The following is a 143,533-nucleotide window of genomic DNA, read 5'->3' as shown; positions in this document are numbered from 1 at the left end:
ATGTCAGATGATAGCTGTCTTTCTTTGTCTGACTTATTTCACTTAGTATGGTAAGTGTCCATTGTAGAAGATCATAAAAGATTACTACAGACAGCTATATGTGAATAAAATGGACAAAGAAGAAATGGACAAATTCCTAGAATTGTACAATCTCCAAAGATTGAACCAGGAAGAAACAGAAAATGTGACCAGACCAATTACCAGTAACAAAGTTGAATCAGCAATTTAAAAAAAAACCCAAAAAACTCCCAACAAACAAAAGTTCAGGACCAGAAGGCTTCACAGGTGAATTCTTCCAAATGCTTAGAGAAGAGTTAACACCTACCTTTCTCAATTTATTTCAAAAAATTTCAGAGGAAGGAACCCTTCCAAACTCATTTCATGAGTCCAGCATCACCCTAACCAGCATCATTAAAACTAGGCAAAGATATCACAAGAAAAGAAAATTACAGTCCAATAAAACTGATGAACATAGACTCAAAAATCCTCAACAGAATACTAGCAAACCAAATCCAACAATACATTAAAAGGTTCATATACCACAATCAAGTGGGATTTATCTCAGGGATGCAAGGATTTTTCAATATCTGCAAATCAATGTGATACACAGTAATACATTAACAAATTGAAGAATAAAAACCATATGATCATCTCAATAGCTGCAGAAAAAACTTTTGACAAAACTCAACATCCATTTATGGTAAAAACTCTCCAGAAAGTGGGTATAGAGGGAACGCACCTCAACATAATAAAGCCCTGGTGTTACGAGTAACAATGTTGTCGCTACCTTTTCTCAAGGCGGGAGGAATGAAATTAACTAAGAATGGTGCATTTGACAATAGTGAACAAGAAAGAAAATGAAAAGGTGGTTTTTAAACTTGAACAGGAAGAAGTGGTGCCTGGACATGGTGAAGAATCATTACATGGACTGAAAAAAACCGTAAATAAATATCTCTTCTCTAGCTGTTATTCTAAACTTTCATCATTAAATCACCGTACTTCACATGGGGCATGGGCTTTGTAATGCATTTTAAAAATCAAATTGTTTATGAAGACAGGCACTCTGCAAAAAATATTTGTCCGGTGCCTTGCACATCCTACTGAAAGCAGCCCTCTCCTTCTGTACAGTCTCTGAGTAGGGAGAGGGCTCCCCATTTAATCACGTACTCAGAGTAATTGTACAGCTCTGATCTGGTGCTTGGCTAACCAAGGGAAATTCCAGTGGGGACCCTGGCTCAGAGACAGGTCACTTCTGGATTCTCATGGGGAACTGGGCAACGATTTTTATCTTTGTGTCTATCTCTATATCTCAGGGAGACAGGGTTGAAGGAAAGAAAGTAGTACTATGGCATTTCACAAAATTTAAGGTAACTAGAAAAAATTTTCTCTGATCCTTATAGATTTAGACTGAATCACCTCTGAGAATTGTCCTTAGACGCTGTGTGGGGAAAGTGTGCATTTTAAAGGACTGAGTCAATTGCTAGTCCCTCTCAACCAAGATTGCACCCTGCCCCGCCTGCAAACAGGGACCACTGTTTTCAAGCAATTCTCTTCAGCCTTGATGTCCTTAAAGGCTCTTCCCTCTTTTTCCTCTACAGGCAGCATCTCAGGATGGGTGGCTGTTGCATTCCTAAACTCACAAACCTGGGTCCCAAAGTTGCTTCTACCACTTCCCAGCTTTGGGACCTTGGTCAGTACCATTGCTATTGATACCAGACTTTTCATCTATAAATGGTTATAACAAAATGCATTGCACACAATCGTCCTAAGGAACATAAAACCATGAATGCCATGATTGATTCTAGAAGGAGCTTTATAAATGTTAATTCCCTCCTTTTCCTTTCTCCTGAATCAGCCTTTCACTGCCATTGGGACATAGGTGAATGTTTGAACCCAATACTCTGGTAATTTCTGTAAAATTTATTCCAATAACCAATATTGACAATTTACAATGTACTCCACAGTGCCTAATACAAAACAGCCCCTTAATGTACGTTGTTCACGAGGTAACACTTGCCCATGCCTTTTCTTATCTGGTCATCCTATTATTCCTAAGGAGTAGAAACATTCTAATTCTTATCTCCTCTTGACATATTTGGCAGTGGAGGCACTGAGGAGCTGAATGAATGACATGCTTTCCTAGCTTACATGACTGATGAGTGCAGAGACTGGTATGAGTGAGTAAATCCTATTATTTATGGCTACACTTACAGCTGCACTTACATACAAGGAAGTAAATTGCAAACGAGTCTTATGAAGTTCACTGGATTTTTGTCCTTATGTGTTACCATGCTGACTCCACCATTCTAAAATCACTCTTCGTTCATTTGGTTTATCAATCTTTTAATGAGCACCTATCAGGCACTGAGTGTGTGTTAAGTACTGGGTGTACAAAGATGGGTAAGGAGTTCAAAGTCTTGTTGAAAATTGACACTGAATAAAAATTGTGACACAGTGTAAAAGCTGCTCCCTTTAAAAATATTCCAGGCTGTGGGGCAGAGTATAGCTCAGTGGTAGAACGTGTGCTTAGCATGCACAAGGTCCTGGGTTCAATCCCCAGTACCTCCACTGAATAAAATACTCCATAATATCACTTATGCAGAGTATTCCCATCTTGTTTGCTCTTAAATTTATACAACTTTTACCTGTGGTGATTAGTGACCCAAAGCTTTGAAACATCTGCTGTGACCCAACTGTATTCAGAGAAGGAAGGAGAACCTTTCCGATTTAGGGGCACTTCTAACTTAGTACCCGTATCCCTCTTTTCTTAAACAAAACACCCTTTTCATGGTCATAGCTGTCCTCGCTCCCAGGACGCACTCCTGTCATCTGCACGTGTCTTGCCATTCCAGGGCTCACATTGGCCAGGTACTCCCTAAATGCACCCCCATGCTTCTGGCTTTGATGTTTGGCTGCATCAGTTGAGTCAATCGTCTCCAAATGGCTGAAGATGCTTTAATGAAAAGAAGTGAGGCAGACAACCTAATTTAGATGGAAGACAGACAACCTAATTTGGGAGGGCAAAGGCCCCCAGTGCTGCTTAAAGCAAGTTTATTATTTTGCCACTGGAAGCGTTAGCTACTTGGAAGTCTGACATCCTGAATCTGGAAATCTTAGTTTCCACGAGAGACTTCCATAGACTTATATTGTCTTTGAAAGTTTGGGTAAGGTGGTTGCTCAAACTGTCAAATGAATGATGTTTTCTTACTAGGAAAAGCCAGGCCTCTCTGGGCAGTGAAACATGATGTACACAACCCTATGTTTCAGCTCTCCCTTTCATGTTTGTGCCTAGCTTTCCACTATCACATCCTGTTCCAGAGCCTTTCCCCTTGTTTTCATTTCACCAGCGTGGTGCCGTGCAATGTGCATTTGTTACACGAACGGATGAAACGATAGGAATTCCCAGTGAGCGAGCAGCACTGGCAAGAATCACCAAGCAAAAGGTCTACAAATTTATTTTTGTGAATTCTGTAAAGGACGCCATCGAGTATCTTCAACATTCAAAGACACTACGCAGACAGTGGCAGCCCCACTGCCCGTTCATTAGTCATTGGCCAGAATGAGGACAGGAGGGAGAAATTCGCTTTCTCGCCTGTCCCGGGCGTCCCGCGCGGCTCAGATAAGCGTAGTCCTTGTAAGACTTTGAGGACCGAAAACTTCCCCGCGTCTGAAGGAGGAGCCCCGGAGGGTACCCTCTGACATTAGAGGGTGTAGTCGCAGATGTCGCGCTACGGCGGCAGGCAAGGGTTTCCATGTCTGCGGGGAGTGCGGAAGGCAGGGGTTGTAAAAAGGTGGAACTCCAGTGCTCCCGGCCTGCTAATGGCCAGAACATCTGCCCAAGATTCCCCTCGCCCGCGACCGTTCACACCAACGCTCCTGGACCAAGACCCTCTCCTCTTCCCTCGGATGGGCCATTTGCAGTGTGGGTCACCGCTTCGCGCTCACTGTGCGTCTGGAGGATTCTCTCCAGCGGGTACCGTATCCGCGGAGGAGGAGCTTGGAGAGGCAGGGCGGAGCCAAGTCCTCCCAGGACCCGCCCCTTGGCTGCGTAGCTGGGTGATTGGATGCATCGGAAGGCCGCCTTCTAGGCTGTCCCGGGAAGTGACCCGTGTGGCCGGAGGCGGGTACCTGGCGCGTGCGGTATAGAGTGCCTGGCCGGCGAAGGGTGGGGGATCCCGCGCCCAAGCAACCTCTAGGGCTGGGCTGCCCTCAGGGATTTGGGAGCTCTGGAGTGCTGCACGCCTGTGGTTTCTCGTGTCGGAGAGGTGTCTTTCTGAGCTCTCAGGAATTCCGAGAGCATTTGGGAAACTTCTCGCCCCCACTCCTTGCTCCCTACTTTCTGTTGGGAAAGCAGTTGCTGAGTTGTTTTATTTCCTCCCCCAATCAGATTCTGTAAAAATAGCCGTGCGCCGGGGCGACCGAGCCAAGCTCTGCCGCCCCGCTGTCCCGGGCCGGGTGTGGACCTAAAAATACCCGGCGGTCTGGAGCCGGTGCTCCGGGTGCGGGCGGGTCCGGCCGGGCCGCAGAGGGCGTCTGGAGACCGGAGAAACGGCCGTCGCCTGGCCCCTCGCCTCGGCCGGGGCTGTCGCTTTAAATCCTGGAGGAGGCAAAGAGAAAAAGGGAAAGAAAGAAAAAAGACGTGGAGCCCCGAGCGGAGGGTGGCTCTGCCCGGCCCCCCACTCTGCCCCTGCGCCGCGTCTTGACTGCCGCCCGCCGCCTCTGCGGGTCCTGGGTGCCCCCCGCAGCGCCGCCCACCGCCACAGTTACTGTCAAAATAGAAATTAATTGGAGCCAAGGAGGAGGTTTAGACGCAGCAAGTGCCTGTGTGGCAGGGCGGGGAGGGAGCGCAGCGGAGGGGGCGGGCGCGAGCGAGAGGCGACCGCAGACATCCGGGCCCTTTAGCCCACTGCGCCCCCCGAGCCGGTGGCGCGGGCAGCGCGGGCGCCGGGCGCGGGGCGCGGGGCTGACAGCCGCTGCGAGGGAGGCGGGGCGCGAGGAGGGCGGAGGCGCAGCGCGGGGAGGGAGGAGCTGCCGCGCACACGCCGCTGCCGCTCGGTTCCACACCGCGGGCGCAGCCCCGCCACGAGACTGACAGCCGCGCGGCCCGCGCTGCTCCGGCGCACAGGGACGGACGGACCGCGGCGGCCAGCGGCGGCGAAGGAGGACGCGAGGACCGCGGCCCGGCGCCAAGTGCGGGAGGCGCGCGGGTCCGGCGGCGCGCAGAGGTGAGTGGCTTCGCGCGCCAAGCCGGGGCACCGGCAGCGAGCGTCGCGGTCTCCTCCGCACCTCGGCTGCCGAGGCAGGTCGGGGGTCGCGGGGCTCCCGGAAGGTGGCTCTGCATCGCTGGTGCGGGAGAGTGATCTCCCGGACTGTTGCTAGGCGGCTGGCGGTCCGCGCGCCCCGGGGCGCGGGCGAGGGCAGGGGCGCCCTCAGCGCGGCGGGCAGGAGGCAGGGGGCTGCGGTGGCTATTCAGGGGCTCCGAGCGGCAGCCATGCAGCGAGAGGAGGCGGGAGGAGGTGAAGGAGGGAGGAGGGGAGAGCCAGCGGAGAGCGAGCCAGCGAGCGGGCGCCGCGCCTCCTGGCTGGCACCGTGGCCCGGAGCGAAGTGGCGCGCGGGGCTGGAAGGGAACTTTTGTGGGCGCATGCGGCCCTAGGCTCGGCGGCGCCTTCGGGCCCTGGCGGGACGGGCCTGTCGGCAGCCACAGGTGGTTTCTGCCAAAAGTTTTACCACATTTCTGCCGGGAAGGCGCGGGAGCAGTTTGGAGAGTGGCGGTTTCCTGAGACTTTGGCACCCACACCTCATACCATCTTATCTTGAAGATTAGGACAGGGGTTGGAAAGTCTGGGATCCTGCATCTCGCGACGCGCCTCGAGGTCTTCGTGCTGGTCCCTGACCGAGGTGGCGTCTTTGCAGCACCTTGAGACCCATGCTGCTGTTCGTTGGGAAGTTGTAGGAAATGGGTGCACGCAACGGTTCCTCTGTGTCTCCGGAAAGCTAAGCCACTGCCAGCCGGATACCTGTCGCCCGCTCAGGGCAGCGCGGTGTCTCTTCCAAGCGACACGCACAGGAACCGGGCGCGTCTTCCCTCATGGTGTGTGTGTCTCTTGCGTCTTTGAAAGCGAGTCCTCTTTGGCCGCTGTGTTGTTTTGTTACGCGGGCTGCTTCTCTGATTTCTTTAGGAAGAGGGCGGAAGAGGAGCCAAAGAAAAGCGAAGCGGCAACCACTCTCGTTTCCTTTGAATCCAGCCGTGGAGGCTAGTATCCTAGGCGTCGAGGGTCCAGGACCAGGGGAGCCAAGAGTTGGTGGCGTGTGCTGCCTGCCTAGGAAGCCTCGCAGGACCATTCGCTAGGCTAAGGCTGGGTTTCTCAGGTCTCTGGAACAGAAAGAGGGATGAGAGTGGGAAGGGAGGACCCTCAGAATAGGAAGATGTGCCGTGGTCAGCTCTGGGGAGAGAGGCTCCGACAAGTCCAGCGGTTTGGCCCCGTTCCTCACTGGCCAGGTTGATGAATCTAGGGCAGCGAGGTTAGCACCACCCGGGTAGGTCCGTCTTGGGATGAAAGAAATCATTATCCCGGGAGTGGGTCTGATACCCGGGTGTTGCAAGTCCATACAGAACTGCATGAGAGTTGGAAACACTCAGTCCTTCATTCTGGCTGGTCCTGCTCCCACTCCCTGTTCCCCCAACCCCAACAAGTAACTGAGGAGAAAGCATGCCTTTTGCTTTAAAGGAAGTCACAGAATTTTAGAGCTGAAAGAGACCCTAGAAATATTAGGAGCGCTCATTTTACAGATGAGCAGACTTGGGCCCAGGGAAGGAGAGAGACCTGCCACAGTGGTTAGAGGTCCAGGGGGACTAGAAATGACATCATCCTCGCAGGCCAGGGTGGAGAGAGTTCCCTCAGCAAAGCCTTGGAGGGCCTGAGATCAGAAATGCCACCCCCACACTCCAAGCCCATCATGGACTCATTATCTGGTACTTTCTACATCCATGCTTGCCAGCTAATTTCCTGTCCTCTGCCCTTGACTTGAACAGAATCAGAACTGTCACTGCAGATTTCCAGTCTGACACGATCCTAACTTTTCCTGCTCCCTCCTCACCCCGAATCCCTCAAACTCCTTTTGTAACATAATGTGGCTTGATTAGCCAAGATGAGTTTGCAGCTTGTCTCACTGTGAAGCACCCACTTTCCGTAGGATGCCAGAGCTCTGTTTTCCTGGTAATTAGGTTTTACAGATATTTTTGAAAGAGAGCCCAATTCTGGATCAATTACACTTGGACACAAATGCCGTGCTGTTGTGGATACTAAATGAGAAAGTTGAGCAATTATCTGGGGGAGTTGGAATAAATGTTGTTATGAGGATATGACACAGCTATTAGACGTCAATGAGTGGGTTTGCAGTAAATGTTTTTTACGTTGTATTTTATTGAGCAAACAAAGTGTCTTAATTAAAAAGAACTGCGAGTTGGCCACTTAAATTTTAGTCACTTGTTTCTTACCAGCGTACATGGGTGGGAAGGATTTGAATGATAAACAGAATGATTGTTGAGAGAACTTTTTTTTCCCTCCCAAACCTAAATACTCTAGCGCAATGCTTGTTCTTCAGTCTATAATGTCATGGTCTGGCCTGCAGAGCCATAGGAAATCAGAATCGGTCTGGATGTGATATATGTCAATCTGTATTAGTCAGAAATGACTTGTAAGTGGGAATATGTTGTAAGTGTGATGCTTTCAAGGGCATGCAGTATCAAGAATTCAAGGCTAATGCAATGTCACCGAGCATAATTCTTCTCTTGTGAACAGATAAGAATCAATGTCCCCAAAGCTATGCTTGGGGTGCCTGTGGAAGAAACCAAAATGGGTACCTTCATGATAATACAGTGTTGTTTTTTGACACGACCTTTTCAATTTCCATTGCATGCTAATCTCATGGGTAGTTCATAGTTCAGCTCTTGTCCCTCTTACAGATGGGGAGACTGAGGCAGAGAGAGGGGAGAATGTTAATCCTGTAACTTTGCTCACTGCATTCACATACTCTGAGCATGTAACCTGGGGTTTCTGGGCTGACCAGGGTGTAAGAGGCCCCCCGATAATGTGGCAAGCCCCTTGCCCCTCTTCAGCGCTGTAATTACAAAGGGGCATAGAGGTGTGGTGGGGTTATAGTCACAATTCATAGGAGGCCACTCACTCTCAGGGGGACCTGAAGGACTTTGTTCCCCACCCCCACTGTGGGCGTGCCGTTTCCCTCCCTCTTGCAGCAGGCTGTGGGAACTTGGGCGAGGAGGGACCAGCTGGCTGAGGCTGGGGCGGGGGTGTGGGATCTGTGCCTGTGTCGGGCTGAAGGAGTCTAGGCTATTTATAATCTCTCCTCACCTCCTGGGAAGAAGAGACTCAAGGGTCTGGAGCCATGCTGGGCGCTGACTTCTCCCCAGGACGGCTGTGCCCACTGGACAAAAACCTGCTGCCTGGCAGCATGGCGGGTGTTGGAGTGGCCGCTGGGGAGGGGTCTGCAGGGCTGCTCAGAACTTTGGCTGCTCTGGGGGATTTGGGATACAAACATTTCTTAGAGCCAGTGGGTGCACTTTTCCTTGGGCATGGAACCCCCATTTGCGCAAAATGAGGCCACACCCCAGAAACCTCACAGGGCAAACCCAAAGTGGGGGTAATTGGCTTTTCTGAAATAATGGCCATAATGATTTTTATGCAGGAGGAGATTCCAAAAGCGACACGTTAGTCGTTAGTTGTGGTTCCCTGTGACTGTGAGCTCTGGCTTTCCTGAGTGGTGCTGGCTGAGGGGGTTCAAGGCCCGCGCCCAGAGCTCTTTCCCCTCTTCCCCACCCCTTCCCCAGACCAGTCCCGGTGGTCCCCCTCACCTCCCACTCTTCAAGCCAACACCAAAACCCTCCTGTGTCCTCAGATGAATAGTACCTGCCGTCCCACCGATCACAGCTTCATTCCTGAGACCGGGCAGGCGTGTTTTCTCCTTGGGTCAGTGGAGGGAGGGATGAGGGTGGGGGCAGAGGAAGCGGGCCAGGCACCGATTAATCCCTTGGAGTGAGTTAATCCACCCTTCAGAACCATGTCAGGCGTTCACAGCAGGTTTTCCCAGGAGGCCTGCCTGGGGAAGTGGGTGCTGGGCAGCCCCTGACTGAGGGCGATGCCCCGTGAGCCCGGTGCAGCTTTTGGAGTCTGGACTTGTGTCACTCATCTTCACATCCTCCACGCTTGGCACAAGGCCTGGGCACGGAAAATGTTTGCTGAACGCCCACCAAGGGCTGGGCGCTGTGAAGAGCATGTTGGGAGGGCAAGGGTATACAGTGGGGTGTGGATGAAAAGTGACGGGATTCCATAGGCATTCTGAGAGCCCTGAGTCAAGCTGATTGGCCATCAGAGATGGAGGGAGCACCCGGTCATCGAGTCACCTGAAACAGAGATGCAGTCCTTCTCCACGGGCTGTCACAGCACAACTCAGCCTCAAGGAGCTGGGGACTGAGTTTCCTATAGTAAGGCAGGGGGGCCACTCCTGTGCGCCCCTCCTGTGGGCTCTTCGGGGTCTATGCCCTGCCTGCCTCTCTGACCCCACTCCACTCTCTGTCCTCCAACTACCTGGCTCCTTTTGTTCCTTGAACACATCAAGTTCACGTGTTTCTCCATGGTTGTCCCTGTCTGCCAGGCCCTTCCCATTGATCCTCCCACAACTGGCTTTCCCTTGTGGTTAGATCTCAGCTGAAACAGCCTGGTAATCTAGTCTTCCTAGCAGCCCGGTCTATCTGGGGTATAGTCTTTAAAAAAATTATTTATTTATTTTGTATATTATTTATTATTATTATTATTGTTATTAATTTTGGCAGGGGGTGGAGGTAATTAGGTTTATTTATTTTTAGAGGAGGTACTGGGGATTGAACCCAGGACCTTGTGCATGCTAAGCATGTGCTCTACCACTTGAGCTATATACCCTCCCTACTCTGGAATATAGTCTTGATTCTCCTTGCATTTATTGTCTGCTTCCCCCACTAGAATGGAAGCTCTGTGAAGGCAGGGAGCTTGTCTGTTTTGCTCCCCATTGTATCCTCAGTGCAGAGCGGTACCTGGCCTGGAGCAGTGGCTGAGGAGGTAGTTGGTGAGCAGATATGCCCATTAGTGCTAGGGGGCGTAGATGAGCCAGCGGGGGATGGGGGAGCCCTGCCCTGGGGGTCTCTTTAGCCTAGAGGTGGAAGTAAAGCTTGTTCTTACATACTCAGATGTGTGGCAGGGAGGGAAGGTGACATTCAAGGGGTGCAGCCCAGGAGGGGCCGTGGTCAAGCAACGTTAGCCCTGATTTAACAAGGGTGGTTGGCGCAGGCAGAGGGGTCTTCCTCCAGATGCTGAGTTAAGAGTTGGGGAGCCCTGGCAGCTGACCCACCTCCAAGGCTGAAGTTCCTCCAGCTTGCTTGGCTGCCATCTTTCCCTCTCTTGCTCTGTTTATTTACTTCTTTGGTGAGCGAGAGTTCCAAGCATAATGCCATCCTTGGAGAGTCAGGAATGTAGTGTTTTTCCACCAGCTCCGTTCATTTGCAGCCTCCTCGGAACAGCTGTGGACAGCTGGCTGCCAGCGTGGATGCAGGGAGAGCTTCTCTTCAGGGCCAAGGGGTACGCTCAGCCCTGCAGGAATGGGGAATTTCATTTGTGTTTCACACCCTGCTGATTTCCAGACCCCACTGAAATGGTGCCTGTAAAAACAGATTCATGAGGAAATTAAAAAACTATTAGCGTTCAGTGTACTGCTTATTTTCTGATTATAAAAGCAATAAGAGTCATGATAGGAAATTTGGAAAATATGAAAAGGTGTAAAACTAAAACTCCAGACTGCTTACAACACGCCAACTTTGGTGTGTTTCCTTCCAGTCTTTTTTCTGTATCCACTACAACACTCACACGCACACACACTCACTCATATACAAATATAATTAAGATTAAACATTGTTTTCTAAAACTTTAAAAACTCATATCATCTTTTCATAAACAGAAAGATTTCTTTTTCTTAGGAGTCTGGGACATTCCCACTGCGAATCACTGATATTTAGAATAAAATGTATTTTCCAAGTCTCCTCACTGGCTGAGAATATTTCATTGAGGTTTACCATCTGCAGTTTGAGTTAGGAAAACAGCTCCCCCATCCCGCCCCACCTCCAATACTTTGCGGATGTGCTTCGAAAAGTACTTCTCACTACACACCTCCCTCCATCGTTGTGTTAAGAGCTACTGGTACATGGTGTTGCAAGCTGTCCGTTACTGAACATTCTATCATTTTTACCAATAATGCCATCCTGTTCTTTAGACACATATTTTAATGGATGTGTTGCATTCCTTCAAGGAATGTATCATACTTTGTTTACCACTGTGAATAGCAAAACAAAACCCACTGCCCATTAACTACTCATTCCTTGACCTAAAAATAACAGCAGGAGAACCCCAAGAAATATGAACCTGTATCATTGGATTCGTGTGTTTAGGGCATCGCTGTCTGGGGGAAGCCTTGGCTCCTTCAGGAGCCCAGGGGCTTTGTCGCTGTCATGGCTGTGCCCAGGGCCTAGTAGGATGCCCGGCCCGCCGTGGGTGCTGAAGAAGTGTTTTGCTAAGTGAGTGAAATACAGAATCCTTCCTGTGGGAGGTGAGGCCCTGATTAAGCCCACTGATGTCAAGGCCTCTGTTGAGAGTGAGTTCACGGGGGAGGGAGGAGAGTGGAGGGGTGGGGGAGAGCATCACCTCCTGGGAACCAGAGGGCGGGAGGGTGGCCTGGGATGGGAAGCAGCTTTTTGACTTAATATTTTATTTTATTTTATTGAGTTACAGTCAGTTTACAATGTTGTGTCAATTTCCAGTGTAGAGCACAATTTTTCAGTCATACATGAACATACATATATTCATTGTCACATTCTTTTTCACCGTGAGCTACCATAAGATCTTGTATATATTTCCCTGTGCTATGCAGTATAATCTTGTTTATCTGTTCTACATATGCCTGTTGGTATCTACAAATTTCGAAATCCCAGTCTGTCCCTTCCCACCCCCCTCCCCCCTGGCAACCACAAGTTTGTATTCTATGTCTATGAGTCTGTTTCTGTTTTGTATTTATGTTCATTTGTCTTTTCCTTTTCTTTCTTTCTTTCTTTTTTTTTTTAGAGTCCATATATGAGCAATGTCATATAGTGTTTTTCTTTGTCTTTCTGGCTTACTTCACTTAGAATGACATTCTCCAGGAGCATCCATGTTGCTGCAAATGGCACTATGTTGTCATTTTTATGGCTGAGTAGTATTCCATTGTATAAATATACCACTTCTTCTTTATCCAGTCATCTGTTGATGGACATTTAGGCTGTTTCCATGTCTTGGCTATTGCAAATAGTGCTGCTATGAACATTGGGGTGTAGCTGTCTTTTTGAAGTAGGGTTTCTTCTGGATATATGTCCAGGAGCGGGATTCCTGGGTCATATGGTAAGTCTATTCCTAGTCTTTTGAGGAATCTCCATACTGTTTTCCACAGCGGCTGCACCAAACTGCATTCCCACCAGCAGTGTAGGAGGGTTCCCTTTTCTCCACAGCCTCTCCAGCATTTGTCATTTGTGGCCTTTTGAATGATGGCCATTCTGACTTGTGTGAGGTGATACCTCATGGTAGTTTTGATTTGCATTTCTCTGATAATTGGTGATATTGAGCATTTTTTCATGTGCCAATTTACCATTTGTATTTGACTTAATAGTTTTGATGGATTTTTGAAGGCAGTAAAGTTTAGGTGGAGCCTTGATATAAGGGGCTAGAGGCACTTAACTCTGTGAGACAGGAAGTCGAGGGCACCCAGGTAGGAGGCATGGGCCACGTGGAGCCTCAGGGTCAAGAGAAAGGGGATATGTCTGCCAGCCTGGCATGTGGGGTGCAGCCCAGCCAGGGAGTGGCTAGAGTTGGGGACCCTGCAGACTGGCAGCTCTTCAGGAGCCCAGAACCTACTCCCAGGGAAAGCTGGGTCCCTGGGGACCACGGGGCCCCCAACCCTGCCTTCAGGCAGGTGTTGTCCCCATACTGCAGAGGAGGAAACTGAGGCCTGGAGAAGTTAAGGGGTGGTGAGGAGTGTGGGTCTGGAGCTGCTCAGACCTGAATTCTGACTTGGCCACTTTCCAGTGGTTACCCTCGGCCCGGTCCTCACCCTCCCTAAGCTGTAGTTTGCTTATCCAGAAAGCAGTGATATCCAGCTTCACTGGGTGGTTGGGACAATGGGATGAGAAGATGCACACAGACCACTTGGCACAGCTCCTGACAAAGATGAGGGCTCCCCACAGGGAAGCCACTATTAGCCATGTGTTTTGTGAATTTCTGTTTCTAACCTGAAGGGAGAGGAGAGAGAAGACCAAGGATTCATGTCAAAGGTCGTTCACAACTTTCTTTCCTTCCACCTCCTCCTTCCCAAGCCACCACCTGACTTCAGGGGATGGAAATCCTACAAGGAAGATGAGCTCTGGGAAGCCAGTGCCCACGTGTAGGTGGAGTTAATGTCCCTTGAGGGGCGGCAGGATTCCTTTTCTTCCCTCCCTTCTGCAGAAGGGGAGACACATGTCTGATGCTCACCCTGAGGCTTCGGAGCCTCAGTGTCGCTGTCGCTGTCGCTGTCAGGGGCACCATGTCTACTAAGGCATGCCTGGCACGGTTGGCCTTGAGAAGAGAGAATGGCTGCACAGAGGATGAGACTGGGGACAGGTCATTTTTCCTGATTGGGAGCTGAATGGATAAACGGCTTATGACCTGGAGCAGCACAGCCTAGCGGAGATACACTGTGAGTCATCCTGGTAATTAAAAATTTTCCAGCAGTCACATTTTTAAGAAGTAAAAAGAAATGGGTAAAGTGAATTTTAGTAAGGTGTTTTGTTTAACCCAGTATATCCAAAATATTATCATTTCAACGTGTGACACTAGTCACATTTCCAGAGCTCTGTAGTCTCCTGGGGACGGTGCGGTGAGCCTGGGACACAGGTTGGGAGGGCCAGTCTTGGGGAGGCTGGTGCTACCTGGGGCCCTCTGTGTGGTGAGGGGAGGCAGCGGGGCCTCTGGCAGGGAACGTGTCAAAAGCAAGCAAACGAGGGAAGAAGTGAAGGGTTGTGAGACCTCCCCTGTTGTCTGGGCCCACGGTGGGCGAATTGTGTATTCCTGAGGGGGAGCGGGTCCACTATAGGCCTGTTTCCTCATCTGCAAAAATGAGGTTGTGCCATGTAAGAACCCTTCTGGCTCTGGTGTTCACTAATCCCTGTGAGAAAGACACGGAAAGCAAACTTAGCCACTTCCTAAATTTGAAGTGGGTAGAGGTGGGGCTTAGAGAGAAAGTTCTGGCAAAAGAGAAAACTGTGGGGCCCCACGTTTTAAAGCATCTCGTTAGAAAGTTCTGTCTGGACAGTTTAGGGAGACGTATGTGTCTCTCTAAGTGTCTCCAAGGATGGACAATATCAGTCACTGCCATTAAGCTGCATTTATTTAAAAGTATGTTTTGGGGGCGGTGGGGAGATATGTGTTAACTATTATTTTTAAAAAATGACATGTTTTCATTGTTTTTAAATCCTGAGGCTGCCTCTTGTTCCCGGTCATCCCAGATGGCTGTGAATGACAACCATGAAAGAGGGGAGCGGCCCTGCAGGAAATATTAGAGCAAAAAAGGAAATATTTCAGCCCCGTCATAAATGGGCGCTTGGCCTGTCCAGAGAGGATGTGGGAAGAGAGAGGAAAAAAGCAGCAGGTGTGTTTGGAGGGAAGGGCGTGTCCGCAAATGTATTTTAAGCTCCTGAAGTCAGAGGCCCTGGTCTCATCACACTGGGGAGGAGGAATTTGAGGTTTTTATCTCCCTGCCACAGGCTTCTGTGGGGGGAAGGAAACGCTTTCTCCTTTTTAAGGAGTGTCTCTTCGTTTTAAATTAGGTTGTCACTAAGTAACTAGCTGCGTCTACCTGAGGATTCCCCATTCCCGCACAGGAAAGCGCTGCGTGCTGTAAAGAGCTGATCCAAACACTTGCAGTCAGCGATGAGGAAACTGAGGGTCAGAGAGGCCCCACCACTCTCTGAGGTCCCCCAGAAAGCCCCTGCCTGCGCCGACACGGCTGCCACATGTCCTTTTGACCACACAAGTTTGCCTCCTTGGTTTTTGTCTTTTCCACAGTTAACAGATGACTCAGCCAGGCTGCCTTGAACCATTTTTAAATGAGGACTTCTCTTTTATGTTTTCCTAAACTAGATTTTTTTATTACTTTTCTATGCATTGTTTGCTTTGAATTTCTAATTTAATTTTTTCGAATAGGTCAATACTTATGTGGTTTAAAATTCCAAAGGTACAAAAGGGTTATTCAAAGTGAAATGTCTTTCTTTTACCCCATCTCCCTGTTCCCCTCTCCCTAGGCAACCGTGGCCGCTGGGATCTTCAGTTTAAATATGTTTTATGCACAGACTGGGAAATATGTAGATGTGTGTGTATGTGTACATTCATGTGCGTGCATACTTCTAAATTTTTTTTACCCACATGGAAGCACATGATACACATTATTATTTCACTTTACATTTGCTACTGAACAGTAAGTCTTGACTGTAAAGAATGTCTTTGATCTTTTTGCTTGTTTGTTTTGAAGGCATAAATTCCATTATATGGCTATACTTTGACTTATTTAGCCAGGCCCTCATGGATGCATATTTTGTTTGCTTCAAGTCTTTCGTTTATCCAATTTTCCTGTTTTTAACCCAATGATTTCTTTTTTATGAAAGCAATCTTGAGTTTTCTGAATACAGGCCAACTGATAGCATTCTAAGCTTGTTGATGTATTGTTCACGAGATGCTTCAAAGAATAAAATTGCTTCCTTGTTTAAGGATGAAGAACAGAATAAGCGACCTTTGGCATTGAACTTCCTGGGAAACAAATCATGTGGTCGACATTCACTGGTTAAGTCAATGTTTCCTGAGTTCCTACTGTGCGCTGTGTCCCGGGCCCGGGGCAGGCAGTGCATGGGGGTAAGGGTGAGGAAGCAAAGAAGAAGGAAGTTTGCAGGAGGGCCCTCCCGTTCTGGGCCTGGAGTCAGGGGTGAGGGGTGCCTTTGATGGGGGAAGACAACAGTTAAAGCAACGCTGGGGGCAGCCTTGATGAAGGAAAATAAAAGTCACAGAGGGAACGTTGGCCCTGTGACTGGGGGTGGGATGCGGGATGCCAGGCTGGGGTGCTGGGCTGATTGGCTGCATATGAGCAGCGAGGTTTCTGCCTGTAGGTCATGGCACAACGTCCTTGGTCCCTTTCATCTGCATTTCTTGGTCCCTGCCCATCTGCAGGGTCCTCTGAAGGGCAAGGTCTGGGACCCCGGCTCAGCCAGGCAGACTCTGTGTGTCCTTGGTGTGCTTCTGACCTTGAGGGGCTTTGAAACCCCTCTTTTTCCCAGGAAAACAAAGTTGCCTTCAGTCTCGAAAGCAAGGCTCTCCCTCAGGCCAATTCCTTCTCAGCAAATGGTCGGCGATGGCAGAGCAGCCCCATGGACAGAGGGAACTGGGGTCAGCGGGGAGAAATCAACCCCCCTGTGCTGAAGGAGGCACCCTCGACCCCCCTGAACTGGAGCTCCCTGGGCTGTCCCTGTGTGTATGCGGCTCCAAGTTCCCTTCCTGGATGGAGGGGCACCTGCTTCCCAGGAATCCTGGCCCTCGGCCTGGCAGCCTGCCCTCTTCGGGACTCAGAATGATTTCTGGTAGCATCCCACAGCCTGAGTGTGGACCTTTATCAGCAGGGCTGAAGGCAACGGACCGAAGTTGCTGAAGAGTTCCAGATTAGCCCTAGAAACTGCCCGTCACAAAGCAGTTTGGCTTGTGTGTGTTGAGGGGAAGAAGCTAGCATCCCGCCGAGAGCACGAGGCGCATCGGAGCTCCCCCTGTATCTTCAGCCTGGGCTGAGTTCCGCGGGGCTTCAGAAGAAGCCCAAGACGTTGTCTTGGCCTCAAGGATGCGAAAATCTGGCTGGGAAAATGATGATATGTATATAAGGCTAACACAAGCCTTACGCTGGAGAACTAAATGATACAGGATATCTTGTCAGAGCTGTAAAACTTCAAGGTAAAGAGAGGTGTGTGCCCAGATGGAGACTTGAGATGAACCTCAGAAAGGCAGCATGGGAGGAGGATGGGCACTGACATCAATTTAGCAACTGCTCCATAGCTGGCACCCGTGCAATATGCCCATCAGATCGCACAACCACTTTCAATTAGACGTTATTATTCCCATTTAACAGAGCTCAGGGTTTCAGAGCCCACATTCTGTCCACTGCACCTACACTGACAGTCAGATTCCTGGAGATTATCCAGGGAGGGAGGAACAGCCTGTACAAAGGAACAGTGGTGGGACCACCGTGCCCCGAGTCACTCTCCGCCAAGAAGTCTCCCCTCAGCAGAAAGGCATGTGCAAGGAACAGGTGGAAAAACATTTGGTTGAGGGGGTCAGGCTTGGAGGATTAATTGCAGTAAATCTTGACTCCTGGGTTCTTTACCCCTCTGTCCAGTTCACTTCTGATTTTTACCTGGTGTTATCTCAATTCTGGCATATGTCAGGTGATGCCATAATGTCGATTTTTGCATTAAACAATAGGCATTTAGGAAGAGATAATCCACTTTGATCCAAGTATTAAAAACCATGTATTTCTGTCCAGAACCAAACTGGGATGATTTTTGTCCATTGAGCAATATTTCCTTCTTATAACACTTTGGGAAATTGTTTTTTTGGAGCCATTTTAGGCACTGTTGTAAAAATGCAACTACTAGCACAAAGGAATATCAGGTCACTGGAATCAGGTGTTAAGACACCCCAGAGATATGTGTTTATCCATGTTTTCAAATCCTATAGATGGATGGTTCTATATGTCACTTGTGTGAGAACCACATGACTTGCTAATGATCTTGTGGCTCATGGTCAAGGATGAAAATTCCTCTTTCATTATACTCTCTCTATGTGCTGCGGGCCATGTAGTATATGTTGTTAGGGGTGGTGAATGGACAGGAAGAGAGGAAAGGATGTGAGGGCTAGTAAATCCTGGTGGTGGTTAAGGACCACTTTCCAAGGCCCAAGTTTGCATAACTGTCCTCCAGTAGACTCCTTCTCCTTCTTTCCTTTTTAATGGAGGTAGTGGGGATTGAGCCCAGGACCTCCTGCATGCTAGGCTTGAGCTCTGCCACTGAGCTATACCCACCCCCCTTTCCAGTGGATTCTATCCATCTTTGTAATCCCAGGGTTTCTCTGTCTTAGTACTAACTTACAAATAAGTACAAACCATTGGAACAAAAAAAAACCCAGCACTCCTCTTGTTTTCCCGACTGCCTTTAGCGTTGGGAATTAATGAAGTGTTAGTAGATCCGAATCCCACCTGATGAGTTCGTGTCCATCTTAGGTTTCTTGCCTTGACTCTTGGAGAATATATAGGAAGGTCCCTGAGGGAAGGAAAATGCTTCCTGTTTCTGGTTTAGCTTTGATGTTAGATGTGCTTGTGCCCATTTTGAAAATCATCTCCTAAGTCAGATTTCAGTTAGATTCTAGGAACTCAGAAATCCATGCTCACACAGCTGGGTGGTACCCATGAGAAGCAGAGGGAAAGGTCCCAGCCGCTGTCCTTGCCAGCATGGGGCTACCGACGAGTGTGTGCTCCTTGCCTTTGTCTCCCTGGAACCCCGAGATGTTTTCCTAAGACGCTTTGTGACCGGGGTGGGGCTGGAGAGAAAGGTTGTGAAAGTGAGTTATTTGATAAAATAATATTTCTGCTTACATTATAGAAAACCAAATCGCACTATGTTTTATCTCCATTGCTTTGCCAGAAATTCCTCATGACAGATTCTGATGCACCAGATCGAGCCACCTGGCTGACTGTCCCCTATTTGCAGAAGTCACTAAAAGCCATTGTTTAACTAGAGGTTTTTCTGTTGCTTCCTTACAATTTTCAAGACCCTGCCTTTGTGCAGATCTGACTCTTCAATGTTCTATTTTGGGAATTTGTGACCTCTTCTCAGATTCTGGGCTTCAGTTCTCTAGTTTTCTGCTCTTTGCTCAGGACTGGTTTTTTTTTTTTTTTTAGCTTGAAAAAAATGGTGCTTTTTATTTTTTTTAACATTTTTTATTGATTTATAATCATTTTACAATGTTGTGTCAAATTCCAGTGTTCAGTACAATTTTTCAGTCATTCATGGACATATACACACTCATTGTTACATTTTTTTCTCTGTGATTTATCATAACATTTTGTGTATATTTCCCTGTGCTATACAGTGTAATCTTGTTTATCTATTCTACAATTTTGAAATCCCAGTCTATCCCTTCCCACCCTCTACCCCCCTGGTAACCACAAGTCTGTATTCTCTGTCCATGAGTCTTTAGATTCCACATATGAGTGATCTCATATGGTATTTTTCTTTCTCTTTCTGGCTTACTTCACTTAGAATGACATTCTCTAGGAGCATCCATGTTGCTGCAAATGGCGTTATGTTGTCGGTTTTTATGGCTGAGTAGTATTCCATTGTATAAATATACCACCTCTTCTTTATCCAGTCACCTGTTGATGGACATTTAGGCTGTTTCCATGTCTTGGCTATTGTAAATAGTGCTGCTATGAACATTGGAGTGCAGGTGTCATCCTGAAGTAGATTTCCTTCTGAATACAAGCCCAGGAGTGGGATTCCTGGGTCATATGGTAAGTCTATTCCTAGTCTTTTGAGGAATCTCCACACTGTTTTCCATAGTGGCTGCACCAAACTGCATTCCCACCAGCAGTGTAGGAGGGTTCCCCTTTCTCCACAGCCTCTCCAGCATTTGTCATTTTTGGATTTTTGAATGACGGCCATTCTGACTGGTGTGAGGTGATACCTCATTGTAGTTTTGATTTGCATTTCTCTGATAATTAGTGATATTGAGCATTTTTCCATGTGCTTTTTGATCATTTGTATGTCTTCTTTGGAGAATTGCTTGTTTAGGTCTTCTGCTCATTTTTGGATTGGGTTGTTTATTTTTTTCTTATTGAGTCGTATGAGCTGCTTATATATTTTGGAGATCAAGCCTTTGTCGGTTTCACTTGCAAAAATTTTCTCCCATTCCGTAGGTTTTCTTCTTGTTTTATTTCTGGTTTCCTTTGCTCTGCAGAAGCTTGTAAGTTTCATTAGGTCCCATTTGTTTATTCTTGCTTTTATTTGTTCTAGGAGAAAATTTTTGAAATGTATGTCAGATAATGTTTTGCCTATGTTTTCCTCTAGGACTGGTTATTATGTAGATCTTGAGTCCGGATCTGAGGTAATCTCACCACAAAAGGACACATCTTTGTACCAGGACTCTGCCCAGCCACTGGGTACCTGAGTGACCTAGTTCCTCTTCCTGCTTGCCTCATGGGTAAACTAACATTTTCACCACTGCAAATTGTTACATTCACTGGGAAAGTAGCCATTTGCCAGAGTGGCAAAACATTTCAATAGAACATACACACACTTTCTCTTCCTCCTCCCTCCCTCTCCCTCTCTCCTTCCCTTCTTAAATGACATCATGGATGGAAAGCACCCAGCAGAGTGGCTGTCACAGAGCCCAGAACTCAATAAATATTATTGATTACTACTAATATTATAATGATCACGTTCAAAAGGAAACTGTAACCCCCAGTTCCTTTGTGGTCATGCTTGAGAGTCAGAAAGCTCTCTTAGCCTGGTGACCCATTCTGTTGTTTTTTTATGCTCCATCCTTCATACACACACAGCACATTAAGAGTCTGTTCATTCTTGGGATGTGTGCGAAATTCCAATTCCTGTCAGGAGAATTTATGTGTGGTTTTAGAGGGGATAATCGACCAGTTATTATGTGCGCACTGATTTTATACACATACGTGTCGCCGTTTACAGCACACATTATAACATCTTCAGTCTCTGCCAAGAATGTGTATTTCTTAGCCCTGTGTATTTGCATATTATGGGTTCATAATTTTAAAGAGCTGTTAAGATCTCTACAGAAAAATGTAGTCACTGTACTCTGATGTTCTAAATCTCAATGTAGTAGTAAGAACCTGGCTAATTTTTGCCCCTGCTAATGTACCAGCCCTATAATTTTCACACACACACACACACATACATACACGCTTCTCTGACTTTACTTCTAAGCAAGGATTTAATAGCTGGGAGCTGAGTTAACGCTGCCTATTCCCTAGACTTCATCACCTTTCCAAAATATATCGCACACATGGTACAATGTCCTATGGTCTTATTACTGATGATTAAAAAGAAGAGATTTGTTAAAATAAATGAGCCCGCTGCATCTGATCTTTCCCTGGTTTGGGTCCCTCACTTCCCACTCCTCACCACACCCTGCAGCTTTAGTCATTTGCCTGCCACGCCTCTGGCTTAGCTGCGCTCCCTGACAGGGCAGAGAGCTCTTCACAAATTGCCCTTTCAAGCTAACATCACCAGAAAATCCAGCCATCCACACCCCACCCTCCTCCAATCAGTCATTAAAGAGCCTGCCATTGGAAGTGCTTGATTGGACCAAACGAAACAGAGCAGAGGAGGAAAAGAATCTTAGACATTTTTAAGGTCTCGCGGGTACCAGGTACCTGAATTCTAAAGACAGTTACGTGGAGATTTCAGGAAAAAAAGGATGCCAAGTTGAAGCCTAATCTATTCCATTTCAGTGCAGGGAGAATTAAATAGCTGAGCTGTAGAAGTCTTTATTTTATAAAAATATTTTTACTTGAAGTACAGTTTACAATGTTGTGTCAGTTTCTGGTGTATAGCATGATGTTTCAGTCATACATATACATACACATATTGGTTTCCATATTCTTTTTCATTATAGGTCACTGTAAAATATTGAAAATAGTTCCCTGTGCTATACAGTAGAAACTTGTTGTTAATCTGTTTTATAGATAGTAGTTAGTATCTGCAAATATCGAACTCCCGGTTTATCCCTTCCCATCCCTTTCCACCCCTCTGCCTCCTCCCCTGTAGAAGTCTTTAGATGAGTTGGTTGCAATGGAAATGCTGCAAAAATCCACCGTCGCGCGGCCAACCTGGGCATCGCTGGGCTGAAGAGCCAGCCAAGGCTGGGAAGGGGTCCAGTGGCTTTCTTCATTGTGTGGTCTGCTTTGCTCTTTTGATGTTCAGTCAGAAAGCAAACGCTGCCCTGAAGACTGGAAGCTATGCCCTTTGGGGTATCAGGGAGGGTTTCGGCTTCCAGGAGGCAGAGGAACACCACTTTCCAGCTGCTGTCTTGGACTCAGACGCTGAGGTTGCTGACCTCTGGGGGCTCATGATCACCTTACTGTCTCTTGATACTTGCCCCTTGTGGCTTATTTGCACTTAGGAATATTTGCTTTAGTCCTGTGTGTGTGTGTGTGTGTGTGTGTGTGTGTTCATCTCGAAAGTGTCCTGATCAAAACTTCTTTTAGTTTTGATTCAGAGCTTAATTGCAGAAGAATCAAAGGGAAATTTTACATTTAAAGAGTTCTCTTTTTAAAACCTTTTAAACAGCTTTACTGAGGTATAATTTATAAGCCATAGAATTCACTTTGTTTTAGGCTTACAATTCAATGATTGATTCGTGACAATGTGTATATGTATAGATGTATATATGTATGTCAGGGAAAGGGGAGTGTTAATGAGTGTCTTCCTCTCCCAGAAGGGGAGGAAAAGGAAAGGACGCTTTTTGGTTCCTGCAGCCCAAGCAGGTGCACTTTCTCCCTTCACTTTCCCTGCAGAAGGAGCCATGTGGGCAGGAAGTATGGGGGGCAGAGCAGGCCCACGGGGCTGGGGGACACACTCTGGGAGAGGCCCCTCCAGATTCCTCCCAGCTCCCGCCCTGGCAGGTGGGGTTTTTTAGCACTTGGCCAACAACTGCTCCTCCCTGGTCGTTAACAGTTCACAAATGCCAAGGTATTGTCACATCAAAAGCGTATTCATTAGCAATTTGGCTAAAACCATTTCCTGTTCTCACTCACAGGCTGTGCTGCAGTGGATTTCTGAGGTCATCCAGGCCAGTTCCCCTATATACACACAAGGAATAATGTCCCTGGGGCTGAAGTTAAGTGGTCCAGGGCCAGTCATCAGCCAGTGGTAGAGCTGGGGCCAGATCCTGGTCTCCTGACTGTCTAGGACGGTGGCATGGCCTTCTCACTGTGTTGCCCTGTTGGAATGGCCTCGCATGGGCACGGGGAAGTGGGCAGGAAGGCAATGTGGAGGTGACCAAAGACCTGTTTATCTCCTCACAGGCATCTTGGGTACCAGCTCCCAAGCCTTGCTCCAGAGCTGTCTTTTGCTGCTTTGAAGCACGGTAAGGATGCTACCCTGTCCCAGTCTGATTTTTAAGCACTTCTCATTATCTCGCAACCCTGAAAAGAGCAGAGGTCAAGTGGAGAACCCCCTCGCTTAGACCTTTTTTCCAGGAGCAGCAGTCCTTTGTTTATACCTGACAAGTCCAAGCAAGAAATTAGGCCAGAGAAACAGCCATGCTTGTACTTGGACTTCTGTGTAGAAAACACTGTTTTAAATCCTGGTTGCATTTTGTTGGGAGGGGGGTGTGTGTGTTAAAAGAAAGTTTTGAAAAAAACTCTGTTTTGGGGTTAAAAAAGAGCATTTCCTCTTGAAAAATTCAAAGCTGTGAAAAAAAAAGTTAGTGAAGAAACCAGTTGTATGTAGATGGTAGTTACTAGAGACCCAACGTGTGGTGGGAAGGGAAGAGCTTACGCTTTGAAAGGCGATCAGTCCTTCCCTCTGATTCAAGGCACCGTCACAGGGAGTTCGCCCTGCTGGGATGCTTGCTTCGAAGGCTTTTCCTTTCAGCCTTTGCCAGCTGGTGTGGAGCCGAAAGCCAACTAATGGGGCAGAAAGCCAAGCTTTCCCTTGTGCTGAGAGCCCGAGGGGGAGAAGTAGGTAGACAGTGGATCGGAACAGAGGAGCAGAGTCGTGACAGTCAAACAGTGGCAGTTACAGCTGGACGGTTGAATGCTTGAGCCTGTAGGAACTACACGATCCGAGAAGACAGCAGTGTCGCAGAACGGCGATTGTGTCTCTGAGGTCCCTGGACCAGCAACACCAGCATCTCCTGGGAACTTGTGGGAAATGCCAGTCATCAGGCCCACCCCATGGAGACCACCTGAATCAGAAATTCGAGGGGCAAGTCCAGTGATCTGTAGTTTAACAAGCCTTTCTGGGACTTTCTGATGAACTCCCAAGTTTGAGAACCACAGCTGTAGAGAGAAGAGGGTTATGTAGATAGGTTCATTTGTATCACTTTTTTTGAATTCCACACATAAGCAATATCACGTGATATTTGCCTTTCTCTGGCTTACTTCACTTAGTACAAAACAGAAAGAGAAACAAACATGGTTACCAATGGGGAAGGGGGGAGAGGGATAAATTAGGAGTTTGGGATTAGCAGATACAAACTACTATATATAAGATAAACAACAAGGTCCTACTGTAGAGCACAGGGAGCTACATTCAATATCTCATAATAACCTATAATGAAAAAGAAAATATGTGTATATTTAACTGAATCACTATGCTGTACACTAGAAACTAATACAACATTGTAAATCAACTGTACTTCAATTGAAAAAAAAAGAATGAGGGTTATGTTAAGCCGTTTTCCACGGACAGCAGCTGAGAGAGTACTGATTCTGTATTGTCTTGTGAATACTGTAATTTGTTGTCATATCTGGTTAACTTAATAAAGAATTTTATTACCCTCTAGAATATATAGTTGAGTGAATTGCATATCAAAAATCCAATGAATTGGACATTATACTTTGCCTTATAACGTGTTAAGCCTAAAATATTTCCATGCATTTCTAATAAAATTTTATTACAGGTGCTTCAGAAAACAGAAAACCAAAAATCCAATGAACTTCACTCAGAAAGAACATAAACCAAATCTTGAGAGTCAGAACGACTGCCTCTAATCCCTGACTCTGCCACTTACCAGCCACGGGAAGTTGATCATGTTCCTTAAGATTTCTGAGCCTCTTTTTTCTTGTTGAGTCAAGAAAAAAGTCAGGGTAAAAATGACTAACTTTATGGAGTTCTTGAGAGTAAAGGAGGCTGAGGGACACCACCTAGGTGGAGCTTAGCTCGGGGCCCCTGCCACACAGAGGCCTCCCCTCCCCTGGGTGGCGTAGATTGAGGGCACTGCCATCACGCGCTGCTTCTCTGGAATGAGGACCAGCCTCGGGAGGGATATGGTGACCCAGTCCACTCCCTTCATTTTATAGATGAGGACATGGGCTCTTGGAGATTTTAAGCCACGTGGCTGGTTATTAGCAGAAAGAGGGCAGGCGCCCCCATCCACTGCAGCCCAGCTCTGTGACTTTCCTGCCCAGGCCATTTGTCCTCACGCGTTGACCCTGTAGCACATGAAGGCAAATGCGAGGGCCAGAGAAAGGGTCCCTTGTCGGCTGCAGAGGTCTCTGGGCCGAGGAGAAGGAGTGGGTGACTGCCAGCTCTCACGGGGGTTGTCCCTCTTGCTTGCCTCTCAGTGCCTGGGTTTCCGGGCCGGAAGACCGCAGCAGGGATGGCAGAGCCATGGGCCTCCACACCTTGACCTTGGAGATGGAGTGCAGGTTTCATTCTGTCCCTGAAGAAGTAGGGGCTCAGGACAGCCAGGCCCTGGGGTGGGCTTGGAACTTACTCTGACTGTGAAGCTGTTGGAAGGTTTTAAGCAGGTGTGACTAAGGTTTTCAGTCTGCTGTGATTACAGTTTTAAAACGACCCCCGGCAGTTTTTACACATTGGCCCCAAGTGTTACCTCCCGGCCTGTGACTGGGCACGATAGTGGGAGGGGCTTTTACTTTGCATTTTGTTTATTACTCTTTGTTACTCTTTGAAGCTTTTTGACCATGTCTTACTTTCACTGTGTGTATATGCATTAAAAAACTAATTCAAAAATGAAACTCTTTTCTAGACTAAGGGAAAATAAATTCTGTGGAGAATATGTAGTGCTTTGGAAAAAAAAGATTGAAATAAATTGCTTAGCAAAAAAAAAAAAAAAAAAGACACCCTTTTTTGGTATGATTCCATTTGGACCAAAAAAAGTATCCATGTGTAGACAAAGTCTGGAATAATGAATATTAAAATATCATTAAGACGAAAGTTTTCTTGTTTTAGCCTGTATTTTCTAATTGTTCTAGTATGAACATGTATTACTTTTATAGTTAGAAAAATGATTGATTTTAATGAAACCAGAAAAGAGTTAGTCTTTGGTCAACCCAGAGGACTTCCCTTTAATAAGCGTCCCCAGCGCAGCCTTGTCCCTTCCTGTGGATGTCCATAGTTTCATCTGACATCAGTGATGGGGTCTTTAAATATACCAGCAGTGTTTTTCTGTTGGAAATCTGACTCCAGCTCAGTAAGAACAGAGCGTCTCCCGATGTGGTAAAGGGATTCTAGAGAAACCAACATAACAGAGAATTCGGAGAGCATTCGTTCATTCATTTAATGATTCATTCAGAAATATGTATCAAGTGCCTTCTGTGTGTCAGGCCCCGTGCTGGGCTTGGCAGAATCGGTTGTGCATTAAGGAGCGCGGTTGCTTGCGTTCCCCTGAGCGCTCTCCTTTTCTGTATTGAGCTGGTTCTTTGTTTTTTATCAGGAGAGAGTCTTCCTGCATGTGAATGCAGCTCCGTCAGGCCTCTTCAGGCTGGAGTTCGGATCTGGGGTGGTCTGGGCGACAGTGAGGCTGTGAGGCCACTGGGGGAATACGGGGAGTACCTGGGGGCAGTCCTGACATCACTACCATTTATCGATGTTTTCCCCGTGCTAAGTGCTCACGCGTATTTTCAATCTTTACACCAACACTTGAGGTGCAAGAAAATCAAGCGCCAGTGAGGTAAAGGGCCTGGCTTAGGATCACACAGCCAGGAAGCTGCATGATCAGGATTTGAATCCACATCTTCCCATCTTTCTCTGAGTCCCACTGTTACCACCCTGCTCCCCTACGACCTAATCTAGAGAGGATACAGGCCCTCAGGTGTTCACAGGGTCAACAGGCAGGCCTACCACACACACACACAGATACAGGACACTGAACATCACTCTGTGAATATGCAAATGAAAAAATGCGGCTTTGATGCATGCAAAGTTAACCTGCTGCTTCCAGCCTAAAGCTTCCACATTAATTCAGACTGCAGGGCAATTATTTAGAAAGTGTGATGACTCAGACAGGGTTGGGCTGAAATGTAACTTGGTCCAAATAAAGACAGGAGGCAGGGGGAGGCCAAAAGAATCCTGTAAACAAGATGAGGGGTTGCTGCCTTTGAACTCTTAGGAAACATCGTTTTAAAGTACTGACACACACGTCGAACAATCCTTTTGTCCCTGCTTGTTCTAGATCAGTTATACCAGTTGCTTCCATGTGAAATGGGCTAAGTTGTCCAAATGTCTCCCTCTTCCAGCTCCAACTTCTAAGATATTAGTATTTGTCAGTCTAAATGAAATAAGATATTTTTAAGTCAGTTTGCTAAAGCCAGCTTCTCTCAAGGATTTCCCAGTATAGAAAAACAAAGTAATACGAGCACTGCCATATTCTACAGACACTTAAAAAAAGTCAGTTACTGAGCAACAGTTTATTTGTTCTTTCTGTATCTCAACACACTGCTGTGTGCTGTAGGAAAGTCTATGTGACAATATAAGACACAGTATCTGACCTTAAAGGAACATATTCCCTCAGTGGGAAGAAGACATGAATACCATTGAAATAAGATGAAGAAAATACAGGATAGATTCAGAATTTGGTGGCAGACTGTTTGGTATCATAGATGTTCAGGGGAACAGGAGGAGGGTGGGATAATGAGGGCCGCTTTGTGGTGGAGGTGAGTTGTAAAGTGTGGCTGGGGTTTTTATTGGAAGGAGGAAACAGTCTTATAAAATAAACCTGCAAAACTAATTAGACCAGTATTTAGGGTGAAAACCATGCTTCCTTTCTCTCCCTGCTGATTGGTATCATTTGTGATGTTACACTGTCAGCTGGTTTGCCACATCTGACCAAGTTCCCTGCCCACTTGTATCCAGGATACAGAGGCCCAGGTCCGTGTCCTCATCTTGCTACTCCTCCCTCTCCGGCCCATCTCACTGCTTGTTTCTCTGGCTTGAGGGAGGATAGAGGCAGAAAGTCAGACCCATCTGTTTAGCAATTAACTTAAGTTCAGGGAAGTGATTCACCGGAGGAGGCAGCTGGCCATAAGTGATGCTACAGTGAGCCTGGGAGTTACCTGTGAATTTCAGATGACCAAGTTTTCTATAACCTCCATTACAACTGCCTACTAAATAGAAATAAAACCCCATTCATTTTGAGGATCTGTTAAAATGAAGGCTGGCTTGGTGAGTGGCTGCAGTACATTTCATACCAGCCTCCTCTCTAACCCAAGCAATGGGGCTTCCCAGAATGCTGTTTGGTACGCCTTATCTTTCTACCAAAAGACCTCCAGTGAGTCCAGACTTCTGACTTCCAAATCCACTCTTGACCAGGCTCTCCTGTCTCACTGTGTGTCTTTGCACACCCTGACCCCAGCTACTCTACTGTGCTTGACATGACAGGGCACTTTATGCCCCCTCCTGGTTTTGCTCATTATAGCCCTTCAACCTGGAATGTTCTTTATTTCTCCTCTTTAAAATTCAACTCATCTTTTAAAATTTACCATATGTGTCTCCTACTCCAAGAAGTCTCCCTGGATTGCCCCATGGGACCTAATTGCTCCCACTGCACTATGAGCTGAGGAAGAAGAAAGAGAATGGAGAAGCTGCATGCTGGGCACCCAGGAGGGCTTGGAAGATTTGACACGGAGAGGCTCCAGAGAGGTGTAGGGGATTTGGGGGGGAGAGAAAGGGCACCTTGAGAAATGTTTCTGTGGGTTATCATTTGGTGTCCGATATTATTCTTTGAGATGAAGCCAGACAAAACTGGAATCTCTGTTCAGTTACTGTAGGTTGCTAGACTCTGCATCTGCAGTCCCCATAGAGACTGGGTGATGTGGGACCTCTGGATTTATTCAGGTTACCAGTTGCATTCTCCCTGCACATCTATACACAGGCTGTATCTCACCATCCTACACTCAAGGTTCTTTTGCATATTTCCTGCTGTTCTATGACCTGGGCTTTCCAGAAGGGCTCTGATTTGTGGTTTGGAAAATATGATGACTGTGGGTACACCCAGCCTCTGCAGCTTAGAATGCATTCCCCTCTTTGGCAGGCGTCCGGGCCCCTCTGTTTGCAGCACTGCACTGGCTGGGCTAAGTCCTTGTTGAATGGATGGGAGGACTAGGCTTTGAATCCAAGTTCACCTGGATAATAGGTTGGTGCACTTTTCCTCCCTGTGGACTCTCAATATTTGCCCTCTGCCCATCCCTTCATCTCTTCTTTCCACCTGTCAATTTCCAGCCTAGAGGATGCTTGCTATTGGTGGCGGTGGTTGGTGGGGCGGGGGTCAGGGTTTCTTGATCAAGCACATCAGCTGTGATTGTCTGTAGGGTAGATGGAGAAGCCCTCTCCACCAGAGTGCAGCCTGCAGTGCGTTAGCCAGAGAGCAGCCTCTGCTTAGGAGACACCCCTTCCTGATTGCATTAGACAGGGGCTGGAATGGCAGGAATAATGGGTGGGGAGTCAGAAAAGAGCGGGGGTTAAGATCTCTGTTTTCTCGTTCAAGCATCCTATGATTCTGTGACTCAGCCGCAAGGGGTTAAAAAGAGTATACTTGTGGGAGCTTGTGGGGGTGTAGGGAGAGGGGAGAATCTCCTTCTGGTGGGATCAGGGCAGCTGAAAGGCCACTCTGAGGGAGTTTTGTAGAGACACATGGGCTATGTGTCTGCGGCACTGGCTGCCTGCAGCATAACCGTGTGGGCTGGCGAGGAGCGAGGAGCAAGCAGTGCTGTGCATGTTTGAAACCACAAATCACGACTCTGCAAATATCAAGGGTTTCCTGTGTATTTCTGAACTGCTGGCTGGAAGAGGTTAAAGGGACTTTTTGTCTGCTTCAGTTGCTTCTAGATGTACGTCCGTCTCTGCCCCTCTACCTTCCACTCCCAGCGGTAAGTGCTTTCTGGGCAGGCCTGCCTTTGTGCAGGGCACGTTTCACCACCTTTGCAATAGCACATGCATTTGGAAATGTAATGGGGGTGATTTTGTCTGGGGCCTTCCAGCCTCTCTGGCTATACCCCAAGGTGCGATCTGTAATTGCTGGGCTGGGCAAAACCAGTCGGCCAGGATGAGGACTGAAACCCTGACCTTAGTCCTTGATCATGGTGCTCTAATCCAGTGACCCCCGTCAGCCTCCGCAGAGGTTGTCAATGGCTTCCTAATTGCCACACACCACAGGGCATTGTGGGAACTACTAGGGTCTGCAAATGTCTCAAAGACCTACAGAAATACTTGAGACCTGAAAAGGAAAATGCTGATTGCTAGCTGAAAAGAGATTTGCAAACCGAAAATAGTCACCATTGAATACAATGTCTGCCAAAGGTATACGAGGTCCGCTGCAACTCACCTGGAGCCTGCGGTCATTGCCGGGACCCCACTCAGCCAAGCATGTGGGTGCGTTTGACGAGGCGGCTGGGGTGAGGTTGCATCTGGTGCTGTGACTTATCTTCCAACATTGTTTCTGCCACATCGTCCCCAGTTCCTTCCGCAGCTTCCTGAACACACCCCCCGGTTTCCAGCAGCTTCTCTTCTGGGGGTGTGGTGACATGGAGCAGGGGCCGTGCTCCTTTTCGTACCTCGTTAAAGATGCCCCCAGAGTGTTTTCAACCCCCAGTTTCCAGGGTGCAGGAGCTCTGGGGACAGTCTGGCTGGTTCCAGTGCAGGTGATGCCTTAAAGCTCAGCTGGCAAGGCTGTCCAGGCACAATTCATCAGGCTGAGATGACAGAGCAGGTGTGTTCTATTGTATCAGAAGCTGGGGTGGGCTTGTCCTGGGGTGGGGACCAGGGGGCTAAAACCACTTATCAAGCCTTGCTTTCTATTTCTATCCTTCTCTTTACTGCCCTCTTTGCAGCAGTCCCCGAATCTTGTTGATTCAACCATCTAAGTGTCTTTTGCCTCCATCCTATTGGCCCCACTTCTGTATTTACTACTCTAGTTCAAACTCTTGTGATTTAAAATAAGATAATTCAAAAAGAACTGATGACACAGACAGATCCCTCTTTTCCACTAGTTCTGACCCCTAAGATTATTCAGCCCCCAGGATTATTTTCCTAATACCTAAGCTTAAAGTCCAGCACCTTCATCATAGCATGAGACATTTTCAAGTCTGGCTCCCAGAACTCCCTTCCAGCCTTACCCAAATACAGCAGCCTGGTGATGCTCTGCTGTTCGCTGTTCCTACAACATGCTAAACTCTCTTAGCTCTTTCTCACCGCTACCTCCTTCTCTGCTGCTCTAGAAAAAATTTTTTATTTGTTTTTTTGTGGGTTATTTTTTGTGGGGGGAGGTAATTAAGTTTTTTAAAATTTATTTTTAGAGGCAGCACTGGGGATTGAACCCAGAACCCTGTGCGGGCTGAGCATGCACTCTGCCTCTTGAGGTATACCCTCCTCCCCTAGAAAAATATTTAAAAAAAATTCGACAATTCAGACACCCAAAAATATAAGAAGAAATGCAATGAAAAGTATTCTCCTGTCCTTAAGCCGCATCAGTATTTTTTTTTAATTCTTTAAAAAATTTTTTTGTAGGGTAGGTAATTAGGCTTACTTTTTTATTTATTTTTAGAGGAGGTACTGGGGATTGAACCCAGGACCCTGTGTATGCCAAGCATGTGCTCTACCACTACCATGAGCTATACCGTCTCCCCTCATCAGTTTTTTTTTTAAGGGGCTGATCCTTTATCCTAGATCCTGGAATGGAGGAGATATATGTTATAGTCACCACTAACCCACAGCTATGCTTCAGTGTTACATGAGTGAGAACATTTGTAAACTGTTGAGATTTATTTTGTTACTGCAATGTAACCTAGCAAAACCTGACTGATGTCTTCCCCTTATCCTCCCAACATATTTATATCATAAATATTGAAAGTTTACATTGTTACGATTGTGTTCATGCTCTTTCCAAGTGAAGCATCTGGTATCTCTGTGATGCTGTTCCTTTCTTGAATCACTCTTCATTTTCCTTAAACTTCATCATTGCCTTATTTTTCATTTGCTTATGATTTCATGTTCTTATTACTAATTCAATCCCCAAATTCCTGCTAACTATCTAAATCTCTTCTTAAAATGACCAGATTTCATTTTATTCAGAAATCCCTCTTTGTATCTCTGAAGTGCTCCAATCTGGATTGATTGATCTGTATGCCTGTGCATAGCTATCATCTTGGGATCACCTTGATATTCCCTTTGACTCTCTCCTGTGTTGGATTTTCTGGTTCCACTATTCCATGGCTTCCTGTTTCTTGGTTTACATCCTTGAATTGGTGGATCATGTCCTCCAGAACCTTCCTAAGAAGATATGCAAGGAATATAAATTATTTGAAATTTTGTTTATTGCAAATATGTTTATTCTATCATCACACTTGATTGACAGTTGGGCTGGGTATAGAATTCTAGTTTGGAAATCATTTTCCTTCAGAATTTTGAAGGCGTTTCCCCATTTTCTTTCAGATTTCACTGTTATTATTGAGAAGTCTGAAGACATTCTGATACCTGATCCTCTAATTTCCGTGTTTTTTTTTTTTTTCTTCTCTCTGGAAGGTTGTAGGAGTTTTTAAAAATAAACTTTTAATTTTAGAAGAGTTTCAGATTTACAGAATTACTGTGAAGATAGTACAGCGAGTTCCCATATACCCCATACCTAACTGTCCCTATTTTGAAATCCTGTATTAGTATGATACATTTGTCCCAATAAATTAACTGATATGGATATATTGTCATTTACTAAATTCTATTCTTCATTTAGATTTCATCAGTTTTTCTCCTAAAGCCCCTCCTGTTCCAGGATCCTATACATGATACCTAACATTACTTTTGCTTGTCATATCTCCTTATCTCCTTAGCTGCCATATCTGACAGTTTCTCAGACTTTTTTTGTTTTTGCTGACCTTGACAGTTTTGAGGCACACTGGTCATATATTTTGTAGAATGTCCCTTAATAAGGATATATCTGAAGTTCTTCTCATGATTAGACTGGGGTTGTTGCAGCAAAGTGTGTTACAGCTCAGTCGTGACAGCAACCTGGATACTAATGAGAGACCAAGCAGCACTCGGAGGGTTGGAGAACTCAGTGGGCAGGCCTCAAAGAGTTAACACTCCAAGCTCTGGCCCCCTTCTGTAGGTTTACACAGGCTTTTATAGGCTGTCAGTCAAGACTTTGCAACAGCATATGTAAATAAGGTGTAACAAAGTTGACTAATCAGGAATGAGCTTTTAGAAATGGACCAATCAGGAGTGAGACTTATGCAAATGAGCTGTTACAATTGGACCAATCAGGAGTGAGCTCAGGAAACCAATAGAATCTTAGGGGTAAGTTCTGGTTTCCTGGAAGCAAGCCGTTTTATAGAGGCAAAAAAACGAGACAGTGCCGCTGGACCAGGGAACTGGATGGCGCTGGCAGGAAAGTAGTGGCCCTGCCTGGGGCTCCTGCTGGTCTTTTCATGGGGCTTCCCACCTCATTGTAATACGTTTTGGGGAAGAAGATCATAGAGGTAAAGTGCCACTGTCATCGCATCAAATCAAGACTACATCATATCAATATGACTTGTCCTTGTTGATGTTGACTTTGATCACTTGACTTAAGATAGTGCTTGTTATGTTTCTCCACTTTAAAATAACTCTTCTTTTTTCTCCCTATCCATAACTTTCTTAATTTTCTCTTTGAAAGAAAGTCACTATGCACAGCCGTCACTTAAGGAACAGGGAGTTACATTCACCTCCCCATAAATTATTTGGGATTTTTTTCACACAGGAGATTGTCCATTCTCTTTCATTTATTTACTTAATCAATTTTTATTTATATTACTATGGACTCATTTTATACTTTGGGTTATAATCCAGTACTACTTTGTTTATTTTCTTGCTGAAAATGTTCCAATTTTTCCATTGGAAGCTCATTCAATTAGCTCCTGTATTTCTCTGACACACCCCCATCACTCTGTGTGTGTGTGTGTGTGTGTGTGTGTGTGTGTGTGTGTTTAAACACTTCTTATTCTCTGGCACTACAAGATGCTCCAGGCTCATTTCCTCCATCTCGCCTACTTTCAAGAGGAACTGGTACCACTAATTTTTGAGCTGTTCCAGACTTTTTGCAGTATAAATTGGGTTGGTTCTCAGCTTCCCCTGGGTCTGGTTTGTAAGTTAGCTTTTTGGGATTCTTGGGCCATCTTGTCTATCTGATGTCCAGTTTCTGAAATTCTGTTACTTTTGTTTCCTCTCTGGTTCTTCCCATTTTTGTCTGTTTATACTTACTTTTATAAAAAAAAAAACAAAAAACTGTTATTCCTGTAAGGTTCTGGGAGAGAGTGGAAGTAGATACATATGTCTAATGAGCCATGTTTACTTGGTAAGGCTGACATTCAAGTGAAGCATCTGTTCTGATTCGGCTGGGCTTGGGCCTTAGCAGTTGTTAAAGAGTTTGACTATTGCCCCTGTCCAGATGTGGTTTCTCCTGTTCATCCTTTAGGATCAGTTCAGATGTCACCCCCTGTGCTCTGCTTTATTGTGTTCTTCCCCTCTTCTCTGCACAAGAAGACTTGGCCGTCTCTCCTCCTGAGATCACATGGACTTTGCATCCATTGCTCTCACTGCATTTACTGATGGTAACTTGTACAGTTGCCTCGTTCTCTTAGACCAAGAGCTTTGAGCAGGTTGCACCTCTTGCTTGTCTTTAGAGCTCTGCCCCGACCCAGTGCTCAGATGTCTGTAGACTTACCAAATGTTTGTAACATGAACAAAAGCAAAACCAGGTGCTTTGTAGGGTGATGCTCCGGGGGTGGGCTTGCCTGGAGGCATCCCCCTCACCCACTGTGACTTGCATAGGGGGCTGGAGTAAGAGCCCAGGCTGGTTCCCTGGGGGCTTGATCTCAGACCTCTTTCAGGCACTGGATTCTTTCTGGGAAAGGTCACTGGCCTTTTTCCTGAAGACTTTGTCCATGTGCCTGAGTTTGTGATTAGAATTACTGAGAACAGTGGGGATGGGAGGTGTCACTACATAACGACCTCTGCCCTCTCCATATTCCTGTGCACCAAAGGCAGGGCAGTGCTGAGTGGGGGGTTGGTGCAAAGCCACAGAGGAGGTGTCATTATTCTGTAATTGACTCGCAGGGCAGCTCTCTTCCCCGAGGCAGGCCCAGAGCATTAGCAGAATGACAGCGTTTACAGAGCCCAGCCAGCTTGCTGGACAGGTCTTACAGGGGCACAAAGGCAGGGAGCGAAGCTGAGAGGGGCTCTACATCCCAAACCACAGATGCGCAGTGACAGCCTCCGGGGCTGCAGGCCCTCAGCTCTGCGGGTCTCCCCAGGCAGGAGACTGCTCCCCCAGGCCCGGGGAGGTGGAGGGACCCAGAATGTCACGGCTGACTGACAGCCCTGCTTCCAGCAATGGGGCCTGGCCTTGGGCTGATTTCAGGCAACCAGGGGCCTTTCCTCGGCCTCAGACGCCATGCCCCCAATGGTAATTAACCAAGTGCAGCTGAGTCACTTGGGACGCCAGAGTTTTACAGATGATCTGACTTTCTGGTCACCCCTGCCTTGTGTGACTGGAGAGGCTTGGGAAGGCCTTCCCTCGAAAGCATCTTCCCAGTCACAGACTGGTGCTCTTTTGACACTCAGCTTAGAAGGAGAGGATTTCTTTGGGTCAAGACATTATTCTGTTTAGAAGTAGCTTTAAGAAGAACACATTGGACAAATAACTGCCACGAGCAACTTAACGTAGATTAGCTTAACATGCTCATTAAACCGGCAGAACTAGGAAGAGTCCTTAGACTGCCTCCACTTCGAGGCTTCTCAGAGCGTGTCTCCCAGACCAGCAGCCCCAGCAGCACCGGGGAACTCGTCGGAAACGCAGATTCGTCCAGTCCCGCCCAGAACCACAGAATCGGAAAGTCTGGCGATGGGGTCCAGTCACCTGTGCCTTACAAGCCCTCCTGGTGATTCTGACGCACGCCTCAGCTGGAGAAACACTGCTCTTCAAGGTTAGGAGACGTCAGGAAAGCCCGAGAAGGTAAGGGACTTGCCTGAGGTCACAAAGTGAGGTGATGGCAGAGCCGTTATTTTCAAATGACAACTGGTTGCCAGGATCTGGGGAGGAATGAACATTTATGGGGGTCCTTCTCCATGAAGTCTCATAGCAGGAGTGTTCTCTCATTTAACCCTCATCCTAATTCTGAAAACTCAGTGTAGTTAAATTACATGAGCGGATAGAGACAGGATTTCTCTCCTGACCTCTTTTTTCTCTCTTCTTCTGCAGTTGCATATGTAGTGTGTGTGCGTGTGCGCACGCGTGGACGTGGAGGGTTGCCAGTCAGACCCTGCTACGCAGGGGCGGGGGCACTCCGAGTGGTCATGTTGGCATTCCGAGGGCACCCCTCTTTTGGGGGTGCTTTCTCACCTATTACTTTTCCAGCTTTGTTTCTGGTTGTGTCCTGACTCCAGTCTAGAGGGACAGAAAGAGAGACCGCCCCCCCCCCCCAAGCCTTTCTCCCCACTGTATTTCCATCTGGGCCAGGGAATTGGATTTCCTGGTTGATCTCAGTGTCCTTGCTGTTCAAGGAAGGCCAGAGCCTTCCCGTCAGTGGCCAGCACACCAGTCAGGGGAGACACGGGGTGGGGGAGGGGTTTCGCACACATCTGGGATGGGAAGCCGGGCTCCTTTGGAGTTAGAGCCCGGGGGCATGAAAGGCTCCCGTGGGGTGAGGGAGGGGGGGAGCACAGGCGAAGCCAAACAGAAGAGGAAATTAAAGAGGCTCCAGTCTCCCTCCAGCTTCCTTCGCTGCATTTTTGGCAGGGATCGGCCAGGCTGGCCTGTCTGTAACTTTCCAGTCTGTCTGCTCATTGTCTTGCCCAGAAATACCAGATAAAAGAAACCATGGAATGAGGAGCGAGGAGCTCGGGTCCCACCCTCGGGACATTCTACCAGCATTAACTCTCTCCCAGGCCAGCACCTTCTGTGCCATCTGCCAGGGTCTAGCCGCTTCCACAGCTCTTGTCTCTGCTCTGTGGTGGGTGGGTTGGGAGGGGGTTTGCTGGGTGTCTCCAGAGAACTCCTCACCACTGGCCAGATGTCTGTCCCACTGCCTGTCTTGTGCCTGAAATCCCGCCAGGGGCACCGGTCCATTGGGTTTCCAGTGGTGTCATATTAAAGTAGAATGTCAGAGGAAGGGTGACACCTAATGCCTTGCTGGTGAATGACTTGCCAGATTCCAGTTACATGAGTAGGGGGTTCAGTGGAAAGAGGCCAAGGTCTCTGAGTGGAGGCTTCTGGGAAAGACAGGGTTTACAGGAAGAGCAGGTGGGATGGCGGAGGTAGCCTCTCACCAGGCTCAGAACCGTGTAGCTTGGTGCTGGGCGGGACCCCAGAGATAGCAGAGGAGGGACTGCCTTGCTCAGGGACATTGAGCCAAAGGAGGGCAGAGCTGATCAGACCTGGTCAGTTGGCCTCCAGGATGGAGGCCTTTCTAGAACTCCAAGTAATTGTGAGTCATTTTATTTCTCAACCTCCAGCATCCTCTTTTTATGAAGAGTTCCTAGAACTTAGTTGAGCCTCTCCTTCAAGAAGAGGCGAACTTCTCCAGAAAGCTTCAGGTGGGACCTATTTGTGGGGTCATTAAGCATCTTCTGATGGTCTGGGAATGAGCTGAGGCGGACTCGGGGGAAGATAAGGCTGGGGAGAACGCTCTCCTCGTTCTGGTGGTGTTCACAGTCCAGTGGGCAATAGCCAAAGTAAAACACAAAAGCTAAGGTACAGTGCCAGCAGGGGCTCTCTGGGAGCTGGAGACGAGGTGCCTCAGGGCAGGAGAAAGTTGCCCCTAGCTCAACGAGGGGAAGTTGGAGTTGGGGATGCTTGAGCTGAGAATTGAAAAATGAGTGGGAGTTTGCTCAGAAGACCGAGGAGGCTGGAGTAGGGAGAGGTAAGGGCATTCCAGGTGGAGGGGACATCTCAGGTGGGAGGGGGCATAGCCCTTCCAGGACCTGCAAATATGGGCGAATCACGATTATTGAAAGGGTGTTTAGGGGGAGGGCCAAGAGACAGTCCAGACGGGGTGCTGGGCCAGGCCATGAAAGGCATTGAACCTGGCTACACGAAAAGGTTTGGACTTATATCCTGAGGGCCATGGGGAGCCACTGAAAAGTTTCATTAGTCAGTGCTAATGGTCCAATAAGCAAACCCTAACATCTTGATGGCTTAAGCTCAAAGGTTTAATTCTACTCCAGTGGAGTCTGCTGAGACTTCCAGAGTCACAGTGGGAGGGAAGAGAAAGATGGAGAAAGCACGTCAGCTTCAATGCCCTCATCCTGGAAGTGACACATACATTTAACTCTTAGTCTGTTGGTCAGAACCAGTCACACGACCCCAGCCTAACTGCAGAGGAGGCTGGGAAGTGTGGGAGGTGCACGCGTGCTCAGGGAGCACCAGCGGCTGCCGCAGAAGACTTTAGGCAGGAGAGGGCTGTGGTCTGGTGTGTGATCTGGGATGTCCACTCTGGCAGCAGATGGAAGAATGGATTAAAGGGGCTTCAAGTGCGGAAATAGGGCAGGAGGTTCTTCCGATGCTCTGGTGACAGGGCTCTCCCTGCTCCCCAATTCTCTGCAGACTGCAGCCAGGTGTGCCTTCAGGCTGCAAAGGAAGATGAGTGGAGACAGCAGTGAGGGAGGCGGACAGCTCTGGGTGATGGGAGGTCAGTGCTGGGCCTGTTGGTGCAGTGGGTGGACCACGGGTAGGGCTGCAGGGCTTGGAGCGCGCCTGCGCGGAGTTGGCGGGTGGGCAGGGAGTCATTGGCATCCTCAGAGTTTCGGCTCTCACTGAGTGTGAGGTCTGAACAGGCGGGACTCCTGCCTCCTTACCCGTGTTCTTGGCGCCCTGGAGGTCCTCACCTGACGTTTGTGGAGCGAGTGGGTAGTTGGTAAATGAAGCCATAGGTGCGACTGAAGAGGCTTGAAGGAAGAACAGGAGCCAGACGGACACTTCCCTGGGAAAGACTGGCGTTCAATGGCCAGGGTAGTAGCACTTTTCTAGTGTCTGTAAGCTTCATTGCCACCTGTTTGTATCTCGGAGGAGTAATGAAAGCTGCCGCATCAGAAGGCCTGTCAGGTATTTCCAGAGGAAGTGTTTGCTCATTACCTTCTGCGTATCTGTGCTCGTTTCAGTCCAGTGCTTGGCTGTGCTCTCACTGCCGTCTTCCACTGCTAATGACGTGGGGGTGGCAGTCCTCCTGCCTAGCCTTTGCTCTGCTGGATGCCCTGCCCGATGTCAGGCTCTCAAGCCAACCTAAGGGACAGATGCTTCAAAGCTGGCAGCAGGGAGGAGACCTGAGTTCTGGTTTGATCTAGGCTGCTAACTTTCTGGATGATCTTGGGAAGTCAGCCTGTATTTCTGGGCTTCAGTTTCTTCTTCTGTTGGGTGGGCATGGGGATTTTAAATGAGATGATCTTCAAGCTCTGACATTTCCAGCTCCATAGGATAGAAACTGAATATCCAGAAAATTTAGAACAGTGCTTCTTCAACGAGGAGCAGGAATACCAGGTTTATTGGGAGTTTCCAGAAGGTGGCCTGGGCTTAGCCGAACTCACCAGGTGTTCCTGGGACCATTGAAAATGGGGGTTGTGTGTATCAAGTGTGAGCCTCTTTGGGAAGTGAACCCCTTTGAGAAATGGGTGAGAGCCACAGACTAGCTCTCTAGAAAAGCAGGTGGCGTGCCCAGAACCATGTACCAGACACATACCCTCTTTTACGTTTAATTTCAGGGGCTTTGGGTTCCGGATTACTTTGAAAAATTCAGTGTTTTTTGCTGAGCCAAGCTGTGGAAGGACCTCAGGAGCCAAAGGAAAGGCCTCTAAGGTGTTTTCTCTGACCTCTGACCTCGCAAGTGACTGGATGAGGGCTCTCCAAGGAGAGGCAGGAAATCAGTGCAAATTTCTATGGCTACAGCTTGACACTTGATAGGTGGTTCAACAGCACTGTGTATATTTAAGCATATTTTGCCAACCTGATCTATGAAAAACTGGATCGCATTGCAGTTTTAATTTGCATTTCCTGCCATGTGTGAGGGTGAGCATCAGTTCCGATGTGTAAAATGCATTTGTGTTTCCTGCTTTGTGGACCGACAATTTAATTTCTTCTTTATTGTACATTTCTCTATTGGGTTGTTGGCATTCCTCATAGACTTGACATGTTTGCACATGCACGTTATTTATGTAGCAAGGAAGTTAGCCCTATGCCTGCCATGTATGTTGCCAATATTTTATTCCTATTTTTCATTTTCCTTTGATTTGTTATGTTTTATGGTATTAGCTATTTAAACATTTTTGAACTCAGATGTAGCCTTTTTAAAAAATGAATTTGGATTTGGGTTGTGCTTTGGAAGTCCTTCCTACTTCAAAATTATGACAAATATTCTCCCACATTTTTCTTCTAGCTCTTTTCTTAGTTTCATGTTTTTGTTTAGGTCCTTGATAGCATTCGATCCAATTTTTTTTTCAGATCATTCCTGAATTGTCTCAGCACAATTATTTGAAAAGTTTATCTTGTCCCCAGTGGTTTGAAATGCCACCTTGATCTATTGTGGATCTTCTCCATGTAGACGCTTATCTGCCTTGTCAGCAAATTACAGGTGGCAGCTGGTGGCCTGGGGAGGCTGTGCTGAGGTAATCTCAGAGCCATCCGCAAGGAAAGAAACACTTTTGGAGAGAGATAAAGAGCAAGAGTGTCTGATACTCCCCATCTTGGACTGCTCTGTGTTTTGGGCTCATGAAAATGGGCTGAGCCTGTTTCAGGGACATTTTCCAACCATCTTACCCCTGATGGTAGGAGGTCTCTCTGTCTGCTCCTCTATCAGGATCCACAGGTCCCGCTCTCTTCTTAAATATCTCCTACATTCATCCCTCATCCCTCTTCCCCTCTTCTGCCCTTGACACCTGTTCACTTCAGGCCTTCACTGTTACGGCCTACTTTTTGAGTACCCTCCTAAATGTTTTAGTTATCTCTTACTACCAAACAAATCAACACAAACTTATTTGCTTAAAACAACACACATTTATTATCTCATAGACTTATTATATTTCTGTGGCCACAAGTCCTGGCACATCTCTGTGAAGCCCTGGCCTTCAGGGCTCTCATGAAGCTGCAATCAAGGTGTCTTCCAGGTCTGGGCTCTCACCTGGTGGCTTAGTTGGGGAGGATCCATGTCCTTTTTCATGTGGTTTTTGGCAGCTCTTGTGTGGTTGTTGTGGCTGTAGGTTTCATGGAAATTTGCTTTTTCAAAGCCAGAAAGGGAGAAAGAGTGTCTGTGGTGCCTGTCTATTAGTAAGATGGGGTCTTTTATAATGTAGCACGATCACACGTGTGACGTCCCATCATCTTTGCCATGTTATACTGGTTAGGAGTCAGCCACGGGTCCCCTCCACACTCAGAGGAAGGAAATTATTACTCAAAGGTATGATCACCAGGAGGCAGGGCTCGTGAGATGCCCTTGGAACCTGTCCTCCACTCTAGTCCATGCTTCACCGTGGAGCCAGATTAAATCTCCTAAAGCACGTCTCTGACCTTACCAGTCTTCTGCTCAAAAGTCTGCATTAGTTAAAATTCACATTTTCTTATATGAGCATTTAGGACTCTATCTAAGAGCTGTCGGGCAGTTACCTGTCAAAATTGCCAGGGCACAAACCTTTTGACCCAGACTGTATCCCAGATCTCTTCTCCCGCAGGAGTGAAATCATGAAAGCACAAATGTAATCACTGCAGACTTGTTTGAAGTAGCAAAAGATTGGAAACAACCTAATGGGAGGGACTGGTAACTGCATTATGTACAGCCAAACAATGGAATACTATGCTGCCATGAAGATGAATAAGGCAGCTCTTTATAAATTCATGGAGCATGATCTACACCAGTGGTTCTCAAAGTGTGATTCCTTGACCAACAGTATCACCTGGGAACTTGTTGGAAATGTATGTTCTCAGGCCCTACCCTGGACTGACTGAATCAGAGACTGGAGTGAGACCCAGCAATCTGTGTTTTAGCCAGGAAGCCAGTAATCATGATGCATGCTCCATTTTGATAACTACTGGTTTACAATATTTATAATTAAATGGAAAAAGGTACAAAGATACATATATACTATGCTACTATTTATGCATGAAAGGCAAAAGAGGTATATATTTTCTTGTTTATGCATAAAATCTCTCTGTAAGGATGCCTAAGAAATGGCCAACGTTGGTTGCCTTTGAGATGGGGACTAGAATAGCTGGGGGCATGGATGGAAAGGTGACTTTTCACTGCATATCCTTCTGTACCTTTTGAATTCGAACCTTTTAATATATTACTTTTTTCAAGTATTAAAATGCAACAGCCCGCACCCGTCAGACCTCAGTCTTCCTCATCAGCTTCCTCTCTTGCTTCTTTGGTGGCCTCTTCACACCAGTCAAACTTGTCTCTTCACTGTGCCTTGGGTTAGTGTTGCATTTCCTGGCCATGGGCCTTTGCTAACTTCTGTGCCCCCAGCTGGAATTCCCTTTGCTATTCTCGGCAGAATTACAGCCAACTCAAAGGCAGCCCAGATGCTGCCTCCTTTGGGGATTTGGCCGACTCACTCCCTTGCAGGCAGGATTAACCAGCCCTTCTCCTCGGCTTCCCCAGCCTGCTCCTCTGTTGCCCACTGCATGGCTGTCTTCTCTAATAGGCTGTCGGCTCTCTGCAGGCAGGGACTCGGCCTTGCCCATCACTGTATCCTCAGCACCCAGCCCAGCCCGCAAGTCGGTACCTAAGAATTTTAGTGAATAACTGAACAAACAAAGGAATGTTGGATACGGAGATGGGGACTTCAGGACACAGGGTGACCTAGACAGTAAACAGACCTAGGAGTGGTAATTGCCCAGGGAGGAGAATGAATCTAGGCAAGAAAGATGGGGAGAGGCTGTAGGGGGAAGCTGCTAGTGGCTGGGCTTTCTACCAGCTTTGGTTCGGGGCTGAGCCATCATCGGTGCCCTGAGGGGGAGGGAGGGGAGGGCACCTTCACCCGGGAGCCCATGGCATTTATTTAGTTTTATTGCAGGGGGGACTACCTTTAAAAAGGCAGATGTGCTCTGGAAAGGCAGTAATTGTGGGGTAGAATGCAGGTCTTAAAAAGACCTCATACAGCCTGGAAGGAGGGCAGGCTGCCTACCGAGGGGGTTATTCTGATGACAACCAAGTCCAGGTGAAGCTATTTTTTTTTAAATATTAAAAAGAATATGCCCCCAGTGGCCACACTGTCCCTAACCTCCCTCCATCTCGAGAAAGCATCTGACATTTCCTGCACATTTTAACTTTCTAACCAAATAATGAAATAATCATATTGGCTCCTCGGTCACAGGATTCATTTTCTCTCATTCCTGGGCTTCAAAATTCATCTCATATTTTAATCTGTTTTGAGCTCTTTTCAATTGCCTTGGAGATAGAGCCAAAGGTTCCTTGAACTCCTGTTGCCTAGAGTTGTTTGGTTTCGGTTCCTGTGGGGTATTTTTTTTAATAACGTGGTCCATCCGGCAGCAGCGGCAGGAATTCTAGGGGGGTCGGGGCCCAGGTCGGGCTGCACACAGCTTGCCTCCCTGATAGTAAATTAACACCCACATTCCAACTCTGGGCATTCTTGTTTTTTCCTTCCTCTTCAATGGTACCCTCCCTTCTCAATTGTATTAATGTTTAAAATTAAGCTCAGCCTCTGGTAGAAATTCTCTCCCACATCCTCTAGGCCACGTGGACCTTCCCTCTGAGCATCAGGTAAACACACACACAAAAATCCACAACAGCAATGACAATGAGAATTTCCGAACCTCGGTATCTTTCGGGCACGTTCTGAGCACATTTATGGATTAATTCACTTGATCCCACATGCCCCTCTAGGGTAATATTCGTATTAGTGTCCCCATTATTTTGACGAGTAGACTGAGGTCTAGAGAGATTCAGTAACTTGTCCAAGAGCTGGAATACACTTCAGGTCAGTTTCAACCGGTTTAACTCTTGGCTTTCCTGTTTTGTGTTTGTGCGTCACAGCTTCCCAACCAGACAGCAGGTTCTCGGGGTGGGCGCTGCACTCTCCAGCTGCTGTGCTAGGCATAAATACATGCGGTTTGGTGGAGCTCCTTAGCTCATGAGAGACCAGAGAGGGACGCTGGTTTAGAGCAAAAGGCAGGGGCCCTCTGCATCTTTCTTAGAGCCGTTTTGGGGTGGTGAGTGGAGTTGCTTGAGAACTTACCAACACTTCTTATTTTGCATAGACAGTGGCAAGGGGACAGTGTGATGCAGGTGACAAGGCTCCACTTTGGGGACATGGAACCGTATGTGTTGTAGGATGTTGGAGAGAGTTGGGTACACATCAAGAAGCACCCTGTGACCATGGGGAGAGGGGAGCTCACTGGCAAGGATTCCCCATATGAAAATGAGAGGGGCCCCTAGGAGAGAAAGCCTTGGCAATGGGGAGGAACCAGCATCAGCTTTCCCTCCTAGGGGTTCCTCTCTATCAGTGCAGTCTCATCCTCTAATTGGGTTGTCTTTGTTCCATAAAGATGACCAAACTCAGGCAGGCATTTTGCATCTTTGAGCCTCAGTCATCTCATCTGTAAAATGGGTAGAAATACCCAAACATGCCTTACTTGTGGCAGAGCACCAGGGCTTGGTACTTCATTAAAGGCTTCCTAAAGATTCCAATGTGCCCTTGTGTTGAGACCCACTTTCCTCAGCATGGCATGGCACAGGGCATGAGTGGAGAAAAGAGAGAGGGAAGTCCGTCAGAATTTCATGTACCTAGTAAAAATTTTTAAAAATCATGTTATGTTATTAGATGCTATGATATGCTTTAGGACTGATACTGGATGTGTTTTGCAAGGTCAAATAAAATTAAATGAGTATATTAAATTTTTTTTAGAATAAAAAATTTTTTTTGTTGATGAATAGTCAATAGGTTTATAATGTTGTGTTAGTTTCTGATGTACAGCATAGTGATTCAGTTATAGATATACATTCCTTTTCATATTCTTCTTCATTCTAGGCTAATTTTTTAAAAAAACACCTTCATTGTGGTCTAGTTCCTGTACAGTAAACTGTGCATATTTAGATGTACAACTTGATGAATTTTGAGAGATGTATACACCCATGAAACCACCACCACAATCAAGACAGCTAACATTTCCATCCCTCCCCAAGAGGTGCAATTTTCCAATTCCCAGTTTAGCCCTTCCCATCCTCTTTAACCCCTGGTAACCATAAATTTGTTCTCTATGTCGGTAAATCTGTTTCTGTTTTGTAGATAAGTTCATTTGTATCCTTTTTTTTTAGATTCCACATATAAGTGATATCATGTGGCATTTTTCTCTCTTTCCGGCTTATTTCACTTAGATTGACAGCCTCCAGGCCCATCCATGTTGCTGCAAATGGCATTATTTTATTCTTTTTTTTTGCTGAGTAGTATTCCATTGTGTATATAAACCATGCCTTCTTTATCCAGTCATCTGTCAATAGACATTTGGGTTGTTTCCATGTCTTGGCTATTGTAAATAGTGCTGCTGTGAGCATTGGGGTGCATGTGTCTTTCTGAATTATATTTTTCTCCAGATATATGCCCAGGATTGCTGGATCTTACGGTAAGTCTATTTTTAGTTTTTTAAGGAACCTCCATACTGTCCTCCATAGTGGCTTCACCACATTCTAGGCTAATTTTTATATTTAGCAAAAGACTGTACAGCATGAGTCTCCTTTGAGATCTGAGAGTCGAGACCCCAGAGAAGCTGGGAAGCAGGCAGGCAGGCAGCAGCAAACGTGGAGCCTGGAAGCCTGGTTATCAAGGCTGACTCCATCACTCACTCACTGTGTGAGTCTGGGGAAGTTACCTACCCTCTCTGAACTCAGTTTTCTCCTCTGTCACATGGGACTATTCACACCTATCTTACTGAATCATTGTGTGGAAAAATAAGATCATTCATGAAATTTTTTTTTAGAAATCAAGACTTCTATGGAAATGAAAATATTGCATAAAAACACTTCTGTTCTGTATTCTGTCGACTGTGGCTCTCTGGACATCGTGCCTTAGGAGTTCTGCCTGACGTGGGGAGACCAGATGTCCTAAATTCCTGGGCTCCGGCACAGGTTTACCCCACCGTGTGCATTCCGGACCTCATCCACTCCTGGCACCACTGACCAGCCCTTTCCCTCCTCAGCTCCCGTCTTCAGATTCCATCGCCCTCCACTGGCTTCTTCCCCTCAGGACAGAAACCTACTCCTTCCCTCGCAGTAGAAATAATACACACCTGTGACCCTTGGGCCCCCTCCTCCTTCCACCTTTGCCTTTCACGGGATTCCTGGGACATGCCACTCACTCCTCACTCCTCTGCCCTGGCTGCCAGCTGCTCTGTCCTTGTCTACCTGAGGTCTCTGCGGTGTGTGCCCTGTAGGTCATTCCCTTCAAGGCACGCTCTCCTTCCTCAGGCTCCCTCACACCCTCCCCTCCCCCTCCCCCTCAACTTTGCCGGATCACCTAGCTTTAGGGATTCCACTTCGTAAGTATTTGTTATACCGGTAGACTCCCCTCAGTGCGCACCCCACTCCTTTGGTTCAACCCCTCACCTCTCACCTGGTCCAGCCTCCTAAGGTGTTCTGACTTCCCTTCTCAGCTGCTTCTGGCCTCTAGGGTCAAGTTCGATACAAAGCCCTTTGCGCTGTAGCCCTGCCTGCATCTCCAGACTCATCTCTTCCAACTCTTCCTTTCACATTTGCATTCATTCTGCAGATCTCTCCTGGTGTGGCATGTCTCTGTGATTTTCCACGTTTTGTAACATTCCCGTAAAACCCTCCCTGGCCACCACTACCCCAGCCTCGTGCTGGAAGAATGTTCATCTTATAAATCCCAACTCAACTGTCAGATCCCTCAAGGAGCCTCCCCTGATTCCTTTGCTTGGTCCCCAAATGGGCTTAGTCTCACCTTGCCTTGCTCTGGGCCACCGCGGCTCACAGTCACGCTGCTTTCTGAGCTCCCCTCCCACTGCATCATGCTCACAGCATTGCTTCTCCAGAGCTGGGAGCTCACTGAGAGAAGGGTTCATGGCTGGTGCCCTCTCTTTCCAGCTCTTGCCCTCAGATTTGCAGAGCCAGCTGCAGAGTTGAACCTCAACAAATTTGTAGAATTAAATTGAGTTGATTGATATGCAAAGGACAACTCGAAGCATCTTGACAGGCCACGGTGACTTCCGAATGCCCAAAGAATGTCCATGGTTCCTCTTTTCCAATGTTTGGGAAAGTAGTTATCCTCACATGGGATCGAGGCGTGCTGATTCACAGTTAGTGAGGGTCTTGACTTGTCTGTGATCTCTGCCATCTTCTGATCTCTGCAGAGAGCAGGGGGCTTCCTCCATGAGGGCCCTGTTCATGCATAATTCTAGATGCACACACATCCTAGGATGCTGTGACTGGGCCTGTGGAAGCAGCCAGAGCTCTGAGCCAGGGAGAGACTCCGATGTCCTGAATGCTGTTCTGGATTCTTTTTTCCTGCGTCCACGTCCCACAAGGGTAAGCACCTGCTGAAGGGCAGTGGTCCCTCCCCCTGCCCCAACTCTGGTGATTTCTTGCTCCTGTTTTGGACCACCCATGGCTTCCTTTCCAACATCTCTCTCACCGTTCTCTCTTTGGGAAAAAGGGAAAGGATGGCTTGTTAAAGTTACAAAGCATCCTTGCGGAACGGACGCCTCTAGCTTTGGGTGGGTTTCCCGGGGCCCTACTTGCCGGGCAGGCCTCCTCTGCCCTCCTTTTAGATCCTTGAACTGTTGTTAAATTCATTCTTGAAATTTTCCTTTGTAACTTCTGCCGGTCTCACCCTCACAGTGGTATCTGGTGTCCCGTCATCTTGCCATCACTACAAAACCTTTCATTTTAACTTCCTGTTCTACCTAAAAATGTGTCATTTTATGTATTAAAATGTTATTGTATATTAGAAGATTGTAATGTTATGTACTGTAAGAATGTCTGTCCCTGGTTAGACATTTGAAAACCAAGCCTTTGAAAACCAAGTTTTGATCATCTTCATGGTTTCCTCTTTCTAAACCTGCTCTGAAAGCTTTCCTTCATCCTAGAGTGAAAATGACAAATATGAGGAAAAAGCTTGGCTTCCTACAGGGGAGGGGAAGGGATGGAGCTGGGGTGCAGGAACGTTAGGCATCAGCTCTGGGGGGCTGTGGGCGTGCATTTGTGGGTGGTGTGGTCAGCAGCTCTGTCTTCTGGTCCTTGGCGGGATTGTCCTGGTACTCCTCGTGGGGCGGGGTCACAAGATGAGTTCTAGCCAGTGAATTGTGGATGCTGGGTTTGACCTCCAGCTTGGAGCATTAATTACCAGTGTGAGGCCCTCCAGAGCCGGCAGGACAGTTGGCCACGTTGGAGACGGTGGCTCCTGCATCAGCCTGGAACCCTGAGTGACTGCAACAAGGCCAGTCTACAGTGGATGCTTGTGACTGCAGCATGACCTGGCCTAGCCAGACTGGTGGAGGAACTGGTTCTATGCCTAGAACAGCTGTGCTGTGTGGCAACAATGTAAACTGTGTGCCACTTGCTTCCAGCAAACATGAAAATGAAAAGGGCAGAGCATCCGTGCACGTGTACTGTGAGCATGAAATACACAGACGCTGTCTTAGGCCATGGGGATGTTAGGGTAGTCTGTACTGCTGGCCTCCCTGACTGATGCGGGGAGGTGGGGAGGGCCTGAGCAGGGGTGGGTGGGACAATGTTTCAGGACCAGTGACACCTGTCGGGAGACCCCAGAAAGTCTGATCTTGGCAGGCGGTCACCTCTGTGCTGTCGAGGAAGGCCGATCCTGTGTCCTGCATGCCCGGGGGCACCCGTGAGGATTCCCTGGACCCTGTGACCCACAGGCTGAGCAGGCTTGTTTTCTCCTTGGAGCTCTTCTTTGTCTGTTTCATTGTCACCTTTTCTGTGTGACAGCGTCAGGGCTCTGGAGAGGCAGAGGTGAGAAAGTGTGAGCTCTGTGTCCTATTTCCCAGCTGTTATTCTCCAGGTGTTGACTCTGAACAGAATCCACAAGAAGGTGAAGTTTGTCCCTGTGACCGCCCCCTACCCCTCTCCCAGTCTCTACCCCTCATTGCTCTGGCTTCTCCCGGCAGTTCTCTACCTGTTCTGCAGGTGGCTCTTTGCTTCCCCCCAGAATGTGTGCATCCTTGAGCCCTCCTGGGGCAAATCTTCCAGTGTTTCTAGGTGACAGTCTTGTGATCTGATAGATTCATCTCAGTGCACATATTAAGGAGGAGTGCAGGCTGCCTGGGTAGGGGTCGGGGGATGCGGGATCATTCATTCCTCAAATGGCTACTGAAGCTGCTCTGAGCCCAGCTCTGAGCACACTACTAAGGCCCGGCCTCTAGACCCTTGCAGTTCAGTGGAGGAAGGCAGGGTTTAGAAGTATGGTGCAGGGTAGTGTGTGTGAGGAACTCTGGGTGGAATCCAGGCCATGGGTGCTGTGAGGGTCGAAAGGGTGGCGAGAGTGCTCTGTGGTCTGGAGTGAGTGGTCAAGGCCATGTCACTATTTTGGGGCATCAGTTTCCCCATCTGTCAAATAAGGAGTGTGGGCTTGTTGATCGCTGTTTAGATTGCCCAACGCAAGAGTTTCCAGCACCTTTCTGAGTCGTTGGTAGTGAGTTGGGGCTGCCTGAACCACGGGTCCTGCTCTGGGATGCTTCAAAGCCTTGTTAAGGAGGTCCAGATCCTCACGAAGCCCTACTATACCCAAGGTTACCAGATTTGGGTGGGGATGGGGTTGATGGACTTCATCTTTTATAAAATCAGGAGTGCTAAAAAGAAGTCAAGGCTTGAAAGCCTTCAGTCCTGCGCCTGCTCGTGGTCACCATTAATCAGCTTTATGTGGATGAAATGTCGGGCTGTCTGTGTTGGATGGGGATGTGGGACGTCGTTTTGACTTGTAGGTGTGCCACTGCCCGTGTGCACGAACAAGTGTACCTGTGAGATACACACACACAAAGAATTCCAGGGACGCTTGTTCACCGTCGGAACTCCCAGGCCCCTCCTAGAGATTCAGAGTCTGTGGGTCTGGAGTGGGGCCGGGAGCCTGGCCCTCTGTTTCTCATCTGGCCTCCCCTCCCCACCCAAGCTCCGGCCCAGGAGCTGGGATGTTGAGGGTTGGGCGTTGAGCCCGGCAGGCTGTGAAAGCTGCAGGGCAGGGATGGTGGGTGGGATGTTGGAGGAGGGCCTTTGAGATGCCCAGCCCTGCATGGGAAAAGCACTTCCTACCGCTGGGGCAAGTCACTTGGTAGGGAGACGAGGACATTGTGGAACTGTAACAGGCTGCTGAATCATCTGCTCACCCAGCTAGCAGGACCAGGGGAAGCGCTGTTGAGCAGGGCGCCTTTGAAGGAGAGCCGGCGGCATCTTGACTGCTCGGCGCTGTTTGCGCTCAGCCTTGACTTGGTAGCGCTGCCGGTTGCTGGGAAGGCTTTCTGAGCGAGCTGACTCTGTGGTTCTTCGGAACAAATGGGGGAGCGGGGTCCCCGCGAGAGACGAATGAAACGGGCAACCCCAGTTGGGCCAGCTCCCCTCCTAGCTGGAGAATGCTGCTGACCAGTTCAGCAAGCCCAGCAGGCTGTGCTGAGGGCCCTGTACCTCGGTGGTTCTGAAACTTCCTGGGCTTCAGAAGTGCCTGGTGGGCTTGCTGAAAAGGATGCTGGGCCTGACCCCCAGAGCATCTGATTGGGGATGGTTGGGCGGGCAGAGAACCTGCCTTCTAGCATGTTGCCAGGGGTTGCAGTGCTGCTCCCCGGACCACACTTTGAGAACCAACGCCCAGTTCTCAACCGGCTAGCCTGGGGGTTGGGAGAGTTTCTGCAGACTCAGGACCCAGTCACTCCCCCCACGGCATTTATACTGTAACTGGGGCCCCATTTCCACCCACCCAGAGCACGGGGATACGAGGTAGTGTGTCACAGTACTGCAGTGACCCCCAGGACGAGGGGCACTGAGGAGGCTGGGAGAGGGAGCGTGCACTGGGGGCAGAGGCCTCCTGCAGCAGACGGGCCTCGAGGGTGGGCAGACCTGGAGTACTGTGTTGTGCACCGCACACACACGACCTAGGGTGGGAGTGGCACCCCTTGAGTTGTGCAGTGCAGCGGCTCTGGCAAATGAGAGGATCCTTGGTACTGGGCCAGCGTGTAGGGACCCAGGTTGGGAAGCCCAGAGTAGGCCTGGGGCACAGTGCAGATGCCATGCTCCGAGTCGATTCCCGGTAGGAGCAGGAAGGAGAGAAGGAGAGAAAGAAAATGCTCAGACAAGCAGCTCAGACTTTTATTCCAAGGTGAATTGGGAACAAATCAACAGTAGTTTGGCTCCCCAAAGCAGACATCTGGAAATTGACTCTTAAATTTTGAAAAACAGATTTTCAGTAGCAGCTCATGGCTGGTCCGTGTGACATGATTTCAAGGCTGAATCTCAGAGATTTCTCTGTCATTTCCTCTCCCCCGCCACCCTGTTTCTTCTTCGCAGTCCTTGAAATTTCACTGTTAGAGATTATATCCTTTGTTCAAAATGTTACCCTCTCCCAGAGGCTCGTTTTATGAACCAGGAATGCTCAAGAAGGGAAGTAACTAACATTAGCATGCTATGCTAGGTCACCTTAGAGGAGGTTTACATGGCAGTCTTCTTCTCCAAGAACCAATGGCAGGGAACATACGACCAGTAAACTTTGACAAACCTGGAGGCAGAGGTACAATGGTCAGAGAGGAAGCAGGAGACAGAGCGGGTTTAGGGAGAGCCCTCCGGGGCTGGTCAACAAGAATGTTCTCTGGGTGCTGTGAGGCCGGAGGAGGCCTGGATGCCGACAGCACAGGAAGGCATCAGTGTGCTTGGCAGGCTCACAATAGTTCAGTCCAATTTCTTTGATCTCCCCATCTCCCCTCCTTTCTGTGGAACGTTGAGGGCGGTATACTGCTACATTTCAGACCCAACCCAACCCCGACATGCCAGCCTTCTCCTCTCCTGCTTAACCAGCTAGAAGGGCTGGAATTGGTGCTAGTTTTGCAGTCAGGAAGCAGGCAATAGCTGTATTTCTCAAGTCATGTTCCCAAGTCCATTAGATACCTATGTTCTAAAAACAGAGTGGGAAGAGAAACTGTACTAATTGTATTTGGGGATGATGGAGCTGATGTGGAAGTCTCAGGTGAGTCCTTTTGCCCGATGATTAATTACCTCCTTCGCCTGTTCCAAAGTCAAGGTTCTCCGTGTAAGATGGTCTGTAAGTGGGAAGAGTGCGTACAGTGCATATAAAGCTCCAACAAGAACCTGTCATGAGCCAAGTCATTAATTGTGTTCATGTTGAGATTGATTATGTCAGCCTAACACACCTCTTTGTTTAAATGCGCCTTGTAGAAAGTTGGAGTTTTGCCCACAGGTGTGAATTACACAAGTGTATTCCCAGGCAATCCCACCCTCAGACAGTACTTTAATAGAATGCCTGCATCTGAGCAACTGGAGTCTAATTTCTGCTACCAACTGAGTGTCTTTTGTTCCACGTCATTCACTGAAGGAAGAAAAATTTGGAAGGCCCAGGAGGTGTCTTGGAGTGCAGATAAAGCCTTTTTTTTTGGAGGCAGAAACACAAGAGTCTCCGCACTGTGCCTCCTTCTCCATCTCTCGTACCCATGCTGTGATGGAAAACGCAGGGAGGGCAATGTGGGCTGGACCACTTCCAGGCTGTGTGACGGCTGTGAGCAGGTCATGCAACCATTCTGCTCCTCGATACTAGTGTTGACCTGAAGTTATCATGAGATAACTGAGAGGACGTTCACGGAGTGCCCAGAGCCTGGGAGGTGCCCTCTCAGGGCAGCCAGCATCACCCTGCTTCCTGTGTTGTCACAAAGGCCCGCAGCCTGGCCCTTCCAGAAAGGCCCCGAGTGCATTTTCCTGGAGGCACCTAGATGAGAGTTAGGTACTTTTACCATCAAAGATACATGGAATTGCAGGAAACTGGGGGACAAGGACTCTTTTACAGCCCCGTAGAGGGTCAGAGGCTGAGCCCAGCCTGTAGCCTGCCTACCTCCCCAACGCTGCTGGTTAGAAAGAGCCTGGGGAAGCTCATTCCTCAGTCAGTAAAGCTGGGGGAAGTGAAACGATTAAAGGAGGAGGGTTTCTGCACAGCTAGGAGCTGTGGTTTTAGGCCCTACTGGGTGCATCTGTGGGAAACAGAACAGCATTTGGGGTTAGAAGACCTGGACACCGCTGTCAGCTCAGCCCCTTGTTGTCTGTGTGATTCTGGGCTTGAGCTGTCTGCAACTCAGTTTTCACATCTGTACGTTGGGTATGACTGTCCTTTCCTGTCTCCCAGGGTTGCTCTGAGGACCAGGAGGTACTGGATAGGAAGTTCTGCGCAGTCTGCAAGACACAGCAAAAGCAAAGGATTCTTGTTATAACAGTTTCTGTTTCTATATTGCTTTTAGGTTTCCTGAGAAATTTCTTCTCTTTTCTCTTATTTAATGTACAACAGTTGTGTGAGGTGGGCAGGGCTCATGGTAGGATTCATGTACAGATGCCTAAGACTGATTGATGGCTTGTCTGAAGCTGCCGCTGAGAGCGGGGGTGAGGTAAGCCTGAAACTCTGTCCTCCCGACTCGGCGATCACAGCTTTTTAGCTCACCTTCCATTTCGACATCACTTTACCCACTTGCTCACACATCACATTTGTCCCTAACTTTGGTCACTTCTACTCTTCTCTGAAGTTCAGCTCTTAGCGTGACACCCTCTGAGGCGTATTTTCATCTCCTGGCGTGTTGTAGAGCTGCCTACCAAATCCTGGTCTGGGGTTCCTAGCAGGGGGAACCCTTGAGCTGAATCGGCAAGCCAAGTAGAGGAAGTGGGGCTGGGCAGGGCGTGGCACCTCTGGGCTCTGTCCTGCCAGCGCCCCTCAGGCTCACCTGCAGGGACTCAGCCCCCTGCTCTCTCCTCTCCAGCCTCTTCCGGGCTCTGCCAGCGAGGAATCTCCCAGTGGGTGGGATTTGGGGTCCTGTGGCCCAGCCTGAGCTGGCCCTGCTGCAGCGGTGGGCCAGGCTGGGTTGGCGGGAGGAAGGGGAACGTTTTGGGCTCTCCAGGTCCTGCAGTTGCTGCTGTGAAATCTTAAATCAGTCACTCCAATCAAAGTCTCCGTTTAACTTATCTTTTAGCTCAAAATTGACTTAGCACAAAACGGGCCATTCAATTTGAAGCAACCTCTCCACCAGGAATTTAGGTAAAGAGCAGGAAAACAGCACCTTTCGGGGTGCAGCTGGGACTTTGGAAACCCCCAAATGCTTGTAATCTCCTCTTAGGGCACATCCCTGCTGGGAGTCCCTCCTTAAGCAGCAGTAAGATGCTCCCACACTGGGGAAGCCCCTTGGCACCCAACCCAGAGGGATGTCCGTGCAGGAGGAGCGGTTTAGTTGGTGGAGATGCACAAAGCCACACCTTTAAATCTGAGGAACTTGTACCCCTCCTTTGCTGGCTGCTGGCTTCATCCTCCTTTCCGGTCCCTGCTCCCATCACCAACAGTCCAAGGAACTGTGAGCAGCGATGACCCCCAAGGGCTTCCTGAGTCCGTACCTGGAGTGAGCGCCATGGGGTACATAGAGAAAATGTGACCCATGGCTTCCCTGCCAAAACGAGCTTACATTTCACTCCCATACGTGGCTGGAGGTGGACCGTGTATGACTACATGTAAATTGGTTCAGCTGTGTGGAGGGCAATACAACAGCTGTTGTGAAATTTTAATGCACATATCCTTTGACTCAGGAGTTCCGCTGCTCTGAAATTATCCTATAGATCCAGGCACACACAGGAAAGGGCATATGTACAAGCTTGGTTGTTGCAGTGCTGTTTGTGAGAGCAAAAGATTAGAAATAACCTAATTCCGTCAGCAGGAGACTGGATTAATCAATTATAGTGTAGCCTGACCATGGAATAGTATGCATCCATAAAAAAGAACAGTGATGTTATTATATACTGATCTGGGATGATCTCAAAGATACTGTAGTAAAAGCAAGATGCAGAACAATATTATGGTATCTCTCATGTGAAAAAGCACAAAAATAAAACATTGCTGTTTACTTATATAGGCATAAAGTCTCATGGGATAGAAACACAGGGGAGTATTAACAGGGAGAATTAGGTTGTGAGAGACAGGGTTGGGAGGAAAACTCTTCATTCTATAGCCTTGTGTGTCATTTGAATTATGAACAATGTAAAGGTATTTTTATTTGTGGTAGGTGCAATAATGGCCCCCCAAAGATGCCCATGCTCCAACCCCCAGAGCCTCTAAATATGTTGCTTTACATGGCACCAGGGTCTTTGCAGATGTGATTAAAGTTGTAGACTTTGAGATGGAAAATTGTGTTGTTTAAGCCCCACTGAGTTTGTGATCATTTGTTACAGTGTTCAGAGAAAACTAATGTACTACTCAGAACAGTAAATAAGACAGTTTTTGAAAGAAGTTTGCAGTCTAGTTAGAGTGGACTCATAGCCCATGCACAGAGGAAGCAGACACCAACTTTCAGTGCTGTGCTGTGTGGTGCAGACTAAACGCTGTGGAACCCAGCTCACTTTCTGGAGGACTGTTGGAGTGGCCAGGACGGCAGGCACTGTGCTATGTGCAAGGGCCACAAAATGAAAAAGACATGGTCGCTGCCCTGGGGGTACCTTGTGGCCAGTGTTGCAATGTCCCCTTCTTTAAAACTGGCCCCCAGGATGAATACACTGTGTGCCCCCTGCCCCCATGGCCTGCTGGGCAGGGCATTTCTAGGTGCTTTGCCATTTGGGGCCCCAATGGACTGGACTTTCCCTCCTCCCCCTGCTCGCAGCTAGTCATCCTGCCTCGAATACCTCCAGGGCGGGAGAACCCCCCTGCTCTTGAGACTTGGCTCCGTTCTAGGCTTTCCTCTTGCAGCACTCAGCATACGCATGGTTGGTTTCAGCATCACTCCAGACTGGGTGACTCTGGGTTTCTGCTTTGGGAGGTGTGTGTCCTGCCTTCCCTCACGAGACCACTCTTACCCTCGTGTGTCTGTCGCAGCCATCACACAGCCTGGAAGTGGTCCAGCCCAGAGTGCCCTCCCTGCATTTTCTGTAGCACCCATCATCTTGACAGGACCGAATAGGGCCTCACTACAAACCTGTTAGAGGAAGCACATATGCAGATACTATCATGTGCGTCGGGTGGTGCCAGATGGGCATTAGGAAGGATGCATGAAACAAAAAGGAATATATATGTGTGTACAAAATGAATCACTATGTTGTTCACCAGAAATTAACACAACATTGTAACTCAACTATACTTCAATTTTTAAAAAATGAAAAAAAAAAAGAAACAACAAATTGGAAACTTGATCTTTGAACCGAGTTATAAAGAAAAAAATGTATCATTGTCCTCTTCTGCTGTTTCCTTTGTTCATGCCCATTTTATATAGGAAATGAAGATAAAAATGATTTCTCCTTTAGTCCTCCCTCCCCATCATGTATTGCCAGAAGGCTGTTAATCTTCAATTTGAAGAAGCCACCAAACAGCTAATAGGTGCTTCGCAGGGCCTGCCAGCCACCACACCCAGGGCTGCGTGGCAAGCTCCCCCAGACCCAGCTGCCCTCTCCCTGCTTCCTTCTGCTCCCACCCCTCCCCTCCTCACCCGCAGCTCCCTGTGTCCTCAGATCCAGCTCTCAAAGCTTCCTCTCCTGGCCAATGTATGTATGTGTTTGAGCAGAGGTGGCAATGCGCACAGCCAGGTGACACGCTGTAACTCTTGGAGACCGGCCCTCCCTGAGGGAGCAGTCCTGCCCGCACCACCTCAGCCTCTGCAGGAGACTTAGGGCAGTGTTTTCATGCTAGAAATGCATGAAATGCAGTGTTTTCAGGAGGAGGCTACAATGTCCCCTTGAACAAAGCCACCGGGGCCACTGTCCTTGCCCCAGCGAGGCAGCGTGGGTTGGACGGGAAGTGTGGTGGCCCAGGCGGCTTGTTTGGGAATCAGGCAGCTGAGATTTGAATGCAGACTCCTTGGTTCTTACTCTTTCCAAGCCCCGATTTAGTCATCTGTAAAAGTGGGAGCTGGACTCAGACGTGGGATGACACAGCAATGCACAGAGTTGGGGCTGATTCTAAACTTGAGCTTGTCTTCTGGTCTGGTCCCTGTCACAATCTCAGGGTAAAACCTGCCCTGGGAAAACCAGATGCCAAAGCAGGTATAGGTACCAGTGCAGTGGCAGCATCGCTGTGAGGACTGACTTGACTTGTCCATGGGAAACGCACGGCTCTTGGGTGGTTATTATTTGGCAAGGTTCATGCTGTTTTGCTGTCTTGGCTCATTTCTTTGCTGCTATGCTGCTGCCTGCCTAGGCCAGACCCAGCAGGGATGCCGCTTGGAGGGTGGCATCCTGGGTCCGGCTTGTTTGTCAAGCAGGGCTGGTAGATGCGCCACGGCGCTAACGTGCCCTCCTGGTCTCTTCAACTCCATCTCCACCCGGTTATCCATCACCTCACCTTCCTTCCTAGCAGCCTCCCACATCCGCCTCTGGGCCTCCTCTGTCCCCACTCCTTGCCCTTTTTCTTGCTGACCAGAGCATTTTGCAAACCATCTCCCACCTTGGTCTCAAAGTGGCTTTACTGTGTTTTTTTTTTCTGGAAGCTTCCCCCTCCTGCAGCCTGGCCACCCATAAAAGCTCCTTTTCAGAACTGCTCACCTCCAAGCTTGAAAACTGTGAAATTCCCCTTCCTGACCGCAACCTGCAGGCTCTCTGCTGGTGTCGGAGCACGAGCGGTGTGCTGGGTGGGCTCTGTCATGCACCGGCAGGAAATTCACATGTTCCAGGGGGCGTGGTCGGTTGGTGATAAATGCGGAAACGCCTGGCTTGGGTGGGAAACTGGGTGTGCTGAGGGGACAGTAGGAGCTTGTTTGTGGAGCTGCTCCAACCTGGGGTGGAGGGGCAGAGGCAGAGGGCATAGAGGTTTCGTGCTGCCCTCCTGGGAAGAGGGGGGAATTGCTTGGATTGCTCTGCCAGATGTTTCTGATCTAGGGATGAGCCTGCATCTGGCCGAGTGCCTCTGGGTGGCTTCCTGAGGGAAAGAATAGAAAAGAAAGCCTAATTTGGGAAACTGTAGCATCTCTTATGGGAAGAAGCAAGGCAAGGGCATAGCGAAAATTGGGGATCGGTTTGGAGAAAGGAGTGACATCAGAGATGTATAGAGCTGGAGCTAAATTCTAAACCTGAGCTTGCCTTCTGGTCTGGCCTGTGCGAACATGACAGCAACTCTAATGGTCTCTAAACACCCCCTCTGGGGAAACCAGCCAGCGAAGCAGAAATAAGTGCTAGTTCAGATGAGGGGTCAAGACATAGACAATTTACATATTCAGGGACCAGCCTGCTGTCTCTTATCCAGAACATGGACCTCAGAGCAGGGCACAAGTGCCTTTGATCAGTAAGAATGGCTGGAGCCATGGCTCCTCAGCCTACCTCCACTGGCCTTTGCTCAGAGCCCTACGGTCGCCCAGCCCAGGGGGAGTCCAAGGTGCACATTAGAAGTGGGGAAGCCTCTTTAGGCTGGCATACCCAAACAGGTAGCGTGACCTCTGGGAGACTTACCTTGGGAAGGGCAGACAGAAGAAGATAGAAGACCCGAGCAGCAGGGACAGATCACCTGACACAGCAGAGCATCTTATAGAGACGCCAGAGGGCTGTGAAGACAAGGCTACATTATGTTCAGCATCTTGGCCACTGCAAATGCTTTGTGGAACAAAGCTGGGGGGAGATGTACACAAATAAGTGTTAGGTTTCATATTCTTTCCCACAAAAGGAGGAGAAGCATATAAACATTAAAAAAAAAAAAAGACAGTGGAGGGTGTAGCTCAGGGGCAGAGCGCGTGCTCAGCATGTACGAGGTCCTGGGTTCAATCCCCAGTCCCTCTATTAAAAAAAAAGTTATATTCCTGAAACAAACAACATACAACATTTTCAAGTAGCTATGGAGTATTTTAAAAAACTGTTTATTAAACTCACAACAAGCTTTCCTACAATGGAATAAAAATAGACATAAAAAAACAACTTCTTTCAGTCAGGCTAAAATGAAACACATTTTGTTGCTTGAAGGGACAATGTTTAGCTGTCTAGAAAATCCTCGTATGTGAAATACCTCATCTGAATTGCTAGATAAACGGTAAGAGGTTGTTCTTGTTGGCATGATGGAGTATTAGGACTGAAAGCGGCTGTGTGATTCTATAAACCTATTTAAAAATGTTTACAGATGATGTAATTGAGGTTCAGAGATGAGAAGTGGTTTGCCCAAGGTCCCACAGCCAGATAGTGGCCTCAAACTTGGTTCACTATAATGCAAAATGGATACAGGAGCTGGGAATCAGGCCTGGGTTCAGGTCCTGGGTCTCTGGCAGGAGCAGCCAGACTGAGGCTGGGACCACCTCCAACCTCCCAGAGCTCAGAGCCAAGGCCTAGGATGGGGGTGCCTGATACACCTGCCCAAGAACAAATTAAAGAGACATTGTGCAGAATGGGGCAGGGGTCTGGGTGAATGGGTAGGGGGTGGCTGGTAAGCCAGGAAAGCTGGACAGAAGTACACGGGGCGGCCTGAGTGTGGAGCTCTGGGAGGGCTGGGAGGGCTGGGACATGCCTCCAGTCACGTCAGGAACCAGTTCGAAAGGCAGCTTACAGCCCTGAAATGGGAAGCGAAGAAGAAAATGCCAGGCACTGTGGGAAACAATTCGTGGAGTCTGATTTTTGCCTTCTGTTTCCTGAAAGAGAGGCTGAGGGCTCCGAACCCAGCCTGTCCAGTGCAAACCCGTGGAAGCGTCTTACTGCACATCTATCTACGCACTTCCTATTTTTACACTTAATAACTGTAAGCTCGGGGTTACCGGGGTCTCCTTATTGCTATAGTGAGAGGTGATAGTGCCAGCCTTCCAAAGCGCTGGACCCTTGGCTTAGAGGAAGACCAGAATCTGGGTTGCTTTATTTTTGGGTTTGACTGAGAAGGTTTAATGCACCATTTTCCAGCCCTCCCAGCAATGGCAGTTTGTGCTCAAAATACATCGAACCTCAGTAACACAGAATAACTGACGATTTTGGGAAGTGGGCATCTGAGCGTATGGGGAAGGTAGATTTTAAATTACAAAAATGATAAAACTTCATGCAGAACATCGAGAAAATAATCAAGAAATGAAAATACACGTGGTTATAATATAACACAGCCTTGATGGGCCTGAGCTGGTGTCCTACTCTCAGTTTTCTTACATGTGCATTTGGCAGAGTTGAAGACACAGTGTGTGTAAAATTGGTAGTCTGTTTTGAAAGTTAATATGTCATAAGCATCTTTGTGGGTTGCTGCATTGTCTCAATAAACATTATTTTTATTGGTTAGGTAATGCTGCATCATTTCATAAAACTCTTTCCTATTTTTCCTCTCTAGTGTCTCTTGAATCTACACTTAGTCTCCATCATGGTGTCTCTGTCAAAATTCTGCTCCTTCCCTGATTGGGATAACTAGCCTGCATTGTCCCTGTCCCCATTCCCCTACACACACATACACACACACACTAGGATTTCCTCCACTCTTACAGCCTTGCTAATCAAAGGATGGTCCCTGACCAGTGGCATGGACATCCCCTGGGAGCTTGTTGGAAATGCAGAATCTTAGACCCCATCTGGGACCTACTGAGTCTGAATCTGCACCTGTAGGTTGACAAGATCCCCAGGTGATTCCTAAGCACATTAAGGCTTGAGAAGCACTGGTCTGAAATATACATTCCCTGTGCCCCAGGACAGAACCCTGGCCAGGTGCACAACCTGCAGAGAGCAGAGCAACTGGAGAGAAGGCAGGGAGTGAGTGGAGAAGGGCCTGCTGGACAGCCACAGCCGGTGGGCAGCTGTGGGTCGGCAGCCTTAGTGAGGCTAGGGGGAGGGAGGAGGCCTGTGAAGGAAGTTCTAAAAGCCAAATCTCTGGAAGACGCAAGATTGAAACCAAGGGCTCAGTTGGCAAGCGGGGACAGGAGCCTGGGTGGAGGCAGCACAACAACCAGCCCCGGCCCACTCCCACTTTATAGGTGAAGAAGCTGCAGCGCAGAGAAATTAAGCTGCTTGGCCAAGGTCACGAGCCAGTAGGTGGTGGAGCTGGGATGCCAGCCCGGGTCCAGAGCCCACACTCTTAACAACCTTACAGTACAGTGGCGGGTAAATGACAGGAGGGAAGAAAGAGTAAAAGGATGTTCAGCTCCAACAATGAGCTGGGGACGTTTTCACTTCCTAGTGTGTCATAATCATAGCAACCTTTGGATGTGGGTATTTCCTACCCCGTGTTTCAGATGAGGAGGTCGATTTGTGCCAGTGGCAAGCAGTTCCTGAGTTCATACAGTTACTGACAGCTTGAAGTCAGGATTTGAACCCAGGATGTTTTGGGTCCTGAAGTGACGCTCTTCCCACCTGTCACACTTCATCCTCAAGGCATGGAATTGGGTTCTACTCTCAGAACAGCTTCTTTACTCCCACCCTCCCCGGCCTCCTGATTTGAAAACCCCACCTCTGCCCAGGGATCCATCCCCTTGCTCTTTTGTGATGGAGTCAAACACAGGGTCAGTTTTAGATGTTTCCCTCAATCCTTAAAATTATGAAATGCTATGACTTGGTTTAGCATTTAATCCAACTGCTTCATTTCACAGTAAAGGAAACTGAAGCCCAGAGAGCTCAAGTGACTTGTCTGAGGTCACACAGCCAGTGAGTTATAGATCCGAGACTCTGATTCTGGATTCAGTGCTCCTTTCATGACTCTGGGCTGTGTTTGTACCGCGTGCCCTGGGTGCCAAAGGGTTTGTGCACCACCGGGCCAGCCAGCCCCGGGCTGTCGGGTTGCTAGGTCAGTGCAAGTTCAGCCTTAAACTTAGGCTGGAGGATGCAATAGATTGAACCACCCCCCCATTAAAAAATAAACTAATAAAAATAATATCTGCTTATTAAAACCCCAAGCAGTGTAGAGTGTGTCTGCAGACACTTGACGGCAGCCCCTCCCAGCCCTCCCCAGCCCGCTCCCCAGGGGTGACTGCTTAGTGCCGTCTCCAATGACTTCTTAATTTTCCTGCCAACCATTGGATTTTGTAGGATCCATGCCACAGCAAGCCTATTTTTAACAAGAATCCCAGGCTTCAGGGGGTTGAAGAGAGGGGGAGAAAGAATACTCAGTTTGTATATTTTTAATCCATGTGCGTTTGAGCAAGCAGTGACTTTCCTGTCTCCACTGCCAAGGGTTTCGGGCAATTGATTAGACGTTCTGGGTGCAGGGTAATCTGTTCTCTTCCCCTAATGAGGCAGGAGGGCCAGGGAGAGGTTCAGGTGATGTTTCCCGGGCTGATGGCTGTCTCAGCTGGCTGCCTCCTGATCCTGCCTGCCCCCAGCCCTCTCCTTCCCGGCAGCCTAGACAATCCTGGCTGGGTCTCCCAGAGCCGAGGAGGCCTGGGAACCTGACTGTTTGTGCCAGGCTCATATTTAGAAATGTCTCCAGCCAGAGGTTGGCCTCTGTCCCGCTTGGGCTCTGGGCAGGGGGTGCAGTCACATGTGCTGCCTTCGAGTGGGTAGATTCTGAGTGGGCAGTGGCCCGCTTTGAATATAAACACACTCCTTTTATGCTGAGAAGCTGGCATCTGAGCCTGTGCTCCTGGGCACTGGGTGAGGGCAAGTGCTGGTAGCCGGATGGGCGATGGGGAGACGGAAGAGAGATGTCATAAGGCTTGAATTGGGCAAAACGGTGGTGGAGGAGGGGTCTCACTCCTTGTCCCCTCTCTGCCCCAGTCCTTCCCCAGGTGCCTAGGACACTGGCCCTGCCTGAGCAGGGGGCCTGCAGCCCCACGGGGGTGGGAGAGAGGAGACCAGGCCAGAAGTGCCCCCTTCTGGACTTTCCTTTCTGCCTTGTGAGTTCCCCAGTCCACTGAGTGGCCATCCTGGGAGGCGGTATGGATTGGGCCCAGAGTGAGGCCTGGATGATGGGGCACCCATGGAAGAGTCTTGCTTCTCTCTCCCTGTCTGTGAGCTGCCAGCCTCTCAGCCTCTCCAGACGGCACCTGCAGAACGTGGCCCTGGGTGATGTCATCCCTGAAGGCTCTCTGGGCGCTGATGGTGGACTTTCTACAATTCTTGCTGGCCTCCCCTGCTTTCTTTCCCATGAAAGCACATGACAACGGATGAAACAGACCAACCGAGCCCAGCCTTAAATAGTAGCCCCCTGGGTAACAGACATCATGCCAGAGCCCTGTAAAAGCTCTCTTTTCTTTTAAAATAGTTCTTTTAAGGAGGGGCATTCAGGTGCATTCACTCGGGCATCAGGTATTTAATGAACACTGCGAAGCACAGGCCCTGTGCTGTCTCCAGCCCCACAGCGGCTGATGGGGGCGCTTTTCGATCCCCTTACATCACACATCTCCGCCCCTCTGCAGGCGTGCCCTGGGGATCAAGGCGGCTTGCTTACACATTCGGCTCTCTCGGAGAGGAGGCTGCCTTCTTGCAGCAACAGGATTCCTTCCTACAGCTGATGCCAAGCCAGTGCCAAGTGCTGAAGCCCCTGGCGTCCCCCACCTCGCTCTGCTCCATCCTCCTCCCCTCTCCCCACATCTCAGGGGAGGAAAACTCCAAGCAGTTGTCAAGAAGGCTGAACAGATACTTCCTTTGTATCTCTGCAGTAACTGAATGAATGAATGAATGAATGAACGGATAAGCAAGGGAGCAAATGAATGGAGGAACAAGTGGAAACTCAGTCTCTGCTCCAGAGGAACTTAAAATTCAAAGAAAAAGCACCATGCTTGTAGAATGGTAGCACTGTGGGACTGAAGGGGACCTTAAGGGTTGGGCTCACCCCCTGTTTTTATGGGAAAGGAAACCCAGACTCAGAGGCGGGAGGGGCTGCTGTGTGATGCCTGCATCAGACCACGGAGGTCAGAGGACGGCCCAGGGTGAGTGAGATTCGGAATTGAACACAAGTCTGCCCTACTTTCCCTCTGCGCCGCCCTAAGTGTCCCTCGTCCTTGGGAAAAATCGCCTGTTCATATGGTTGGGAGTGGACGGTGCAATTTTTCTTTGAGGGTTAATTGTTTTGCTGACAGTACAGATAATTGGGAGTGAGAATCCCGGTGTGAGGGCGACAGCACCATCTGCTGTGAATATGTTCCAGCCCCACCTTGCAGGAGGGCACTCCCACCTGCAGCAAAAATTGGTGTGCTCTAGCCGTTTGCTTCTGGAGCTACAGCAGCGAGGAGATCGGCTTCTAAAGGGTGCGCCTTCTCCTCCCTTCCCCACGGCATCTGGTGGGCACAGTAGGGCTCACCTCCTAGTAGGTAGGAAGAGCCCCTCCCCCTCCTTGCCCCGCCCCCCGGTTGCCTGGGACACGGAGCCCTAACACCAGAGGATGACTTTCTGTTCTTCTCGTAGCCTGATGTTTTGAGGCCTGGTCCACTGCGGATGGAGGTGGGCGCGTGGGTCTGCACTGAGCTCGTGGCCGCCATGGGTGTTTGGGTCATTTTTCTGTCCAATTCCTTGCATTTGCCACCTATCCTGGGTTTCCTGGCCTTTAGCCTGCACTGCTTGTCCTGGAAGGGGCTGGGCCTGCCTTCTATTGCCAGGTAGGAATTTCCTGGGTTGGGACTTCCTCCATGTCAATAGAAGCAGCGCAGCGCTGGAATCAAGCAGAGAACCCCATCGTCCAGGAGCAGCTGAGATCTTTCTTCGTATGGGTGGAGCATGGCTGCAACATCATTTTTTGTTTTTTCATTTTCATTATTTAGAGATATATCCCATATACAACAGGGCGCCAACTTGTATATATGCTTTTGGAAGGTATTACTAGTAACTGCTTTGTTCTTTCAAAGGGACTTCTAACCCCCAGGGCTGCCTTGCCCAGAAATGCCTGGGAGGTCATGGCAGTAAAGCCAGGTCACCCTGGAGGTGCAAGGTCAGTACCCCGCCCCTCCCCCACCCCCAGGCGGTGGCTGTTTATCACAGCAGCTTCCTCCTTGCCCGAGCTGCTCCCCAGAGCCTCTGCATTCCTGTCTTCCCTATTTATCACTCTGTTCTCCGCATTCTTCGCCCAGACCCTCCTAGCAGGGGAGAAGCTAGGCGGCACCACTCTCTAGTTCTCCTCTTCTCCCCATCCCCCCACAGCAGGCCAGGCATGCCTCTGTTCCCCTCCCCCTCCCCAGTCCTCTTGACCCACTGTCGCCCTGATGTGATAGGAAATTACCCCAGGACCAGGGAGTTTGCTGGAAAGAACAGATAATTTAGAGTCAGGAATTCCAGACTTGACTCTTTCGCTACCTTACTGTGTGATCTTTAGTGAGATTCTCAACCTTTCTGTGCTTCCGTTGCCTTATCTTTAAAATAAGCTTAAAAAAAACACACACCCCTTTACATCGCTCCTGTCAAATCAAATGGGCCCAATGGATGTAAAAGTAGCTTGAAGGGTACGAATCATGACATGCGTGTAAGACATTGTCATCGTTCTGCTTACAGCATCCGTGGGACTCCATGTCCCTGCCTTCCTTTGTGCTCATCCCCATCCATGGTGCTTCCCCTTACCTGTGGTGCTGGATGCCCTGCGGACGCTCTCCACCTGCCACAGGCCCTTCTCAGCACTGGGTCCACTGAGGCCCAGGGGAGCCCAAGGTTGGGGTGGAGCTCAGAGTCACAGCTGTCTGGGCAGTGCCCCCAGGAGCTGGAGGCCACAGCTGGTCGGAGATGCAGGGCTATGGCCATCGTGCACCCAGTGTCTGGAGACTGGCAGGTCTAAATGCTGGGGCATGGCTGCTTCTAGCTGGAGCCCCTTATCACTCACCACCCTCGCCACTTCAGACTGTGAGCTGAGTCTTAGCTATGATATGTGATCACGCAGTGGAGCCCGTGGTGTCTGTGTCCCTCACCCAGTGAGCTTGAGATGTCTGGTTTTCTTTAATTAACAGTGATCTTTTGATGTTCTGACTACCTGTTTTTTTGCAAAAACTCCTTTATATTCTGGCTCCTCCCTTGCCTCTTCAGAGCAGTCCCTCAGAGCTGAGAGGCTGCCTCCTACGCTTAAGTCCTCAGCAAGTCCACTGAATAAATCTTTGCATCTTCACTTTTGTCTCTTGCTTTGAGTGAAGGGCTGTGAAAGGAGGTGTGTTATCGGTCACAGGTGAGTGGCCTCCCTGGAGCCACCTGGGGCAGGACTTCCAGTGTGCTGCTGTTTGGGGGCTCCAAGAGTTGAGGAAGGTTCCTGGTAGACATGGCCTTGTTCTATGTGAGTCTCTTTGGTGGAGGGAGGGCTCCTGGGTCCTTCCTCTCTCCTGGGACAGTGAGGGTCTGTTGTGGGTATGAGCTGAACTTTGAATGGAGAGTAGGATGGGTGACTGAAGGTGGGCCTTTCAGGAAGATGAAATGAAACATGAAGAGGTAAGAAGATAAGAACAAAGATGTGTGTGTGTGTGTGTGTGTGTGTGTGTGTGTGCGTGCATCTGCACACATGCACTCTGAGGCCTGGGTATAGGGCTGGTGGGTGAGATCCTGGCAGTGAAGACCCTACAATCTGCATGGTCACCTGGAATTACAAGACCTAATAATAATAAGCAAACAAACAAACAAAAAAACAGTATCTGGAAAGTTCTAGAACAGTTAAAATTTGAGCCTCTTCCTGCAGGTCTCTTCTGAAGCAGCTGGGAACTCAGAAGGCCTCATTACCCCTGAGGAGCAGGCCCACCAGGAGAGCAGTAAGGGATGGCGTGGAGCCCCCCAGGGCCTGAGGAGTGAACACACTCTACAGCTCGCTGGCCTCCAAGTCAGAGGACCGACCACCGGGGAGACTCAGGAAGAATTGATACTCCGGCGCCCGGTGACATGTACATGGTGTAATGACAGGTAATGAGCCTGAGGTTCATCCATCCTCTCTGAATGATGTGGCAGGTAGGAGAATAGATCAGCCTGCAGTAGACATATAACATCAACTCTTGGAAGATAACTATGCAAACGAAGCAGAGGAAGGCCTGATAAGATGACAGGTGGACGCCTTATAGTTATTAGTTCTGCCCCAAGCGCTTGCTGGGGCTAGGCACCGGAAGATTTAGCGTCAGGTGGGTTCACTCACTCTATACCTTATGGGAAGGCCTGATGCTGGGATGAATGTAGCACCTCTTGTTTTAAGACCTCAGAGTAACAGATTAAGACATTATTTCCCATCAGCTCCCTTGGGAAGCAGGGCATGGATGCCAGTGGGGAAACAGGAAGCAAGGGGAGTAGGAGTCTTTCCCGTATCGGTGACACCTGAGGGGTAGGCCGGGAAGCCTCACTGGCTGACAAGCCTTCTGGATTGGGTCTGATTTCTTGAATGACAGGTGAGGTGATGGATTGGTATTTCTTGTAAAAAGGGACATAGGTCCTTTGTGATTCCCTTTATCCCTCCAAGGGTGCTAGGGCGAGTAGCAGATGGCCAAGGCTGGCTGGGGAAGTCATGAGTAGGGATCTGGAGAGAATAGGAGGGGGCTGGCAGACACCCTAGGTCTAGCAGCTTATCTGAGGAGGTCAGCCAAGGCAGGAAGCATTGAGAAGGTTCCCAGAGCCTAGAGGGCAGGGCCCTGAGGCTGGAAGGAACTGGGCCCACTGAGACTGGAGACCCCAAAGATGAACTCTGGTCCAGTGGAGGGCCTGTTCCCATTGGCCCTCTGGTCCTCACTGTGTGTGTCATACTGGGTACCACTCTGGCAGTTTCCACCATGGAAAAGACAGCAGTCTGGGGCCTGAGCAAAAATAGCTTGGGGCCTTGGGAAACTGACCAGGGCAGGGGGAGAAGGCCAGTGGCTTGAGGCAGGAGACCCAAGGGAATGGGGCAGATTCCATCCCAGTGCAAGCCAGTATCAGGGTCCACAGGACCGAGCCAAGGGGTGGGGAGGGGCAGAGTATTAGAACTTCTGGGTGGCCTTGTTCTAAATCAAGCAGAAAGAGTAAGATGAAGAAGGAACCCAGAAAGCTGAGCCCACTTCTAGGAAATGGATCAGCCATAGGCACCAGGCGGTCCCAGGACTTGGCTTCTGTCCCTATGAGCAAATGGAAGGGAACGGAGCTTTGGGGACCCCACTGAGGATAGCAGGGGTCTGGCTATGCCTGAAGGGGCTTCGCTAGGTGCCTGGGGCTGGCTGTGCCTCTGGGCACCCTAAACCCTAGTGTACTGGTCCTGGGCTGTTCTCAGACTCCCAGCTCTCAGTGGGCCCGGTGGTCTGTGCATTTTAGGCTTGACTGGGACGTGGGCAGAGCTGACCCTGTGGGGCCTCGTGATGGGAGGTAACGGGGGGCAGGAGGAGGCAGAAGAGGCCTGGCCTGCAGGTGGGTAGGTGAGGATGTACATCATCTGTGCAGCCTCGGGAAGGTAAGGGGCAAACTACTTCCTGATCAAATCAAGACAGAGCAGAGGCTTGAGTCAATCAGAAGACTCTTAATCTACTTTCCCAATGTTGACCGAGTGCCTGTTGTGCCGTGGGCCCTGTGCTAGGTGCCAGAAATGCGAAGATGCATGAGATGTGTCTGCTCCCAGGGAAGGGAAGACGGGGCAGAGGAAAAAGCATGGGAGTGGAGACAGATCCAGGGCTCTGGGAGCCTCAGCCTCCTGTCTTCAAAATGGGGACAAGACTTTCTCACAGGCTGGTTGGGAAAATTAAATAACATAAAATAAAACATGCAAAACACTTAGCACAGCAGCTGGCACCATCGTAAGTGATCAATCATTTAGTTTTCTTCCATTGTTCTGCTCTTGGAGGAGCTTGAAGTCTGGCAGGGGAGGGAGCGAAGAAGGCTGGGAGAAGATGCGTCTTGATTCCCAGGGCTTCTGACTGCTAACCGGGTTTGAGGCCTGGACTTTGAAAACCTGGTTATTGGCGTTCCTCTGGCCATGGAAAGTGTGGTTTAAGGTGGATCCGGACACTCAGAAATGGTAATTGCATGTGAGTGCTTTGGCAGTCGCTGGGCCAGGGATCCTTTCCGGGCAGTGAGTAGGATAGAGGGTGGGAGGGGTGGGTCCAGGAGTTCACAGAATTGTTGAGAAGAGAGGGAGGACATTCTCGGAATGCTTGGAGGTTTCCAGAGCTGTGCTTAGGCAAGACTTAGGACTTGGAGCGGGGCTGCCCAGAGAGACTGAGCACCAGCCACAAATGTGATTTTGAATTTTAAACAAATGAAATTAGTCATAATAATGTTTCATTTAACTCAACACATCTAAAGTATTATCCTTGCAACATGTAGTGACTATAAAGATTATTTATGAGATAGTTTGCAGTCTTCTTTATGTACGAAGTCTTTGAAGTCCAGAGTGTATTAGATACTTATATTCTATCTCAGTCTGGACTAGCCACGTTTTATATGCTCAGTGTGGCTACTGGCTACTGTATTGGACAGCTCAGATCTAGAGTTTAGAATATCTTGCCCAGGGGCATCCAGAGGCCAGATGTGTCCTGAGCTAAATAACAGGGTTTACTATTATGGCTTCTTCTCATGACACAGCTGAAGCGAATCCCTGGGGAAATTGGCGTGAATAATCAGAGATGTCTTGAATGACTTGTTTGGATGGTGATGTCTGTTCTCTGGAACCAGCCCTGGCTGTGGGTCTCTCCAGCTGACCTCAGGATGCCACCACTTGCTGGGTCTGGGGCTGACCTCGGGCAGTTCCCAAAGCTCTCTGAACTTGAGAAGCTTCATTGAAAGTGACACTAATAACGTCTCTCGTACTGGGTAACTATGAGGACTAAATAGAATAGTAATTACTCTGTGACCCTCAATGTAAAAAAATAATGCTTTTTATTTCCCTAAATTAAATGAAAACCAATTTGAGTTCCCCTGTGGGCTAAGTTTGGCAGAAGTTTCCCAGCAGGAATTTCTGTAGTTCCATCTTTGCCATTCTGCTGTATGATTACCGTGGGGCTTCATAGGGTGGGACAGATGGGGAGGGGGTGAGCCTGGACCTTGGCCCAGGGTGGCATGGTGGCTCTCTGTGGCCCTCCTCATCCAGAGCCACGTGGTCATCCCTCAGCCAGCTTGTGCTCCACGTCAGCTCTGCCATGGAGCACCCGGGGGCCCCCAGGTTTTCATCTCCAGAGTGTGGACACCACCGTGGTGCTGTGTTTCAGCAGAGTGTTGCTGGCCGCTCCAGGGCCCATTGCCTAAAGCCATCCCAAGTGTCTTGGGGCCCAACCCAGGCACCCTACTCCAAAAGCTGCCCTTGCTCCCTTGCCTGCTGTCTCCCAGCCCTAGCCTTTGAAACGAAGGTCCATCCCCACCTTACCTGCCCTCTTTCTTCCCCAGCCGTGAAAATACAGGTTACCCCTGTCAGGGCCAGGGAGCCCACTGCCATGGAATGCGGCCGCTTTTTCTGGGCAGGGGGGAGGGTAGTTTTTAGTCCTCTGTGAATGACATCTGCTCCAGTCACTGGCTCCCAACAGCAGCAGAAAACAGCAATTGCTCTGCACGTGTGTTAGCATAGCATCCTGACCCGTGTCACTGGCACCAGGTTGGCACTCCACAGCATCAAGTTCCGCTATGCCCAGCCCCACCTGAGGAATGAGTTAAATAGTTCCTGCCTTGGGGTTTTTCTGAGACTCAGTGAGCTAGTGTATGTGAAAGTTTTTCATCAAGTGTTCTTGAGACTCTTAATTCCCCACCTGGGGTGTTTTCTTGTTTGGGAGCTGGGTTGATTCTAAATGTGTCCTCCACTCAGCTCACATGGCAGGTTGGGCCACCATGCACTGTCCTCTCACTAGCCGGCCCCGCTGGGTGCCCCCCCCCGCAGGATGAGCACCTCTGAACTAACCCCATGTCTCCTGTGTGTCAGTGGCAGGTCTCCCTGACATCCTTATTTTTTTAGCCTATTGTGTGGGGTGTCTGACTAGTGCCCCTGAGTTTGGAATCTACCCCAGTTATCATGAAAGTTCATAATCTGTCTTTCCTGGGCCTCAGGGGAGTGAGGCATGGACCTAAGGAATAGGGTCCTCGTCTCCTACCTGCCTTGGATTTGGTGAGGATTCTGCGATGGGGAAGGACATTTGAAGAGTCTCTGCAGGCAGATCACCCAACCTCAGGATGAAGCGGGATAAGGAGGTGCAGGTCAGTGATGCAAAGAGTAACCAGGTGTCAGCTGTGCTGGAATCAGTGCAAAGTCTACAGATGAACGGGAATTCTCCATGCCAGGGGACTGAAATGACATTTTCAAGGTTGGGTCAACGTCTGGTTGTGTGTGGTTGGGTCAGTGGTCCACTGATGCTCAGCACAGTGATCTGTGGGTCTTTGTGTTGCTGTCTCTCTGGACAGGAGCTTCCTTCCCCCAGAGCACTTGGCTTCTGCTTCCTGCACCTGTCCTGGGCCTGAGCTCTCAGGGCTGTCACACATCCTTAAAGAATCCTTCAAACTGGTGTCCTTGTGACTTAGTCTCTATTTTAAAAGGTAATCTATGGCACCTGTGGGGGACAGTGGGGAGGGGATGTCATAAAATCAAGCACATTAAGGTAGAATGATAGTCTAGGTTCTTTCTAAGTTTGCTGTGTGACCCTGTGCAGATCTCTCAACTTCCCCAGGCCTTAACATTCTCGTCTGTTAAATGGGTGTGAGAAAGTGCAGGGATTTAATAGCAGACATGCACGCATTTGAAAAGTAAGAGGCGCTGTGAATCTTAATCACCAGAGCTTTGCGCATATCATGGCAACACCTTTTTCCTCACCTAATCTAGCAGTGTGTAACTCTGCTCTTCAAAATTAGTCCCTTTATTGCTTCCTGGGAATCCACGGGGAACAGTTTCTGATAGATCACCTTAAAATTTTGCAGCAGGGAGAGGCAGAAAGCCACATTGCCCTTGACTGACAACCTTCATATGGGTATTTAGCAATTTTAAATTTTCATGATTCCTCTGATAAAAATAGTGCCCGACTAAAAACAAATACATTTGTATTTTCCATCTCCTTAATTAGTTTCTAATTTGGTGGTTCTTATTAGCTTAAAATCATCTTGCTGCAGTGGTCCGTGGATGATAAAAAATGTGAAAACCACAATCAATTCCTGAGGTATCTTGCTATTTAATTATGCTGATTGGAGCACCAGAGACCCCTGGCAAAACGAACCTCTCAGAATAAGCTTGATTTGTGTAATTTGGTTTTTAAAATTTTGGATGCATATTTATCACGTTCAACTACGTGTTCTTGTTCTCCTTGAGATTCTGACTCATCTCCTAAGAGACGGGTGGAGGGATCCACGGGCTGGGGGGACCCTGGGACTCCAGCTGAGTCCGTGGAGTTGCTGGCAGAGGCTGATCTGAAAGGAGCACGGGGTCCCCAGCTTGTCTGGTCATTGAAAAATGTCTTTCTTTGAAATTAAAAAAAAAAAAGGAAAGGTAAAATGTCACCCAGAGACCCAGAGACAGCCCAGGGAAGGATAGGCTGATACAATTTTGGAGCTTGGTGGTAAGAGAGAGCCCACCGTGAAATCCCAGGTTAGGGGTGTATCTGGAACCTAATTCTAGAATGTGACATGACTTTGGAGACCCTGGGAAGACCTAGTTGCTCAAAAGGATATGTCCCCCATCATCCAAACCCATGGATCAATATTAGCTTTGCTGACAGTAGACAACCAGATGTGATGAAATGGGAGAGACACAGCACCATGCATGACACTTTCCTGCCACGAAGATGAACATCACTCTGCTCCATAAATCTAATGACCACCTTGTACAGGAACCAGGGGAGCAGGTGAAACCCCACTGCAGGGAGGCCGTCACAGATCCAGACAGAGAGGCTCCTCAGGACGAGTGCCCTAACTTCTCCAACAGAAGGTCGAGGGGAAATGACACGGAGATGGGAGGGAATTGTTACAGATTTACAGTCTTAAGAGACACACCAACTGAGCTCAGTGTATGGGCTGGGTTTGACTCAAGCCTACCTGCTGTGGGAGGACGTACTGGAGAGAATCAAGGAGGTTAGAGACAGGCTGGGCGCTAGATATTCAGGAGTTGTTGTTAATTGTTTTGTGGTGACGTTATTTACTGAAGTATTTACAGATGATATGATGCAATGTCTGGGATTTTCTCTGAAATACTTTAGATAAAAAAATACCAAGCAAAAACAGATTGTTGAATATTATTGAAGCTGGTTGGGTGATTGGTGATGGGTTTATCTGAAAAGCTCAATAACAGAAAGTAAAATAATAATAAATGCTCTTACTAACTGGCTGAGCCCTGAAATTTCACCATTAGAGCTTTATTCCCCTAGCTTAAGCCTTTCTTCATCCATAATGTACAGCTTCTACTGGGAACATGATTTACCTTCTGGGAAAGTAACAGTGGGGTGATAGAACGTTTCCCCAGGGCAGACACTGTAGATGTCCCATGCGAAAGGGTTCCAGGCAAGGTAAGGTGGTCTTGGAAAAGGTGGTCTTGAACTAAGCCAGACAGCTTTTTTCAGAGCCGTGGTTATACTCTGAATGTATGTTACTACATACCGTGCATCCTGGGTAGGGGTGGGTGATAGCAATGCCATGTTCCCCAGAATAATTTGTCATGTGCTTCAGAGGAAATAGAAGCTTTCAGCTCCTCTAAGGAATATCAGAAAGGTCAGAAATTTGGGTTCCAGAGCTGTTTCTACTTACTAACTAGTTTTTGGTCAATCACTCAAACTTTCTGAGCCTCAGTTTTCTTATCTGTAAAATGGGCTGCATGTCACCTGCCACTTACCTTCCAAGAATATGAAAGGGTTTTGTGCAGTGTAAAACCCAAGACCAAAGTTAAATTGTATGACTATTATTTGGTGCTACTTTCTGAAACTTGGTCCACAGATGTTTTCTTGGAAGCTCATGGCTCTGTGTACATGTGTAGTCTAACATCACCTAAAGTGTGGACTATGTTGGGTGTCACATGCTCAAAAGATACAGAGGAGGTAAAAAGCTCTCTGTCCTTTGGGAGCTCACAGTGGAACTGGGGAGGCAGTAAGAATAAACAGTGATGGGGCAAAGCCATCTAGCCCTGGGGATAAATGAAGGATTCCGGTTCAGAGGAAAGGGAGTTCACTCTTGGCTGGCGTCATCTTCGAAGGCTCCCTGGAGGAGGTGGCACTTGCCCTGGGCCTTCCCCTGAACCTGGGGAAAATTTAGATGGTCCATCCCTTTGTTGGTTAGGGATCACTTGGTTGGAATACTTCCCTGTGTCCCGCCCCCACACGCCCACACTCTGCAGCTGAGCACATAAACCTTGTTTGGATTATGGTATTATCTGACTTGGGGGCCCGAGTCTTCTCTATCCGGAACTGGGGTCATGCTCCACTTGCCTAGCCCTTCCAGCCACTCCCATCCTCTCCTCCTCTCTGTCTCCACCCCTTGTTTCCATCTTCCCACCAGAGCTTGGAGAAGCTGGGATTACTCATCCTGTCCACACTCACGCACTCCTGCCCTGTCTTTTAAGCAAACAAAAAAAGTCAACCGCAGAAACAAAGCAATAAATTATGACTCAGAGACACCCAAGCCTTCGTGTGGAAATGTTTATTATCATCATCAAATCATTCCTTAGGGCAGAGAGAGAAACCGGCCTGAGTAGGAATCTTGCAAAAGATAGGCAGCAGTTGCTTAAGTAAAGGTGAGGGATCTGAGGCCCTCCTGGGAGCTGGCCCAGTTTCTTGTGTGCAAAGAGCTGGCTGGGGGCTCCCACTCCTGCGGGGTGTGCAGGGAGTGATTCAGGATGAATAGCAGTCAAGGGCACTTGTTAGTAAGAGCCCACACTGTCCTTAGTTTGCACAGCAGAAATGGAAGTAAAGGTCCTAGAAAAGGACAGGGCTGTGGCAGATGCTTCAAGTCAACACGGGGTCCCAGCTTTGCACCACTCAAGGATTTAAAGATAACCTGGCTCCATCCCGTGTTCTCAAGAGTCTTGCGTGGACAGAGTTCAGCCCACTTCCGGCACATGTTAAGGCTCAGAAAGCTGTTGGTACTGGTATTTTGGGACAGACCTACTCAGCGCCTGCCATGAAGTTGGCCCCACTGTGGACCTTCACTGCATCCGCACACCTCACAGCCCGGTGCTGGGTTCTGGCTCTGCCACTTGGGGCAGATGACCTAGTGTCCCTGAGCCTCAGCGTCCTCAAGCGGAAGACGGGGTAACCACACTTCCCTCCCAGGATGGTTGGGAGGATGAAATGAGATGGTCCAGGGAGAGCTGTTGGCCCCCTGCCCCCGCCACTGGGAAATAAGAGACATGGGACAAGGTGCCCTGAGCCTCAGTTTCCTTATCCATTAACTGGAAATAATTAGATTACCTGTCCTACTGACAGCATTGACAGACATCCCACCTGAGTCAGTTAAAGACCTGCTTCAGTGAGTGCACCTGTCGACCTCCCAGCGGGGGCTTACACACCGCGTGCTTTACTAAACTAGGTCAGTCACCGGAGCAACGGACCCGACCAGGTCAGTGAGCTCGCAATTCACTGCAGACGGACACAGAATTTAGCTTCAGAATTTCCTAACAGGAAGGCAAAAGGGGAAGTAAGTTGGGTTATGCAGTTCCTATTGTCAGACAAAAGGCAGCAGATGTACCGTTCGTCTGACAGCGGATCCAAGGAAAGATGATCAAAATGCGTCCTTTTAGAAAGCCTTGGGCAAGACACGAGCTACTTCAAAACGTCTCTCCACTGGGGTTTTGTACAAGACGCAGAAGCATCCAAGGCCGTGTCTGGAGGAGGAGGCAGTGTTTCTGGGGAGGGGGTGCCCTGAGGCTGTAACCTGAGGAGATGCTCAGGAGAAATTGCTCAAGTTACCACACCTCAGGGGGAAGGAGGCCAGGGTGCTGTCTGGGCTGGAGGTCCTGAGCCAGAGGGGAGGCCAGAGCCCCTTCAGAGGTGCCTCCCTTGCCTTCCCAGTGAACTCAGTCCGTTTGTGGAGCTCCGCCTCTCCCCCTCGGCACAGCCGCAAGCGCCTGTCCTCCCAAGGGCAGAAGCCAACACTCCGTAACTCCCAAGCCCCACACAGCAGGTGCCGCCCCTGCAGGCCCAGGTGAGGCCACCCGGTGTGGGGAAGGCCACCAGCACCCGTCACTCCGCGGGCAAGCATCCTCCTTGTCCGTGCAGCTGATAGAGGCTTAACGGGTGTGCCCTCCCCGGAGCTGCCACGTGTTCCCAGGGTCTGAGGACTGGAGGGGTTGGGGGGTGGGGCGTCCCTGGAGAAATGTCAGGCCCCCTGTGTGCTGCCTCCTGCTCTGCCCCTTGTTCTGGGGAGGAAGGGCCTGAGCTGGAAGGCCTGGGTCATCTTGGGGACAATGTTGAGGACCATACTTGCATGCTTAGAACCAATGAGGCAAGGACACCTTTTGCGGCTGGGGACAAGAAACTTCCCACTGCAAACGTGACTGCGGAGCATCAGGAACGGTGCGCTGGTGCCCTCTAGTGGGAGTAGATCACAGTGCAGCCATCTGTCCCACGTGGCCTCTGGACCGGCCACACAAGATAACAAATGATGGGTGGCTGGAATGTCCACACCACTGTGCCAACACGGCAGGCTGGCCCCCCAGGACTCCCTTCTGAGCCCAGTTGTACGGGTTTCAGCTTCTGCCCTGCCCTATGGTTTCACCACCTGGAACAATGATGGATGTCCTCCCGAATCCATGTCACCACACTCAGAGCCTCCAGCTGCATTCTCCAATCAGAGCTCTTGGGGAGCAGAGCCAGCCTCAGCTCACCCGAGGCTGCTGAGCACTTGCAGACGCTAGAATCTGGCTGCTGGCTTTCGCCCATCCCGGCTCACTTGCTCTTCACCCTCAGCTACCGCTACAGGGAGCGGACTGGGGGACAGCCAGCATCACCAGCAGCAGCCTTTACTAACCAACTAAATGCCTTTTATGGGTGAAGAACTGCCCAGAGACATAAGCATCTACCATCCACCCTGCAGCCCCAGGTGCTTGGGTGGATCCAGGGGCTGAGTCCCAGCAATGGGGGTTCCTGGAATCATTCCTTACTGTGGAAATATAACCAGGTGGAGCCATCAGGGATAGAGTCCTCGGTTTTTTTGGCCAGAGTGGGGAGTGGACAGGCACCCAGGTGTCAGCACTCCCACCAGGACCACTCATGTAACATGTGCCCATGTGTGACTCCCAGTGAGATAAGCTAGAGCGTCCAGAAGTCTACAATAGGTATTAAGCTGGGGGAGATTGGGGCCCTCTGCTCCCTACTCAGCCATTCTCTCAAGCCCTAGGCTGCAGAGACTATGCGACCCTGGGGAGGCAGGTGGAGTAGGCAGGGAGGGGACCAGACTTCCCTCTTCCCTCATGGAACCAGGGACACCATGTGTCCACCAAGACTTTTATGCCTGCAACTCTACATTGCTGTCATCCGTGTACATGTCTCGTTTCCTCTAGACTGTGCCCCTCCTGGGCAACTGTATCTTATGCAATTCTCTCTCTCCCTAAAAAGCTAGTGCAAAACACTCATCATAAAGATGAATTAAGCAAGTAAGAAAAAGAAAGAAGACAGTGGAGCAGAGGCACAACTGCTCCCCACCCCTGCCAGCCCCTTCGCTGTTGGGCGGGGTCACGTGACTAGTTCTGTCCAATGGGCTAAGTGCAAGTGACACTTCTGGGTCAAAAAAGCATTTGAGACCCAGAGCATGACCCTCCAGCGCTCTTTGCTCCTGCCAGGGCCACCGTGGGCTGAGATGATAGGACCACAGAATGGAATCCACTGGACCTTTGAGCCCCACTTTGGAAAGAAGCTGCCCCAGAGGGTGGCTGGACCCTTGGCAGAATCTCAGTAAGTGAGAAATAAGATTCTGGATGCCATGGAGATTGAAGGCTTCCGACTCTACCCCAAGAATGTATGCTCCAGAAGAGGGTTTGCTTTTGCGATTATGTGAAGGGAGGACCTTTGGGGACTACCATTGTAAGTCTCATGTAGGAATTTAAAAAGCCAAAACAATTCTTTCTTTGTGGTATGTAAAAGGAATGTTTTAACAGAACAAAACCCCACCCTTTGAGAATTTTTATTAACTCTTTACTGAATAATGCAGGTCACACTCTGTGGAAGGTATGTTTTTATACTTCACTACAGCAGGGGCTCATTCCCAGCCAGAGCAATAGTCATGACTTCACATGGAACCAGTAAATATGGATTGTTTTTAAAAAAAAAGAAGCCTGGCAATAAAGCTGCCCATCCAATTGCAAATACTGGTTATAAGATACAGCCACTGGACACTCATTCATGATTCAAAATTCTTTCTATCATTATTCAAGAAAGTGTTTTTAATCATGTTAATGCTTTTTTTTGGAGATGGAAGAAAAGAAGATCCTGTGTGTGAAGCCTCTGAGATTTGGGGGTTTGTTTAATTCTGTGCTGTGGCCTAACACAGCAGATGATTGAAAAATCCTGTTTCATTAAAAAAAAAAAAAAAAAGGCAGGCATGCCCCGGAAATCACCAAGAGCATAACCAGGTTCATGTCAAAGCTCGGCTGGCAAATGGTCAGAAAACTCATGGGCAGAAGGATGGAGTGAAAGTCGAGACAAACATCCTACCTCTCTTGGACCCTCCAGGCAGCCACATGATGCCTCCTGAAGGGATAACCTTCAGCAATCACTCGTTCAAGAGTGCCTGGTGCTGGGTTATGAAGATCAATGAAATGTGGCCCCAGCCCTCCTGCAGCCTGCGGTCCAGGAAGGGAGTCTGATGAGTAAATAAGCAGGTGCAGTGTGATGGGAGCCGTAACACGGGGCGGGAGCAGGGGGTCTGGGGAGCTGGGCAGGTGGACCCTTGGACTCTGCCCTGTGCATCTGGGAGGGCATCCTGAGGCAGGACAAGGGGTCCATGGGGCAGAGAAAAGGGGAGCTGGATTTCCAGGCAGAGGGACTGCCTGTGAGAAAGCAGAGAGATGAGAGAGTGGGACAGGTTGGAGGCAGGGGGCCCAGCGGCAGCACAGACAGGGTGGGCCGAGCCCGGGACACAGGCCCAACAGGTGGGCATATCACAAAGGCACCTGTCTGCTGAGGAGTCTGCACAGGGAATGGGGCTGGGTCAGAGATGGCAGCCCAGGACTGGGGGGTGGAGAGATGTAGGTGAGAGAGTGCCCAGCAGCTTGAAAGCCCCTCTTCTTCTGGGTGGAAGAAGTGAAAGGCAGGTGGCCACAAGCTTCAGGCCAGCCTCCTCCCTTCATCCTCCTGCTTCCCTTCCTTCATGCCTCCAGGTGGGGAGGAGGCAGTGAGTTTCTTTCTCCTCCTCAAACCCTCTTCTGTCTGAGAAAGTCTCTAGGAAGCCCGTTCACCTCTGCGCAGGCCCCTGACTGCTGCGGAAGGGCTGGGGTCTCTAGGCTATTGGCGGGGGGGCATTCCCTCCCACCCAGTGGCCTTCAGCTGGGTGCGTGGTGTCTCCTGGGTGTATCTGGGAATGGAAGGTGTTTTTGGTGGTCACCATGACTGCCCTCTCCCCGGTGACTGGCATTCACTGATTGAAACTGGGAGCACTAAATATCCTGCACGTGCCGGCCAGGTCCATGCAACTCAGATTTGTCCCACCCCAGATGCCAACAGCTAGGCCAGCTGACCTTGAGAACCCAAGGTCAAACAACAGAACCAGCCGGCCCTGCCTCTGAGGGGCTTTGAAAAACAGTAGGCAAACTCAGAAAAAAATCTTTTCAGTGTGCTCTCACAGGACCCCAAATTCTATCACCAGAGATGTTTGTTTTGGGACCAGGAGGCCTGCTGGCCTTGTCGTAATGGTACCACGGGAAATGCAGACCCCCAAGGAGAGGTCAAGTCACAGCCATTATCAGTTCCAACATCAGGTTTTCAGCTCTTGTGGGTCATGTTGATGAAACTGTAGATTTTCTCTGACATACAGAGCCCTGGGTATAATTCAGTGGGTGCAGTCACCAGCCTCTGGGATGGCCCCCGAGAGTCACACTTTTGTGTCATCCTTTCTAAATTGTACCAGGTTGTCTGTGCAATCAACATCTGGCACGTGGCACAGGGAGAGAATGTCGCTTCTGAGATTAGATTAGAAAAGATGAGGATTTCTGTGTTGGAGGCTCTCCACTCACTCAGCCATTATATGTCTGTAGCTGTCTGTCTGTCTGTCTCCCCCGCCCCCTCTTCCTCTCTCCTTCTCCTTCAGGTCCTTTGCTTCGGAGGAAGCCAGCTGCCATGTTGTGATACGTAAGCAGTTTAGGGGGAGGCTCTCTCCATAAATGGGGATGAACGAAGCTTTCTGCCACCAGTCAGGGCAAAGCCGAAGGCTCCTGCCCTCTGCTGTGTGAGTCACCGTGGAGGTGGGTCCTCCAGCCTCAGTCAAGCCTTCAGATGACTGCAGCCCCAACTGACACCTTGATTCCATCCTTGTGAGAAACCCTGGGCCAGAATCACCCAGTGAAAATGCTCCCCGATTCCTGACTCCCGAAAATTGAGTGTGATAATAAATTTAGGCTGTTAAATTTTGAGCAATTTGTCACACAGCAATAGATAACTAATACAGGGGATCTAGGGTAAGACCCAGAAAGCTGTAGATTTGCTCAGGGACTTATCTGCTGGTAATTTTCTGCGGGCAAAGCTGGGAAAGTTTGTGGGGGGTGTGTGTGTGTATGGTGTGTGAGAATCGAAGCCCCTCCACTGCGTGGATCCTGACGGGGTGGAGATCAGAGGTGAAGACCCCACCTCCAGGCAGCCTCTAAGAGCTCATGTCTCAGCTGGGCCCTGGAGGCCAGGAATGCTTGTTCCTGCAAGAGGGAGAGCCCTGGAATATGAAACCTGAGTGGGACCTTGGTCTGACAATTTTCAAAATTTGTTTAGTAGTGGGACCATCTCTTCAAATGAAACCATTTGCAGAAATCTGGTTTAGAGACACAGACAGAGCAGTTCTGGGTGAGCCTTAGTAGGGGTCCCCTCGAGTCGGCTTCTATAACCAACCCACTCCCCACCCCAGCAGCAGCCCTGAGGCACCTCTGGAAAACTCCAGAGCATCACAATTTGCAAACCTCTGATCTGTTCTAACAGTGTCATTTTACTGATGAGTAAACTGAGGCCCAAGGGGGGAGGTCACGTGGCATGTCCATGGCAGACGCCAAGAATCTGATTCTCATGCCCTCTGATGCGATCTCTCTACACTCCTTGGGAAGCCACTCAGGGTAGGGATGGGGTACAGGAAATTGCTCCCTCTCCCACCTCCTAACAAAAGGGGACCCCATAGCCTGTCCACCACCAGAGGGAGAACCTTCTACGTGCCTGGCAGTGTTCCCAGTGCTTCACGTGAGTCCATGTTTTCAATCTTCCCAACCATCCTAGGAAGCAAGTACTGTTACTGTCCCATTTTACACAGAAGGACACGGAGGTGGAGTCAGTAACTCGCCCGACTCCCTGGCTAGTCAGTGGCAGGGCCCGGATTCCATGGGGTCCAGACACCAAGCCCTTAACGCCTGCACTCCGCTGCCTCCCCTCAAGTAAGGGCCCAGCTCTCTTCTCCCTTCTAGTGGGAATGAAAGGCCCTCTGCTCCCCGAGGGGCTGGAAGAAGTAGTCAGACCTGCTACTTTTCCAGCCAGGATGCCCCAGGCTTCCAGCTCAAAGGCCACTGAGAGGTCAACACCTCACTAAGGAAGGGGGCTCCTCCCCCAGATCAGTGTCTCTCAAATGTATTTTTTTCTGTCAGTGATGGATGCGGCAGGTGTTTAGGAGCAGAGCGGTAAGTAGTGATTTTGGAGTACTTTACCTTTTCTCTTTTGCACGAGGGCTAGCTTTGTATTAGCTATGATAATTTAATATAGATCCAGGCTAAAGGGTAATTCGTGAGCAGACACTCCATGCCTTTGACCTACATACCATGGCCCACGCCCTGTTGCTTATTTTTCTCTCAGACATGGGGAAGTTGTAAGAACGGTACAGAGAACCTCCCTGCGCTCCGCCCTCAGATTCCCTGACTGTTAGCACTGCACCACATTTGCCCCCTCTCCATCCCTGGGTCTGTACACACATTATCAGCCATCTTTTTCTAAACCATTTGAGGATAAGGTGCAGACATGAGGCCATATATCCGTCAAATATTCCAGTGTGTAGTTTTCAAAACCAAGGATGTTCACCGACATAAATATCATACAGCCCCCAAGTCAGGGCACTTTTATCCAGGAAACACTGCTGCCCACCCCTCACAGACCCCAATTCACATTCTCTGATGGTCCAACAGGTCTCTATTTCTTCCTGGTCCAGGATCTCAGAAAGGAACCCGTGTTACATTTAGCTGTCTGCCCCTTGGATCCTCTCCAATCTGGAAGATTCCTCAGTCTTTCCCTGTCTTTCATGTCCAAACAGTTTTAGAGAATGGTCCTCCCACTTGGGTCCTCATGACCAGATGCAGGCTGTGCTTTCTTGGCAGGAACCCCCTAGAAACGACGCTGGGCTTTCTCTGTGCAGCACATCGGGGGTGCATGGTGTCCACCCATCCCACGCTAGTGATGTTAACCTCGATCACCCGGTCAGGTTGGAGTCGGCCAGGTTTCTCCACCATAAAGTCACCACTTCCCCCCTTGTAATGAGGTGAGCCGTACGTGTGCCCCAGTTTGGTACCCAGAGAGTTTCCAGTCACAACGCAGGGAGGAGTCTAAACAGAGCCTAGTGGGCTCAATAAGTTAAGGGGAAAGAGTTTAAAATTCAAGGAGTCCAAGGCCACTAGAATTTGGAAGGCAGAGTACCAGGGAGGAGAAGGCTGCACAGAGAAAGAAATCCAGAAAATACATGCCCTCAGTCTGTGGCTGAGCACCCATTTGTGCGTGTGTATAAAGAAACTTCCAGGACTGGTGAAAAGCTACCTGCAAGGAACAGATGGAGTGATCCCCTGAAGTCACACACGGCTGGAAATAGTTCGTATTCCCAGCAGACAGAGTGGAAATACCTCTAGGAACACAGGGCATCAGGTGGCAACTTCAGAAGGGTACCGCCTCAGTAGCACAGCAAATTTTCCCTCAATTAAATGTTTCCCCCCTAACAAAACTTAAACAGCAAGCCTTGAAAAGATCAAACTATTTTGAAGTAACTGTGTTCTGGAATAAAGTTCAAAGTATTTAAATGAGTAATAATAATAATTTAAAATATCTGGCATCCAACAATGTCAAATTCTAACATCTTGCATCTAATATAAAATTACCAAGCATGCAAGGGAAAATATGACCCACACCCAAGGGAAAGATCGGTGGACAGACACAGACTTTGAAATGACAGGGATGACAGAAGTAGTAGCGAGTCATTAAAACACCTATCATAAAATATCCCATACATTTAAGAAGACAGGGGAAAGCATGAGCATAAAGAGGAGAGAAATGGAAAATAAATACAAAAAAATCATGCTGAACTTCTAGAGTTGAGCAATACAGTATCTGAAATGAAAAATATACAGGACGGGATTAACAGTAGATTAGACGCTGCGAGAAAAGATGAGTGAACTTGAAGACATAGCAATAGAAACTATCCAAAATGTAACACAGAAGAAAGACTGGAAAAAAAAAAAAAAGCCAGCAGAGCTTTGGTGAGCTATGGAAAACTGTAAAGAAGCAGAGCATGCATATATTTGGAATTGCAGGGGGTGAGTTCTGGGGGAAATGAGGGGGATAATGGCTGAAATGTTTCCAAATTTGATGACACTACAAACCTACCAATCCAAGAAGCTCAATAAACTACAAGTGGAAGAAACACAAGGAAAACTCGGCCCAAGTCACATCCTCAACAGACTGCTTGAGGCTTTCCCCGTGCATCCTATTGCCCCCCATGGGTAAGCGCACGCACGGACACTGAACAAAAAAGTGGGAAACACCCAGAGGGACTGGGAAGAGAAGAGCGGATGCAGGTGACAGCAAGAGAGACTCAGAAGAGAGAAGGAAAGGGCGACGGGGTGAGTGTGGTGGCAGGTCACCGCAGGGCAGGCTGTCACCGAGGAGGGTCTGCTGCTCCCTCCTCTCAGAGGCCCAACCTCATTCCTGGAAGCAGCTACTTCCTACTGCTTCTTCCCAGAAGCATACAGCACTGGAGGCATCTAAGGACCTAGATTTGCTGTCTCTTTGCTGAATAGATCCTCTTGTCCTGGATTCAGGGGCAGGAGCCCAATCACTGACAAAATCAGCAAGCACAGCAGACACCTGGAGGCTGGCATGACACCTCCACCTTTCAAAGGCTTGAAAATAGCCCTGACCACATTCAAAACCGCAGCAGCCCTGCCAGTCCCACTGGAACACACTGCAGGACACGTCACCTCAGAGGTTTCAGGTCAAGGGACAGAAACTTCCAGGTGTGCTGACTCGCAAGGGCACGGGCCGTTTCATCTCTGGGGGATGTCAGGTCTGCCACCTGCAGCACAGCTGAGAGTGGGCGGCCACACACACATCACAGGGGGGCACCCTGCACCAAGGCAGGTCCGCACCCCAGCCCACCTGCCACTGCAGTACATCCAGTTAGACCCTGCTGGACCAAGGGGCCCCGCCCAGGCCGAGGACAGGGGGAGAGGGTGCTGTTGGAGATTCTGCCCCTGCACCTACCTGCCAGGCCGGGAGGACCTTCTCGATATCATTCAGGTTGAGTCCATCTCCATCTTCCAGCTTCCCTTTTCCACACCTGGACCAGAAAAGACATAATGGCACTGAAAGGACAGCTCATTCGTGCATCCAGTCCCAGCCCAGCAGGCAGGAAGAGCAGTGATGATCGGGAGTCACCAAGTCCTGCTGTCCCTCAAGGCTGCAGAATCAGCCCTGTCCCACCGGGGAAACGGCCCTGGAGAGGCATGCCCTCCTCCCCCAAGCCTGGCAACCTAGGCCTTTCTTGAGGACAAAGGACTCTGTGCAGGCAGGAATGCTGGGACCAGCCTGGGGCAGGGAGGGCACCAATGAAACATCCAGCCCCTAGGGACGCAAAAGGGTACCAGAGTTCCCCTTCATCTTTCCAGGCTAAGCTCCTTGCCGATGAATGCCCCAAGTCACATCCTCAACAGAGGAGCCTGTCACAGCTCCTGCAAAAAGCCCACCATCCTGCCGGGTTACAACAAAGGGAAAGTGAATGAACAGAGAGACCAAGCAACTTTCTCGAGGTCACACAACTCCCAATGGGGCTTCTTCCCTCCTTGGCCTGATTTTTGGGCCAGTCCAGCAAGCCCGCTCAGGTACTGGTGCCATGTCTTCATGTCCCTTGCGGGTGAACGCACTTTCAGGCCAGAGGTACTGAGCCCGGTTCACTGGCAAAGGTCCACACCTGCTGCATATTTAAGGGTGTGGACTCTGGATCCGGACTGCGGGGGTTAGAACCCCAGCTGCAGCCCTTACTAACCGAGTGCCCCTGCACAAATCACTTTCCCACTCCATCATCCAGTTTCCTCATTTGTAAAATGGTGATAATTACTTGCGCCTAACATCATAAGGGGCTGGAGGATTCGTTAACGTATTGAGGTGCTTAGAACTGTGCCCAGCATACGGTCAACGCTAAATATAAAGGCATATGTAGAAAACATATTATCATGGTAAATACAAGCAATAATTCAATAAAATTATAATAAAATAAAAGATAAGATAAATATAGTGGTGCTACTCCTATTACTGCCGTTGCTGTTGTTACGGGGGCGGCACGCAGCGCAGAGACTGGTCAGCGTGGATTCCAGAGCCAGCCCAGCCTCGTGCGCGTTCCTCAGTTTTTCTGGGTCTCCCAGTTTCCTCATCTGTTGAAGTGAAGTTAATAACAACTCTTGCCTCCCTGGGTCGCAGTGCGTTTTGGAGAACGCAGACAAGCAGGACTGGACGTGGCGCGGGCCCAGCGCACAGTCAGTTACTACTGCTATTATGTGCTGTTATAACTGGTCCAGGAATGGTGAGGGCTGCCTGATGGTTCGCGGAAGCATTTTCCAGCTCTGGAGTTGATGCAACTCTCAAGTCTCAGAGTAATCAGTTCATTTGATCAAATACTTGCCAAACATCTCTTGGGTCTGTGGCCCTGTCAGCCTTTCTTGGAGTCGCGGGAAATTCCACGTGGCGCCTGCCCTCGGGCAGCTCACAGCTCTTATCCAGTCCTAAGACCGTCTAACAGGGCGGCGAGCCTGAGCACCAGTAGGGGGCAGCATGAGCTAAGTTTCATGAAAGTCCTATGGCCAGAGGAGCCCTGGAACCCCGAGGAAGAGAAACGGTGTGGCCGCAAACCCCAGCTGGGCTAGGGTGGAAGGGGTGGGGGATATGATTGATGCCCCGTCCAACACGCTCATCTGTTCATGGGGGCTCGGCTGGGGCTGGGCGCTCCGTGTCGCAGCACAGCGGCAGTGCTCCGTCAGGGGCAAGCGAGGGCGCTGCAGGACCCAGGGGGGCAGCATCCAGAGAGGCCTGGGGTGGAGGGAGGGGAGGTGGGATGTGAGCTGGTCCAGCAGAGAATCTGGGAGAACATCCCAGGAGAGGGCAGCAGGGCAAGGCCTGGAGCTGAAGTGCAGGCATGTTGCCTGCAAGGAGGTCAGAATTCTTGAGGCCGGAGTGGGGTGGGGGGTGGGGGTGAGGGGTGGGCCAAGGGGCCAGGTGGTGCTGGAGGGCAGGGCTGGAAGCACAGCTAGGTTCTGGCAGGCAGGGCTGGGCTGGGAGGAGTGGAAGGGGACTTTTGCCCTCTCCACCCCCACCCCGGTGATGATGTGTAAGGCCGCAGAGGAGGAGGTGGGGGGAGGTCTGGAAACATCCATCAGCCTTTCAATTAACAGATCTGCCTGGTAGAAACAGGCTGGCCCGGGAAGGCACCAATTTCTCGCAGTCACTTGTGTCTTGTGTGTGCCTTGGCAGTGGGGGAGGAGAGAACTTGGGGCTCTTGCTGGCTGGAACAGCTGACATCCCCCTCCCCCAGGTCACATGAGTGGATAGCACACCTCTGGCTCCAACCACCCTCCTGCACCAGCCTAGCACAGCCTAGGCACAGCCTCTCGTTCTCCCCTCAGCAGATCCTAGGGTGGGCAGGGACGGCTGCTGTCCCCCAGGGCCCACCCTGTCTGGGGCTCAGAACTCCCTGGAGGGACTGCAGGTTCGGAGGGCAGAAGGATGCTACAGACCAGCTGAGTCACTGCTGCCAACGGGGTTGCCAAGGCAACAGCCTTCTCCGATTTCTGTCCCTTCCTGGAAACATGGGCTGCAGGAAGCCTTGGCAACCGAGTGGTACCCTGCTTCCGAGGGCTGCTGCAGTGGCTGGGCATGTGGAGCCCATCCCCAGCACGGCCGGACACGGAGGGTGACGCAGTTCCTGGCTCAGCCACGAGGTGGCCACAGGACGCTGAACCCAGACTCCCCAGGAGCCTGGGAGAACCATAGGTCTGCGGGAGACGCCAGGGGACTGTTAGCAAATCTGGCAGACTCCTCTGAATGAGTAAACTTGCTGGTGAGTGGGCATGGCAGGACAAAGGAAAAAGGAGGGATGGGGAGAGGATGAGGTCCCCTGGAAAAGTCTGATATGAATGATGGGCCTCTGCCCAGAAACAATACAGATGCACATAATTTTACATAAAAACTTAAGGGGATTAAGCCAATTCAGGGATACTCTGGTGTGATGGCCTGAGCCCTGGATGGCGTCGGATGGCATCAGATGGCCTTAAATCATGGTTCTAGTACTTTGGCAAGTCACTACCTCTCTAAGCTTCATCGTTCTCATCTCTGAAATAAGGATGAGAGCATCTCCCTCCTAGCCCATCGCACATACAGTGAGACCACTGCTGCCAAGAGAAGGGTGACCACTGGGGGGTGGGGGTGGTGTGGGGCAGAGAGTAGCAGCTGGACCCGAGAGATGCAGAAATGTAGCCCATAACATCAGTTATATTTGGATCTGAAGTGACTGGGAGACAGGGTGGGCAGAGAAGGACTGGACAGAAAAATAAAAGCCACGAGTGTAATTAAAACAAAAAAACTGGAAAACAGCAAGTGTTGACGAGGACATGGAGAAATTAGACCCTCCTATCGCTGGTGGGAATGTAAAATATTCAGCTGCTGTGGAAAATGGGGTATCAGTTCCCCAGGAAGTTAAAACATAGAATTACCATGTGTGATACTGTGATTTATTATAAGACACATTTGATCTTCATCCCCAGTCTTGGCCCAGAGCTCCTAAAATCTTTGGAATTTCCTAAGTGAAGAGAGTGATAAGTCTTTTGTTATGTTCATGAGGTGAAATGCGGAAATTCCCTAGATTACCGGAGGATGGGGGCTGGTTGCCAGGGAAACCAGCCCTGTGATAGAAGGGTAGGAGCTTTCAGCCCCAAACCCATTCCCCATTTCCAGGGAGGGGAGAGGAGCTGGGGACCGAATCCATCAACACTGGCCAATGATTTAATCAACCATGCCTATGTTATGACGCTTCTCTAAAAACCCAAAAGGATGGGATCTGGAGAGTTTCTGGGCTGGTGAACAAGTAGAGATTCAGGGAGAATGGTGCACCCAGAGAAAGCATGGAAATTCTGCACACTTCTCCCTGCACTGTGCCCTAAGCATCTTTTTTATCTGGCTGTTCCTGAGTTATATCCTTACGTGATATACTGGTAGTCTCTTAAATAAAATGTTTTCCCAAGTTCTGTGAGCCACTCTAGCAAATTAATCAAACTCCAGGAGAAGGTTGTGGGAACATTTGATTGAAAGCCAGTTGGTCAGAAGCACAAGTAACAACCTTGACTTCTATTGCATCTGGGGGTGGGGCTCTTAACCTTTGGGTGTGATGCTTTATCCAAGTAGACAGTGTTAGAATTGAGTTGACTTGTGGGACACCCAGCTAGTGTTGAAGAATTGCTTGTGTTGGGTGTTGGGAAAAAACACAGAATCAGAATTGGTATCAGAATTGGACCATGTGACCCAACAATCCCACTCCCAGGCATAGGCTCTAAAAGAATTGAAAGCAGGGACTCAAATACTTACACATAAATGTTCACAGCAGCATTATTCACAGTAGCCAAAAGATGGGAACAACCCAAATATCCATCAGCAGATTAATGGATAAACAAATGGTGGTACATCCATATAATGGAACATTATTCAGCCATGAAAAGGAACGAAGTACTGATATATGTTACAATGTGGATGAACCTTGAAAATACCATGCTGAGAAGCGGTCAGACATAAAGACTATATATGATTCTGTATGTGTATGTTGACACACATACACACACACACATATACATATCCAGAATAGATAAATTTGTAGAAAAAGGAAGCAGATTGGTGGTTGCCAGGGATAGGGTTAGGGGGAAGGGGGAAAGTAACTGCTTAATGGGTATGGATTTTATACTGAGGTGTTGAAAATGTCTTGGAACTAAATAGAGGTAGTGGTTACACAACATTATAAATGTATTAAATGCTACAGAGTTGGATACCTTAAAATGGTTCATTTTAATGTGATGTGAACTTTACTTCAGTGAAAATTATTTTAAAAGGAAGGAAGGGAGGGAGGAAGGAAGAAAAGAAACTGTCTCACACCCCTGTGCCTGGCTGGAGTCACATTCGTGACCTGAGGTCAGCCCAGGCCCTGACACCAGCTTTAAACGGGGAGGTAAATACTGATGCATGAACTCCGTAAAGAGTGAGAAAACCCCAGTAAAAGCCAGCACGACACCAGTGGTTCTTAAAGTGGGGGTCCCTCCATCAGCAGAATCAGTATTTCCTGGGAACTTGTTAGAAACGCAAATTCTCAGGCCCCACCCCAGACCTCCTGAACCAGAGACTCCAGGGGTGGACCCAGCGATCTGTGTTCTAATCTAGGTGAGCCCCTCCGCACTAGACGACTGACGAGCAGGGCCACCGTGAGTGGTCAGGGAGGGGAGCGGGCCGTGCGGCTGGAGGCGGCTGGGCAGTGAAGGGCGGAGGGATTCCGGAGAGCAGCCAGTAAACGTGCGGCTCTGAGCCAATGAGCCTCTCCGGACATCAGGCACCTGTGTGTCCCCACTGCCGCAGTGTAAGCTCCGGTATCGCCGCAGCTGTCCCCCACCTCACCAGCCCCTACGTGAGCGCCACCCCCAGCTGCCCCTTACCCTTCACGGTCGATGTGTGGCAGGGGCTGCTTGGGCGTGTGTCGGAGCTTCCGATGGAACTGGGTGAAGTCCAGCTTTTCAGGCTGCAGGTCCCAGGTGGCACCACTAGAGGGCGAGGGAGGGCGGGAAACGTGAAGCAGGTGGGAGACGAGCCAGCTCCTGACGGAGATGAGGCCCAGGCACACCCCAGGCCGGGAAGCAGCTCAGAGAGAGGTGGGCAAGAAGAGGGGGCGCCCCCTGGCCACGGGCAGGGGTCAGGCCGGGACCCCTCACTCAGAATGGAGTCTGACACTCCAGCCCTGTGCTCACAGGCCAGCCTGCGAAACCCTCCCCTCTCTTCACCCCTGCTGGACGATAACAGACGCCTACAAAACGCAAGTGTGGGCCTGACGCCTGCTCCACGGGGTCCCCCTGAAACGCTTCAGGGTCTGTCGGTGGGGAAGCAGGAGACCAGGCCTCGCAAGTTCTGGTCCCGGGAGACCCACGCTGCTTCCATGCTGCGCAAGCCTGAGCAGGAGCCAGGGGCTGGGCGGCGCAGGCTCAGGGCGGGCCAGCTCCAGGCCCAGGGGCGGGGCGGAGCCAGAGCACCAGGGCCATGCACGGCCTCGGGCCGTCACCCCCCAGGGGAGGGCGCACCATGGCAGGAACCCATCTTGAACCCCTCAGGGGCACCGCCCCCACGTCCTGAGGAACCCCGGCCGATACCTGCCCTTCCAACTAGGCCATCAGGAACCTTCTGGAGTCCAGAGCACTGACAGTCCGTCCTTGCTTCTGGACCTCTCTCTGCAGCCACCCCCCGGCCTTCCATCACCGCAGGCCGGGGGTGGGGGTCTGCTGTCTGTGCTCGGCTCTAGCACAGTCTGCCTAACATCTGCCACAGGCCGCTCTGCTTTGCACCCCCACCTCCCGGATCCCCACTCTGCTTTCTCTCCCTGCCCCCTGGGTGGACTGCTGGCCTCTGTCTCCCCTTCCCTGTCGGCCTCTTCTCTCTCTGTCTCCTCCTCCCTTCTCCTTCTCTTTCCATTGGATGCCCCCCACCGTTTCCTTTCCTTCTCTCCTCTCTGACCTCCTTGCTTTTCCGCCTCACCCTTTCTACTTCACCCCACTCTGTCTCTCCACTTCTTGATCGGTGAACTCTCAACATGAAGGTGGCTCCCAAAGACCCCTCAGGGCACAAGGACCAGTAAGCTGGGGCCCCAGCCAGAGCCACACACGATGGACAAGAGGAAGAGGAGCCTACCTGAAGGAATCAAAGGTGTTGGCAGCCCAGATATCCGTGCCCAGCATGTCCAGAGTGTTGTCTTTGCTGCCATTCTGGAAGAGATGGAGAATGAAAGGGGTGGCGTTATGTGCTTGTCCAGGACACAGAACAAATGGGCGGAAGGCCTCACCAAGGCCCAGTCCCGGAGAGGGCTCCAGAGGCCCTCCTGTCCCCCTCGGGTCATCCTGGGTGGCTTGGAGGCTGGAGTGAGCCACTGGGGTGAGTGTCACACTGGTGCACCCAGTAAGAGTCAGGAGCAGCCCTGGCCTCCCCTAGGAACGGGCCCTGGCTTCGCTGGTGTTTGGCAGAGCTGTGTGGTCAAGTACAGAGCAGAGGCTATCTCCTTAAAGAACCACCACCACCAGCCTGATGACTTCTCCCCTCCTCCCTAGACAAGGGCTCTGCAGAGCCAGGCACGCTGGAAGGCATGTGTCACAGGCTGACTTCCTTTGGAGTTAAGCCCCACACTCCAAAATCAGGCATCACCAAGAAGCTTCCAGGGACCAACAATTCCAGTGATGGAATTTCTCTAAGTCAGCCCACTCTGGTCTTCATCCTCTGATGTTTCCTACATGATCCATCCCATACGCTCTACTTGACCCAGCTTCTATGACCCGGCTTCTCTGCCCCTTGGCTGATGGTCTCTGAAGCAGGTTCTCCAGCTCCCCGCCTTCACGCCCGATGCCACCCACCCCGCATGACCCCCCGCAGTCGCCTTTCCCTCACCACTCTCTTTAAAAACAAGACTTCTACCTCCACTGAAGCTGACAGTGTGCATGCCTTATGACCGAGGACTTCACTCCCAGGTACAAACACAGCCGAAATACGCACAGATGTTCACCAGTCATACACGGCGCAGAAGCACAGTCAGCACTCTTCATAATAGTGTCAAATCGGAAACCGCCCGAGTGCCCACCAACAGCTGCCCAGACAAATCAGTCGTGGTGTGTTCACGTACTGGAATATTATACAACAGTCAGAGTAAACAAACTAGAACAACATGCAGAAACATAAATAAATCCCACAAACGTCAAGTGGAAAAGGAATCTAGACACAAGAGTACCAACTCTACGATTTCATTTTCTACAAAGTTCAAGAACAGAGATGGAATTCAGACAGTAACTGGAAGGGGGCCTGAGGGCTTCCTGGGGGACTGGTAGTGTCTGTTCTTGATCTAAGTGCTGGCTACACAGACGAATTCGGTTTGTGCAAATCCATTGACCCTAAATGCATGGTATGTACACTTTCCTCTGTGTGTTGTGACCTTCTGGTTAGATTCCTGGCAGCATCCCCAGTCCTTATATTTATATCATAAGATGACCTGTTCCTGGACCTGCTATCTCTCAGATCCACTAGCTCAGACACTGGGCGAGCTTCTTTTGAGATCTTTCCAGGGGCTTGGACTTGGGCAGACACTGAAGACACAAAAGTGGAGAAGTCACAGGTTTTGCCTTGCAAAGAATGTTATGAGATGACACACATGTGATAAATAATTACAATACAGTGTGAAATGTGCCCTGATTCAAGCTGCCATGTAGGACCAAAGCACAGGCAAGTTTCCTGAGGAGTAGGGAAGGACTCCCCCTGAGTAGGGGTTCATGAGGGTCAGGTTGGAGCAGAGGGAAAAGGAGAGAAGGGGGTCATCCTGGAAAAGGGGCCCATGTGTGGAAAGGGATCATGGCGGGACACAAGAAGGCATTTTGGGTTTGCACAGGGAGCCCAGCAGTTTGTCAAAGGGCCCCAGGCGGGCGAGTCAGTGGTCTCCAACATCACCCACTCTCAGTCCTGGTCAGGGCCTACTGGGTGATTGTTCTAGGTTGAATTGTGGGTCCCCATTATTCATATGCTGAAGTGCTAACCCCTCAATCCCTCAGAATGTGACTTTATTTGGCAATAGGGTCACTGCTGATGTAATTAGTTAGGATGAAGTCATTAGGATGGACCTTAATCCAAAATAACCGGCCTCCTCATAAAAGAGGAAATTTGGACACGGTGACAGACGTGCACAGAGGGAGAATGCTGGGGGAGGACTGGAGTTACGCTGCCATAAGCCAAGGAACTTCCAGAAGCTGGGAGAGAGGCCTGGGACAGAGCCTTCCCTAGCACTTTCACAGGGATCATGGCTCTGCCAACACCTTGATTTTAGACTTCTGGCCTCCAGAACTGTGACCTGACAGTACATTTCTGTTGTTCTAAGTCACCAAATCTGTGGTCAGAGGTCCTAAATCAAGCAGCCCTAGCAGACCAGAATGGTGGTCAATCACCCACCGCCCCCACACACCCCTTTGTGAGGGTGGTCCATCATGCCCCACCTCCCACAGCCAGCAGACAACCGCCCTGTGACCTTCTCACGGCCTTCAGCCACACCAAGCACCACGGGGCTGGGGTCTCCCAGCTCCTGCAAACAGACAAACCCAGGCCCGCGCTGGCTCGGCTGGTCTCTGACCTCCCGACACCGCCTTCCCGGAGCCGGCCCAGGATGAGTGCCCCCTGCTCTCCCCCCACGCCTGCCCAGCTGCAGACCATGGCCCGCATCACCCCAGAGCCTGCCAAGCTGAGCCCACATGGACACTGAAGTCTCAGGGCGAAAAGAGAAAAGGGCTGAGGATGTATGTGTTGGTTTAGATTCTGCATCCACTGTGCGCCTCCCACATACAAGGCGCTGAGAACTGGGCTAGAAATGACCCCGAACCAGGCTCAATGACCCCATCTCTCTTTCTCCCAGTGACCAGAGACACTCGGCACCTTGGCCAAGAAGCCCCATGATTTGAGGGTTTGGTGTTGCTTCTAATTCTCATTTCCTTCAAGTTGGGCAGAAGCGGCCAGTGTCTCTCCTCCCTCACTGCATCCTCCCAGCACATCCTGACTCGCCAACACAGCAAGGCAGAAACCAACCTACTTCCCAAAGAGAGAGAAGTGTGAGGGTGGGTCCTACCTTCTATCTGGAAGGAAAGCAGTGAACACAAACTGGCCAGTAGAAAGTTTGAGTGGCTCAGCCTCCCAGCAGAAGGGGCCCAAGTGCTCAGACATTCACAGACACCAGGCAGGAGGTGATGTGGGCATGTGGGAAGAGGGGAGCAGTCAGTGGGGGGGGGGGGCTCAGGGGACAAGGGACTGACAGGAGAGAGAAGCAGTGTGACCTCAGATGAGTCACATGACCTGCCTGGGCCGCTTCAATAAAATGAGGGCTGGTCCCTCCCTCCGGCTCCACCTAACCTTAGGTCACTTAGGTTCTAAGTGACTGGAAACTTTCTCATGACGCCCTGAGAGCCCCCACAACCCTCCTGTGAATCAGCCACAATTACTCAGGGCTGCAAGCTTCTCCATGCAATGCCACACACGCACCTCTACACACCTGCATGCATCTGGGTCCTCCCCACACCTGTCCATTCCCACGTCCCCATTATCCCTTTTGCTACTGACAGTGACCTGTCACATCAGCCTTGCTCCTTTCCTGCCCCATCCTTCAATGCTTGGCTCCAAGAAGCTCCTCTGACCTCCCAAACCGTAGTCACCTTGCTCTGCCCTGAAATTACCAGCGGCATGGGAACCCTGTGGCTGCAGAGCCAGCCTGCGGCAATTCTCGCTGCATCTTCTCACAGTGACCTCTCTCCTGCTCCAGGGCATGGACCTGGGACGGCAGGGACCTCTCCGGGTGCCCCAGAGCTCTATGTTCAGTGCCCAGGAAGTGTCAGCTGAATTGACACACACTTCAAGAGACTTTCACTGTCCTCCCCAAACACGTGTTCCCTTCTTGCCATAACGAGCCACGTGACCTCAGCAAAGTTACTTCACCAATTTGAATTTCAGATTCTTCATATTTAAATAAAGAGATCTCTGAGAGTGAAGTACCACATCCTGTACATGGGTTTCTTCTGACTGGCACACGTGCTCCACCATCCCCTCTCCCCACCAGTGGCAGACATCACTAATCAATTACGGCATGATTTACAATCCTCAAACTAGGCTACAACTCATGCTCTAGGATCAGCCCCTTCCTCCCTTCCTTCTTAGAGTTGCCTTATCACCCTACCCACCCCAACTCCTGGTGCCCTGCTTGCTTCAAATGCAACTTTGAGATTGCAGGGGCGATAGAGAGACTCATCTTCTATCAATCACCCCTCACAAGGGGCCAGCCCCCACCTTCCTGAGATATTAACTGGCTCATTCACAACTCCCTTCCCAGGCTTCAAAGATAATTATCAATGGGTATAACATTTCAAAATGACTTCTAAAGTAAAGGTCAAAAAAAAAATCAAACAAAGAAACTAAACCTTGTTTCCAAAGCACATGTTCGAGACCTCACCCAGAGTGAAGTTCACATCCTCCTCCAGGAGAGTAACTTACACCCTCATCCCTGACCCTTTAAATATACAACTCACTCAGGCACCCACAAGTTCAGCTTACGTGGAGTGGATGACATTGCTTTGTCATCACCCTCTTATGTCCATAAGAATGCTGGATCTCCCCAACTAAGTTTTATTCCCCCAATTCTTTATTGTGGTAAAATGCACATAACATAAAATTCACCATCATGACCATTTTAAGTGCACAGGGCAGTGTTAGTAAATACATTTATAATATTGTGCAACCATCACCACCATCCATTCCCGTAACTCCTTTCATCTTGTAAAACTGAAATTCTGTACCTATTAGACACTAACTTTCCATTTCCTGCTCCTCCAGCTCCTGACAGTCACTATTCTACTCTTTGTCTCTGATTTTGATGACTCCCAGTGCCTCATACAAATGAAATCATACAGTATTTGTCTTTTTGTGTCTGGCTTACTTCACTTAGCGTAATGTCCTCAAGGTTCATCCATGACCCCAACTAAATTTTAAGCTCCTGGACTGCAGCTGCCTTCTGTTCTTGTGCCCCCACGGTGGCCAAACTGGGCACACAGTAGGTACACTCCGATGCCTGCCGACTGATTAAACAGACTCTGGCCTGTGCCTGCCCTGCTGCTTCTGTGTCTGAGAGACTGATTCATAGTTTAGGATGTCAAGATGGATTCACTGTCCTAGGATTTGAGGCTCCTAAAGAGTGAGGAACATGGGGTGGAGAGAGAAGGATCAACCATGGAAAAGGGACGGGAAGGTCACAACTAAAACCAGGACTGCAAGCATCTCACAGGGACGAGCACAATTCACCTTGAAGGCAGCTCAAGGGCAGTGGGAGGGCACATCAATCTCCCTCCTGGGCTGGAGGCTGGAGGCTGGGCCACCGTCCCTCATAGCTGGGAGGGGAGGCGGTTTACCATCAGCCCAGTGCCAAGAGCTGGCGTGCGTGTCACAGCCTGAAAGGGGGCTTCACCCCCAGGCTAAGAGAGGCTCCTGGGCACCTCAAGCTCGGCTGCAGCCTCTTCTGAAGCAGCTCCCCTGGCAGGGAGCCGACCAGCCTCTAGGGCTCTCGGGGTCCAGAAACAAGGCCCCACTGGCTGATGGGTGGGAAAGAGTGACAGAACGGAAGTTGCTGGGGGGGGGGGCGATGCCCCAGGCATTTGCCGCAGGCAGTACTCTGTAAAGGAGGCCACCGCGCCTTGCACGTGCTCAGTGCGCTGTTGCCACCTCTGTTCAGAAGTGAGAAGCGTCTATTTTTTCAGTACTTCATACTTTATAGACTCTCTCCACACATTTTCCTCATTGAATTTCTACAACTCCCGCCCATCCTCACCGCAACCCGGAGAACTTGCTCCGGAGCTGACACAGATAACCCGAAGCCTATGTTAAGTGCTGGAAAAACTCTGAGACCACAGTGGTTCCCAGCAAACGCCCTGCTCCTCAACCCTCCCCCCAACCCCGAGCAGCTCAACCCCCTGGTTCCAGTGACCAGCATCCCTCACGCAGCAGAAGCCTCTGCTGTCACGCCTCCATTTCCACAGGGTGGACCTCGTTACTTCTCACCTGGATCTACCTCCTGCCTCCATTCCCTGCCCCGACACTGATTCTCGGGACTGAGGAACAGAAGGCCCAGGACCACCCCTCACAGTGGGGCTGGAGCCCCCACTTCGCATGGTCCTGGGAGAAAGAATAGCACAGGGGCATCCCTGGAAGAGGCAACAGCCCTGGGCGAGAATCAGGACCCTCAGGGCCACTGACCAGGACTGCAGAGGGCCGTGGGCAGGACTTTGGCCTCTCCTGTTGAATATAACAGGAGGGTGACCCCCTACTGAGGCCAGGGTCCTAACACAGGAGAGGGCAAGTGTCTAGAGAAATCCACAGGGGAAATCTTGGTCACGGGAACGACTTACTTTTCGTCACTCGATTTGGCACAATGACTACAGCACATAGCAAGAATCTGGACCCCCCCCTCAGAGTCTGTTGCAATGGGATGTGACAGGCATATAACCACTGCATGCCGTCTTTTACCAGCAGGGGCTGGAGAAAGGGCTTGGCACTTGGAAACAAAGTCTGTCTCCTTCACGTCTCCACACAGAGAGGGAAGAGCCTCCCCTGAAGAGCATTCCTTTTTGCCCCTTCCTGAAGCTGAGATGGTGAACCTGACAGTGCCCAGAGGGGCTGGGACTCATGGCTGCCACGGGACTGAGCCGGGAACCTAACAGCTTCCCATGCCCAGACCCAGTGCCCTCCAGCCCTGGGCCGTCAGCATCCAAACCAACCCTGGGGCCACCTGCCGGGTCATTTCAGGTCCAGCCAAAGCCCTTGGAGCTGTAAAGTGCCTGGATATCTCTCTTTCTTGAGTTTCTGGACACCAACCCTCAAACCTTGCCACCCCCAACACACAGGGCAGAGAGGAAGGTGGCAGGGCTTGCCTTGTTCCTGGCAGCCCCGCCCCCTGCAGCCTTCAGCTCCTGGATGCTGGCAAAACTCTATTTCGGTGTCCGGTGTCTGTGAAGCGGCTCTGAGACCACACCCAGCCACTGAAGGTACATGATTACATTCGTCTTTGGACAACTGTGCTCTTCCTGCACTCAGAGAAAATGAATCTTCTTTCTACTCACCCCCAGTCTTTCTCTCTGTTGGGACCTAACTAAAGAGCCTTCCTCCCTGCAGCTCTGCCATTTCCTTATCAGCAGGTGCCCCAAGAACCCACAGCACATCCAGTGCCTACCCTAGTGGTTCCTTCCCTTCCTGGTCTACTGTGTGCTCCCAGGGGTGTTCTAGAAACACTAATCCGCTGGCTCACAAATGTCAATGTGTATCAGAATGATCTGAGGAAAGGAATGCTGGTGGTTTGAATTTAGTGCAGCTGAAGTGATCCGTGGAACTTGCTTTTGGAAACACTGGATCTTGAAAAGAGTTTCATGGGGGGCCAAAATTTTAAAGAGGCTCCTTAGTCAAATGTTTGAGCTAAAAGAGCGCTAAGTAAATTACTTTATTGCAGATTTTCTCAGTGTCTTTATTGGTAGTAGATGGATGTTTACTCTTCAAGTAGGTGGCAGTACCGTGTGCAGCACTGCCCAAAATGTTTTGGCTAGAAAGCCACCCCACTCTTCCTTTTTATTCCACAGAGCATTTTGTAGGACTCTGGTTCCCTTACACAAACCCCCACTGGAAAACAGTCATCTAAAGCTCTCTATGTTAACCCTGTTCCCCAATTAGTCTGCCATCCCCTTGATGGTAGTAGCTCTGGCTTTACTTTTTTGTTGGGTCCCTCCACCAATCCTAGCCTTGGGACCCAGCATCATTCATTAATTTTTTTTTTTTGGAAGGACTCACTGAGAGCTCTCTACAAACCCTCACTATCTTCTTCAATAACATTCTCCAGTTTGCAATTCCACAGTTGCCCCTGGTGACCATAAGCTTTCTTCTGAGTCGCACCCCTTCACTGGCCCTGAGGTCACCTAGCCCCTGCACCCCCAGGTTGTGGCAATGCCAAGGTTCCAAGAAGCCTTGTTAAAAACAATCATCCTTTTCAGTGGATCGTCTTTTTAGCACTTAAACGCTGCTGAATCCTTCACAACAGCCCCTTTTATTGGCAATTAGGAGGCCCCATGCCAGGGTGAATCGTGCTGTTCTCAGAACAGATCACAAAGGGATAATGAGCACTTTAAATCATGTAGAAAAAGAAATGGAAATGGCCTGGCCACGGGCAGGGAGATTGAAGCTGCCTCTGAAAGGGCTGCACTGGGTGCACAGCCACCCCAGCTCAGGGGAGGACAGACCCCGGTTGATGACAACAGCAAACACTGACGCAGCACTCACTGCACTCCAAGCACTGTCTGTGCACTTTACACCTGTCACAGCCCTACAAGGCAGATGTCATCACCATCCCCATTTCACTGATGAGGAAACTGAGGCTCAGAGAACTTGCCCACATTCATTAGAGCTAGTTCCCAGGATGGGAACGCATACAGTATGGACCGGAGTTTATGCTCTTAACCACTGCACTATGCAGTTATATTATTTAAATAACTTCTGACCCCACTGTGGAGTTTCCCACAATGCAGGGACACATCCACATCCCTATGAACATTTGCATTCTCTGAGTCCATCTCTTAGGAAGGCAGCGCTGGTGCAGGGAGTAAATCTCTTATAGTGAGGGAAAGACGTAATGTAAGGGTGTGAGCTGGAATGTGTAGGGAAGAGGGGAGGCTCCATGCATGAGTGAATGAAACAAGATGGGTGTGAGTCACTGTCTAGTAGAACATGCCAAGTCAGGTGCAGTGGAAAAAAGAAACCTCCTTCTATACCGCTGCTTTTCTTCATTAATATACAAGTGCAGAGTAATTTCTGCTTGTGCATGTGCACTAGTAGGTGTGTGTGGACAATTCTAGGCTGCAAGGGTTTAGAAATAAGGCAGAATCTAACAGAATAGGGCAGGGGGCAGCAGGAGGACCCCCCCCCCATTATCGGGGTGGTCACAGGTGAAGTTCCAACTGGAGAATGTCTGGGCATGTCAGTCTAGGTTTTTCCAGCATGTCTGCTGCTGTGATTTGCACCAGAGCTGACCAGACTGAGATGGGGGCCTGCAACAGCAGGGATCTGCAGAGACTAGGGCCTGAAACTCTGGGACTGCAGCACTAGGGCCAGCTGCTGGTCATCAGGTCCACAAGGCCCAGCCTGGGCACCAGACGAGGGCAGTGCAGTCCCTGCTCCTCAGAAGGCTCAGAATCCCAGTCCACTTTCCTTCTTGGTGTAAAATGTTCTTCCATAGATTCCATCTATCACGAGGGCCAACAGCAAGCAAACCCCACAGACACAGGACTCCCAGGAGAGCTGACAAGTAGGGCCACGCCTCTAAAAGGTGGACAAGATTTCTCTCCTTCCTCTCCAAAGACACCCTCCCAAGTCCCCTGCCTCCAGCCCCAGTCTATTACTCACATTAGTGGATTAACACAGCACTAGGCACTGTTTGGTCACCTGAAGTCTGAGGAGATCATCCCTGCCCACGTAGGTCTTACCACCTAGCTGGAGAGTCACAGAAAAGGAAAGAACAATAGATAACAACACGTAATTAAGCACCATGTGACATGCTGCATGCCATCCACGCTAGGGGCTCCAACTGCGGCTCTGGACTCCAGGGGAAACTTCCTGCAAGTAGCAACAGGGATGGACCGAAAGTGGGGAAAGCAGGACGCTAGGTTTGCAAGCTGCCTCCTGGGCCCCAGGAGGGTAGCTCTGGCTCCTCGGACCCACACTGCTCCTTTTGTACAACTAGCATTGGACTAGATTGGCCATTCCCGAGTCGGGGTGGGGGCAGCAGGTGGAGCACAAGACACTGGGAGAGTTTTTTACATTACACAGATTGTTTGGAGACCAAAGGACTCCAAAGGCATCTCCTGGGCCAAAACAGGGGCTTCCTGCAGCCCAGGTCTGAAACGCCTCTCAGATCCAAACTGAACCAGACTTTGAGGGTGACTTGGGTTTGCTTGAGTAAGAGAGGAAGTGAGGGGCCAAGTGCAGATGGAGGTGGTGGGGCAGGGCAGGACCCAAAAATAAACAGTCTTGTCTTGGAACCCACACGCGCATGTGCGCGTGTTTTCAGCACCAAGGACAGCACTCCTGCTTGCTGGTGGGAAAGACAGTGATGGACCCCCAATATTTTAATCCCCCTAAAATAGAAAAGCCTGAGGCAGGAGAACAGCTGAGCAGAGACCAGCAGAGAGTCTCCTGGGTGGCACCAAATCTGAGATCAGGAGCAGGAAAGGCCAATTCTTTTACCAGGCAACTTTCCTGTCTGTCCAGCCAGTCCATTCTCTCTATACCTTCAACTGTCTTTGAATTAAAACACAAAAGGCCACGGAAGAGTGGGAGATAATGACTAAAACCTGTGACCAAGTATATTTATCCACCCTCAGGTAATTAATCAAGCCTTAGGACTTATTATTTGGTGGAGGGGGTAATTACATTTATTTAGTTATTTATTTTTAGAGGAAGTACTGGGGATTGAACTCAGGACCTCGTGCATGTTAAGCATGTGCTCTACTACTTGAGCTATGCCCTCCCCTCAAGCCTTAGGATTTAAATGGCAATATTATTAGCACCTGTCCTGGACTTCTGGCTGGCTGCCTGCCCAGTATCTGCTGAAATAATGAGGGCCCACCCACCGGCCCCGGTCCCCCTCTCTGCCCCATGCCTCTGTGCAGAGAAAGGAGCCCTTCCTCCAAGGCTTCTCACTAGGAGGACTTCTTGGGACTCCCCAGTCCCTGGAGATATCTCCCTTCCTGCCAGCACCAGACTCAGAACCACAGAAAGCCAGGGAGGAAAGGGGCTGAGAGATTGCCTGGTCTAGGGTTGACCTTGGAATTCTGCAGAGATGCTCCCAGAGTGACGAGGTGAGTAGAGTCAGGGAGAAGGCAGGTGGGTTCCTTCCGCTGCCCCTTTTGATTTTCTACATGAGATTTCCTTGAAAGATTGTGATGAAACGAGGGGTTCTGTATTTTTAAAACTGAACTTTGATTTTAGATAATTGTAAATTCACATCTGGTTGTAAAAAACAATAGTGATTCCATGTATCCTTTACCCAGTTTCCCCCACAGGGAAACATAAAGGTGCATAGTTACTGTCACATCCAGGGTATGGTCGTCGATACCGTTCATCGGCACAAGGATACCCCCTACTGTGCTTCTGTACCCACACCCCCTTCATCCCGCCCCCCTTCTCCAATCCCTCGAAACTACTAACCTGCTCCCCCTTTCTATTACCTTGTCATTGCAAGAATGCTACATAGGTGGAATCACAGAGTATGCAACGTTGGGGGGCTGGCCTTTTTCACCCCGCCTAGTTCCCTGGAAATTCACCCAGGCTGCTGCACGTGTGGACCGTTGATTCCTTTTTACTGCTGAGGGCCATAACTTATTTAACCATTCACCTGCTGAAGGACATCTGAATTGTTTCCAGTTTTTGGCTATTACGAATAAAGCTACTATAGACAATTGAGTACAGGGTTTTGTGTGAACGTAAGTTTTCATTTCCCTGGGATAAAGCACCCAGGAGTGTAGCTGAGGGATCATATGGTAGCTGTAGGTTTAGTTTTGTAAGAAATTGCCAAGCTGTTTTCCAGAATGGCTGTACCACTTAACATCCCCACCAGTTATGTATGAGTCACCCAATTTCTCTGTATCTTCACCAACGTTCGATGTTGTCGCTAGTTTTAAAAAAATTTTAGCCATTCTGATAGGTATATAGAGATACCTCGTTGTAGCTTTAATTTGCATTTTCCTAACAACTAATGATGGACATCTCCTCGTGTGCTTATTTGCCACATCTACATCCTCTTTAGTGAAAAATGTCTCTTTATGTATTTTGTCCATTTTCTAATTGCTCTGTTTTTAATGCTGAGTTTTGAGAGTTCTTTATATACTCCCGATGCCTGTCCTCTGTCAGGTATCTGTCTTGCAAAATCTTCTCCCTCTTTGTGATTTGTCCCTTTCTGCTCTAAACAGGGGTTTCCTCAGAGCAAAAATTTTTAATTTTTATAAAGTCCAATTTCACATCTCAGTGTTGATCTATTGATTGTCTTTATTCATTTGGTTTGAAGTCTTCCCAGTTCTTAGTATGCAAATGATTTTTGATTGTTATGTAACAGTCAAATTGTTGTGTAATGAGACTCTGAATCTCTGATTTAAATCTTCTGTTTTGACTGGCTCTCTGTGATACTGCTCTGGCAGGGGAAAGAAGGGGCACGGCCTCACTAGTGCAGTGGAGGCAGAAGCCCAGGAGGCACCTGTTGTACAGCTGGGTGGAGGTGGGACTTTCAGGACTCCACCTCGTCCCCACTAACCTTGCTGTAGGGGTGGCCTCATTACCACTGGGCAACAGTGGAAGTCCCAGCTCTTTTTTAGAACCTCCTCTAACACATCCCAGCAGGGAGGAGAGGGGCACCTCCACCCCGGTGGGAGTCCATGTCCCCCACATGGTGAGGAGGGAGGCAGGGGGCTTCCTGCCAGCCAGCAGGGACAAAAGTCACAGCTTCCTACTTGGCCTTCTCAGACACCACCCTGGTGAGGGGGTTAGGGGGCCTCACTACAGCCCAGAGTGGGTTGGAAATCCAGGCTCCCACTGGTTCTTTGCTGGTGCGGGTGGGGAAGGGGCCACAGTTTTTGTCTGTGCTGTTTGGCTGGAGTAGAGCAGCTACTGTCTAAAAGTTTCTATCTTGCTAGGTTGTCATTCTCCTGGACCCACACTTAGAGTAGGCTTTTACCAGGACTTTCATTAAAAAAAAAACCTGTGTCCATTGGCATTTCCTGGCTACCTACTTCTTCAGCTCCAAGTCTGGGATACAGGGAGCAAAAAGAAAACCCAGAGAGATCACTCCTGTGTCAATGCTCAAGACCCAAGGTCCCTAGCTGGTCTGCCTTCTCTCCACCTTTCAGAATCTTATGTTTGTTTTATATAGAATGTCCAGGGCTTAACTGCACTTAGCAGAAGGAATGTAGGAAAGAACATCTACTCCATCTTTCCAGAATCAGAAATCCATGTCTGTATTTTAACAAAACATTTTGATGACTTTAAGTGTAGTTTTGCAGAGAGGAAACTGAGGCTGCAGCAAGATGATGTATCTCACCAGCGATGAAACAGTAAGTCGGAGGTACAGAGGCTGGGACTCCTGTCTCCTTGCTCCAGTCCGATGCCATTACCATGACAGCATGGCTCCTCCCCACTCACGCCCGTGCATCTGACCTCCTCTACAGGCGCAAGCTGCCCTGCAGACACCAGCTCCACTCCCTCCGCGTATTCTCACTTTGCTCTGAACTGTTGCTTTTCCACTCGAGAAAGTCTTCTTTCTCTAAGCAGATTCTAGATACTCTGAGGACAGAGCCCAGGCCACACAGCTCATGCTGTTTACAGTGGGAGCTCAATGAATGGTTGCTGTCTGTTCCTGTAAAAGTCAGTCGTCAATAGTGTTTGGTAAGTGTTGTATCCTGGGTTCCTCCAGGTGAGCTGGAGCCAGAAGTCACTTCAGGGATGGGGATAGACGGCATCTTCTGGAAGAGAGATGCCCACATGCTGGGAGCAGCGGAGGTACAAGATCACAGCGTGGTCCATTCTAGGAGGCTTGTTAAGAGGAAATGCAGCCATACTTTTGGTGCTCCCAGAGGAGCAACCCAGGATGCAGCAGGACCTGGGAACCACCGTGTCATGTCCCAGACTTCTTAGTCTGTGGTTTAAATGCCCATTCTCCCCAGTCTGCTCTCCATGTAAACAGAGACTACACCCGTCTCCTTCCATGTCCCAACACCAGCTTCCCAGCACCATGCCTGTGCCTGGCACACAGGTGGCCCTCAGTGATAACGTGCTGACTGGATCAATGGATGAAAGAACAAATAAACAAACAAAGGAATGAGTGAACCCTGGCAAAAGGAAACGGCTGCAGGAATGAGGATGTTTAGCTTTAAAAGCAGACTTGCTGGGGAAGAAGCTAAATAGCCATGCAACAAAACTGAAACCATTAGCTGGAGTTTCGAGGAGGTGGTTTGGACTGAATCAAAGAAAGATGCTGTTCTCAGTGGAGCTGCCCCACAATGCTCTGAGACGCCTCTGGAAGCAGTGAGCTCTCCATTTCTGGACACGTCCTGAGGGGGATCCTGCACTGCAGGGTAGGGGTTGGATCAGGGGACCTCTGAGCTTCTTGTCATCCTGAAAGTCCACATCCTTAGGGTTCACTGGAGACCTGCCTAGCTCTGGATCTGAAGGAGATAAGGGGGGAAGAAGTCAGCCACAGCCGCTGCTGAGTTTCCAGTAGAGGTGGGGCATGTGACAGTCATTCTAGCCAGTCACCAAATAGTTCTGGTTTCCCTGTTCCAGGCAAATGGTAGGATTATACTTTTCAGTGTGTTTATGGTTGGGTGGGGCTGTGTGACTAGTTGTGGACAACCAGCTAAGAGTGGAAGTGACATGCGTTACATCTAGGCTGGAGCGTTGAACTGCCAACACAAGCCCCTCCGGTGGTCTGTTCCCTGTCATGACGACTGGTGAAAATGGCACCTGCTCTGCCAAGCTGGGTCCTGAATGGATGGTTTAAAGTTACTGAGATTCAGGGCTGTTTGTTACCACAGCATTTCCCAGGCTATCCTGACTGATACAGAGGGCAGACTTCCCCTGTATGGAACACCAGAGGAAATATAAGATGGACAAGGTGCACAAATGGGTGGGGTGGGACAGCAGTTCCAGCATCTCAGCATGGCACACAGACACCTCTGGTCTCACCACCCTCATCCCCCACCACCCTGGTAACATCCAGCACTGACCAGCTACTCCCGCTGTGCTCTCTCCTGCCTCTGGCACACCCCAACGTTATGGCCAATTTCAAGTCTCTGCCAATGCCGTTTCTTCTCTCTTCATCCTTTTCTCTCTTCCCCTCCACCCGGGAAGACATCCTACCCATTCCTGAAGGCACAGATCAAATCTCATGTCCTGCAAGACATCTCCCTATCCACAGAGACCAACAGGACCACTCTTTGGAATGACTGCAGTGTCTGAGCTCAGGACGTCCCTTTGGGGGCACTTACTGTGTGTGCCTTCGGCCTGTTTCATGTTAACTAGCCTCCACCCCTACAAACAGGTAGTGAGCCCAAAGGCTCCAGCTCAGATGTGAGCCAGGTTCACAGCAGGCGCTCAATAAATGCTGCCTGAACAGAAATATAATATTTCTTAAATATCTGTAGAAGCTGATTAAAAATCTAGGCACTCTGACTAAGATATCTTTTGCACTAATGAGTTTTTACATTGGCTCTGAATCAGATACTATAATTCCTGGAGGGCAGCAAGATGACTGGCAGAAAGCTCCTTCTACCCTTTTCCAGAGGTAAAGAGGTACGAGAGGGGTAAACAGTGCACTTATGATTCACCTCCACCTGCTACCTGTCATCTCCTGGGTCCGAGTCAGCGGTGACTCCCAGGGTATCCCTAACCTGCAGGATGCCACAGGTATCAAGGTAGGTGTGGGGAACAGTAGAGAAATAGGAAAATCCAGACCTGCTACTGCTATTAGCAGCTATTTGGTCCCATTTCATGGAGACACAGAATGTAAATAGTGTAAGAGGTTTCCAGAGAGGCTCAGAGAAGTCTGTGGAGCCCAAACCCCGTTCTTCAGAGGAGACTGGAGTGTGTGCCACACGTGGGTCAACATCTGGTTCTCCTGACACCTGGGATAAGGCTCTTTCCACCTGATGCTCTGATGTGCTACTGGCATCATGGTGGAACACGGGAGTGGCCTTCTCTCCTCCCTCCAGGGAGTGCGGGATCACAGGCTGTCAGCCAGGACTCAGGACATCATTTCTGGCACATGCCTCCCTTTCTCAGGGCTCCACACGATCTGTCTGGTGAGGAGGTGTGCTCACCAGGTTCCCAGCAGAGATTACATCACTCGCTCAACAGCCAACACTATGGGCCAACAAGTCCTTCAGTCAGGAAGTCCTTCTCAAGGTCTAATTAGAGGCCCTGCTGCTGTTGTGCACATTAATTTCATTTCCTTGGCACTGCTGTGCAGATGGAGAAGAGCTATTTGTGGCAGACTCCACACAACCTTTCACACGCCTCTGGCTTCCTTCCCTGGATGCTAAACCCCCTGCTGGTGCCTGGAGACATTTTCTAAATGCACCGGGCTGCACTCTCTTGTTTCAGGCACTTTCTTCTACATCATCTCCATGAGCTTCCCGTTACAATGGAAAGGTGGAAACTGTATTTCAGCCTCCTAGGTAAATGACAAGGTGATGGACAAGCTCTCTTGGAAAGAGGCTGCCAGGACACCAAACAATCCTAAATACAGCTGAGTCCTGATTGCTGGCAGTTGGACAGGCCTCTTCAGGGCTATGTGGAGCCTGGATTTTTTTGTTCTGGACTCTCTGGGCCCCCTTCTTCCCAGCTCATGGGATTCTATCTGGGGTTACCCTAACTTTGTGCCTCTGAAAGGGTTCAGAGAAGATTTTTCTTTTTTTTTTACATTAATTAAAATAACAAAATAAATAATCCCAGTGCATGACTGCTCCCCAGATGGGTCTGCACCTGGTCTCTCATTTGGCGCATGGTCTGTGACCCACCACACGGTTTCCTGGGCAGAATTGAGCACCTCAGCACCCTCCTGCCGGCCCCACTGCCCTGGGCACACGTGGCCAAGGTGGGGTAGTCAGGGAAACTGCTAGAGCAGCCAGCCACCCCAGTCTCAGTCTAGCCTGTTTCCCCCTGAAATTCTCCCCCAGGGGGAGGATGGGGTAGCAGAGCTGCCCCATTATCTCAGTGACCCCCGAAAGCTCAGCCAAGTTGGTGTGGCCAGAAGAACAGGGTCCGCTAGGGAACGTCTGCCTGGACCAGGTCCGAGCCAACTCAGGGGTCGTGACTGAGCACCCACTGTGTGCAAGGCCTTAGGCTAGGGGCGGGCAGGGATGTAGAAGCAGCCCTAGCGCCCAGCTCACGGCTGACGACCAGCCGGACAGGCAGATGTACATGTGGAACATCCCGGTCCCCCCATGAATCAGCGTGAGGGTGTCTGCCTGGTTGAGAGGGTGCAGTCAGGGGCAGTGGGTGTGCTCATGGCCCTACAAGCCAGTCCACTGCCCCTACATGTGGTGGACCAGGATGAAGGGGCCCTTGCTGGATGTCCAGGCAGCAGCCTCCCGTCAGAGCTGTCCAGCAAGAAGCTCTCCTCAGCTGGCAGCTCTCTGGCTCTCCCCGCCGTCAGGGCCACTGCAGGGCGGGTGGGCAGGGACAGCTGCAGCACGCCGGTTCTAGGGCTTTCCTTAACGATGCGGTCACTTAAGGGAGGTTGGCCAGCTTTGATCCCTCCACCAGAGGGCGCCAGAAGATGCTGCTTCATGAGGGGACGCCCGAGGCTCCCGGGGAAGAGGTCCAGGATGCTCCCACTGTCAGGAGTGTGGATGTGGACCTGAGCTACGGGGCCACGGGACAAAGGCCACACCCTAGAGAGGCAGAGCAGAGAAGGAAGCAGGCTGTCCCAACATGGCTGAGCTACTGTGCCAGCCTGAGTACTCACCCAGGTTGTAGCAAGAAAGAGACTTGTCCACAGCACTTCATTGTTTGTATGCTAATTAACTGAGTCACTAATGTCTAAAAATCGGGCTTTTTATCACCGAGCAAGGTTCTCCTGACCTCAGGAGACTTCGTTTCAATCCAGCTCCTGCCTCCCCATGCAGTGCAGTGTAGAGTGTCCAAGTCCATCCAGAAGGTCCCGCTCAGTGCCACCTCCCCTGCTTGGTGCCACCCCCCCTGCTCGGCCTGCCCCAGCTCAGCTCTGGGTCACCAGAGATCTGGCCACCCTTTGGACCCTGCATCTCCTGCCCTGCACTGGGCCTTCTTTCACACGTTATCCTGTCCTTCTAAGAGGTAAGGCCCCTGAAGGCAGAAGCTATGCTCCAGGCCTCTACAAACATCCCCCGGCTGAGGAATCTATGAAAAATCCCTCTGCAAATACCCTGAACTCTAGGACTGGCTGAGTTGCCTCGGCCTCCAGCAGCCCCGCACAGCACAGGGGCGCCGCCACACCGGGACTCAGGCGGGGCAGCCCTCCCTCTTAGCCCCGCCGGCTCGCCGCACGTGGACACCGCAGAGTCTGCACCCCTAACCCACGCGGCACGCGGCACGTGGGGCTGAGGCCGGCTGCTCATGCGGCACCCTGCCCACTCCTTTGCTTCTTGGAAGCAGGTGTCTCCCCCTTCCTCCGGCTGAGATGACCAGAGAGACTCTACATGGGGGCGGTGGGAGTGCCCATGGCCCCACGGCCTTCAGGAGACCCCTACTAAGAATGCTCGTGCTCCTGGCATGTCAGGGAAGTAAGGCGGGTTTATATTCTGAGAGCCCATCTCCACCTTCCTGGGGCTTGTCCCCTGTAACCGACCTGGGTCTCAGTTCTACCTCCCAAGAAAGGATCCAATGTGAGCCTTTTACAAGTTCTTGAAATTCAGGTGCATTTCATTCATCCCCTGCTTATCCCAAGCTGACTGCTCAGCTGCTTCTCAAGGTGGGAATGGGGGTCGGCTGGTCCTCACGGTGCCAGGGTACCCCTTCCCGCAAGCCCCCAGCCCTGGCCAACTCCCCACCCACCCTCCTCCAGGGGTAAAGGCATCTGTGAAAGGACAACCCAGAGGGAGGGAGGCAGATGAGGGGCAAGTGGGAGGACACGCCATTCCCACTCCCTGGGAAGCCTGTCCGGAGAGATGGGAGAATGGGACCAGAGGGAAAAAGCAGGGAGAGGGGGCCCAAAAATGGAGGCAAAGGAGAGAGAGAAGAAGGTAGACTCTGGAAGATTCCAGAATCAGACACCTACTAAATAACAAACAGCTGGTTTTTTAGTCTCTCACTGGTAAAGCCTCTTAGGTCCTCAGTCTGAGAACTTCAGCCCTTCCCTGAAGCCCTCTCTCTCCAGTTCTTGAATTCCCAAATCCAAGCCACCTTTGCCGCTGAAGAGTTAAGGGAATCTTGATGTAGGAAATCCCAGACAATCGGCAGACACTGGAGACGGTGCCCCTCATGTGCCAGGTCCTAGGCCAAGGGCTGGAGGGGTTCAGGGGGTACAAATGGGGTCCCGGAGCAAGGACCAGCAGTCTGGTGATGGGGACCAAAGGCCTCCATAGAAGGCTACCTGCTATAGTAAGCAAGGTAAAGGGCCAGCGAGGGGATGGGGCAGGCGACAGACCTGGGTTCAAGTCCCAGCTTGGTCACGTCATCACAGCTCCATGGACCCAGCTTCCTCATCTACAAACAGCATGGAGAAGCTAGAAGAACTCTCAGAGGCCATCAGGTCTCCTGGTGTTTATATGAGGAAGCTGAGAATTGCCACCCAGTTTGTGGCATGGCAGAGCGAAAAGGAGAAACCTGGGTCTCCTGCCCCGCCCCACCCTGGCTTTATCGAGGCCTCCTACTTAGAATCAATGAGACACACACACACACACACACAAATGAGCATCTTGTCACGTGGGAGAACGACCCAGGGCCGCTGTCCTCCCGCCCCACGGTACAGCAAAGCCCTACAGCCTAAGAAAGAGCCACACCGAGGCCACTGACCACCTGCTCTCAGGACAGAGTACAGAAGAGCTGCTCTCATCAGCATCACGGGACTGAAGCTGACACAAGCAAGTGGGCCTGGGCAATGTGTTCACGCAGCTGCTTTGGGACTGGGAGCAAGTTACTGCAGGAGCCCACAGAGCCTCCCTCATCTCTCTGGACAGGTGTAGGGTGAGGCTGGGCTGGGGCTTGGAGATAGATGGTTTTTTCCAGCCTCTGATCCCACCACCTCCCACAGGTCAGGATGAGGCATCAGCAAGAACAGCTGGACAGCCAGAGGGTGTGCGGGACCTGGGGGTCACCAGGGATGGCTCTCAAAGAGCAGCTGCCTCCTTCCCTCCCGGCCACATGATGCACAGGGGGCCCCTTGGGATCTCACAGGCAAGCAGCCCAGGCTTTCTGGTCCCAGGAAGCTGGTTGGCCGGGGAAGTGGACAGGTACCTGACACCTCACCCCCTCAGCCTGCCCCTCCAGGTCCTCTGTAAACCTGGAGCAGAAGTGATCTCCAAAGTGGCCTCACCAGCACCAAAATCCTAGGGGTCCCCTTATTTGCAGGATCCGCCATCAATGTTGATGTGCGAACCTCTAGTTCATGCGTTTGACTGTTGTGTATATTCCACAGTAAGGATATATCATGTATCATTTATCCATTCCCCTCTCAACGGACCATTAGCTGTTTGCGGATGTTTGTTATTATAAATTATGTTGCTACTGAAAATAAATCTTACGAATCTATGTGTTCTGGGGAGGGAGAGCTTCACTGTGGCTGGGTATTCAGGGAGAACTTTCCAGAGTGCAGACAGCACCCTCCCCTCTCCTGTTTCCTACTCTTTCCACATCACCACCTTCTCAGGAGCACCATGGTGGGCAGCCCAGGAACCCAGACAGACAAGACCATGAAAACCCCCGGATGGAGCTGGCTCCCTACCTGCTGCGAGGGGGCTCGTCCTCGGGAGAAGGAACAGCTGCTGTCCAGCTGCTCGCTGCAGTCCACCATCCACTGCAGGGGAGAAAGGGGTGGTCAGCGATGGCAGGACACACAGGCTCATCCTCACTCTGCCCTGGCCCCCTAGGAATGGTCCCATCCTTCTGCAGTACAGCTGGTATGAAATCTTGCTCAGTCACTTTCAAAGACAAATCTTTCTCTACCAGCAGGTCCAAGTTGGCAACTTCAAATTCCACATGGAGGTGACCCTTTGGTATATGCGTATGGCAGGCAAACCCATCTCCCTTCATCTAACGTCATGAACATTCCGCTACGTTCCAAGGCCAACCAGACACCACATAGGATAATTATGAGATTTGAGAAAACAGCACCATGTTTGACCTCCTGACTATTCCTCAGCCACACTAGACCCCCTACAGGGTCAAGGCCAGAGCTGGAGGCCAGGCATGCATGTGTGGATCATCCCGTGCACCTAGCAACAAACGACGGTGGACCTGTGGACATTCAGGACAGCATGGCATTGGGGCAGAGCCCCACACTGGCCATCAGAAGCCCAGCTCAAGCCCAGTCCCACCATTGATCTCACGAGAGCTCAGGGCCCCCAAAGTACAGTCTCACAACCACCTGCGTGACAGTCCCCAAAGCCAGCCACACAGGGTCCCTGGGCCCCACCCTCCACCCACTGAATTACTCTCTGACGGCAGAGTCTGTATTCTCCATTTTGACAAGCCCCTCAAGTGATACATCAGAAGTGTAAGAGCCACTAAAAATCCATGTGCTCTCTCAGGCTTCATTTCGTCCTCTATAAAATGGGGACAGTAAGGCTGTGCAACTCTGCAAGGGTGAAATGAAGGACCTTGGTGAACCATAAAAAATCTATACAGAAAGTAGTAGTAACAGTACGGCTCTTCCCCTGCAATGTGCTATCTAGACGTACGGTAGGGCCTTTAGCATCGTATTAAACGTTAGCTAGGCTCTCTGGCTAATGTTGAACATTGACCTTGACCTACACCCTGTATGATTCCTAAAAAGCAGAGGAGCCCAACCTTCCTGTTTGACACACTTGGTCAGAAATGTCAGTGAGTGTGGATGGCTCGAGGCCATCACAGTCCCAGATTTGTAACACCTTGGCTAGACAGACCCTCCAGGCTGTGTGTCAAGGGCATGACCTTTGTATAGGAAAGGCATTTTGTTACAATACCAATGATCTAGGCTGGTACAAGTATACCCTTAAGCAGCACTAGCCAACAAATAGGAGCCACAGACGTAATTTTAAATGATCCAGTAGCTAGATTTAAAGAAGGAAAAAAGAAAAGGTAAAATTAAATTTAATAATATATTACATTTATCTCAATATATTTATCTCAATAGGTAATTAATATACAAATGATCAATGAGCTATTTTACATACTTCTCTCCATACTAGATTTTTGAAATCCGTGTAGAGCATACGTTAATTTCAAGTGCTCAAGTGCCACATGTGGCTACTGGCTGCCATACTGGACAGCACAGCTCAGCTTCAAAGAACTGGCAAAGGCAAGGTACCAGTCCCACGAGAGTCAGCCCTCAGATACACTTCTTGCCCACCTCTGCTCTGCATCGCAGAGGGGCTGAACCCTGCAGACTCAGCTGGTTTCCAGCATGGTTGGGCCAATGGGAGACAGGAAGAAGGGAGAAGCCACGGCATTTCTGCCTCATCTTCTTATGCCTTGGGCAGCATTTCCACTGGTGGTGGAGGCAGAGATGGAAGTGGAGCATGGGACAGAGAGCAGAGGGCAGATGCGTGTGTAGGAAAGCAAATGAGATGGTAAAGTCTGCAGAAATCCACCTGAGACCCAGACAGGACTAGATACAGACATGGCCGCAGGCAAAGTTGTTGGAGGAGGGGCTGTGGTCCAGCTGTGCACAGCTTTCCTGACCCCCAGGGGAGGAATTAAGCAGCACTTCTCCTAGGAATCTGTACCCACTGGATCTGCGGGCTTCTCACCTCCAACCCCCAGTCATATCCTCTCCCTGCTGCTGCCTGAATCACCTCCACTGGGAAGAGTGTTTCTTCCCTGGCCCTAAAAGCCCCTGGGAGCCTTCCCTTCCCTGTTCAAAGCTCCTGCCCCGCTGCTGGGATCCTGCTGCCAAAGCTGTCTTCTTTCTTCTTCAGCTGCAGCCACCACCTCCTGCCTCCCCTTTGCCTTTTCTGAGCTACTGCCTGGAAAATTCTCTAAACAAGTCCTCTGGGCGTAAGATGGCCCCTCCTGCAAAGGTCATTGAACACAAAGAGGTGGGGAAAGTGGGAAATCTGTACACATGGGAATGATGAACATGGAATTCACGAGAGTAGCTTTGGGTCTCCACCATAACTGCTATAATTTATTTCTTATTTTAAAAAGCTGAAACAAAGATGGCACAGGGTTAAAGATTAATAAACACGGGAGTATAGATGTTTATTCTGTAAACAAACTAGATGCTCATTTTATTATTTTCTACTTTTATCAGAACATTTAAAATATTTCACACTAAAAAGTATTAAAGTCTGTTATCAGTCACTTGCATCCCAGGATGGACAGTATCTTGGGAGCAGACTTTGTGGAGGACAGGGGAAGCCACTGAAGGTTGAGGGCAGAGGAGTGAAATGGGAAAAGCCTGGGGAGCGGGGTGCTGAAGGTGCTAAAGTTGAACCTCCCCCCACCCCTTTCAGTGGTGTCTGAAGTCCCCTGGGGCTTGCCCTTTCAGACATCAAAGTGTATCACGCAGAGCAAAATCAGCACGCTGAGTCAGCACAGGACAACGAGACAAAGATCAACCGATAAAACTGTATCCACAGACAGACAGGATGTGCAAATGGGAATTTAATATATGATAAGGACAGTGTTTCAAATCAGGGGAAAGGAGAGATCATCAGTAAACACATGGACTGAGACAATCCACGAGCCAGTGAGGAAAAAATTACCCTAGTGTCTGTCTCCCACTACCACGGACAACACATTCCAAGTTGATTAAAATCTAAGATACAAGTTTTAAACTCCATGAAAGTCTAAAACTTTTGTGTGACCAAAGAAATCACAAACGCAATTAAAGGCAAGTGAGAGGCTACTTGCAACACATATAACAAAGGATTCATTGCCTGAAAATATAAAGATTTCATTTAAACCTAGGGATTGTTCTAAGCCTGTTACATACATTAGCATTTATTCCTTGTAGATCTCTAGGCCCATTTATTACTCACTTTGCAAATACAGAAGTTGAGGCATAGCATGGTTAAGTAACCGACCCAGGGTTCCACAGTCAAAAAGTGGCAGAATGAGTAAAGGGAGTAAATAGATATTAATTCAAAGAGCCAATAAAAATGTTGGATGCTAAATGTAATGTATGATCTTGGATTAGATGCTGATCTAGACTTTTTTTTATTGTGGTAAGATATACATAACATAATTTACCATTTTAACCATTTTTAAGTGTACAATTCAGCAGCATTAAGTACATTCACCACCATCCATTTCCAGCACTTTCTCATCTTCCCAAACTGAAACTGTCCCCATCAAACAATAACTCACCATCCCTCTGGCTCCTGGTAACCACCATCCTGCTTTCATTCTCTATGAATCTGACTATTCTCTATGCCTCACTGAGGTGGCATCATATAGTATTTGTCCTTTTCTGTCTGGTTTACTTTCGTAGCATAAAATCCTCAAGGTTCACCCATGTTGTAGCATGTGACAGGATCTCCTTTTTTTTAAGCCTCAATAATATTCCATTGTATGTATGGACCACATTTTCCTTATCCAGTCACCCACTGATGGACGTTCAGGTCATTTCCACCTTTTGGCTAACCTGAATAATGCTGCTGAGAACATGTTGTACAGGTAGCTGGTCAAGTCCTTCCTCTCAATTCTTTTGGGTATATACCCAGAAGCAGAATTGCTGGGTCACATGGTAACTCTACATTTAATTTTTTTCAATTTTTTTGGCTAGAAAGGCCATCATTGGGAAAACTGGTGAAATATAAGATCTATAAACTATAGTGCTGTACAATGTTTATTTCCTGTGCTGTGATTATGTAAAACAATGTCTGTGTTCTTTGGAAACACACACTGAAGTATTTAGGGATAAAGAGCAATCTCTCTCTATATATAGAATCTACTGATTGGCTGATCTATTTATCTAGGAGAGAAAGGACACAATGCAAATGTGGTAAAATATAAGCAGTTGGAGAATCTGGAAAAGGATATGCAGGAATTCTTTGTCGTCTTATTGTAATTATTCTGTACATCTGCAATCATTTCAAAGTGAAGAAGTATTTAAAAAGTCATCTTAACTAATACAACATTGTAAATCAACTATACTTCAATTAAAAAAATCATAAAGAAGAGAACATTGGGGAAAAAAAAGTCACCCTATCTAAGGTTTCTTAATCAAGGGAGTGCCAGGACCACCAGGGGCAATTTGAAGGTCCCGCGGGAACAGCTGCTCTCACCCAGTGCGCTCTCTTCCCGGTGAGGCACCTGAGAGGGGATGGCGCTTCCTCCCAGCCTCACAGAGCCAGGCATGGGACGCCCTAGAGACCGGAGCTTCTCAAAGTCAGGAGCACGTTCGACTGCGTCCTCTGTCCTGGCACAGCGCTAACCAACCAGGAGAGGAGAAGAGGGGAGATGGGGGCGGAGACTGGCTGGTGGCTCCCTCTCTCCATCTGCAGAGAAACTCCAGGAAAACCTCGTGAGTAAGGGGGAGGGGACTGCCCAAGGCTGAGATCTGAGAGAGGGAGAAAGGCTTTTTGCTCCTATCCTTAAAAAAAAACAAAACTTTCCCTCTGAGGAGGCAGCGTGGCACAGTGACTAGGAGCCTGAGCTCTTGAAGCAACGAATCTGAGTTCATGTTCCTGCTCTGTCACCTTGGGCAAGTCATTTCATCCCTAAGACTCAGTTTTCCCCACCTGTAATAATTACAGAAACTGCCAATAGCAGAGAGGCTGTGTATGGCACCTGGTTCAAACCGCAGACTGACCACATACTCACTGTGTGACGTTTGGCAGCTTATTCAACAGCTCTGTGCCTCAGTCTCCTCCCATGTAAGCTGGGAAAAAGGCAGCATCTTCTTCACAGCATTGTTATGTAAAGTAAATGAGTTAACATGGACACATCTCAGTCTCCTCTGGTAGTTCCTCCCCGTGGCCCCAACTTCTTACAGCTCAATCTTTGACCCTCTTCCCTAGATCCCAAAACCTTGGGCTTAAAATTCCACCCATATGCTTTTTACAAATGTCATCCTCCTCCTCTGAACTCTGTATATCTAACTGCTTGGTCAACATCTCCACTGAGATATCCAAGACTATCTTAAATCTTTCGTGTTCAAAAACTGAATTCTTAAGCTCTCCTCTCCAAAGCAGCTCTCCCAGGGTCTTCCATATTTCACTTCTGGAAAATGTGTCATTCTACAGGCTCAGGCAATTGTCAAGGTCATTCATTACAAAATCATGTCATCTGTGCCTTAAAGTAGGAGAATCTGACCGCTGCTTACCCACCTCCATGGTGCCACACAGCTCCAAGCCACCATCTCCTCTCTCCTGGATCAACCAAGGATTTCCTGGTCTCCCTGCTCCCTTTCTTCCCCCTCTCCCCCCGCTCCTCGCCTTAGCCATTCTCCCCACAACACCCAGAGTCCTATTTAAAGAGTCCTATTTAAAGAGTTATACCATGTCCCTCCTCTGCTCAAAACCCTCCAGCATCTCGCTGATGAGGCCATGACACTCCCTCTTCCTCACTTTGCTCCCAACCAGATTGGCCCAACACTGGTCTTCAAAAGGGGCACATTCCCACACCAGAGCAGTGTCCTCAGCATGCCCTCTGGCTGGAAGGCTGCTTCCTAAGTGGCCTCACTTTCACCTTCTTCAAATTTTTGCTCAAGAAGACTAAGTAAGCCTTCCAGACAGCCCAGTGACCTGCCCCTTCCAGCCTCATTCACTTGTGTATCACCTTGCAATATTCTATTTGCTTCTTCATCAGTCATCTGTCCTTCCCCATCCAAAAGTAAGGGCTGGGTGGACAGGGATTATGGTCCATTTTGTTCATGACTTTAATCCTGAGCCTGGAACAGAGCCTGAATTAATCACCATTAGCTTTAATTATATTTCACTATTTAGCCAACAGTAACTGGCAGTTTTAAACAATTATACTTTATGCCAAACCACCAAACAATGTCCAGGAGATCATGCTAAGTAAGCAAGCAAGCTAAAAGTTACCTGTATGAAAAATCAGTTGCATTTATTTATACTAACAATGAATTAGCAGGAAAAGAAGGTAAAGAAATAATCCCTTTTAAAATTGCATCCAAAACAATAAAATACTTAGGAATAAATCTGACCAAGATGATGAAAGATTTATAGATGGACAACTACAAAACATTGATTAAGGAAACTAAAGATGACCTAAAGAAATGGAAAGATATCCCATGCTCTTGGATTGGAAGAATCAATATCATTAAAATGGCCATATTGTCCAAGGCAATCTACAGATTTAATGCGGTCCCTATCAAATTATCCAGGACATTTTTTAAAGAACTAAAACAAACAATCCTAAAATTTATATAGAATCACAAAAGACCCAGGATTGCCAAAGCAATACTGAAGAAAAGGAACAAAACTGGAGGAATAGCCCTCCCAGACTTCAGACAATACTACAGAGCTACAGGAATTAAAACAGCAGGGTATTGGCATAAAAACAGATACATGGATCAGTGGAACAGAATAGAAAGTCCAGAAATAAATCCACAGACCTACGGTCAATTAATCTTCGACAAAGGAGGCAAGAATATGCAATGGAGAAAAGACAGTCTCTTCAGCAAGTGGTGGTGGGAAAACTGGATAGCAGCATGTAAATCAATGAAGTTAGACTACTCTCTCACTCCATACACAAAAATAAACTCAAAATGGATTAAAGATTTAAATATAAGACAAGACAGAATAAATCTCCTAGAAGAAAACATAGACAAAACAGTCTCTGACATAAATCTTAGCAATGTTCTCCTAGGGCAGTCTACCCAGGCAATAGAAAGACATACAAATAGCCAATAGGCACATGAGAAAATGCTTAGTATCACTAATTATCAGAGAAATGCAAATCAAAACTACAGTGAGGTATCACCTCACACACCAGTCAGAATGGCCATCATTCAGAAGCTCACAAATGATAAATGCTGGAGAGGGTGTGGAGGAAAGGGAACCCTCCTACACTGCTGGTGGGACTGTAGTTTGGTGCAGCCCTCTTATAGAAAACAGTATGGAGATTCCTCAAAAAACTAAAAATAGACCTATCATATAATCCAGCAGTCCCACTCCTGGCATATATCTGGAGGGAACTCTAATTCTAAAAGATACATGCACCCTCAATATTCATAGCAGCACTATATACAATAGCCAAGACATGGAAGCAACCTAAATGTCCATCGACAGATGACTGGATAAAGAAGTTGTGGTATATTTATACAATGGAATACTAATCAGCCATAAAAAAGAATAAAAATAATGCCATGTGCAGCAACATGAATGGACCTACAGATCATCATTGTAAGTGAAGTAAGCCAGAAAGAGAAAGAAAAATACCATATGATATCACTCATATGTTGAATCTTAAAAAAAAAAAGAGGACATTATGAACTCATCTACAAAACAGAAACAGATTTGCAGACATAGTTAACAATCTTATGGTTATGGGGAAAGGGAAGGAGGGATAAATATGGGAGTTTGAGATTTATAAATGTTAGCTACTATATACAAGAATAGATTTTAAAAAAAGTTTTTTCTGCGTAGCACAGGGAATTATGTTCAATATCTTGTAATAACCTTTAATGAAGAAAATATGAAAATGAATATATGTATGTACACGCATGACTAGGATATTGTGCTGTACACCAGAAACTGACACATTGTAACTGACTGTACTTCAATTAAAAATAAATAAATAAATAAAAATAAAGGTTACCTGTATGCTAGAAGTTCACCTCTTAAAAAGTATATAAGGTGAAAATCATACATAAAAATTACCCTAGTTTTTATCATAAAATTATGGTGGACTTCTTTCTCTGTTTTCTGATGGTCTCTGTTTTCCCAACTGTTGCTTCAAAAGTAAAATGAAAATTTAACCTACTTTAAAAAAAATGACTGGTAATCAGATTAAAAAGTGCTCGACCTCATTAAAAATCAAAGAAATGCAAATTAAAGTGACAAGAGACCGTTTGTCCCAATACACTGGTGATCCTGGGAATAATGCAACAGTCCTTTTAGAGAGCAATTTGGCAATAGCTATTAAAACTGATTCTATTTCTCAGCATCCACTTAAAGAAACACTTTGAAATGTGCAGGAAGAGGTATGTTCAGAAGTATACACTGAAATATCCTGTATTTCCAGGGGGAAATTTGGAAGTAATCTGAATGCCCATCAATAGGTGAATGGTTTAACTGTGGGACATTCATTCTATGGGCTACTGTGCAGCCATTAAATGGAACATAGAGATGTACAAGCCTGGAGGAATCCCTAGGGCACACAGCTAGGTGAAAAAGGTGAGTTATTGAACAGCATATTCACCAGCCATGACATATGATTTTGAAATACTTTATTTCTGTAGGTCATGTTATAGATGTGTGTGTGTGTTGGTAAAAGCATTAAAAAGGTGAGGAAGTTAACTCACCATTCCAACGGGAGGTAGGGTAACAGCAGAATAAGGCAATAGCTAATTAGTATTTGAATTCTTACGTACTGTGGGAATATATACATATAGTACTTGTGTAATTAAAAATAAATAATTTTTTTAAATAAAGAGAAAAATAAAATGAGTCATCATGTTCAACCACCCCACACTTCCCCTTACACTCACTTCTTCTGTTAAGCTTTTCATGGGAGGTCCACCATTGAGCGCTTCCTCCTATAAGCGAAGATGGCAGGGAACAAGAATTCAAAGGGCAGCAGAAAATGAGGGAATGGAATAAAAGGGGGATGAGGAAACAGTGAACAGGGAAGGCAGAATGTAAGGGAAAATGTGAAGAGAAAGAGAAGGAAAAACATTGTGAGAAAGAGACATCACGTCAATCTGAATTCTTAGCCCATCTTACATATCTGCATGGTGGCATCTCTCTTTGTAAGGTCTTTGCATGAGAGAAAAGCCAGGCCTTTCAAGTGCCTGACAGCATCAAAAAGCTATCAAAAAGATAACAGGAAGTTATCTTCACCCTCACTGGCTCTTCAATTGACGTACTCATAAGAATTTAGTGGAATACAATGGCCCTATGTTCTATCCTTCCAAGGGAGTGAGGCTCAAGGTAGCTGGTCATAGAGGTGCGGGGAAGGAGGACAGACACACATCAGAGTCACACAGGGACTGAAGAGAGTGCCAATGCCCAGGCCCCTCCCCATTCCACTCAACTCTGGGGTGGGGTCTGTTCAAGCTCCAGAACAATTCCAGGGTGCAGCCAGAGCTGTGAACCCCACTTTAAAGCTTGCTGATGATCCACAAGACCATCCACTAACAGCAGAAGTGCCAAACTTTCCCACTCGTAACATCCCAATCTCTTCCACCAAAGGTTAAAGGTCAATGAGATTTAGAGTCCTAACTCTCACTCCATGGGGGAAAAATATATTAACCTCTTAACAGCCTGTTAGTCACAGACAGTACCCAGCAGGGAACCAAAAGTAGGTGGGGAAGGGGTGGGCACTGGGGATTTGGCCATTTCTCATCTCTGTCTTCATCTCTTCTCCTGCAAAATAGGGCTATATTATGCCTCTCCTCCCAAGGACAGAGTGAGGACAGCTTTCAGGATGTGCCTTTGGGGACTTGGAATTCATTGGAGAGCAGGTACTCTTGAAATGTGTGGGTAATTTTAAAATCAGCATCCCAAACATGTTAGGAAACTAAGAATATACATTCTCTTGGTTACTCATCTAGAAAAGAAAAAAAGGAAGTTTCTTTCTCTCTCATCTATCCATCCACCCATCCACCAATTTTTCTTTCTAGTTGTTGCTGGGAGAGGGGCAGGGGAGAACACAACTGCACAAGCATCATGAGGTATTTTCTTCCAGAGTGTCAACTGTCATCTCTCAGATCCTAAAAGATGACCTCACCCACTGAAAAGCAACATTCTTCTCCACTCCCTCAACTTTCTCAAGGTTTCCAAGATTCTTAACAATTTTCTCTCCCAGAAACATCAAAACACCACCTCAGACAGGCAGCTGGGGACATTCTCTGAGGTTTTTTTTTGTTTGGTTTGGTTTGTCTTTGGCTTCCATTTAAAATAGTCATCAGATTAAATAAAAGCAAGCAAAAGTGCTTTAGCAGAAAGATTTCCCATAAAGCTGTGTCAATAGAAAGTGTATTTTTTTAAGTGTGTTATATGCACACATCTAACCCCAGCCTTGATTAGAGTTGCTCACAGCTGCCCCCTCCTTAGAGTCTGGACCCCAGCTGTGTTTGGGGTGGGGGTGGGGCGGTTGGCAGGAGCAGGACTGAAAAGTCCCTTCTCAGCCAGCAGCACACAGGCAGGTCCCAGCATCCTGCAGGTGTCTGCATTCTTCCTGGGATCTTCAGGGAATGAGGAAAGTTTAAGGAATGCATCTAGATGGTACAAGTGTTTTCCACACTCTGCCCCTCCAGATGTGAACATCCAAGCATGGTTAGGCTCAATCCATTCCAGCAGCAGGAGCCGGGAGTGCAGGGCCCAGACTGAGGCCACTTCTCCATCTGCCTGACATCCTGAGAGCTCAGTTGTCACCACAGGGAGGTCAGAGGTGCTGGGAGGTCCCCTCCTTCCAAAATTCTCCCCATAGCTGCTCTGGGAACAGAAATTCTGCCACTCACAGAGCATTCCTCTGGGGTGAAGCTTCATGGCTTTCTGGGACCCTCCTCTTGTAAGAGCCCATTTTACCTGGAGGAAACATCAAGGGATGCCCTGCTGGAGGTCACAGAGTCCACACAGTGGGGGAGGCAGGAAGCACACATCAGGCCAGCACCACATGCCTGTCCATGGGACCCCAGCCAAGGCCAAGTCCTCTCACCTACTCAAGGTCATTGCTCCAGCAACCGGCCCCTCTGCCCTGGACCACTTCCATCAACCCATGACATATTGTTATGCTCCCGTTTTGACCTCGCTTCCCCTCAAACCACGTGCCTCTCCTCTTTACAGGGACTCCTGTAATACATGGAGGACCTGAATCATCCTCCTGTCTCCAATTCATCTCCTGATCTTCACCTCCCACCTCTGGACTGTCACCTCTCCAGTCAGGGTCATCAACAGCTCCCATGGCTCCATTAGGTTCTTCTTCATCCTCCTCCTGCATGGCCTGCAGCATCAGTTAACCGTCAACACAGCCAGCCTGCCTCCCCCCATTCCCTCAAAATACATCCTCCCCAGGGCTTTTGGCATCCCATCTTGCCTGGATTTTCTCCTGCCTCACTGTGTAACCCTTCCTGGTCTCTTTTGCTGGGTCCCCCTTCACAACTCTGCTTTCTAAATGCAGGCAACCCCAGGGCTCAGCCCTCATACATTTGGTCTACCCAATCCCATTTACCTCGCTCAAACACCTCCTCTGCCCTTACTCTTTCTCTCTCTGCTCCAGCCACAATGGCCTCCCTGCTGCCCCAGGAATGACGCTTCCATCTCAGGCCTGTGCATGTGCTGTTCCTTCTGCCTGGACTACCCCTTCCCCAGACATCTGCAAGCTCACCCCTCCACCTCCTTTGGTGACATCTTCCCTGACATCCTACTTAAAATTGCAACCCCCTCCTGATCGCCATCACTCCGCATTCCATTTTCCTGATTTATTTTCCCCACAGCAGTTGCCATCTGCCACTGGACTAAGTTCCACGAGGGCTGAGCTATTCATCTCCTTTGCTTACTGCCAGGTACCCAGTCCTAGAACAGCACCAGGCACAGAGCAGGTGCTCAGCACACATTTGCAGAGTGAATATTGGACAAATTACAGGCTCACACTAACTATGATTTTAGAACTTCAAAGGCTTCAAGGAAAGCATCACATTTATGTCCATTTCTCTCTCAGGGCCAATCTTCTCTTCCCTACCCTCCAGTGGGGATAAGGCGAGGACCACCACGGCTTCAGAATTAGGTCCACTCCTGGTCCTGAGTTCCAAGAAAGCCACAGGGTCATTCTGGCTTTCTTAAAAGCTGGAGGGTCTGGATCTTCTGCCCACCCAGATGGCATGCCTGACAGCTGCACTTGGCTTTTCTCCAAAGCAGGCACCCGTGTGGCCCCTATTTGTCAGAGGAGTCCCAGGCTTGAGGTGGGACAAGTACAAGAGGTGGACACTAGGATCCAGACCCTGAGCAGAAGAAACCCTTCCCAAGCATCCACTGCAGGCAATACCCTGCTTCTCTGTAGCTTTTGGGTCTCATCACGTCTGATCTTCCAACATTCCTAAGGCAGCAGGATCATCCCCATTCATCAGATAAGAAAGCCAAGCCTCAGAGGAGTTGAGGGCTTCTGCCTGAGGTCACGCAGGCAGCTAGAAGCAAATCTAGAACCAGCTCTTGAACAAATATCTACTGAGGATTTACTGTGTTCAGCAAAGATGCACGTGACATGGTCCCGGACCTGAGTGGTTTATATGGGAAAACTCAAGACCTCCAAATCTCAGCCCAGCCTTTCAGCCGAGTTTACCTTCTACTCAAGCCCAGGGCTGCTGCAGACTGACCCAGGAGCGGGGAGACCAATCTGAGATTCTGGTCAGGAGGCCTCATCTGCCTAACAGGTTCTGGTACACAGAGCCCTGGGTAACTGCCTGAGAGATTCAGTTCTGCCAATGACTGCCTGTATGTGAAATTCAGACCAATTAGTCACAAGTGATAGACTTTTGATGATGCACATTTTGGATAAGCTACAATCATCAGATCACTTCTAGAACATGGGCTTGTGGAGGACAGGGAGTGGTGGCCAGCATACAGTAGGTACTCAGTAAACGAGGGCTCCATGAACTCTCAGTCCAGCTGGGTCCCAGCTGCCCGGCGGGTTAGGACAGAGTAGAGGTGGGTCAGAGGGCCCAGGAGCACACGGCCAGGGGCTTCCTGACTGGCTCGGTTACTCTGCTGGGTGGGGCCATCCACATCTCGGCAATCTAGGCGACCAGACACTGCCCAGAGCTACAGTCCCTTCTCAGCCCACTTGAGTTTGCCCAGGCCCCGCCCCTCCTGTGGGCGGCGCTCACCTGGGAGATGTGGGACTGCGTTTTCTCACTCTCCCCGTCACCCTCCGTCTTGTCGGCCAGCAGCGCCTGCACCTGGTACTCAAGCACGTAGCTGTCGATGAACCTCTCCAGCTCCTCGATCTCCTGGGAGCGGCTGCTCCCAGCCTCGGAGGAGGCCGACGCTGCCGAGGAGTTCTCCATCCCTGACGCTCAGGGGCCTGGGTAGGGGCTGCGGGACACAGAGAACAGACAGGCTCCATGAGACACCGCTGCAGGCAGAGATATGGATGACCCCACTCGAGAAATCCTCCCCCTCATCAATCACCCCACCTTGGTCTCCCAACATCCTGAGAAGTCGGTGGGGTGCCGGATTCCCTTTAGTGTGAAGAGGACACTGTGATCCCCCATGTTTAGGGAGACTTAGGCCCAGGGAAGGCAAGTAATTTGTCTAATTGGCCAACACAGTAACTTGTGCGATGTTGGGAGTTATACCAGACCTTACCACCAGGGAAAAAGGAGGAGATAGACTCTGTCTACCACCCAGCCCCATTTCCCAACTCGGAGTTAACAAAATCTACCACAAAGCAGACCACAGGCTTCTGTGTCCCTGACCCCAGCATTGAGATGCACAAAGGGTCCGCAGACACAAACCCTCTAAGGGGCCTGGGCCTCTAAGAAAATGCCTCCTTCTAAAGAGGTGTTTTCTCTTTGGACACCAGACTAATCCGAAATGAGGTGAGGTCTGTAGGCCTTAAGTTATAAACACGATTTTGCAGCCCTGTTACGGCGCGGCTCCTGGGATACACACCATGCCCAGTCTGTAAGGACATAAATGGCTTTCAAGGATGGCACATGAAAGGCCTGGCAGGTTCTCTGGAGGGTGTAGCCTAGCCATGGGCCCTGCCTGGCCTCCCCCTATAGGAGCATGACACCCTCATTAGTGCTGGGGCCCTCTCCCGGGGGGACTGGGCACAATGTGACCTGTGTTCCAGTGGAGGTGGAGACAGAGTTGCTGGCCTGAAGGAGGGGGTTTGTGTAAGGATGTGGGCGGCCTCTAGAGGTTGAGAAAAACCCTTGGTCAATGAGCAGCAAGGAAACGGTGCTGCAGTCCTACAACTGTAGGAAGTAAACTCTCCACCTTGGGAACAGGTGCTTGTTCCCCAGAGCCTCCAGACTAGAACTCAGCCTGGCTGACACCTTGCTTCCAGCCCCGGGCTATATCGAGCGGGACTTCTGACTTCTGGAACTGTGAGGTTATAAACGGGGTCATGTCAGGCCGCTCAGTTTGTAGTCACTTATTACCCGGCAGGAAACTACTCACATGCGATGCTCTTTCTGCCTCTGCTTTCGCTCACCCTGTGTCACTCACCCAGTGTCACTTTCCCCTTCCCTCCACCTACCAGAGCTCGAGGTCCTTACATTCACAGAGTGACAGAACAGTGCCTTAGAGGTTATCTAGCAAGTAGCCCGAGTCCCTGTTTTAATAGCAGGCCAGTGGGTGAAGGATTCGCCCAGCCTCGGCCTATGGGCATGCATACAGCAGCCTCTACTAATAATAGGAATGGCTAATGTGCACTGTGCCCATATCATAAACCAGGCAATCTCTTTAGCATTCCATATGCCTTCATCTACTTATCTCTCAGAATGAAAACTGAGGTTCAGGAAGGTTAAGTAACTTGCCCAAGTTTGCACAGCAGAGCTCCAGGTCTGCCAATGCCCCACTCCTCCTTCATCCTGCCTCCTGGCTGCCTGCTCAGGCCCTGGGGACATCTCCTACTTCTCTTTCCCCACTGCCCAGTGAATTCTTCAAATGCTGGTTGTATGCATGCGTCTTACTCTCCACTGGACTGCAGGCTCTAGAGGGCTGGGCCCCAGGCCTAGCTCAGTGCAGGGCCCTGGAGAGGTGGCAGGCCTCAGAGGGATGGCATCCAGAGAGGGCTGAAAGGAGGTGCCTGGAGGAAAAACCAGGGCCTAAGGCCACGCCCATTATTCCTCGAAGACTTGAGATCTTATCAAGGGCTTCTGGTATCCTTCACAGGTGCAGGCGGAGCTGGGCTTTGTAGCAACTAGTCAGGAGTGTTTCCAGGAGGATCGAGTGCTGGGCTCCGCCTGCAGCAGCAGCCTCTGCCCTGCTCTACTCGGCACCCCCAGGCTCCCGTGGGCCTGCCACAGGGCCACCCCATCATCCTGCGAGGGAGTCTGGGGGCAGAAATCACCCCATACTGGCTCACCTATGAAAGGGACAAGCCTTGAGACACATTCCCATCCTGCAGAATTTTGGTTCCCAGAGGGAAAACAAAGACACTTCACACTGTCATTTGTCTTGGAAGCCCCCCTCCTACTCCCGCCCCTGCTGCCCAATCAGATTCACACGTGTAACCTGATGCACCTCACCTCAGCCGCCCTGAGGGCCTTCTGCCCAGGGCTCCTGGGACACACAGGGGCAGTGCCTGCAGGAAGGTGCCACCCCCCGCCTGCCACCTTGGAAGTGGTAGGAGCTAACAGCCCCTGGGGCAGCCCTGGACCGGGACAGACATTCCCTCCTTGGTCTCTCATATAACAGCTGAGGTGCATTTTCCATAGTCCCTCAGTGGGTCCCAGCAGATTGAGCCCAGTTGCCCACCGTGGTGACCAGATCCATAACATCCCTTTGCCGGCTCTCCCTCCCACCGTGTCACTCTCCCCTGGGGACTCCCGTTCTTGGGGAACTTCGGGGAACTCAGCTTTCAGAAGGGGAACCAGGCTAACATACACTTGGGCTCATCTGTACGTTCCAGAATGAGTCCCAGCCAGGGTTCTGAGAGGCCCCCTCATTCAGCAGAAAAGCCCAGAGGTTTCTCTCTTTAGCAGAGCTGAGGGAGGAGGGAGGGGGAGGGAGGGCCGGCTGTATCATCCACTTCCTCGGGGATCAGTCAGGCACTCACATCCCCACTTTTTATAGTGCTAAAATACACAGAACACAAAACGTACCATTGTAACCACTTTTAACTGTACAACTGCGTGGATTAAGTACATGCACAGTGTTGTGTAAGGGTCTTCGCTATTTCCAGATGGTTATCACCATCTCTGATGCCCATCAAACAACTCCCCCTCCCCACCCCAACCCCTGGCCACCACTTCACTTCCTGTCTCTATGAATTTGTCTACTCTGTGTACCTCACAAGATGGCATCAAACAATATTTGTCCTTTTGTGACTAGCTTATTTCACTTATCATAATGTTTTCAAGATTCATTCATGTTGTAGCATGTGTCAGAATTTCATAACTTTTTATGGCTGAGTAACACACTGTGTCACAATAATATACTGTAGACCACATGTTGTGTAGCCACTCATCCATCAGTGGACACTCAGACTGTTCCCACCTTTGGCTATTGTGAATGATGCTGCTATGAACATGGGTGTTTGCGTTCCTGATTTCAATTCTTTGGGGTACATGTCTAGAAGTTCTGCCACATTTTTAAGGTAAAAAGAGTGAGCAGGCACAGAGTAAACTTTCAGGCTGATGGAGACACAGAGAAATAAAGGGATGCTCCCCTCCAGGGCTTGTTCTGCTCCCTTCCTGCCTGTGCTTTGGGGTCTCCTCCTGGCTCCGTTTCTCATTCATAGGAAGATCGGGATGGGAAATCTCCAAACAGCTGGGCTTCTGGCTAAGCTGAGAGAACCAGCAAGAGGAGCTTATGTTTCAATGATCAGTGAAAGTGATAAGGGGGATGGGACCAGAAGAAGAAACGGAGGAGAGGGTGGAAGAGAAGAGCCAGCTCCCCGGCCGCAGCCATCCAGGATGCCAGAGAGGCGAGAGTCCAGGAGCACGCCCCTGCAGTCTTCTGGGCTCCCCTCCTCACCCAGCCCTGCCCCATCCCCTGCCAGGTGATGGATGGTGGGGAACAAAAAAGCAGGCAGCAGGAATGGGAAAAGTGTTGAGGCCGCACTTTGCTGTACAGGGCTGGCAGCCCTGAGCCTGCAGGCAGGAGGCAGGAGGCAGGAGGGCGGGGCCTGGGTGGGCACAGCTGTAGGAGGGGTGCAGAAGGGCTGAGGTGGCAGAGCGGTGTGGCTTTTTTGGGAAGCCCACACTCAGCAAAGGTGCATCTGCGGACACCGTGGGCTCTGCCTGAGGTCAGGAGTCTCACTCCCCTCACCCTCTTGCCCTCCTGCCTTGCACCCTGTGGGGGCTTCACAGCACTACATCGGGGTTAGAGGTCTGGAGGGAAAGGGAGGGCCCTGAGACAATAAGCTGGAACTGTCCCAGCCCTCTCAGCAGTCCTTTCCCACCAGCCCAGTGACAAATGGCATTAGTAGCTGTAAATTTAGCCAATCCCTTTAAGAAGAGCCAGACATTAGAGGCATTACCTCCTCCGATGACCTGCAAACGAGATGAGATGCTTCTGCTCTGCCGCCTGCCAGCCCTTCTCTGGGAAATCCATCATTCCAGGCCCTCAAAGGGCAGCCCTTCACCTGTCATCAGACCCTTTCCCCTCAGGCCCTCAGCATGCAACTCAGCCCGGCACACTCTGCTGGGACCTCAGAGAGGAAGCGCAGGACTCACTTTTGGCTACTGTAAGGGGCCGGGCCTCCTGGACCTCAGGCCAGCAGCAGGGAACTGTGCAGTGCTGCAGGGGACTGCTCTGTGCTCCTGAGCTCAGTGGCCTGGGGGCCTCACGGGTCTGTTGGCCCAACCCAGCAGGATAGCTACTCCGCAGACTGACACAGGCACATCCGAGCTGGGGGTGGATAGCAGGGCCCAGCCAATCAGCACCACTCTCCTCGTGTTGAATCACATCCACCCACCATGTCTCCACCGCCTCAGCCTGCTGCGCACAGCCTCACTACCCTCCCGGACCCCCTGCGGCAGCGGCTCCTGGTGACCCTGCTACACACAAGGCCCCGCCCCTTTCCCCTTCCCACCTCCACACCCTGCTGGCAACTGACACCTTCACCCTGAGCCTGCCAGGAGGGCTTTTTCCTTTGTCCGCCATCAGGCAGCCCCCAGGGCAGGGCCAGGCCAGGCCGCCTGCTGAGAGTGTGGGAGGAGGGAGCCAGCTGCCAGGGGACAGAGGACGCCCACCACGCTGCCTGAGGAAGCCATGGGAACCCCCTTCACCACGGCCTGCTGCCAACCGCCCCTCCAAGTCCAGCCCACGCTCCATCTCCTGCACAAACAGGACTTGGGCTGCGGGAGAATGCCTTTCCCCCAAATCTGCAGGCATCATGCTTGGCCACTCCTGTCTATGCTGGCCTGGGGACTCTATGGTGTTCACCAAAGAAAAGCAAGGGAATTCAGTGGAGGCCTCCGTATAGAGAAGCCTCAGGCCTCCAACCACCGGAAGTAGGAAAACTCAAATGGAGCCGGAGGTGACCCCAGAAATCCGCACCTCTTACTGCTTCAGGAGTCCTCTCAGGAGTCCTCTAAATGGCTGACAGCAGGCCCTAACACACATACTAGGGTAACCCTTTTTCACTCAAACATCAGATGGGGGTCAGCTAGCACAGCGTTTTGTAAACTGCAGGTCTCGACAATTTGGGAGGCTGCGAGATAAACTCATGATCATTCAAAATACACAACTAAATTGCAAATATCAGTGAGTAACACACATTGTATGTGGAACTATTGTTTCATGGAACTTTTGTCTCATCTGCCCATGGAAAAGTATCTCTTTCTATGAGGCGTGGTCAAAAGAGTTTATGAAAAGTGGCCCAGAGCAAGGCCTCCCAAACTTTCACATGTGCAGTGATCACAGGCCATCTTGCTAAAATATAGATTCGGATTCACTGGCTCCCAGGTGGGACCTGAGATTCTGCACTTCTAACAAGCTTCCAGCTGGTGATGTTGCTGCTGGTCAGAGGACCTCGCTTCAGATAGCCAAGATCTAGAAAACCTGTCACATTCTTCCTATCCATTGTTCATATGGCCCACCCTGGTTGAAAACGGGTGGATTCTCCATCCTGACACTCTGGCCTATTAGACCAACTCCCTGGAAGAGGGGCATTTTCTCTCATGGTCCATTAAGGGCCAGGCAGGACCTCAACGGGCTGAATTAGTATTTATCTGTGGACCCCGGGACCACCCAGCTCCACCCTGGACTCTCAGCACCCGGTGCGTGTAACTGCACCTGCTCAGGGTCCTGCAGGGCCAAGCTGCAGGGCCAGACACATCCAGCTGCTCTCAACACGTTGGAGGGGCTCCTGAAATCTAAGCCACATGACCTCAGTGGATCTTAGAGAATCCAGCTCCTTCACTGAGCAAATGAGGACACTGGAGCCCAGAGAAGGGGAGGTCCTGCTGGGAGCTACTCAGATGTCTATGGATAGAGCCTGGCCTGTAATGCGGGTCCCCAAGTTCCCCACAGTCTGCCATCCCCAGGGAACTTCTGCTGAGCCAAGTCACCCCCCCACAGTGACTTTCAATGTCTTTGGACCCCAAGTGTAGTTCTGGGTCAAAGTCATTAACGTCAGACAGTTATTCCTAAATTACAGACAAACCCCAAATCATAGCATCATTTTCACACACTACTGAGCCTTCACTCTGTGCAGGGCCCTGGGCCAAGCCTCATGGTTCTTTCAGAACTTCCAGAGAGACCAAAAGCCTCCGGCCTCACTGCCCTCTCCCTCAATCAGTCTCAGGAGTGACTGAGCCGCCAGACCCGTTTTCAGTGGGAGGGGACAGATCACTATGAGCCTGGAAGACAGGGGAGATGCTGTGAACCCTTCGCTCTTCAAAGCACCCATCGTGGCAACTCTAGGGGAGGTGTCTGTGAAGGCAGGTCTCAGGGAGAAGGTGCATCCATAGCAGTCCACGCAGCAGGACACCCCATCAGATTCCAGTCTCCTAACTGGGACTTCCTCTGGAGGAAAATCCTGAAACAGTCATTTCTTGGACCCTCCCAAGGCCTCCACATCAGCAGACGGATCTGGACCAATGGGCATCCAGGATGGGCTCCGGCTCCAGCCCCTGCCTTGTCCCTGGATGCTCTGCTGCCCAGGTCTGCCCTCCCCTTCAGCCCCTGGGGTCTACTGGAGCCTGCACCGGGCTCCAGGCGCTAACTGCCCACCGGCTCGCTTAGCGGAACACAGGCTGCCTCCTGACACCTTCTCATCCTCCCTCGCGCTGTTACCCAACTCTTGTCCCACTCTGAAATGTTTTATGTTTTTTTTTTTTATCTTGTCTTGACAAGACTTCATGGTCCTTGGGGACCCCACTTCATCCTATATCTCTCATCATCCCAAGCTCAGGACGGCAGACCGACCTACAGCTCCCTGGTCCTCTCACACCCACCCCGGCACACTCCTTGGTCTCCCCAGCTCTTCTGCCCACTACTGCTGGGCCCAGGCTCCCCTCTACCCCGCCCCGCCAAGTTTAGAACCTTAAAGCCAAGGGTGCTGGTGGGAGACCTATCCCATATCCCTCCCTTCCAGATGCCAGGGTCACCTGATCCTAGAACTAAGGCTCTTCCCACCACATTCAAGAGCTTCCTTAAGGCAATTCACTCCAATAGGTACTCAGCACTTCCTGTATGTCCTACAGGCTCCAAGGGGCATGGAAGTCACTGGTGAAGCCCCATAGGGGGAGATAAAGGTACCAAATCTGTCATAGGTCTCACAGTCACTGGCAGCCAGCCTCATCTCTGGCTGGAGTCAGGTGGCTTCCCCTCCAACCCCTGCTCCTAAGACAGGGAAACGTAATGATTCTGGGTTCCAGTGCTGGCTAACCCACTTCCTCGCTCTATGCCCTTGGGCAGCCTGTTGTCATATCTTCAGAGCAGACTGATGAGAAAAGTACCATCTCATAAAGTGCTGGGAGGATTAAGGGAGACTGCCTGAGAAGTGGACCGTGTGGGACCCACCACGAGCCTTCAAAAGCTTCTGAGTTGACAAAGAGTGGAAACGAACTCAGAGCATGCCAGGAAGGGATACCAACGGTGTCCTGCTCTGAGCCCAGCGATGCACCTGTCAGAGCACCTGGGGTGAAGGCCAGAAAGCTCCTCCAAGCCCAGTGGCCCAGCAGCCCAGGCCCTCCTTCTCAGGTGACACTCTCTCTCCAGTGTCTCTCTTGGGGTAACCAGGGTCCCCAGTCATCTTGCTCCCTCCTGCAACAGCTTCTGGAAACAGAGCCCAGCTGGAGCAGGGACAGTACCGAGTGGCTTCTGAGAGCTTGGCGGGGGTCTGGGGAGCCAAAACAGGTTCCACACAGCCTGTCCCTGCGAGGCTGTGACCCTGGGGACTGTCCCACAGCTGGGAAGGCAGAGCTGGCTCCCTGTGAGAGAAGCATCCATTTCCCTCATGTGTCTTCATCCTCCAGGACAGCTCAGTTGAGCCCACCTTCTGCTCGCTACCTGGACCATCCCAGCTCACAGGGACCCCATCCCTCAGAACACTCATAGCAGCTGCTCCTCTGTCTCCTGCCACCTTGGGTGACGGGCTCTGCACAGGAGTATAATCACAAAGCAGAGATTGCAAATGGCCGTTTGGTGCCATGTCAGGGCCACAGTATCTTTTGTTTGGTCTGTTTGGTATCTTAAAAATATTTAAGCCAATTTTATAAACCAAAAGACTTCATGTAAAAATCCACATTTCTATTTTTCTTGAAAGAGTGGAAAATCCAACAACATTGGCTCACCTCCCTACATCACAATCACCAGCTAGAGCTAAGCAGGGCTGACCCCTACAGACAGGGCATGTAATCTCCAGTTCCCCACAGACCCGGACACTCCCTAATGTCTCCCACTGCCCAGAGCCAGCATTCTCATATGGCTGTGCTCACTCACACACTACCTGCCTGGCCCTCCAAGTTTGAGATCCCCTGCAAGAAAGTAACTGTAGGTGGTAGATGACTGCAAAAAGGAGTGTCCCAAAGAATTTGGAAATAAGAACAAGGACTGCCTCTTGGGAGTTACAATGTGAAATCAATACACCTTAGTCCAAAATAGACATCAGCAAAGTCACTGCAAGAGGGAGAAAGAAAGGTTTCTGGACCAGCAGGACTCTCCCCTAACCTGGCTGAAGACAGGCCACAGTGCTATTATAGGAAGACTGTGTCACTCTGCAGGGATGGGGCTGCACTGGAAGTAAAGAAAACAGTCAACCACAGAAGGCAGTGCATCCCCAAACTCCACCCTTTGGGAAAGGGGCGCCACTCCTGAATGTCTTGAGGGGGGTCCAGATAAATGGACAGGGCTGTCCCACTGCCCCCCATCATGCCCCTGCCTCCTTCCTCAGCTAAGCTCTTAGAGGCTGAGGCTGTGTCTACTCTGCTTTGTCCCCTGGGAGTCAGACCTGAGCCCACTGCAGACAGTCAGTTAATCACTGAGCATTTGATGATGGATTCCCAGAAATGAGAAAATGAACAGCAGGTAACTGATGCTCTGTCCGCTTGGTATTAGCAGACAGGCAGCTGCTGGCCGCCCGGGGGCAGAGACGGGTGGCATGTTAGCAGTGGAAACAGCTAGTATGGGAGGCTGAACATGGGCCCCTTAAGCAGAGTAGCCTGTGTGTATCCCACACAATGCTTGGAGCCCACTGGACAGCAATCACAGGCATCTCAAACTTGATCGAGGGCCCAGGCTCCCATACCTCTCCCTGAATCCTCCATGAACCACAGGGAGAGCTGAGCAGCAGAAGCCCAGGAGTGCAAACGCACAGAAGACAGAAGGCCACACCCCTGGCTCCTGGAGCAGCCTTCACAGCCCTGCTGCCCATGCCTTCATTTGGGGGACCCCCGGAGTGTTCCTCCTGCTCAGAGTCAGCTGCCCTTGACCTGTACTGAAGCAGGAAAGCAAACCATCAATACTGTATTCCCCACAGATTGCTGGTTTCCAAACTATTTTCCTCTAACACCATACTTATTTTTCAAATTAAATTATACATGGCTTCCCACGATAGATAAAAAACCACAACCAGCATTTATTGCGCATTTACTATGTGCTAGACCCTGTGCTAAATCCTTGTCATATATTACTTTAATCCTCGAGACAATCTATACTGTAGGCACTTTTGGTCCCCATTATACAACTTAGGAGACAGAGGCGGAGAGGAACTGCCCAAGGGCATCCGGTAAGAGGCTGGCTGCGTCAGGAATTGAGCCCAGAGTGGATCCAAGATACAGCTAGTTTGATTAAACATAAGCGAGGAGCCCACAGATCCACCCACTCAACGTTCCCATCCTTTGCTCAACATCACCCTGTGAGCTGCTGTACCCCATGGTCACTTCTGAAGTGGGCCCTGAAACCGCTCCAGGTCAAGGCTTCACGCCTTTCACAGGATAACAGAATAAGCTGCCATCAGATATGAACTGTTGAGTCAGATCTGGCGTTATCTGTGGAGGCCTGGGAGACAGCTCTGGGCCTCCTAACACTGGGGTCTGCAGCTCTGCACCATCCAGCCAGCTACTTCTCAGTCGCCCTGTGTATGAGGGAGACAGAGCATGCATCACCACCTCCCTCTAACTGCACCCTGGAGCAATGTGCCTGTGGCCTAGTGACAGGAAGGACCACATCCCAGGCATCCTGACTCCAGTCCTGGGCATTTCCCCGGACCAGCAGCAGCTCAGAGTCCCACTGCCTTGTGGCATGAGCCAGTAAATCCCCGAACAGTCCCACCAGCTTGCGTTGTTATGGGGCTGAAGCTCTGAGGGATGAAGGAGAAAGGGACTGAACAGATGTAAGTCCTACATATTGCAGAGACATCTGGAGATGGGGTAGGAAAGCCAAGCTCTGCAGGCCACAGATGTCTGCTGGCTACGGCTGTTACTCTGTAGAACACGGAGTCCAGCTACTCAGCTCGCAGCAATGACGGCCAAGCCAGAGACGAGAGCTGCTGGCCACGGCCACGCTGAAGACCCAGGCACGGCAGTTCTCCTGGGGTGGTTTTCCCCAAGCGTTTCTCTCAAGACATGCTGAGGTCATGTAATTAGGAAAAGAGGCAGCCAGAAAATCTGAGTGATCTCCAGATTACTCTCATGGGGAACCCACTACAGTATGCCTTCCGGTAGACAGTGATCATCTTGACTTTCTCATCATTATACTTCCAGGGCCTGGCACAAAGCAAGATTCCACAGAAGATGGATGGAAAGACCGTGGGCCCCCGGTGGAAGGACTGTGGAGTTGCTCATCTTGGGCCTCTCTGACCTAGGAGCCCTCCCCAGAGCTAGTTTGGGGCAGCGGTAGCCAAGACTCCCAGATGCAGCCAGAGAGAACCCACCTGGTGGCAGATCCCGGATGGCTGTTCTTATTAGGCCATCACAGTCATTGGGCTCTATTTCCCATTATCCCTGCAGTGAATTTCACTCACCAGAGTGTGATAGCAGCAGATAACCTCTTTACGGGCACACAGCAGGAGCAGTCTGTAGCCAGTTACAGCCACAGGGAGCAGGCTGAGTGGTTAACTGGCAGATAATTAACTGAGAAATTCCCCACAGCCCTCTGAAGACTCTGCTGAGATAGGAGAAGGAGGGATACAAAGCCAGGAAAGGGCTTCCGTTGTCTCAAAAGTCACTGGATTTCACCCCAGAATCTGGGGAGCTTAGAAGTAGAAAGAACCTTATAAATCATTGAGCCAAGTGTCAGTGAGGATGTGGAGACATTAAAACCCTCATAAACTGATGGTGGGAATGAAACATGGTGCAGCTGCTTTGGATAACAGTCTGGTAGTTCCTCAAATGATCAAACACAGGGTTAACATAGGACCCAACAATTCTGTTCCTAGGTGTATTTATACCCAAGAGAAATGAAAATATATGTCCACACAAAAACTTATACATGAATGTTTTTAGTAATATTATTAATAATAACTAAGACATGGAAACAATCCAAATATCTGCCAACTGATGAATGGATAAACATAAAGTGGTATAATCCAGGCAGTGGAATATTGTTCTGCCATTAAAAAGGAATGAAGTCCTGACACATGCTACAATGTAGACGAACCTTGAAAACACTGTGCTAAGTGAAACTCACAAAAGACCACAAATGATCCAATTCCATTCATATGAAATGTCCAGCATATGGAAATCCACAGAGACAGAAAGTAGATTAGTGGGCGCTTAGGGCTAGGGGTGAGGGGCTGGCAAAGGTGGGTAGGAGGGCAATAGCTAAAGGGTATGGGTTTCTTTTTGAGGTGATGAAGGTGTTCTAAAATTGGCAGTGGTTGTCCATATCTGTGATTATACTGAAAACCATTTAATTGGACACTTTACATAAGTTAACTGCATGGTATGTGAATTATATCTCAATCAAGCTACTTAAAAAACTAGTTGGTCTACACAACTGGTCCCAAGATATGGCCTTGGGTTCACACCTCTGGCTGAGTAGCTTGGAGACCCATCCAGAGAAAGCTATAGTTGTGAGAATCAGCTAAGACTACCAGTGAATAATGAAATGTCAATAAAAAGCCTAAAAACGGAGTCTAGGTCCCCCCCCCCCGAGTCTGGGAGAAATGCCTGCAGCTTCCCTAGAAGGGATTCTGCTGCTTTGCCAAAGATAGGCTGCATCTCCTTGGGCAGTTCCATTCATCCACCCATTCACCCACCCTTCCATCCATCTATCCACCCATCCATCCATCACCTATCTGTCCATTTATCCAACCATTCATCCGTTTATCTACCCGTCTATCCACTTATTTAGTAAGTACCTCCTCAAGCTTGGTGTTAGGTGTTAGGAACACACAGGAAAGTAACCAGGCAATTGATACCATGGGTCACGTGCTGTGGGGCCCGAGGAACAGCACCAACACATGGGAGGAATGTGATTTTTATTACCTTGTTCTAATTGACCAAAAATATAAAGCAAAAGTAAAACTATTAGATATTAAAACCAGGAGAAACTTCAGAAAGTAAAGTCATCAATTCTAAGACCCACCAATTTTTTATGAGCCACAAAGGAAAGAAAAAATGCTGCCAAATAAACTCTGACATAATACCTTAATGACAGTCCTGCATGCGGACAAATTGGTCACAGGAGCCTCCCATGGCTTTGAGGTGGTTTTTTCCTTCTCTGAAGAATTTGGGGAATTTCTCTTGCCTTTGTTGGCAAGTGTGAGGCTGATAATTTTTGTTGATTTACAAGAAAGTATGAAATTGCAGTCCTTCCCCCAACAGCAAATATTTGCTTTTCTAACATCAAAAATATCAGATCGACTGTTTCCAGGTCCCTCTGTGTACACAGTAACATTTGGCATCAATAATAAATTATAGTGAGATCTTTTTGAAGACATTTTGAATGACAATGACACTTGACATGTGGGTAACCAACAACATACCTAATTCAGTGGCGGTCATGACAGTCTGAACAGTAGGACCACGTGCACACCTGCTCAGTCAATGACAGCCATGCCGTGCGGCTGACAGCCAGCGACAGTGAGATGCACCCTGATTTCAGAGATCTTAACACGTAGGGGAAAAAAACATGTCTGCTAGAAGTAATGAAATGGGCAAGCCAATCCCTCATATGACAAATCAGGGAACACAAGCATGGAGATGTGACACGATACATCCCAAATCACAGAGCCAGGACAAAAACCCTTGTTAGTTGAGATTTGTGCCAATGTGTTTCCTTTCTACTCCCTCAGGCTGCCTCCAGGAGACTGCCATGTCTAAGCCTTTCTTACATTGTTTTTGCTTAACAACAACAACAACAACAAAAACAGTCCTTTAGAGAATATATGAACATAGCAGTACAGTCTTAGTCCTACAAGTCTATGAAGATGGGCTCATTCCATTGCCACCTAACAGACCATCTTAAATATGCATGGAGGCAAAAAAGGACCATTAGTTTAAAGCTGCCAGGAGACACATTTCCACTCCCCACAGGCTGGTCCCCAGGCTGCCACCCAATAATGCTGTGCCATGTTTATAAATGAGGCTGGCCAGATGCTTTTCTCGGAAATACGCACTCTCCCTAGGGGTGGGGGCCCTGGGGAGATAGTCTCCCTATCAGATGACCTTTAAGAACCTAGAAACGCCCTTGTGGAGCCTGACATTAGAAATCACTGTGTCTGTTGCACGCAGACAGAATATCTGGAGTTCAGGAAACTGCTAAATTGATTCTCAGTATCTCCACATGCTGCTCATATGCTGGCAGTACATCTGTCTTCCAGGGCACTGGATCAAATTGGGGAAAAACACATTTTTCTTTTGTGCGCCTGGGATTGCCTGGGATTGCAGAGCTGGCCCCTAGACACTGACACAGATGAACATGGTCTTTGCTTCAGCAAAAAATTTTTTTTCTTCTTCTACAGCAGGATAAAGAATGGGCCTAAAGCCTTCAAGGTGAGGGTAGATCCAGTTAAACTGAGCTGAGATATGCTTCCCCAAACGCAAGACCAAAGCCTGAAACCTGAGCCAGAAACAGGCCTGCCCAACATGGGTAAGAACCGCAGGCTGTGGAAACAGCGCATCTGCGCGGCGGAGAGCAAGGGGGGCACTGCCTGGATTTCAGCAAGAGTCACACTCTCACCAGGGACACCAGTGTGAAATAAAACTAAAGCGAGACAAGCTGCACTGGTGCTGATGTAGCGGGAGGCCACTCAGGACGGGAACAGTGGGAGAGAAGGAAGGAACTAGCTATGCTGCAAAAGGTAGTGAAGAACCTGCCCATTATCTAGTACGATCCAAGGGAGAAAACAGGATCCAACATTCCAGTCTGATTGCAGTGCCAAGCCAAGAACAGAGCTGCGGATGCTGAGCTGTCAGAGGACAAAAGGAATATGTCTTTGGGTCACCCTGGGCCCTTTATTCTGGCTCTTCCCTTGACTCAGTGCACAGCAAACACCGGCCACTTCCTCAGCACGTGCCAGGCGCCGTGCTGGACCCTGGGCACCAGGTGAGACGTGGCCTCTTCCCTGAGGATCCCCAGGGAGGAGATTGCACTTAATAGGAATTCCAATCAGGAGCCACAAAGACACGGGTACCAGGGCACACACTGCAGTTGGCACAGAGTAACTGGGTGGACAACCGCACTGCAGGACCTCCAGTAAGTCACTGAGCCCTCTGAGCCTCAAAGCTCCAAAGCAGATAAAAACCCCTACTTGATGGGCAGTTGAGAGGATTATATAAAATGTGTAAAATTAGCACAGTCCCAGGTAAACAGTAGGCAAGTAATATATGATGCATATCCTTGTGCTTATCGCAGAATCAAACACGCACTGGAGGCTCAATAAACAACGGCAATTAATTACATATGATCCAGCAATCCCACTCCTGGGCATATAGCTGGAGTTAACTCTAATTCAAAAAGACACATGCACCCCAATGTTCATAGCAGCACTACATACAATAGACAAGACATGAAAGCAACCTAAGTGTCCATCAACAGATGACTGGATAAAGAAGATGAGGTATATATACACAATGGAATACTACTCAGCCATAAAAAAGAACAAAATAATGTCATTTGCAGCAACATGGATAGACCTGGAGATTATCATACTAAGCGAAGTAAGTCAGAGAAAGACAAATACCATATGATATTACTTATATGTGGAATATAAAATATGACACAATTGAACTTATTTATGAAATAGAAACAGACTCACAGACATAGAAAACAAATTTAGGGTTACCAAAGGGAAAAGGGAGTGGGGAAGGATAAGTTAGGAGTTTGGGGTTAGCAGATATAAACTACTATATATAAAATAGATAAACAACAAGGTGCTACTGTATAGCACAGGGAACTATATTCAATATCTTGTAATAAACCATAGTGGAAAATAATTTGAAGAAGAATATACATATGTATAACTGGATCACTTTGCTGTATAACAGAAACTAACACAACATTGTAAATCAACTATATTTCAATAAAAAATAAAAATAAATAGAACAATGGCAATTAATAATCTGGGTGACCATTTCACAATATATACAAATACTGAATCATTATATTGTACTCCTGACGCTACTATAATGTTATATGTCAATCACACCTCAATAAAAACAAACCAAAAAACCCAACAAAACAAAAATAATAATAATTTGTCTGGAAAAGGTCAGACAGCACCTTCTTCAAGTGACCTTGAATTAGGAGGTCTTCCAGGTGGGGGAGGGGAAGGGCCCCACGTGCAGGGACCACATGACCAAGGCACCATCAAGCGGAGGCCTGACCCCCTCTAGGGCTGGAGCCATGCTGCTGTCTTCCCTCTCAATGCCCACAGCAGCCAGCCCAGGTGACCGGGCCAGAGCGCGACTTGCTGGATAAAATAGCTCCCAAATCTTCATTCGAACCCACCCGGCAGAGGGGCTGAGGTGTAGGAGTTGGCCTTTGTCCCTGTGCACAGTCAGAGAGGTGGGACAGGACACCAGCATTTCTTCCCAGGCCCTCAGGCCATATGACCACCATGTGGGCCCCCAAAATGCACATCAAGTCAACTAAGGTGATCCTCAGAGCAGGACCTTCAGAGAAGCTGACTGAGCCCAGGGGCATTTGCTGGGTCCCATCACCTCCAGCCAGCATCCCCCCCACCCCTGCTCTGCCTGGCTGTGGGAACCCCAGTGTGCGGGCCCAGAGGGAAGATGCAGGTCTGGACCTGTGACCCCAACAGCAGCCTGGGTCACCACAGGCTGAATGAGTGTAAGACCCTGCTTTCCTTCATCCTCATTACCGGTGCTGAGCTACAGGATCAGAGCGTGAGCAATACGTGAGATTATCCATGCAAAGTGCCCAGACCTTAGAGCTGTCACAGGCGACACGCTAACCAGCAGCTGGCTGAACCTGAAGCAGGCGTCAGGTGTGTACCAGCTCAGCCGCTCGCTCTGCCTGGGTGTCATCGCTCGTCTACGGCATCCGTGTTACTTCCCGGAGGCTCCCAGCTCCCCGCCACCCTCCAGCTCCTGAGGGGCAGCTCCTAGGGACAGCGCAGTGGCACTCTCTAGCTGGGCACCTGCTGTGTGCCTGCGAGGGCCAGACACCCTTCTAGGCACACTCCATGTTTCACTGCATTTAGTGCTCCCAACCATGGAGGCTGTTACTGCCTCCATCTGACAGTGAGGAAACTGAGGCTCACAGGTATCCAATGCATTGGCTGGCAACATGGTGATCTGTCCTCTTCTGGCCTCACATATTCAAAGTGGACTGGCCTCTTACTGGGTACCACGGGCTGGTAAGCTTTGGGGTCCACTGTGCTGGCTCAGAACCCCCCACCCCCATCACAGGCTGTGAGTAGGGCCCAGGGCACCCACCTTTCAGGGCCGCCACAGTGCAGCACATTGAAGGGTCTCATCTGTCTACCCAAGACACAGGCACTGCCCTGCCTCCCGCCAATGGGGGTACCTGGCACTGCCCTAACCCTAGAAAGAGGAGGGTCTCCTTATTCCCTCAGTCTTAGGAACTAGCCAGGTGCCCTGCTGACTTGGGCAGGGCAGAGGCCCGGCTGAGCAGGGAAGGAGCTGGCGTGGAGGGGGATAGACTAGGGGGCACTGAAATGCCCTGAAATGCCATCACCTCCAGTGACAGAGACAGATCCATCGAGGCCATCTCCCCCGACAGATTACTTACCATCCCCTCAGGAATTTATGAAGATCTGTAATAAGCTAGGGATGTTCGTGTTACCATGTTATGGGAAAAAGCATATTTTTTATGTACACTAGGCTCTCAATTACATGAAAATGTGCAGAAAAATAACTGCCAACAGTAAGTATTCTAAAACATCTCTCAGAGGCAGAATTAAAAATTTTCTATATTATCCTCTCCCTCCCCAAATAAGCCTTTAGAATTTTTACAAGCAAGGAAATATAAATTTTGGTTTAAGAGGAAAAAAAAGTTGGCTGTGGGACCCTCCAGCCTGTTGATCACCTGGTTGGAACGCTGGTTTGGAGGGGCTGCTGCTGTCCCAGACGAGGTGGCTGGTCACTCGGAGGGCAACCCCAGGCAGTGGGGCACCTGCCACACACCGGGCCAGCAGAACCATCTGCTCACACCCTCCAGCAGGGACACTGCCTTATTTGCAAGGCCTTCCTGCGTCCACGAGGTGTCTGGCATAGAGGTCACCTACTCTGGCGATGCGCGAGGGCCCCTGCTGGGTAGGCAGCATCCTGTCCATCTCTCACCCTATGTCTTTATCTAGAAATCTGCTGACCTCGTGTAGAACCAGAGCTGGGAAATGGGAGTACCACTGGGATTGCCCCCCCACCCCCCCGCCCTGTCCCTGGAAAGAAGGCTTGTGGCTAAAGTAACATGAACCCCATAAAGCACTTTTAACTCGTGTTGAACGCTTCGACACATTCAATAAATGCCACTGTTGTCATCATTGGTGCACCATCCTCACTCCCGATCTGGGTGTTGTACAGACTTCTTCCTCTGTTTACCACAACGGGAAGCACGGGAGGCTGCCCGCCCACACGGCAACGCCGTCTCAGCATCTCACAGACCTCACGGCAGTGGATTCTCTTGCTGGCAAAAAGCCAAAGGGAAATATGGTCCCAAGTTCTGCTCTTAACATTTTAAATGCAGCGAGACGGCACATGCCATGATCTTGTTCCCAGCTCCTCCAACTGCCCTGCTGCCCTGTGGGCTCCTGTCTGTATGGTCCGGAGGGCGGGCAGGCTCCAGGCACCTCTGAGCATCCTCAGA

The 143,533-nt window shown here is 49.6% G+C and overlaps 1 protein-coding gene and 1 pseudogene across 1 annotated transcript; one reads left to right on the top strand and one right to left on the bottom strand.

The window, feature by feature from the left end:
- The first annotated feature begins 49,861 nt into the window (after positions 1–49,861).
- LOC140690292 (ATP synthase subunit ATP5MJ, mitochondrial pseudogene) lies at positions 49,862–50,039 on the top strand (annotated as a pseudogene).
- A 31,072-nt stretch (positions 50,040–81,111) lies between these two features.
- Positions 81,112–125,181, bottom strand: LOC140690158 (CBP80/20-dependent translation initiation factor-like). The gene is made up of 5 exons (XM_072951653.1): positions 125,002–125,181; positions 111,790–111,861; positions 91,419–91,492; positions 90,179–90,283; positions 81,112–84,780 (listed from the first exon to the last, which is right to left on the bottom strand). Exons 1-5 carry the CDS (start codon positions 125,179–125,181, stop codon positions 84,621–84,623), a joined length of 591 nt encoding a protein of 196 aa, XP_072807754.1. The 3' UTR covers positions 81,112–84,620.
- Positions 125,182–143,533: the final 18,352 nt, after the last annotated feature.

The sequence above is a fragment of the Vicugna pacos genome, chromosome 29 (assembly GCF_048564905.1).
Source record: "Vicugna pacos chromosome 29, VicPac4, whole genome shotgun sequence".
Classification (NCBI taxonomy): Eukaryota; Metazoa; Chordata; class Mammalia; order Artiodactyla; family Camelidae; genus Vicugna; species Vicugna pacos.
This window is presented reverse-complemented; position numbering and strand designations above follow the sequence as displayed.

Coding starts and splice junctions, on each gene's coding strand:
- LOC140690158 (XM_072951653.1), bottom strand. CDS start 125,181: ATGGAGAACTCCTCGGCAGCGTCGGCCTCCTCCGAGGCTGGGAGCAGC. Junction 90,284..91,418: donor AACACCTTTGATTCCTTCAG/GTAGGCTCCTCT, acceptor CTCGCCCTCTAG/TGGTGCCACCTGGGACCTGC. Junction 84,781..90,178: donor CCACACATCGACCGTGAAGG/GTAAGGGGCAGC, acceptor TTTCTGGTCCAG/GTGTGGAAAAGGGAAGCTGG.